The following is a 143,531-nucleotide window of genomic DNA, read 5'->3' as shown; positions in this document are numbered from 1 at the left end:
TACGCAGTGGGACTGAACCTGCAACCGTGTGGTTGGTTAGCAAGCTACTTACCACACAGCCACTCCTGGTTTCATATGGTTTCAATTTCAATTACTTTCACTATGTACATATATATATATATATATATATATAATACAATTGTTTGTATTCCACCTGCCTTCGTCTTTTGTCTATTTTCATAAAGCTTCCCGTTATATATATATATATATATATTAGTTTCATTTCTAGCAGTTTCACTATGTATTTATATACATGTTTGAATATGTGTGTGAGTGTATATCCATACATATTCAAACATGTATATAAATACATAGTGAAACTGCTAGAAATGAAACTAATATATATATATATATATATATATATATATATATATTATATATATATATGTGTGTGTGTACATAGTGAAAGTAATTGAAATTGAAACCATATAATAGTGAAAGTATTATATCTTACCACACAACCAAACCTGTCTACAATTTGGAATTGAAACGAAATTAAGCGTAAACACTAATTGTACAAATCTCAGCCTTAAGTACAGTGTTGTTGCTTCATGTAGAAATCTAGGTGAGCAGGGTCACAATCACCATTGTAATAACAAAGATGAACAATGGTTTAAATTTTTGGAGCCGTTTATTTTCTATTTGTATGTTACGTTGTGCAGGTGTACAGTGTGTATATACAAATGTATATTTACTTACTAGTGACAGCGTTCACCCAGTGTGGGTTGAACCGGCTTCTTCTCTGGCCCTGACGGCATCACGAACCATGGCGGCCCACACTCGATGGTCCCGTACGAGGTCACTGGAGATAGCGAGCCATTCGTGGTTCCATCTGCGCAGACCAACCACCTGTGGGCCTGAGAGTTCAGAGAGGTCCTCCTTTATCGTCATTCCCCAGGTCATCAGCTGCCCGCCCGTGCGTTTGCGCCAGTTGGGAAGTGGAGGTGAGAGGAAGACATCACGAATCAGCTCACCCTCTGGAAGCACCGAAGGGAGGGGCCGGAGATTCAGGCGATGACGAAGACCGACTGTAGGAAACCAATCAATGTGTCAGCAGTGGAGACAATCATTGTCGAACAACCCCAGCCTTCGCTGATCGACTACCCTCATAGGCCATGTTTCACAACCATAGAGGAGGATAGTACGAATGACGGCCTGGTAGATTCGCCCTTTGGTCACCTAGGAGATCTCTCTTCTGTCCCACAGGCACCGCTGGAGGCGCACGAATGCAGATCTGTATGGCAAGTGTTAGGTAGACTACAAAATAAGGAAAATACAAAAGTAAGACAAACCTAAATACAAAAATTATTTGAACAGGGTTTTACTAATATTTGACTTCTTGATGTACATCTTTCTTCTAACAAAGTTTGATTACAAAATATATTCAACATGTTTATTATGACTGACACACATGGGCGAAAAGTACCAAATGAGGAAAAGATGCTGGATATACTGAAACACTTTCACCCATGGATATACAATTATCTACACATCATTATATGTCTCAGGTTAATGTAATGGAAACAACTAGATATATTTAAATTATCTTACATGTTAGTTTGAAATCATTATCTGTACAAATCTTATATCTGATAGTTCCTCTGCTGTTGACATCTAATTTATTTCTTTTTCTACTTAAAATATCTACAACACCTGAAAATGCAGATTCTACTATCCATGTGGTAGGGAAAGAAATGATGCTTGTTTCTACATGTCAAAAAATATTTGGGTGTGATTCCTTTATCGATATGTAGGCAAAAACACCTTTTTCAACTCTTCTTCTCAGTTTCATATTCTCTTTCAAATTCAACAACATTTCAGCCAACTAAAAATTTTCATCTCTTGGCTCATAATTTTGTAGGTCTACAAACCAGAGTGGATAATCCATCTTTTATAAATCATTGTATCTTCTCTCAAAGTCTACATGAAGACCTTCAAGATGGGCAATGCATTCTTATGTAGGAACAGTGGTGTTAAAATTTTGAAACGATGCCTATTTTTTTATTTTTTTCAAACTGTTTTTTCCAAAATTTTAATTTCCCCATATACCCTTTAATCTTCTGAGAACAGGTGACCAAATCTGATTTTCTACCTTGCAGCTCCTGAGTTAAGCAGATTCACTGTTTTAAAAATATCACTCAAGTAGAATATTTTTGATTTAAACTCAGAAAGTCTTTCCAAAATTTTCTTAGTTGTATCAGCTTGCTTCTTGGATTTGTAATGAGTCATCTGACTCTTGAACATGAGAAAGCTGATTAATGGTTCCCACAAATTCACTAGTCTTTCAAGGCTTCAGGCCTTTTGGCAGCCATCTTACTTCTGTTAGAAGCAATAGAGTTTTAAAATCTTCATCTTCACAGAATTGCATAAAAAGTCTATTATTCACTGAGTTTGATTTGACAAAGTTAATTGCATGTATGACAGTGTTGAATGCTTGTTCCATGTCTCCTCCAATATTCTTAGCAACTAAATGCTGTCTGTGGATAATGCAATGTATATAAAAAATGTGAGGAGCAACCGATTTCATTCTAGAAACAAAGTCTTTCACTTTTCCAGTCATGGCTGCAGCTCCATCTGATGTAATGTTTTTCAAATTAGTCAATGGAATATTTTTATCATTAAAATACTGCATTACTTCATTGAATATATCTTCTCCATTAGTAGTTTCAGACAAACTTTTAATGAATAACATTTCTTCCCCTGTCTCATCTTCATAGATGAATCTGACATACACCAGAAGGATAGCTTGGTTATGGATTGTGCTATCATCAACCTGGATAGAAAAATTTGTCTCTTGGAGAATTTCCACAATCTTCTCCTCAACAAAATTAGACATTTCATCCTGTCTTCATGTAATTGTGTTATTTGAAAGTGAAATTGTACTCAGAGTAGATGCAGCATCTTTTTCCAGAACCTCATTTACACAAGCTATCATAGCAGGCTTGACAAGTTTCTCACCATAAATCTGAGGTACTGTAACCCTGGCAATAATTTCAGAGACCAAATAACTTGAGTGTCTTTGCCTTTTCAGTATTTATCTTCTTTACAAAGTCGGGTAGTTTGATTGGCTGTATTTTCTTTTTATTCTCAAAATATTCCCTACCTTTATCAACAGATGATGGATGCCTTAATTTCTGGTGCTGTTCCAGCTTAACTTTCTTCATGGAATGATTTGTCATGATTGCATCACATTCAAGACATAGGTTTTGAGTCTACAGATAGAAAACCAAACATGATAAAATCTTCTTTGTAGTTCCTCAGTTTTGCCGTTTTAGCAGATGGTTCAGACATTATTACAACTGATCTTTAAAAAAATAAAAATAATAAATACTTTATTTCTATAAATTAAAAGTATCAAATTTATTATTAAACAATATTGTGTAGTGATCTATTAAAAATATCAAATTTATTATGAAACTGTTGTGATTGTAAAATTTAAATTATGTAATTCTTGATTGTAATATATCATTGATTATATATTATACATTACTGATTCTTATGGAATAATTATTGAATTTTGTTTTCTTATTATTATTCTGTCTTCAAATAAATTATTATTAACTAACAGTGTCTTTATTATCGAACAATATTGTGTAGATCTGAAATGGCTTCAATTTTTTTATGGCTATGAATTCTCTGGGGACCACTGGTGGGCTCCAGGGACCACATTGGGAATCACTGCAGTAGACTACAAAATAAGAAAAATACAAAAATAAGGCAAACCTAAATATAAAAATTACTTGAACAAGGCTTTACTGATATTTGACATCCTAATATATAACTTTCTTGTAACAAAGCTTGATTACAAAAATTCAACATGTTTATTATGACTGTCACACACGGGCAAAAAGTACCGAATGAGGAAAAAATGTTGGATATACTGAAACTCTTTCACCCATGGATATACAATTATCTATTTATCATTATATGTCTCAGGTTAATGTAAGGAAAACAACTAGATACTGGGTTGTCCAGAAAGTTTGGGCCAATTTTTAAAGGAAAGAAAAAGGTCAATAAATACTTGCCATTACATTTTTAATCAACTAAATATGAACCATTTTGTTGCACAATTCATCTCCATCTTTCCTTTAACTAGAAAATACCCTCTTCCCAGAACTGAGGAGCTTTCATGGCAAAGAATTTATCAAGGTATCTTTTTATGTCATCTAAGGAATTAAAATTTTTACCATTAAGACTATTCTGCAGAGACCTGAATAAGTGGAAATCCAGTGGAGCAATATCTGGTGAATATGGAGGGTGGGGTAACACATCCCAGTCGAGCTGCAGCAATTTTTGTCTGGTTCCCAAAGCATCAAGTGCCGAACATGAACTTTCTTATTTTCCATTTTAAAGAGTTACAGAATTAACACAGGTTATAGGAACATAAATCTTCTTCCAAAAAAAGATAGCTTAAACTGTGTTCTAAATGGAGGTGTAATCAAATCCTATTTTATGGACTCAACCATGTTCTAAAATAAGTCGAAAGGTAAGCTACTATAAAATGGCACGAACTTTCCGGACAACCCAATATATTTAAATTACCTTACAAAAATTTTGTCATTCTAGAAGCAACAGAAAATTAGTCACACTGGTAAAGTCATGTTCACAATAACATGAAATGACCAAAGAAGGAAAACATTCAGGGATGACAGCAGGTTTTCTGAGAAATAGATAGACACAAAAGACCCCACCCATTTTTCTGAAAACAAAACAACCCCAATCCCAGACACAAACCGGAAGTGGCCCACTTTCAACAAGTTGTGAAAACTAATACTAAATAGTAATACAATAAGACTTATTGTTGGAAATAACATACAGGATGTTGAGGATAATGCAAAGCCGGATTTAGACTTTAGAGGTTCGGGGAGGACTTGACCGGATCGCCAGACTTCTCCATGCAGAAATTAAGATACTCTAAAAATCACCAAATTTGCATATCAAAGTCCGTTTATTATTGTATGTAACTGGTTTGTGATGGGTTATACATATAAAAATTGGTTTCAAATCTTGGAACAAGTTTAGAAAGTTCAGTGGGAGAGAGTAAGTTGATTACGTTAACCCCCAGTTCTCAACTGGTACTTATGTTTTATCAACCCCAAATGATGAAAGGCAAAGTTGACCTCAACGGAATTTGAACTCAGAATGTAAAGTTAGTAGGATGAGATACTGCTAAGCATTTTGCTCAGCATGCTAACGATTCTGCCAACTCGCCACCTTTATACATACAATGCTTTCAAGTTTTGATACAAGGCCAGCATTTTTGGTGGGGGAGGGATAGGTTGATTAGATCGATCCCAGAGCTTGATTGGTATTTATTTCAGCGATCCTGAAAAGATGAAAGGCAAAGTTGGCCTCGGCGGAATTCGAAGACAGAACGTAAAGAAGGACGTAATGCCACTAAGCATTTTGTCCGGCATGCCGATAATTCTGCCAGCTCATCATCTTTACATATACAAATATTAAATGTAAAAAACTGACTGGTTCTGCATAAACTCAAATATATAAATGTTAAAAATATTAATGTTAAATGTTATACATACACATTAAATACCAAAAAAAAAAACAGTTATACACACAAAGGTTAAATGCACCGATAAATTCAAACAAAAGTTTATCCAAATCCTGTGAGTTTTACCTGCTTGTAACTAGATGTATCACACAATATCTTTAGTTTTTGATGGCGGGGAGAGGGGTTTCTTTCTGCTTTTAGCATTGGAAAAAAACTGTAGTGGCTTCATGCAGGTATGGTGTGGATTTGATCCTCAATCAGCAAATTTCACTTAACAGTTCACCAGCACTTTTCTCAATGTAAAACAATAGTTTTTCTGTGAGTGACAGTAGTTACATTTACCAGATGCCTTTGCTAAGCAGAATAATGTCTTTGCCACTTGACCCTTCTAACCTCTTCTAGGCCATGAGAAGTTAGAATAGAGATAACAGGTACCACCAACGAAATCTATTATTCTCAACAATATGTCTCTCTTTCTGACTAGTTTTGCATGGTTATAAAAACTAGTATTTAGGAAGGTAAAATCAGTTAGTGAAAGCAACAGTTAGTGAACCAAGACGACTAGAGTCATGGCCACAAGCAGGTGGCTACTAAAGACAAACTGCCAGAGGGAGTAAGAAGGTTACAATCAGCAAACTATGAGACATAACGTTGTCTCTCGACTATAACTTTCACTAGCTCAATTTCTTTTCTCTTATGACATCTTGCTATCACTATCTATGGTTTACAACTACAATAAGAACGTGTACATACATACAGGCCAAAATTAACTTTTCAGTTATATCATACCTGCCTGTTGAGGCATGACATTATACAAATATTTCTTTACAACTTCGATCACTGTTCTTCTTTCATCTTGCAAATCTGCAACAACAACACTCATTACAATTGGTAACTGCCAACACCAACATATATAATAATACAAACCATTACACTGGCAACCAACACCTTAATGATAACCAGTACAATTGATGACCCTCGACTACAACGAATACCATTGCTGTTACAAATTTTTATTCACTTCCTCAAACCATTTCATATTTAGAACATGGCTTCCTCCCACTCTCTCTCTCTCTCTCTCTCTCTCCCTCTCTCCTTTCTCTATCCAGTAGGTTCAGAGCACTTAGTCTTTCATGGGTCACCGTGTTCTCAGATAACTTTTTATTGGTGCCAAATATGTAGTCCGATCAATTGGTAACGAAACTAAAGCACACAGAGTGAAGCCTCATGGCACAGATTAACCTTGAACTCTGCTGTGCATGCCCAATAAGTCTTAACGTTCCAGCTCCCTTCCGCTGTTTATAGCAGTGCTTGGAAGGAAGGTGTGCAGCGTGTGGTCATTGCATTGAGGCCTACACAAAGTTTTAATCATTTTCGACACAATCAAGGACATCTTGTGCAACTGAAACCAGTGTGCTGTTTTGGTCAGCTGAAAGCAGTTTAGGCACAAACTTGGCAAACACGTCCCACATCCAAATCTTCTATGATAATGGATTGAACCAATCTGCATATCCTCTGATAACTAACGGATGGTGATTTGACGATGCTTTTCTCAGTTCTGCTGGTTGTAGGTCTCCCAGGACGTTCGTCAATATCTACATTTTTTCGGCCATTTTGGAAACATCTGAACCACTTGTACACTTGTGTGCAGCTCATACACTCATCTCCATACACTTTCTGCAACTTTGCGTCGGCCTCTGAGCATGTATCGCCATGACAGCTTTCTTTGTCATGGTCAATGCGACGATCACACACTACACACCTTCCTTCCAAGCACTGCTGTAAACAGCATAAGTGAGTTAGTACGTTAAAACTAAGTGCACATACACAGCAGAGTTCAAGGTCGACCTTTGCCAAGCGGCCTCTCTCTGCATGCTTTAGCTTCGTTACTATGGCCACAGTCCGGATACTTATTGATCAGACCTAGTATATTCCATAACGAAGTATTTCTAGATATATTTGGAAGAGTTAATGTAGGTCTTAGTACAGGGTGTTCAGAAAGTCTGTCCGCAGGAAATTTTTTTCATCCTGCGCATGCGCAACTTGGCTATCACTGCGTGGACGGTCGGGTATCAGCCATTGTCCCTCAGTCATTGTGTACCTTCAGCGTGTCGACATGCTAACCATTGAAGAACGTATGTTTTTAGTTGAATGGGTGTTTCGAGCTGGAAACAAATACACAGATACTGCGAAACAAGTTCAGTGAAACTTTTCCAAATACCGTTGTTCCACATCGTTACACTGTGCGGGATTTGAAGAGAAAATTTAGAAAGTACAGGCTCAGTGGAAGACGCAGCAAGAAGCGGTAAACCTACTGTTCTTTCAGACGAAACACTCTCCAATATTTCTGATAAACTGTTGGCAAGCCTACCAAAGTCCTTACGCAAATTGTCACAGGAAACGGAAATCCGTCTAGGAAGTGCTCACACGATAATAAAAAAGAAATTAAATTTTATGCATTGAAAATGAAGTATGATACTTTCAACACCTCTTATAATATTTTTTTAAGTCTTGTAAAGTCTAATATATTCTTTTGTAGTCATATAGCATCTTATAAATATTTACTTTGCAATAGAATACTTACTGCGGAGAGACTTATTGAACACCTTGTAGCTTAAAAACTGCACTCGGTGCCGACTTTTCATCTAGCTCCTGCGGAAGGCTAATTTGGCCTGCGACCCAAAACTAAAAGAGACTAAATAGCATGATTATAATACGTCTATAATGACTATATGCCCCGGTGGTATTTGATCAGAGGTTAAGGATGACGAAAATTAATTCTTTAATGCAATCATTCTATTGTTCCATTCTCAAGTTGAATTCCAACTGTTGGCCAATTTGTTCCAAAGTTCTTATCTCGACGTAAAATTAACGAAGCGAATTTCATTTATCTCCCCCTTGATCTCTGACATCATCTGACAAACGCCAACCAATATAGCGTGAATCAGCCAAGCTTTACCTGTTAGAAATAGCAACCAGATGCTTTTAAATCAGATCGCAATGTTGTATGTTCAAGAACTAAATGAAGGTCAGATTTTCGACCCCAGGATCATCCTGATTCCAAAACGTTATAATATGTCTATGTAGAGCAAATGTAGACTGAGATTCTAGGGTCCCGGACGGACAGACAGAATTTCGCGTTTATTAATATAGATGCTGAATTTTTCCAAGCTCAAGTCATGTCTTTACAAAATAAATACTTACCTTTATGAATATCTTACAGAAACCGTGGGTGACGAGTGGTGAACTAGCGATACTTTCTCAGCTTCGCTTTTGATCTCAAGTTGACTCCATAAATTGACTCTGCCATTCTCTGATTACTGCACTACCTTGTTCTTCTTGTAAGGCACAAACATCGGATGTAAAAATTTACTAACTACATTGGAATTTCTCTCCTGAAGAAAGAACAACTTCCAATGAGACTCAGTTGAGATTCGCACTCTAGCGTTCGTTTTTGTTTCTTGGTCTGCCTCTTGTCGTTTGCCAGTCTATTTTGTCACAGATGTTTCGGGCACCAGAATTCTTGTCCGTTTCCAGATCGATCCCAAATATAATGAGACCGTGCCAGTCACAAAACCAAACATCCCTGAAACTTTCATCCGAATCCATCCAGCGGTTCTTGAGATATCTTGTTCGCGGACAAACAAACAAACACGACTGAAGAAGACTACCACCGCCTTCACGTAGGCGGAGATATTGTTTTTCAGTCGTGGTTGTTTGTTTGTTTGTCTGTCCGTTAACAAGATATCTCAAGAACCGCTGGGTGGATCCGGATGAAACTTTCAAGGACATTTGACCTCTTGACTGGCACGAACTACTTAAATTTTGGAATCAATCCGGTACCGAACTAGGATTCTGGATTATTTTTCCGACTTTTTTTTACTTTACATGTATATGTAAAGTTGCACATAGTTCTCTTGTACGCACACACACATACACACATATACTCACACATTTTCAGCGTTGAACATTACCATCCCATTTCCATTGTACGCACACGCGTGCGCCGACGCAAACATACCTCTCGTTTATGCACACATATATTCACACTTCAAACGCCGTTTATCGGCTTTTTCTCATCTTCCTTCGTTATTCATATATCAACTCTGCCCTTCTCATTCATACGATGCTCCCTTTGCCATTTATCTCCTCTACCTTCACCTCTCACTCTGGCTCTATTATATACTAGCAGTATCGCCCGGCGTTGCTCGGGTTTGTAAGGGAAATAACTATATAAGCATTTTTAGAGAGTTACTTCCTTTATAGATGCCAATTCGGGCTTTCTTAGCCATTTCTGTTTTGGTGTCTTCAAGCCATGAAGTCGTTGTTCTAAAAGAACGCTGGTCTCCTTGACAACGCATTACGACGTTGATTTCCTTAAACTCCCTTCCCCACAGCTTCACCAGGGAGAGAAGAAGGGGGAGAAGCAAACACAGGTGCAGGTGTTTGAGCGTGGACACCAACTCCGCCGCCATCGACACACGAAAAATTATGCATTAAAATGGAATAAAAAATGATGTTAAATTATTTTTAAAATCGTAGACTCATCGTAGACGCGCACTAATACTCAGACGGGCTCGATATGAATCACGACTATAAGATACCCGAATTTGGTTAAACTGCACCGCAAAATGTGGGAGGAGTTAGGAATCTAAATCGTAGGAGACAGACACTCACACAACTACAGTTTTATATATATAGATATATATATGTTAGTTAATTTTTTGGCTCAAAAAGCAAAAAGCAAAAAGCCATGTAGGGGGACATGGAGTTATGTACAGGGAGGGTGTTCATGCAAAGAGTTCAGGCCATTTGTGGTCAAGGGAGACTTTGAACCGAGCGGTCGTCGGCATCTTCACTATCTCGTCCGGCAGCTTATTCCACGGATCTGCAACCCGGACGGAGAAAGCCCCTCTCCTTCGATTGAGATGAAATCGTCGCAGATAGAGCTTTTCGGAGTGACCCCGCAGCCGACGCTCTGGAGCAGGAGTGAAGAACAGTTCTTTCGAGAGGTTACACTTTCCGCTTATGATGTTGTGAGCAAGAATGAGATCACCACGGCGTCGTCGTTTTTCTAGAGAATAAACATAAAATGGAACAAGAACGTAACAGGAGACAACAAAACATCCGGACAGTTAGACGATACAAAAAAGGACAGGAAAAAAAACAAGGACGGGTCATTCGGAGTTTTCTATCTTCGGTCGAGTTCCAGATTTTCTCAGCAGTTTCGACCGGTTACACTCGAGACTGCTCCAGTCTAGCAGGCCCCAAAAAAATCTAAGCTAAGAGCACCAGATTCATTGGGAGAAAGCAAGCGAATGTATACGAAAACAAGGACGAAAAAAATAGGAATAAATATTGCACGGATGACAGTTGAACCAAGAAAGAAAGGTCAGGCTTGGCGGAACACCGGTCACGTGGAAAGAGAGGAGAGAGGTAGGGGCAGATGGATAGAAGAATTAGGGAGGGACGAGAAAGAAAGAAAGAAAAGAAAAGGGACAGAGTGAGGTAAAAGATGAGGGAAGGTAAGAATGAAGGGAAGGCCAAGAAATGTGAGAGTGGGGGAAAAGAAAAGTGGAAAGAACGAAGTAAGTGTGAAGGGGCTGAAAGAAAGAAAAAGAGAGTTGTACAGAATTTATATACATACATGTGTGTGGGGGGCGTGTGTGAGTGGGGGTGTGAGTGTGTGTACTTACATATAAGAGACCAAAAGTGTACATACGCCGCTATATGTATATATAAAAAAGAAAACAAAAAATGGAAGAAGTCCGTAACAGGGGTGGACGATGATAGAGATGTGGCCCTCCTGATACAGGAACTCCTCTAGGAATTATCGAGGAACCTCACTGTCCAAGATTTCCCTGAAACCCCTGGAGCAAGTGCCCTCTCCAATTCCTTTTCTCTAACTCACAGGTCTAAACTTAGAAAGGTACCATACACTCTTGCCATTTTCGCAACTTTCACCCACCTTTCAGTAAACTCACTCGAGGACAGCACTTCCCTCTCCACTCTCAATTTCCTTTTCAAGTGAAACTTGTAAAAGTCAATGAGAGCTCTACAAAGAGGAATGTATCTGTACTCGTACCTTTCAGCTTTGTCCACCAAATAACCTCTTTCGCTACAGCCACCAGGCAAACGAAAACTGCCTTGTCTGCCCGATTGAAGGAGGGCGGCGGTGCAATCATCACTACAGAATTGACCGACAGACAGATCGGTCCCACACGTAACAGCAGCTGTTCGACATAAACCCACAAGTCAGCAATGCCCGGACACTGACTGAATGCATGTAGTACGATTTCGTCACTCTGTGAGCACCTCGGACAAGTCCGTGTGACAGCACATCCGTGCCAGTAGAATTTATCTCGAACCGGTAGCACCCCACCTCCGGTGACACTGCTAGGCCAAGGACATCTGGAAATTACCCACGATAGTTCCCGACCGGAAAGTCCTCCTGAACAGGGTCTCCCTGAGAACGTCGTTGCACTTCCCCGCCACTAATCCTCCATAAATTTCTAAAGCGGAACATCCGCCAATCCCATTGCCCGACTGGTAGGGGGTTGTGAGCACCTGACAACATTCTAGGTACCAGATACCCAGTCTCGGTTTTTTTTTCACCCAGGACTGTAGCTCCATCAGGGAGACGTGCTGCGGAAATACGAGCCTCACAAATGGAGCTCACCGTCCAGAAATCGTTGCATGTGGCGTAACCTAAGCGCGTGTCTGCTCATACCTAATCCGCCACTCAGAGGATGCTGGCAACAGACTGACCGCCTGACCATTGGAACACGTCCCTTCCACAAGAACTTAAATAAGAGAGGCTCCAACCTGGTCAAACAATAACCGGGACAAGGCACGACGGTCAGGCGGTAAATTGTGAGCCGCCTCTGCCCGATCTTTCAGAGACAGCTTTCTTTCAGCCCATTTCTGAGTGAGACTAGTCACCCTGTTCGCCACCTCATCCCAGTTCTTATCAACCTGGAGGTCGGGACCAAACCAGATCCCGAGCACTTTAACTGGTCTGTCGGTCCAGCGTCCGACGACGCCATCCGATGGCATCGTCCTGCCTCTCCAGGAGCCCAACCGCAAATCAACTGATTTGTCGGCGTTGATTTTAGTCCCTGCAACTGACTCATATTTCTTTAGGATGATGCTGACCGTCTCCACTTCGGAGGAGTCCGACACCATAACGGTGACATCGTTCTCGTGTGTTGACACTGCCCTTCCTTGTCCCAGTTTGAAAGGTATGCCTCTTAGCTGTTCCAACTTCCGCAACAGTGGTTCGAGTGTCAATACGTATAGAAGAGATGACAGCGGGCTGCCCTGACAGACCGAGCGTGCGATACCGAACGGCTCCGATTGGTAGCCGTTTACTTTGACCACTGAACAGGTGCCGCTGTACATTGCATTGATCCAGCCTCTGAAAACGGGTCCGAAACCGCCTGCTCTCAGGCGACCCTACCGAATGCTTTTGATTGGTCCAAATTGATCAGAGCATCCCGAAGCCAGCTGTGATCCCAGCCCTCTCTATAATGTATCGTATAAAGTGAAGGTTGTCGTGGATAGACCTGCTCGGGACTGCTCACGGTTGCGCTTCTCCGACCAGGCTACCGACGACAAGCACCAACCTTTTCGCTGACACCTTGGCCAAGATCTTAAACTCTTTGTTTAGCAGAGTTATGAGGCGAAAATTCTCCAGTACGTCCCTATTGTCGGCATCCATCCTCAGCAGTATCCCCACAACTCTGCTAACAACACTAGGAATTCTCCCGTTATGTTGCTAGTTGCAGTAGACGCCTGTCAAAAGGTCGCGAAACAAATCTGGCATGAATACATAGAATTCGCGGGGCAGGCCATCCAAAACTTGTGCAATCGCTCATCGTCTCCCAAATTTCAGTGGCTGTTATCGGCCTTTCACATAACCACGCGTCAGCTGCCGAGAGCTGCGGCAAGCCGTCCAGGTACGAACTAAAGTCCAGTACCGTCGTCGACACATCGCCCTTTCCAAATAGCCGCGCGAAGTGCTGCTGAAAAGCCGCACACATCTGCTCGGAGTCGCGCAGTACGCGCCCATCCCGTTCCGCCAAAGACCTGATCGTGGTTTTGCTTCCACGTCGCGTCTCCACCGTTCGAGCCCATCGGATAGCTTTAGTTCCTTCCTGTTTGAACGCTTTGAAGAAATGATCAAGGGTGATTCTCGCCAATAACACATCGGTCGCAATGCTCTTTTTAATCGCACTCGGGTTCTTGTGATAGTTGTTTCTTTTCGTGTACTTGTTTCTGTTTTGGTGCTTTTTGTAGTTGTGGTGGTGGTTGAATGAGTGTTCATTGCTTTTGTCCTTGGGATTTGGGTGGGTGTGTCGATGTTGTTAGTGTAGCTAATGGATTAGATGAATTTTCCTCATCATGTCTTTTCACTTTCAGCCTAGGACGACCTTTTTTGGAACTATTCTTTCGCTTTTCCCTAATACAAGTTCTTGGGGTAAGTTCCTTCCTCGTCGCATGATAAGACTTCTGAATTGCTCGTGTCGGGAGTATATGGTGTATCTATGTTGCCCGCCTGTAGGGATGGTCAGGCGTTGTAAGGGATGTTGCAGTTCCTACGGTTGTTGGTACCATTGACTTATTATATTGAATGTTATCGATAATACCAAGTGGAAATAAGGGATGCTGCTGTTCCTATACACGAGTCGTCACTGGCGAGGAACCTCACTTCCACAGAACCATATTGTCTCCCTCGTGTGAGGAAATAAATGGATCTTTACTTTTTGACCTACAGATTTAAAAAATAATTTTTTGTGACTAAACACTTTGTAACTCCGTATACTGGTAGAATGTGTCATATAAAACACTTTTTACTCTTAGCGTTTTTGAGAAAAGTTTATGTTTACAAAGTTAATTTGTGTTAAAGTTCTCGTATTTCTGTAATTTCAACCAATCAATGACGTGTATTCAGCTGAATATAATTACTGCTGTTGTTTGTCAACAAGAACTTCCGGCGATGTATATTTCGTTTGTCACTGTTATTTATTACAACCCTGACTCTAAAACCCTAACCCTAACCCTAAAACCTTAACCCTAACCTTATGCCCTTCAAGCATTTTTCTACTTGGAAGTGTGACGTATTGATGATTTTCCTCGTCTTTAGCGACACACATATATATATGATGGTCCTTCTGACCGTCCATCAAATTTGAAGGGATAGCAAGCTTGGTTTTCCTATCCCCTTTACTGAGGAGATTTTCTGCTTCAGCTTCACTCATACGCATGTTTTCCTTTCGGGGAGATTTTGCTCCTGCAAAGGAGTTGTTTTTATCGTTACTGTTAATTATATCGTTTCTGCTGCTGGTATTGTTCCTGTCGTTATTGGTGTTGGTCGCAGTCAAAGCGACGCTGTTGTCTGTGGTGATGTTCATATTGTTGACCTCAGTAGCCAAGCTATTTGCTAACGAGGGGAAATCATTTATATCGTAGCTCTCCCGTCAAAGTTGTTATTGTTGTTGTTGTTCGCAGTGGTAGTGGCAGAGGTGATGATGGCGGCGATGTCGGAGCTGTTGTTGTTGTTGCTTGTGATTGGGATGGTCATCCTGTTTTGCCTGCTTGCTTGTCTAGTAGTCACGCCAACAGGCGAAGAACTGTCATCCCTCTCTCATTTTTGTAGCATGACATTCCTCTGTCTCTCCCCCTCTCTCATCGACCACTGAAATTCCCGCGAAACTATTTGTTGCTGCCACTAAGCAAAATCTACAAAACTATCACAATTGGACTGGCAAAATATCTTGAAACATCTAACGATTGGATGCTAAAGTTCGTTGAAAACTATGATTGACGTAAGAAGCTTCATTCTGTTATGAAGGAGAGCAAAACATTTTCAAGCGAGTTAATGCATAATACTCAGGTCGAAAAGCATGAGGGAAGTGTGGTAACTGTAGTTGCAAAGAAGGTGAAACTAATAGCAAAGCAAAACGCGCTTAAACGATTGGCTGATAGGTGGGAACAAAAACCTCTACTTGGTAAATATGTGACCCGTAGCAAACAAGCTGATGTAGACCAGAAGCACATCCATCAGTGGCTACGGAGCTCAAGGCTAAAGGCAGAGAGTGAAGGCTTTAACATGGCTGCCCAAGATCAGAGCTTATTGACCCGGATCTATCAAGCCAATGTGATGAAAAACTCTGTAGACCCAAAGTGCCGATATTACAACGATGGGTTAGAAACAGTCGACCACCTAATCTCTGGATGTAAAGTTTTAGCACCTGTAGAGTACAAATCAAGACATGACAGAGTTGGCCAATATTTACGTTGGATAATGAGTTAGCATTATAAAATCAAAACTGCTGACAAATGGTACGAGCACCAGCCTGAAGCTGTAACAGAGAGAAAATGTAACTATTCTTTGGGACTTCCCAGTATGTACAGATCGGACCATCAAGGCAAATAAACCAGATATTGGTGTGAAAGACCAAAACAATAAAGTGTTTATTGATTGACATGAGCATACTCTGTGACCATAATATCTAGGCAAAATAATTTGATAACATCAGAAAATATAAAGATCTGCTAATCGAAATCGAAAAGATGTGGCGTCTCTAGTCGGTTACAATACCAGGAACTGAAAATTATGTAAGACTGATCCCTGGCTTACCATCCATGCAGGAAGTGCAAAGGATTGTCTTAACTAGTGCGTCGCACTTATTGAGAATAGCATTGTCGTTGTAAATTTTCTCCCCCCCCTCTTATTTTATTTGTTTACTTTTCTATATTTAAAATTTTTTTCCTCTTTTTCTCTGTCTTCCCCTCTTTCTCTATCACATGACTCTGTAAATGAACAATCTGGTCTGCTTGTTTTAATAGCCTACCAATGTATACAGTACGTTTCTCTGCCCTAGGTGCCAGGAAGACACTCGGGAAGAAATGGAAACAGAATTGAAAGAAGATGCTAATGAAAATAATGATGATGATGATGTTGATAATAATAATAATAATAATAATCCTTTCTACTATAAGCACGAGGCCTGAAATTTTCAGGGGAAGGGACTAGTCGATTACATTGACCCTGGTGCTCGACTGTTACTTATTTAATCGACCCCCGTGGAATTTGAACTCAAAATGTAAAGACAGACGAAATACCTATTTCTTTACTACCCATAAGGGGCTTAACACAGGGAGGACAAACAAGGACAGACAAACGGATTAAGTCGATTATATCGGCCCCAGTGCGTAACTGGTACTTAATTTATCGACCCCCGAACGTAGCGGCAGACGAAATACCGATTAGAATTTTGCCTGGCGTGCTAACGAATCTGCCGGCTCATTGCTTTTAATAAAAACTTCAGTTGCGCTATTAAATCATGTGTTTCAGGTCTTTTGGGATCTTTTCGGTTTGACCGGCAGTTTTTTAAAAATAATTTCCACGTAACTAAATCTTTTAAACTTCGTATACTGGTAGAATGTGTTTATTAAATATCTTTTTTCTCTTGGCTTTATTGAGAAAATTCTATAGTTTGTAAGATATTTGTTGTTTTTTTCTTCAATTTCTGCAATTTCAACCAATCAATGACGTCTATTGAGGTGAAAACATTCTGTGCCGTATGAATGTCCCTCGTTTAAGAAACATATTGGGTTTATTTACATTTGTGAAGAAAAAAAGATACCCTTCCCCCACCCCTAACTTTAACCCTAACCCTAAAACAGATTGAAATACAATAGATCGATACTAGTGTCATAATTATGGGTGACAATTTTATATGACACCGCTAGAAAAACTGCCGTTCAAACCGAAAGATCCGTCTTTTGTAAGTCACCGAATGCAGTTGTATTCATCTACGAGGATTTCAAAAGCATCAGCTTCTGCTAAACATCGAAACATTCAACATTTATTTCTAAGTTCGTACTGTTGTATTACTTGCCAAAGAGTCCATCAAATTTGCCCGTCTGTGTGGTGACACAGAAAAAAAAAAAGGTGTACAAACTTTGTATGAACTCCAGATATTTAACAGCTCCAACACAGCTTAAAGTCACTGAGTGAGCAATACAGGAAAAGAAGTCTACTGCTGGGTTTTTATTCTAATATATTTCAAGCTTTCATACCGGTGTATATTCCTTCAGTCTTTAAAATGAATACCTTTTTCCTAATAGATATACTAGATATAACCAGCACTTAAGCCTTAAGAAATGAGCCAATCACTAGGAAGTTAAAAGACTTTCTAGCGGTTTCTCAAAAACATTTCGCACAAAGATTGTTATCTGGCCAGCATGACTCAGTGTTGCAACTACACAAATTGATATGTACTTGGCAGTTTAAAGTTCTGTCGCAGTATAATTCTTAACATATTTTACCATCATCAGAATAAAATCCTTCGTAGATGGTTGATAACTTTTTTATTTCGGCTAAATTTTTTAAGGGGAACCACAAAAAATTAATAGAATTGTAGAACAAGTAATTCCTAAATAAATTCCATTATGCCTCGATCCTAATCTTAATGATATAAACTTGCATTATTATTTTTTTTTTTTTTCTTGAAGATGGAAATTTCATTTTTCTTTTTGTCAGGAAGATTTGGTTGCTCTTTCTAGCAACTCGAGCGACCAGGTACTAATCTTAAATTCCAGGCCGTTCTCAGTTAGAAACACTGCTACGACTATAGCAATATTTCAGTCAAAATACTTGTTTTCTTGTATTTATTTTTCCGAATTCTTGTCACAAGATTCCTTCAATGGAAGATTGAATTTCAGTACAAAATTTTGTCGATTTGGCTTTGTTCACGAGTTGTCGTTTTTCCCCCACCGCACCCTCCATCATTAAGTGAAAATACTTGTCACGTCGGCTGGACATCAAAGTACAAAGTGAGCAATAAACAGCACCCTTCGACGAGCTGGACTGAAAACACATTCTTAAATACTGCTCATCTGCTACTTCTTATATGTATGAATATATTGTATTGATTGATTATAGAGTTGTGTGCATGTGTATCTGAAAGAGAGAAAGTGCGAGGGAGACAGGCAGAGAAAGAGAGGGAGACGTTTAAACAACACTAGCTACTGTTTTGTCAGAGGTTTGAACAGGTCGAATTATGATCAAAGGGCAATAACCAATTGGTCTTTTCAGCTCACATAGTTCAACGTTATATTTCTTTTAAAGGACAGTGGAGTATGGGATCTTTTCACTCTGATCGACAGATTTTTTAATTAGTTTTTTTTTTAACTAAACACTTTGAAACTTCGGATACTGGTAGAACGTGTCACATAGAACAGGGTTTACTCTTAACGTTTTTAACAAAATTTTGTATTTTAGAAGTTATTTCGTGTTAAAGTTGTCGTAATTGGGTAATTTTAACCAATCAATGACGTGTATTCAGCTGAAGAAAATTACTGTTGCTATTTGCAAGCAACTTCCTAATCCACTCCCCTAACAAAACCCTTCTATAATAACCAGAGATGTTTTTATAGCAACATAGGTTTGAAACTAAATAACAACAAAATTATTACTGAGACAGACCAATGACGGAGCCTGTATGTGGTTGCATGACCTGCTAGAAAAAGTAGCCAAAATTTTTTAATATACAGAATAGAAAAACCTCTATCCTGTGATATACACGTAGAGTCCATTATGTCTGGGTAGAAAGACGGAATGGTCACGGTTAGGACGTCTTTGATCATATCTGTTCAATCAGATCCAACTCGGGACTAAACAACAAGTGATGAAGGGAACGAGGCGAGACGAAAGAGCCTTTACCTGGTCGCTCAAGTTGCTAGAAAGAGCAACCAAATCTTCCTGACAAAAATAAAAATAAAATTTCCGTCTTCAAGAAAATTTTTAAAAAATAATGCAAGTTCATATCATTTTATAAGGGAATCCCAATATCTGGAATATGGATAATTCCTATCTTTTATTCTTTCAACTTTTCTTTAACTTTAGCTGCTTCATCATTCAGTGAAGAATATTGTTTTAACCACAGGATAGCTCTGATTGTAATGGATCTGTGAGAAAAGGCGTTCCAGCCATGACCATTTTGTCTTATTCTTTTCTAGAAGTAATGAATTCCTAAGCGAACATTATAAAATAATATAAACTTGCATTATTGTCAAAAACGTTAAGAGTAAACACTGTTCTGTGTGACACATTCTACCAGTATCCGAAGTTTTAAAGTGTTTCGCTAAAAAAAATAATTAATTAAAAAAATTTGTCGGTCAGATTGAAAAGATCCGGAGTATGAGAAAGGAACTACTTCTGACAAGTTGAACCGATTCTAACTATTACATCCTGGTGGTGGTAGTGGTAGTAGTAGTGGTGACGGTGGTGGTAGTGGTGGTGGTTGTATTTAGTAGATCCTAAGTATAATTTGTATAAAAGAGAATAGCAGGATTAAGGCTGTAATTGATCACTAACTAGTTTGGTAGTATTTAAAAAATCAATTAGTTTATCGATGTTAATAGTACTGTAGAGAGAAATGACTATTAATATCTCTATTTTTTCCTAACGATATGTTTTAATATTTGAAATAATTCAGAAGTAATTATTCATGTTCTATTGTCAATATTAAATCACTTGTGCAGCTTCCTCTATTTACGTAATTGTTTAGGAATAGAAAAGAAACATATTTCCTGCTCATTTTTATTATCGCCATTTAATGACATGTAAGCCGCTCTTAATTTAAACCCTCCCAAGCATTTACAGACCAATCAGTCAGCCATGGTTGTTTATTTAATAACCACTAGGGCTGTGGGATTAAAGTATTTTCTTCTTTATAAATAGGAGCAACAGAAAACAAATTCAGCCTTATATGAAATCATAACGTGATTCAAACCTGAACAAACGAATGAGGATTACGCAGCTATTTTGAATCCTCTTCAAATCAGAGCATTACGAGTGTTAATGGCTGTCAGATATGACGCATCAGACATTTACAACCATTTTGTGATCTTGTACAGATGGGCATAGTTTCATTAGCTGTTATTTTCTCTTTACTAGACAAATATTTTTATAAAGACTATATAAACCTAAGAAAAAGGACGCGGGAACAATTTTAGGAAATAAGTTTCAAACTCTACAAAATCTGTTTCTAATATTTAAACATCCTAAGGCGACGAGCTGGCATAAACGTTAGCACGCCTGGCGAAAGGCTTAGCGTATTTCGTCTGTCTTTACGTTCTGAGTTCAAATTCCGCCAAGGTCAACATTGCCTTTCATCCTTTCGGGGTCGATAAATTTAGTACTCGTTGCGTACTGGTGTCGATCTAATCGACTGACCCCTCCCCCAAAATTTCGAGCCTTGTGCCTAGAGTAGAAAAGAATATTTAAAGGCGGCGAGCTGGCAGAATCATTAGCACACCGAGCTTAGCGGCATTTCGTCCTCCTTCATGTTCTAAGTTCAAATGCCAGTAAGGTCAACTTTACCTTTCATCCCTTTTGGGATCGATAAAATAATTACCAGTTGAACACTGGGATCAATGTATCCCTTATGCCATCCCCCGAAATTACTGGTCTTGTGCCAAAATGTGAAACTAATATTTAAACATCTTTAAAATAAGTACTGGAGTCACTGTAATTAATTCATCCCTTCCCCGAAATTGCTGGCTTTGTGCCAAAATTTGAAACTAATATTAAAAAATTCAGTATAATACTTATTATGGACCTCATTCTTCTTGGTTTCAACTCTAGGGATGTCTAGGGACGAAGAAGACTTATTTTGTTTGGAGTTTTTGTTGTATTAAACTTTTTATCAAGAAACCAAAAGAGAAAAATGTATTTTACCTTTTAAACAAGTTTAGAAGAAAGTAGATAGTAAGTTTGTGTTTTTTTTTTTTTTATTACAATTCCATTCACATCAAGTTAGTGAAGATTGACTTTAATAAAATAAGTGTTATGGTGAGAAACAATTGCCAAAACGATGCCCTGTAATCGTTGAAACACAAGTACAAGCATGTCTGCGTTTATTGCAAATTGCCGGCTGTCAGTTTTTAATCAAAGTATATCATAATGCATATGTACTGGAAGTAAAGGGTAAAGACCCCCTTCGGTCATGAATGACCATGGGATTGCACCTAGAAAGTTACCTTCCTAGATACAAGTCCGGGCAAGGTTGTTTATGGAAGACCAGCAGTCGCCCATGCATACCAGCCTCCCCTCTCCACGCCACCAGTGTTATCCAAGGGAAAGACAAAGGTCGATACAGCTTGGCACCAGTGACGTCGCAACTCATTTCTACAGCTGAGTGAACTGGAGCAACGTGAAATAAAGTGCCTTGCTCGAGAACACAACACGCAGCCCGGTCCGGGATTCGAGCTCACAACCTCACGATCGTAAGCTCGACGCTCTAACCACTGAGCCATGCGCCTTCACTGGAAGTAACCGTAAGAATTTCATAACAGTCTTCAGTGCTTTACTGGGTGTATTTTTCTGATACTTTCCAGTTCTGCAAATATCCAATCTATGCTGTACAGCTATCTTTCACATGTTTGTTGAACCAAACTTTTCAGTGTCAATGTGGTAATTATCGACGAGCGACGTTGGAAATCTTTACTGAGACTGCTAATCCCCTGCATTTCTTTGAGAAGCTTTCAGAGAATGAGTTTGGACAACTATTTCAAATTCAGTTAATTTCCAAGGAGGAGGAGGAGTTGTATATATAGTCAGAGAAGATCCCAAGAATAAATGAATCTCTAAAGTTCTCGTCTCAATATATACCTATTTCTTTACTACCCACAAGGGGCTACACACAGAGGGGACAAATAAGGACAGACAAACGAATTAAGTCGATTATATCGACCCCACTGCGTAACTGGTACTTATTTAATCGACCCCGAAAGGATGAAAGGCAAAGTTGACCTCGGCGGAATTTGAACTCAGAACGTAACTGCTAAGCATTTCGCTCGGCGTGCTAACGTTGCTGCCAGCTCGCCACCCTTCATCTCAATATATATTTCTTTACTACCCACAAGGGGCTAAACACAGAGGGGACAAACAAGGACAGACAAAGCGATTAAGTCGATTCCATCGACTCCAGTGCGTAACTGGTACTTAATTTATCGACCCCGAAAGGATGAAAGGTAAAGTCAACCTCGGCGGAATTTGAACTCAGAACGTAGCGGCAGACGAAATACGGCTACGCATTTCGCCCGGCGTGCTACCGTTTCTGGCAGCTCGCCGCCTTCATCTCAATATATACTAACAGCTACACAGAATTGTGACATAAATTCGATGTCTTCATTTGGTTATAGTTTTTGTGATTGCAACTGGAATATACAAAAGGTTGTATTTTTCTGTTTAACAAAGATTCGACCGAGGGTAACTATTGCTTTATCATAATCACAGTGATCTGACAAAGATAGAAGGGGGAATGAAGTTATTAAAGTTTTGTTGTTTCAGTAGAATTAAGGAATTCAGTGAAAATTTAAGAATGTAATTTTCCTGTGTGACTACTTTTTGCAGATATCTGATGAAAATGTTTTCCCATTATGATTGTATTTCACTGGGGAATTCTGAATTACTTTCTGGTTAAACTTAATAACTTTCAATGTGGTGCTCCAGCATGACCACAGTTCAATGACTGAAACTAGTAAAAGAGTAAAAAGATAGTTGTTAAACTTAATTAGTTTTTATATTTCCATGTTAAATCCAATTTTGTTATTTATCTGTTCTGGAAAAGTTGCAGAAAAATATTCTCGGGTTTAAAGTTTAATAATCGATTTTACCTAATCAGAAGACAAAATTTGGAAGCTGGCATTTTCTACATGATAGCTGTCTTTCATAAAATTAAAGCAAAATCATTATTGAGGAGGAATTTTTATTAAACAACTGAAAGTAGAGCATTACAATGGCTAAAGTTGTAAGAACTTCTGAAGTTTAATTAATAAGGTCGTGTGAAACAGTCAAACAGACATGTAAATAATTTTTTAAAAATTCTCAATGAAGTTTTTTGGTGAAAAATTGCACAAATCTCTCCTGATTAAGAGGTTTATCTGTCGAGGAAGGCATTATATAAATTTTTGTTTATTCCATGTCAGACCATGCCTTCCCCGACAGATAAGCCTGTCGTTGCCAGGCTATTCAGCTAGTATATATATATATATATATATATATATATATAGTTAATCCAAACAAGAAAACACAGAAAAAAACACAGCAACACGAGGACGTGGAACAATTAAAGTATTATTTATATATATATATATATATATAACTCCAAGAAAGTTAGAGGTTGTGAATCCAACCCACTAAGGGATAATATCTATCCAATATACTGCTGGTAGAATACCCAATTATTAATACACAAGTGTTTTTTATTGCATTGCAATTACATTACCTAGTGTACTAAATGGGTGAAGGTAAAGAGATATTTTACCTTTAACATATATAGCTATAAGAAAATGGAGAGGATCAATAGGTGGTTCATCAACTTTTAGACATTATATTATGTTAACTTATTTATTTATTTACTAAACTGATAATTACAATAATATACATACATATAAGATATAAAATATAGTAATATATAAGGATACCAGTAATTATTATAAGATAACAATAGGCGCAGGAGTGGCTGTGTGGTAAGTAGCTTGCTAACCAACCACATGGTTCCGGGTTCAGTCCCACTGCGTGGCATCTTGGGCAAGTGTCTTCTGCTATAGCCCCGGGCCGACCAATGCCTTGTGAGTGGATTTTGTAGATGGAAACTGAAAGAAGCCTGTCGTATATATGTATATATATATGTGTGTGTGTTTGTGTTTGTTCCCCTAGCATTGCTTGACAACCGATGCTGGTGTGTTTACGTCCCCGTCACTTAGCAGTTCGGCAAAAGGGACAGATAGAATAAGTACTGGGCTTACAAAGAATAAGTCCTGGGGTCGATTTGCTCGACTAAAGGCGGTGCTCCAGCATGGCCGCAGTCAAATCACAAGTAAAAGAGTAAAGAGTATGAATATAAATTGGGAAAATAACTTACAGCTATTTCAGCCAATAGATAAAAATTACTCAAGTGGAATGAAGTAATAGGTAGATGATAGATAATGAGGTACTTGGGTATATCTCTAGGCTTCGTCAGAGATTATAAAGTACATAATGTTAAGTTATAAATAAATATAAATATATAATATATAAAATACACACACATTTGAATACTTATATATATAGATATACATATATATATAGATATACATAAATACCTATATATATATACTGAAATATACATACATATTTTACATATATATTTACATCTATAAACATATACAATAATCAATTATTACTAATATTATTAATATTAGATGCATTCTGTTATTCACAATAGATGCAATATAGTATATAGACTATAGAATATAATATATAAACAGATATTTTTGCAAGTTATAAGGATAGTAATTTTACAATCAAAGTTTAGTAAATAAATAAATAAGTTAACATAATATAATGTCTAAAAGTTGATGAACCACCTATTGATCCCCTTCATTTTCTTATTGCTATATATGTATGTGTATATATATATATATATATATGTAAGTATGTTTGTATATATATATATATATATATGTATGTATGTATGTTGTATATATATATATATACATACCTATAGCATATGTACCTATAGAATAAGTACCAGGCTTAAGAAATAAGTCCTGGGGTCGATTTGTTTGACTAAAACCATTTAAGGCTGTGCTCCAGCATGGCTGCAATCAAATGACTGAAATAAGTAAAAGAATGGAATAAAAGAATATCTACATTTTTTAGTCTCTCTTTTATTGGTTTCAGTCAGAGTCAGAGGCTGTAGCCATGTTAGGGCACCTCCATTAACGTTAATGCTTATTTATTTTACACTCAGCTTCCTGCCCTTTCTCCAGAGTCAGTCTTGGTGAGGGAGCGAGTTGGACAGCTCTGCACCTTATTTGTGTTTCTCGCGGCGATGTTGGTTTATCTAATATCTTGTAAAAAAATTTGTCTAAATGTTCCTTGGACATACCCACAATCTACCTGTAGATTTCCGAGGCCTTTTGGTTCAGCATTGAAAAAGTGTGGGCCTTTGTCCCTAATCTGTTACAGTATTGGGTCCGTACTCTGGACAGAGATTGCAGGATCTTTGGTACAATGCAAAGGTATCCAGTCCAGTGACTGGTGCAGCTTTCAATCTACAAAGTTGGCTGCTAGAACTTTCAGAAAGCATATCTTTCACATCTTGTCTCTAGAGACTGAGACAATCCTGGTAAAGTGGCACTGGATTGCCTTGAGTTCTGTCGTTAATTTGATGCTTCATGGCAACCATGACTGGGAACAGTTATCCAGGTGACTGAGCATGAATGCTCTCCATAGGAACAACATGGTTTCCTTTTCCCCCATGTTCTTAATGATCCCAGAATCCAATCAGTCAATCACCTGTCCATTGTTGCCATCTTAGTAACATGTACAGAGAATGACCCAGCCAGCAAAACCATATTGGACCAATTTCAGTCCAATCTCATTTTGCAACACAGTGCAACATCGGGCTGACATACTCCCTGATGTTGGGCCGATGTGAGATTTTGGTCTCTTACATCAGGTTGACATCGGCCCAATGTCATATTCACGTCAAGGTGACATTGGTCTGATATGAAAATGAGGTTGGGCTGATGTATAGTTGTTCAACTTGAGAAGTTTCAATATTGGCCTGAACCGATTTTGCTAAATGCCTGATCTGGCTCTGAAATACATTCAAGGATGGGCTAATTGTTGTATGGTTAAACATTTATACCAGTTCAACATCGGCCACACTTTATGTTCTCCATTATGCCAGATCTCTGGTATGAATTGCTCTGATTCCAACCTCACCCACCCAGCATTTGAAAATAATAATGTAATACTGTTTCAGTTTATAGCCAATGAGGACCACCCACAGCTGAACAGAAACAATATTAAATTTATTTTGAAGATGTAAGTTTATGAGCATCAGTTTACATGGCATGTAGAAACCTACATAAAAAAATTAAAAACTCATCTTTCTTTGCAGGCATCATTTATTTTATAAACTATAACTGTGAAAAATGGCTATTTACAACACAACAAAAGTAAATCATAATATATAAAAGTTAATAAAAATGAAGACAAAATATACTGACCTATATACACTGTGAAACTAAGATATTTATTTAATTGGTGTTAAGGTCACTTATACACAGCTGTGGCTATTTGTGACAAAGTTCAATAATCATTCATATTTGCACATAAAGACCGGTAAATAAGGAGTAACGGTATTCATTTTAGGGTTCAATTTTATGACTTGAAATTTGGGAGATTTGTTAAAAATGAATATATCTAGAATGTGCAGAAATAAGAAAAACACATTAAATGCGAGGGATATCATCAATAAAATTGTATTTGAAACCATAGACAGGAGTATTACTTACTAACCTGGTGAATGAGTAATTTGAGTGGAGAACAAAACCATGTATGCAAAGCTAATCAGTCTATTGTTACCAGTGCTTCGCTAAAATGGGTTACCTTAAAAAACTGAGGTAACTCATAAATGGGTTATCTTAATTTTCGATTTGTGCAGACCCGAGATCTGTGGTAGATTCATTGTCAAGAGCAGACTTGTCCCAATTTTTTTTTCTCTCCTCTTTCGGCCACCATTTTTGTCACTGGCAGTCTGAAACCATTCTCAAGTTACCAACTCAACCTCTAGTTCTGTTGCATTTTGCATAATCTTGCGAACAGCTCCTGAAATTAATTAATCATGTTACTTAAAAGTAGTTCTTAATGTGAGAATAACAAATGCAATCACATCCATTTACTCATGTATTATTCACAAAGGCAAAAATCTACTAGCATAAATTACATAGATTTGACTAATTCTACAGTTGAAAACAGATACAAACTGAAAGCTTCACATTCATAAATGTTCACTACTGTTTTATGTCAGAACCTACCAAAGCTAGTACAACCACTCCACCCACCCACAGTCTGAATAAAAGAGTACCCAAAGTGGATATTAATATCATCATATGCCCAGCGCAGGGCCATTTTCAGTCCAATGACTGCAAATCAAAATTTAAAAATTCAGTCATTTTCAATACACTATGAGCAAAGAATATATGCTCAAATGTAAAGCAAAATCTAGAATAATAGCTTTTTTGTCAAACATCAAAAACAATTAACTGGGTTCCTGTAGGTTTTTAAAAAGAAAATTCAAGGTTTTTTAAGGGTATTTTCAAGCTAGAGTCAAGGACCATCACGACCACTCCACAAAAAATTCAAGGGTTTCCAAGCACATCCTTCTGATAAAACAAAACTATTTACACTACTTAGGTTCTCAAATGATACTGTTTAAATATCGCTTAATCTATTTCCTCAAGTTGTTGATTAATGTGTAGCAATGTTTCCACGCCAGTGTTGGCTGCATGTACAGGTAGCCAACACTAATGTGGAAACATTGCAAATATGAATTCAGACCACAAACATTTTTCTTCAGTAGTATGGGGAGTGGACTGAATACAAAACTTTAAGATAAAAATCCAGGGTTTTTGAGGATTTCTGTGAGTCTGGATAATTTTCAAGTGTTTTCCAGGCCTGGAATATTAGTTTTGAAATTCAAGGGTATTCAAGGAATTCAAGGATCTGTGGGAACCCTGATGAAGAAATTGGTAAGGCCTGCAGCACGATTTTCATTTTTAGGGTTATATGTGGACACAGGCCTATCTGCATGAGGATCTGCCAGCAGTTATTCTCACAGATATGACATTCAGTGCCTCAACATACTGGTTAATAACAACACTCTGAAAGCCAAACTAGCATATGTCCATTTTTCAAAGATAATTCTTACATTTTTTTCAACAAAACCATACAGACATGGATATTGAGAGAAGTGGCTTGGTGAGCTGGTTCTAAAGATATCCATATCTGTGTGGCTTTGCTGAGAGAGTCTCAAGAAATTTCAAGCTGTGGTAGTCTTATACTATTTTTTCTTTTTCCTTGGCTGTTTTGATTAATGATTTGGGTAAATCGTTAACAAAGATCTGAGCTCTTTCAAAAAGATATAATTAAAAAATTGCACATTTCACCTCCAGAATGCATAAACCCCATAACATTAATGTCAATACAACTGCTTTGTTAACTGGTTGAGTGCTGGAAGCAACGGTTGTGGTTTTAAAGAAAAGTGGATTATCAGCATGGAATCAGTATTGGCAAAAGGTCACAATTCTGCCGATATATGATTGGCTGTTGGCTGCACAACATATGTAATGGTAATAGCTCATACAGATCCACCAGGGATGATTCATTAAGTCACGCTAACTGTTGGACAACCTCACCTCTTATCTGTGATATCTAATAGTTCAGCTTAGAAAATGTAGTGATGCCAATGACTATATCAGCAGCACTTCATCCAGTAAGATGAACTTCCTTATCTGAGTGGTGTTATCACATCTGTGTAATCAGAGCACAGACATCGATTTTGGTATTGGTTCTGGTCAATATTGAATTGAGTTATTGGATATTGGCAAATACTGATAATACACACATCAGCTCATCCCTAAGAGATAGCTATTCAATTTTGGGAATTGGATATACAAAGGTTGATATTGTTGATACTTACTGTAAATCACTGATGAAAGTTTACCTTTTTTGCCATACCAGTTATATAGCTCACCTAATTTGCTGGTCAGGACGTGGTGTAGTGTCCTTGCTCTGTGTCACTAGTATTTTTACCCCTAAGCATAGCAAGGTAATTAACCTGAAAATGGATGGATTCTGTTATAAAGCTTTACACTCTACAGGTTAAATGACCAATAATACATTAACTATTTTATGAGAACAGCTACCTTTGACAGTATAGAAAATTTGTCAATCATTCCAAATATATTTAAATTATAAATTAGATGTAAGGGCTTTAACAATTTTGTTTTAATGACAGAGTGATAAATCTGCGTTGGCAAATTATAAGAACCCAGAAAGATATTCCATCATTAAATTACATTTGGTGCATTAAATTACACTTTCAGTACTATTTTGTGACAAACAGTGACAACATACAAATAGGATCAAGTTTTGCAAATTGTTTATGCACATGATGTCCGGTTGCCAGAGGATTTAAACCCATTGCCATTGGTTGACTTATCTTATTTTACCAGTAAAACAGAATTTGTAAACCACAGTATACAAGCACCATGTTACTTTCTGAGGTTCCTGCTGGGACCTTAATCAAATAATCTTTTCAACTAAATATCAGGTCGATGCTCTTAAATATTTTTAATTACTATACCTTCAAAACAAACTGAATCTGAGGTTATGAGTACCGAGATGAGCATACAATGATGGGTGTGAGTTTCTTTGGTGTGTGTGGAAACACATGTATGTGAAGAATGAAAGAAACAATTGTCACATGTTAGTAAACAGAATCAGTTAGAGAGGGACAGAGAGGTTATTAATGAGCCAGCAGGTAAAACCAGGAAAATGTAAAATGTGCAACTTACCATGTTGTTTTGAACCACACCATCACTTAACTCAGCTTCCAAAGTCTCAACATCTTGGCTCTCACAAGGGATATGAATTATGTTGGGGAGATTTCTTGTCTCCGAAATGGAGGATGAAGATGGGATATTTTGAATTAGCTGCAGTATAGATTGCAACATTTCCCCCTGCTGGGACTGTTCCTCTTGAATTTTCTCAATTGCGGTGAATAGCTGCTGATCCCGAACTGAAATAGAAAATAAAAGGTAGAGTAGGTGTTGGATCAAATCTGTCAGGGCATCCAACACCCAACACCAATACATGATTCGATCTTCAATGCAAAACGACCAACAAAAATCGGGACTTGGAATGTGAGCCTTTACCGTGAGTCTAGGTGCTGCGTTCAAACAGAGATGGGCTACACTAACCACTTTGCCATTGAGACCAGTGTACTGCAAGGGTGTATTCTATTCCCTCTCCTATTTCTTATGGCAATTGACTTCATCATGCGTGGGGTGATGTACCAACATGGATTTGGGGTTCTGTGGTGTGGGTCAGGGTGCCTGACTGACCCCGACTTCGCTGATGACATCGTGCTCCTTGGAATGACAAAGAATGTCATTCACACAATGACAGAGAGATTGGAATGGGAGGTGGCCAAGATTGGATTCCGCATAAGTGCAAACAAGATGAAGATCATGAGGATTGGATATGTTGATGGGAACAACAATGGTGTCCCAGGAAGTTCACCTATTTGGGCAACATCATGGCAAATGATAGAGATGCCGAATGCAATGTTGCCTGCTGGATTGAGAAGGCCTTAGCTGTTTACCTGGGCAGGTAGGGCGATCTCTATCAAGACTAAAGTGCACCTCATTGAGAGCATCGTCATACCATCAGCAATATACATAGTGGAAACATGGGAGACATTGGCAAAGATCATGCGAAAGCTCAATGTATTTCAGCTACAATGCCTCTGGTGGATACTGCAAATATCATACCACGACCACATCACCAACGACGAGATACATCACCAAACTGATACCTGTCCACTCCATGAAGTCACTGAGCACTGCTTGTGATTTGCAGGCCATGTCTTCCAATTACCATCATCACAGCATGCAAAAACTACCATTCTGTGGAAGCTATCACATGGCAAGAGAAAACAAGGGTGAGCAAAAGCAACTTGGTGCCGTACCTTCATTAATGATCTCAAAGCCATTGATATCTCATGGGATGGAGCTGAAATCGCCACAGCTGACTGACCATGTTGGAGAAGCTTTGCCATCCAAATGCATCGCACAGCACAGGAGGACCTAAGACTAAGACTAAGAAGAGTAGAGTTACGAAATACTTGCTGAGTATACCTCATGACATTTGTAGTTTACAGATATACTGAAAATAGTACACAATCAATAATAATCTCATTTCACGTTTGCTTTCTGGAATTGGAGAGATCACTAAACCAACAATCAATTATCTGTAGCCTTATATAAGGTCTAGTATAGCACTAATGTTTAATTGCTTTTCTAGTTTGCCGTAATTAGGGGTAAGGGTTTCATATTCCAGAAATAGGAATTATGATACCTATTTAACAGGGAAGTGGAACCTTGTTTCAGTGCCCCAAGGGCCTCTAGAATAGTAAAAAACACCAAAGTTAATATTACAGTATCATATTCCTCATGCTAATACAAGCAAAGTTTTTGTACCACTTCACCCAAAAGAGAAAACATTCAACATGGGGACACTGTGGCTATCTGAAGCTAAAACTTATGATATCCTCACACAAATATCAACAAACCATTTAGGATGAGTTATACAATTTATTGTTTTTAAGTAATCCTTTTGAAACAAGATGGGTTAAATTGATAAAATTCTTGAAAATGTGTTTTGTCTTTTGACTCTAGCCTCATTTACCTGCCAATTATTTCTTAAGCACTGTAATTATGTATCAGGGTGAAAGCATACATTTCAAACATAGCTCTCCATGGAATGCTTTCAAACACAGAATGTTTTTTTTTTCTGTTTATAAATAAATTTGAAACCACTTTCCGCATACCCTAAAATATACCAATGTTATAATATTGTCTTATCATGCAAAAACTGTTAAGATTTTCACGACAAGTTGGGAGGAGCTACACTTGCACTTCTTTCTTTCGGCGTATTGTGAATGTCAGTTGGTCTGTGGATATCTACTTGGCTCTGGAGAAGACAAATGGGACTGAGATGCTCTCCTTTTTGGAAATTGAATAATAGGAGGTGGCTTTAGAAGCGTCCGTTTTTGATACTCAGAATCATCATCCTCATCATCTGAGAAAACTGGTGGCCTGTACAAAATAAAATGAAAAATAAACAAGGAATTACATGTATTTCCCTTCACACAGTGAATAACATGGGTATATGTTTGTCAATACATAGTCATAGAACACATTGGAACTCATACTAATGTTTATAACTTTTCATACTTGTAGTGCTATCTATGGACATGTCTGACAGCCTACCTGCACTTTCATGTAAAATTAAAGGTGGGTGGTGAGTGGGGACTCAGAGTTTTACATGGGTGTCCTCAGGAACTGATATTCAGCCCCATTTTCAGTGCAAACATGGGGTGCTCCTAGCTGTCAGATATGTTGATAAACCCCAAGACATAAAAAAATAAACGGACATCTAAAAGGGATTCACTAGTTATACTAATTATTAAAGAACTGTCTGTTTGAAATCTGTAGACAGGCCATCTGTAGCTCTCCTAATTATATCCATTTCTGTAGGGTTTCATTGGGAAATCTGAAATATACTTTGAGCTGTGGTAGGTTTATATTGGTTTATTTTCTGTTTGTTTTTGGCTGCTGTGTTAGGTAAATGGATAAAAAAATGAACTCTGTGTCAATCTTCCTTTCAGAATCCAGGTTCAAACAATCACACTGCATAAAGCAATTAAAGGCTCACCTCAGAGAAAATTTAGGCGAGCAATAGGGATCAGATGCTATAACTCTCCTCAAAATTATCTATTTATTTTTCGTTGTTTTACAACACTTTCAACAGCCAGGGTTATATCGTGTCAGTGGTGGGTTTACAGATGGAGGAGAGTTCAGACAATCCAGCAAGAACCACTGAGTAGCGATGGGCATCCACCAGCCCTCCAAATGTCAACCAAGTTACTGCTGTGGTAACACAGCAGTCACTGGGTTAACATCTCTCCTCAGAAAGACAGCCCTGTTAAGAATTTTATTTACCTTCTCTTTTTCTTAGATCTGGAATTTGCTCCTTCATTTGAATCACTGGAAGCAGGTGTCTGCAACTCTGATTCTACTTTGGCCACTTTAAGCTTTCTTCTTACTTTATCATGTTTCTGAATATATAAAAAAAGAAAAGGGTTTTGAGAAAACAGAACAGAAAGTTATAAAATTCAAAATAAAGTGGTTTACAGAAATTAGGAGTGATTGTTGCAATAAAAAAAAAATCTGGAAATCAGGGCTTACAAAAAAAAATTTTAAGACTGAGGCCTTTCTGGAATTGGGTCTGGGATCTACATTTGTTTTGCCAGTATAAGGAAAAATCTGTCCTGATGCAAATGGGCATGGGTCAATGCACGTTCATTCCCAAGCATGTGAAAGAGGCACAGATGCAGGGACCAGGCGACCAGGATAAAAAATAGTTGCCCTGTACTGTTCATGATGAATCTACCTTGAAATAGGTGAAATTTCATGGAATTTACAAACAATTCCCATATTAAAGAAATTGGATGGGAAGTATTGACTATTATTGTAACTATTTTCACACAAACTAAAATGGAAATTCACTTCAAAACAGCAAACACAGTAAATAAACAAAGTTGAAATTGTCTCTGGTGCAGTGAAATTAGGTGACTTAGATGAATTACAGCATTAAAAAAATGATTTTCCATCTGAGTAATTATCAAAATAATAATTTTTTATCTTTAGTATTTTATCTGAAGTTATATTTGAGATGAGCTTTCATGGAAACAACACTTCGGCTCAAATATGAAGTTTTAATTCTCACCTTCTCTTGAAAAACAAATAAGAAAAACCGGCTGATTGATCATCCCCTGATTTCTGGGACAATAACTGAACATATTTGAACTTTCAAATTAAAGGAGGATCTGCCTCTTCCAAAACATGGCATGTCTGCCTGATTTTATGGGGTCTTATTTTTGAATTTACTTCATTTCATTTTTTATCTAATTATTTATCTATTTTTACTTATTAATTAATTCATTATTATTATTATTTATTATTTATTTTTTTGATAAAAATGAATTAATCATGGGAGAAAGATCTCCACACTTACTTATTGTTTGATTTGAATGGGAAAAAAACATGAATTAGAGCATCATAAAGTCTTTAGTCTAGCCCTTTACCCAATACAGAATTTTTGATACATAAAATAAATACAACTACAAAATCCTTGCAGTTTTGAAATATAACCACTCAAGTGTGGGTATGAATAGAAATAACTCTCTTTTAATGATGCTATTTATGTTTTCTGAGAATATTGATGGTACCAACGATATATTGTGGTAAGTTATTGATAATTCTTGGGCATCTTTGGCCAATTCATTAGGTGAAAGCTAGGTTTGGTTTTTCCAATAACTTGTCACTTCTCCCTCTTCTCACCTGACATCTCCCTAAAATCTCTGGAGGGAGGAGTGACTTCTCCCCCAATTTTCTCTGTCAAATGATCTTTGCACTGATGCATTATGATAACTGGAAGCAACTTTCCAATTAGCTAATATGTTAAAATTGCAAAAAAAAAAAAAAAAAAGCAACAAATAGGTGACACACCTTTTTCAACCAGATCTAAACCTGAAACTTCCTATAACATGATTGTTAGAAAATATTTTTGTACTTTCAGAATAGAATTTTTAATGTCAATTATGCATGGTATTATTACGTGTATAAACTGATTTGCACTGGTATTAAAACGGTTGCCTTGACATGCAATGCACTTCAACACACAATGCCCCCAGGCATGAGTAAGTGGGGTGTAGTGTCTTCTCCAAGGAAACAATTTGGTTGTTGCAGGTGGGATTCAAACCAACTCTACCAACTAGCCAGTGAGCTCCTAATAAACCTGTATAATCACAATGAGACATGCAGAAAAATGAGCTGGACAGGCAATATATTCCAACAAATAAAAGCATAAAATGATGATATCTTGAACTGGGAAGACAAGTTCAAAGAACAACCAGAAAAGTGTAAAGCAAAAATTGTCTCAATTCAGTTACCTTCCACTTGTCTATTTCATTCGAAAACCTCTTTTTCCTCAAGAACTCACATAGAATATATTTTCTTAAGTAATCCCTCAGTTACTTGCTTTACTGAATTAGCACCTATTCTGCAAGAATTTTTGACTGGACCTTGCAACCAAAGCAAAATAAGGCGTCTGATAACACCTGAACACATCAAATGAATATAATCAAGAGGGAATTGAGTAACCAAACCTAATGATGTTTTTTCTGAGAGGAGGGAGGCCTAAATGATGATTTCTATCTGACATCTAAGCAAACTGAACATCAAAGGATTTTTCATCTCTGGAATTTGACATTCTGCTGTTATATACACCTCTTTGAGTACACTTTTCACAACCATGATAGCCACTATGAACTATGACCTTTGAACTGTTTAACAAATGCCTGGGCTGGAGTATCATAAATAACACAAGATACCGAAAACTGGAAATGTTTGTCAGCCTCAGGAACATGCAAATAAATTCTCTTCAACCTCTCTTAATTCCAACACTAAATGATGTAAAAGAAACTGGCATCACCTGGCTTTTGATTTCCTAAATAAAAACCAATTATGAAAGATTCCCCCCACCCCAAAAGGGTTCCACAAGTCTTCCTAAAATAGGCCAAAATTGAGTATTTGAACTTTTAAACAGGGGTAGTCCATCAATATTAATTTGTATCATTAGCATGTTTATATCATCTACATGAGTTTGGTACAACTCCAAAAGAATTTGAGTGATGCTGCTAAACCAAAATGGTGGTATGACCATCCATTTATTTCAGGAATTTTATACTTCTTTTGTGTGCCAAGTAATGTTCTGGGGTCTTTAGGAATGAATGAATGGGTGGTATTTTCTTAAAATTAGTAACAGATCATGTTCAGCAGAATGTGAAACATTAAACTTTGTCACCCAGCTGGCTAGCTGACTACAGAGGTCTTAGCTGTACTTGTGGTTAACTCCTATAGATAGACTTACACGTAATATACAGTGACAGAAGGCATTGAGACTCTATGTTCAAACACTAATACATCTGCTATTTTCATCATCATCATCATTCTAATATCCATTTGCATGGGTCATATAGAATGTGTTGAAGCAGATGTTCTATGGCTAGATACCCTCTCTGTCCCCAACTCTCATGTTTCCAAAGTGTATGTGTGCATGTTTTTCTCTCTCTCTTCCATCTATTTTCTTTTCAAGAAAAAAAAAAACGTTTCTCCCAGCATTTACTATTTTCCTCTCATTCTGGTCCAACGACCCTCCATGTTTGTTTTCATTTGGTTTCCTTGTATGTCTCCACTGTCATTTTTTAATTCTCATCTTTGTCCCTCCATAAATCCTAAATTTTATTTTAGAATTTATGGGAGCAACCGTCTTTGAAGACTCATATTGTCGAATGCTCGAAATGAGGAGTAGATAGACAGCCGACAACTGATGACGGGTCCTTTCTCAGTGTTAACTTGCCCGGTTTTCCTTTTTTTTCCTTGTTGTTTACGTATTCCACTCGTTTTTCCCTCATTTGTTTATGCATTTCATGTTATTTGTACTGTTGGTGACGTCCTGTAGCTATATATGCATGTATATATATATATAGATATATATTATATTATATGAATGTGGCGCATTCATTTCCAAGTATATATATATATATCACCGTGACTGACCAGGCTATCAGATGTTGCTACACATCGCTGGTCACAATGCAAATCGCATTGTTTTAGCCTTCAAATGATGTCACCCCACTGGCGTTAGGAAGGGCATCCAGCCGTAGAAACACTGCCAGATCTGACTGGGCCTGATGAAGTCTTCCAGCTTCACAGACCCCAGTTGAACCGTCCAACCCATGCTAGCATGGAGAACGGACGCTAAATGATGATGATGATGATATATAGATGGATGGATAGATAGATACATAGATGGATAGATAGATAGATAGATAGATAGATATAGATAGATAGATAGATAGATTAAAGTACAAGTGAGGATGTATAAACCTAAGAGGGATAAAAATACCTTATAATATAGGCACACACGCATATTATTATTATAAAAAACAGTTTTAATGGTAACACTGTATTTTTCCTGTTTGATTATTTAATGTCATCGTTATGTTTTCAATATGATTTATATAAATTTCTTTGTACGTTCTTCTCTGATGCTATTCTGGCTTATGATAATTATCCAAATTATTTAATTAAATTAAATTTGATTAATTTTACTCTATAAAGCGATGAAGTGAAGCAATTGTAGGTCTTATCAATGTATTAATAAATTTTTATCAATCGTATATATATATATATATTATCTGATGGGATAATATATATATATATATATTATCTGATGGGATAATATATGTCCACCATATTCCCTTCCATATTGGCTACCTCTGATGAGCGCAGAGTTATAGAATTGGATTGTTACCTAACACTCCATTGTATTCTTTACGCAAAACCGATTGGCAAGACAATCCGTGATGGATACTTAATAAAATTCGGATAATATACTCATTCTACTGACAGTTAGTTATATGAGTGCATCTTCTCAGGGAGAAGGCTGACGTATGGTCAGGGAGACGGCTCACGCTTGTCAAACTATTTTTCCCAACCAGTCGCCATGACTGATCGCTAAATCCCAAAGTTTTTCTTTCTCTCTCTCTGTTTATTTCCTCACATTCCTTTCTGTTGCAGAGCGTAGGCTCGAAACGTAAAACTTTCTCGAACATCAAACTACACACACACACACATATACATATTGTGTACATGCCTTCATACATACATGTATACACCACACACGCACGCACTCACACCAGGTGTATTTCGCAGTCTCATACACCTAGGAATCGATTGTTTTGTCGTTCTTAGTAGTGACATCACATATTTTGTTAAAAATAAACATTGACCAAATCGCTACCCTGTTCACGCGTCCAGAGAAGTACTTTATCGTAACATATATTTTGTTATAATGCACCATAGTTGTGAATAGAATTACAGTTGATTTCTTAATGGGAAAGATCAATTAAAAAAAGTCAGAGGTTCAATAGCGAAAAAGGTTCTGTAGTAAAAAGTAGCGAACTAATTGAAGACAATAAATACAGTGGCGTTTACACATTCCACTTTATACATCTAAGACCCCATTTTTTAAGTCGGGAAGTCTGAAGATTATCAGGGAAAAGACCCTTAAACAGCCTTGGTATGTGACCCAGCTACCCTGAAGATAGGCGTTCTTTCTTTATTCAACTAAATAACGAGGAATAAGCCTTTCTCACTACATGTTGACGAAAATTCACCAAATTTGGTAAGGCTGCGTCTGAGTCATTCCAACGCTACTGTGTAATGGTGAGAATATACTGAAGAGAAGAGAAGAACGCATTGCCAAAATGATGACTGACATCTCCTCCTCCATCTACTCACACATACAGCTTCGTACAGAAACACACACATACGCGCACGCTAGCACATTCGCATACGCAGACACACGCATACATACATCAGCACACGCACACACATACACTCACATCTACATTCGTATAATACGTTTATATACACACACACACACACACACACACACACATATATATATATATATATATATATATATATATACACACACACTTGTATATTATATGCATCAATTATGTGCACTCCGTATTCAAAGTAACAGACATGGACGGATATACAAATAAAATATGACAATTAAATATTGATATAATGACATTTGAGTGCATATAAGAATCTGAAGAGACTATAGGCATACGCGCCATTCGCGCGTCGTCATGTACACACGTAGAATACACATAAAATATTCTCCGAAACTGAGTTTGATTTCTAACGTGTTAAATGATGTTCTTAGATCGATATTATACAAATATACGAGAGAGAAAATAGTGATTTCAGTGGAGAATTATTTTCTTGTTGCGGAAGAATAACTTCTTCTATGAGCATCATCTGATTTTACTTTCTCTCTCTCTCGCTCTCTCTATCCCTCCTTCATTTTCGAATTTTTTTTCTCTCTCTATCCCCCTCCCCATTTTCGAATTTTTTTTCTCTCTCTATCCCCCTCCCCATTTTCGAATTTTTTTTCTCATTTTCTCACTCTATCTCTATCATCCTCTTTTTACTCTCGCTTTCTATTCTTCTTTCTTTCTTTCTTAATCTCTCTGACCTCTACTCACACTTCCTTCTAGTCATATTCCTTCTTTCTCATTGTCTCTTCCTTTCTTGCGTTTCTCCCCTTCATTAACTTCCTCTAGCTCTTTCCCTTTCTTCCTCTATCGTTTTCATACTTTTATTTATCCTTACACCTTCCTTTCTTATTTTTTTTCTTCTCTCACTCTCCTCTTGACCTATCGCACTTTCTGTATTATTTTCTATTTTATTCTCTCTCTCACTCCCTCTCAGTTATCTTTGCTCTATCGTTTTCTATATTCCCCCTTTTTCTATCATTCTCTAGCTTTCTCTCCCTCTTTTCCTCTTTCAATAAATTTTACTAGATCATTTTCCTCCTCACCCTCTGTCTGTCTCCCTCACTACTTTTACTGCATCATTTTCCTCCTCTGTCTCACTCACTACTTTTACTGCATCGTTTTTTTCCTTCCCCCTTTTCTGTCTATTCTTTTCTAGCTTTCTCTTCGTCTCTTTCTCTCTCTATTGTTCTTTATCTCTTTTCCCTCCCTCATTACTCTAACTATCGTTCTTTTTCTTCGCATCTTTCTATTATTCTTTATCTCTCTTTCCCTTCCTCATTACTCTTACTGTATCGTTCTTTTCCTCCCCATCTTTCTATTATTTTTTATCTCTCTTTCCCTCTCTCATTACTCTTACTGTATCGTTCTTTTCCTCCCCATCTTTCTATTATTTTTTATCTCTCTTTCCCTCTCTCATTACTCTTACTGTATCGTTCTTTTCCTCCCCATCTTTCTATTATTTTTTATCTCTCTTTCCCTCTCTCATTACTCTTACTGTATCGTTCTTTTCCTCTGCATCTTTCTATTATTCTTTATCCTCTCCCTCTCTTTCACTTCCACTTGCGGTATCGTTCACCTCCTCCTCCCTCGTTTTCTCTCTCTCTATCCATCTTTACTTCTTACATTCTCTTTTTCTCTCTCCCCTTCACCCTCTGTCTATCTCTCACCTCCCCCGTCTCTTCACTCGTGTGTCGTCGTTGCTGGTGGTGTTATTGTAAAGCGGTGCCGGTTGTTGTTGTTAATTTAGCTCTCGGCCTCCGTCTCTTCCCCAGCTGTTAAACAACCAGACTTGCAGAGAAGCTTCAAACTCTTCAACGCTATCAAAATGGTAAAGAAAACCATATTTTTTTTTTCATCGTTTTATTTCTCCTCTCTTTCATTTCCTTTCAATCCACTAAAAAAATGTTAAAATATTTCAATTTCTGTTTTATTTAAAACTAATTAATGACATTCCATTATTTAATGGTTGGTTCTTTTCTCATCACACACAACCAGAGATATATAACATACTTACATATTTAGTCCTCCTTCCTGCTTGATTTCTTTATTTGGACAACTCTTTTATCTTCCACACAATTATTATTATTACTATTATTATTTATTACTGATGATGCCCACCACTAAAGACAGACTTGCAAACTGAAAGTGACGCATTTGATTTTAGATCCATTGACTAAAATATTGTCTTATCTTAAACCTTTAATTCATTCGTTCTGGATAAATTTCTGTCTCTGATATATTTCACTTGACCGTTTTTTTTTTACTTCTCTAAGTGTTGCGCGCGCACACACAAAACACTTACCCTCACATACACACACGTCTATGTGTGCAGCTTTTAAAACTGAATATATCTGGATGCATTAAGCGTTTGTATAAATGTGTATATATATATATATATATACGCATGTGTATGTTTGAGTATATAATATATATACGCATATATATGTTTGAGTTTATAATATATATATATATACATATGTGCGTGTGTGTGTTAGACCATTTGAAACCGGATTTTATTTTCAATTCAAGTTGAACAACTTTTTTAAAGACAGTGTATGTACCATTAAAATTGACCAAGACGAAGAAGAAAACAGTTGAATATCTCTTTCGTATCAAAACATTGTGTTTGCTGTCAATAATTTTAATTTAAAAGTAGTTTACGTTCAACAACAAAAGGAAAAAAAATTACAAAATGACACAAAAGAAGCCAGAACAACAGATTTAATGATAATATAGTCGAGGTCAGTGGAGATTTTAGAGCAGCGGGGGATATTAATCGATTTAGTTTATAATCTCTTTAGCCTCAACACTCATTATTATTATTATTATTATTATTATTATTATTAAAAAATAGAAAGGATTATTATTATTATCTTGCCATGAATCCAACTAATAAATAAATAAATTACTTAAAATATATTTATGTCTGTCTGTGACTGTATAAAGGAGTGCACATTTCTGGCAATGATCATCATATCCTAACTATTTCATGCCTCACCTTGATTCTTCTCCCAAGGGCGTTGAGATCTTCATTTTATTACTTCACTTTACTGAAGAATTTGTATTGACGAATCCAAATCAATTTCTTAAAAAAAAAACCCCAAAAAAGACCCCCCCCATCTTTATCAATCTCTATTCCACTTCGTTCACATTTACACGTTAGCACACAGACACACATACACGCGTGTCTGTGCGTGTAATTTTATAAGCTTTCTTCTGATTCTGGTTGTTTAAACATCTAAAAACACTCAAAGAATTTATATTCTGTCGTTTTTTTAATAATAAATACTGTTTGGGTCTTTTGAACGTATTCTAATGATTTAGTTTTAATTTCATACGCAGTTGAAATCCAGTCATTATTGTTATTTGTGAATTAGTCACATTCTACTGTTGCTACGTTACTATATATATGTGCATACATACATACATACATACATACATACATACATATATAGATACTGTTATCAGTTTGTCGATAAAGATAAAATACAAAAGCTTGTTTCATGTTTAAGACAACCAACTCCCTTCTTTCCCACCACCTGGCCCTACTCAATTACATGTCTCTCTCTCTCTCTCACACATTTAGACATTGACATACTTGCACACGTGCTTGGTTCTTCACACTTCTATCACTGCATATCTCAAGACTTGATGAGTTCCTCGCAACAACTATTACTAATACATATTGGCGAGATTAGAGGTTAGAGACGTGTGGAATGGTTGCTGGAATATATCTTAAGAATATGTTAATATTTACTCGTTTAATTCGTTTACTGTGTATACAATAATATAAATAAATAAATATATATCATGAGAGTCAGGACAAAGAAATGACTATCCTTCTCTCATTTATGTAATAAAGGAGTGCTGTACCTCCTCCTGCTTAACATGCTGTTCAGGTTACTTCTAAAATAGATACAGCAGGGTTACCAGTCGTTAGAAGCATCAGAGTAACATAATTTAGTTTCGGCCAAACTATGTAGGGATGAATCGTTTTCCTCTCCATCTTTCTGCCATCACTGTAATGCATTTTAGCTACACAAGCAGATTGAATAAGCTTGTTCAAAAAATGGGATTTATATTCCGTCAAAATAAAAACCATTTGAGTAATTTAAATATTTAGAAAATGTGTTTCCGTCAGTCCCGATGCTGTACCTCTTTTGCAGTTTGTTTTCTGGCGCCATGCAAATAAATATTATTTATTTTTTTTTAATGTAAGATATCATTTAGATAATGTGGTGAATATTTTCTGCAGTCGTTTTTTGGTGTCAGGTTTAATAGGGTTTTATAAATCAGCCATACAATTGAAAGACTGGAATGTAAATTTAGTGAAGACTAAGGTTTCAGTAAATAGGAAAGAAGACAGGACTTTGGTGTAATCAGGAAAATGGCCATGTGCAATCTGCAGAAAAGGTGTAGGCATAAACTCTATATGTTGTACTCAGTGTAAGTTTGGACACGAGGGATGTAGTGGAATCATAGGCAGAGTTAGAATATAAGCTTCATGTGTGATAGGTGCACTGGAGGAGGTTCCTTTAAATGCTTGGAATGGCTCACTAGAAGTAGCCAAAAACTTCTATCTTGGAGACATAATTTGCAGGGGGAGGTGGTTACTCAGAAAGTATAGTCACCAAAGGTCTTCTTCCTCAGATTGTATGACACTTGTGTTAGGACTGCGATTCTGCATGGCAGTGAAATATGAGTCAAAGACCAGAAATGAATGAAGCCAGCATGTTCCAATGGCAGAGTATTAGCATGCATGAACACCTAAGTACAAATGAGGGCCTACGAGAAATCAGGTGTAGTGTACTAGATAGAAGACTATACTAATACAGGTATGTGATGTTTATGGAGGATGATTGCTATGTAAGGAGGTGGGTTTTTCCATGTTAGTGGAACCTTTGGAAGAGGGAAACCAAGAAGGCTTGGTATAAGTTGTGAAGGCTGATCTGAACATGCAGTATCTCAAGGAGATGAAACATGAGTGTACTGTCTGTTGACGTGGTGTTACAGAAGACCTGTCCATTCCTGGTTAAATGCTCATTAACACAAGTTATGATTAAGAGGCTGTAAAATATATTCACACACTGCTTTTCACCAAACCTTGCCACCCCATCAATTGACATTTCTCTCTACCTCTGTGACTCCCATCTCTTCATTACTCACAGCACATTCTCTCTTGGGTTACCTCTTACTTTTAATCTACTAAGCTGCCCTTATACCTCTGGGATGCCCTCTAACCTTTCTTTCTCTTGCTTCACCCAACCACTATTTCTCCATAACCCTCTCTTAACTCCTCATCATCTGCTCTTCCTTTCACTCACCTCCTTTTCTTTCATTGCTTCTCTGCCTCCTCAAAATCCCTTCTTACCTTCCCCCTCCCTCTGACCTACCCCTCATACCCATCTTTCTTTGAATGATTCTGTCTGGATCCCTCTCCACCCTAGTTTATTGCTCTCTTCCTGTACTCTTTCCATTACACCTTTCCGTATTCACCCCATTTAGTAGTGGACAGCTCTAGACACACCTCTTTACACTATCCACTCTATCACCCTTTTTTTTTTTCAATAATCCCTGTCACTAATCCCCTTCCCTTCAGCTCTGATCCCTACTATAGTCACTCCCCTCCATCTCTTTCTCTCATTCTTCTGCCTAGAGTCATCACTCGCTTCCTTTTCTGTTCTACCTCAGTTATAGGGGTCACTAGCCTTGTAAGTTTCAAGGCTGTCCTAACTCGTGCTGGTGCCATGCACAAAGTACCCAGTAAACTTTGGTTGGCATTAAGAAGGGCATCCAAGCTGTAGAAACCATACCAAAGCAGGACATTGGAGCCTAGTGCAGTTCTATGACCATCGAATCATACAAGAAACAGTTGATTTTAAACCTGTTATAATTACAATTTACAAATCTTATTTTCTTTTGGATTATCAAAATTTACTTCAATTTGTAATTAAAATAACTACTTCTCTTAAATATCTGTGGGCCTGTGTGTGTAATGAATATCTGTATATATATATATATATATATATATATATATATAAATCATCATCATCGTTTAATGTCCGTTTTCCATGCTAGCATGGGTATATATATATATATATATATATATATATATAATATGCATGTGTGAAGGCGTGTAGCTCAGTGGTTAGAGCGTTGAACTTATGACCGTGAGGTTATGAGTTCAAATCCCGGACTGGGCTGCATATTGTGTTCTTGAGCAAGATACTTTATTTCATGTTGCTCCAATTTACTCAGCTGTAGAAATGAGTTGCGACGTCACTGGTGCCAAGCTGTATTGGCATTTGCCTTTCTCTTGGATAACATTGGTGGTGTGGAGAAGCGAGGCTGGTATGCATGGGCAACTGCTGGTCTTCCATAAACGACCTTGCCCAGACTTGTGCCTTCGAGTGTAACTTTCTAGGTGCAATCCCATGGTCATTCGTGACCAAAGATGGCCTCTGATATGCATGTGGGGTCTGTGTAGGCAAAGCAGACATTACCGAGCCAGACTAACTATATTGGTGTGTATGTATGTGTATATGTGTGAACATGTGTATGTATATGTGATTGTATAAATACAAATGTATAAAAACTAAATGTGAAATCTATCTTGTATATCTAAGTTTATGAAACACAGGTTTAGCGAATAACCCATCCAACTCCTGTCTATAGAACTGTATATGTGTGTGTGTTTGTAAGTAAATATTTTCTGTTGAAATATTTTTACATTATTGTATCATAAAAATAAGGCCTGTTGACAATTTACACAATGTATAAATCCTGCTTAACCTAAGTGTATACCACCAGAACCTGTTTGGTATGTATTGAAAGCCTTTGTCAGTCAGAATCAACTGCGTATCTCAAAGTGGAAAGTTCTTGTGCAGGGCATGCGTCCCTAGAAGAACAAATAATATCCGTCTAGGGACCTATTCTATGTCACTGATGTTGTCCAAGAGAATGGTAATGAGCAATACACTTTGGCATCAGTGTTGTTGTTGAACTCAGAACAGAAGGGACAGAAAGAGATATTTTGAGGTATTTTCTTCAATTCTGTTATGATTCTGCCAAATCCACTGCTCTTGACTAGTATTTTATTCTCTTGACCCTGGGTTGATGAGAGGCGAAGTTGACCACGGCACAATTTGAACTCAGAATACTACAAGGCTGTAATGATTCTGTGAAACTATAGAAATAATATTTCGTTTTGGGATTTGGTTTGCAAGATTCTTTATACGAGTTCGTGTGTTGAAGCATATTCTGTTGTCTGGAGAGAGTCAATCTCTTTTAGTGCCTTGCAACCTTTTCAATAGTCTTGAGAGTCAAAACTATTGAAAAGGTTGCAAGACGCAAAAAAACGAAAATTTTAGAAAATAAAAATAAGAAATAAGTGGAAATTTTACCGGTGAGTGTGTTACATTATAGTGCACTAAAAGAGAATGACTCTCCCCAGACACAACAAAATATAGAAATAATACATTTCTAAATCTCTGAGAGATTTATGCAGTAGCAGCATGATAAAGTGGTAGTATGTTGTCAACTTAATGTGACAACCCATGAAAGGGAAGAATGCTACTGCTATTTAACCCTAGGAAACGCTGTTTCCTGGAGGGCTTGACACATTTCTTGTGTCCTTTTGTTTTCAAAGTGGAGACAAGCACCTCCATCCAGCAAAGCCAGCACCCAGAGACTAGTTTCAGAGTCATTGCTCATCATCAGTCTGGAGTAGTATATATATGTGCATATATGATTACAGAACCATATATGGTCACAAAACGTAAACAACATGAAATCCCAATTACAAAAAAAAATATGAAATACAAAGACAAACTTTTGTTTTGCAAACGAGAGAAACAAATGGAAAACAAGACAAATAACATAAAGAACGACCATTCATCAGTTGTTGGCTGTTTATTTACTTCACATTTTGAGCAATTCACGACAATATGTGCCTTCGAGAAAACAGTTGCTCCTGCAAACCAAAATAAAAGTTTTGCAGAGGGTCAAAGTTGGTAACAAAAACAGGTCAGTGAAACAAACAATGAGGGCTGCTAAGCCAGACAGGGTAAGGTGGTGAATGCTGAGGAACATTCTTTGACCAGAGAAAAGATAGGAGAGGAGACAGACAAGGATATGTCTGGTCTATGCAATGGACTGAAAGAAAAGAAAAGAAAAATGAACATGAATGATGGTCACGTGTGAGCAACAAGAGAGTAAAGGAGGAAGAGGGAGAGAGGGGGACAGATAGAAAAGGGTGAAGGGGAGAAAAAAAGAATTAGAGAAAGGAAGAGATAGAAAAACAAAAGCGGGGAGAGAGAGAGAACAGTACAGAAGAGTTGCATCAAAATTAAGATAAACTTACTTGGAAATGGATGCGTGGCATTCAGTCATAATAATCATCATCATCATCGTTTAACGTCCATTTTCCATGCTAGCATGGGTCGGACGCTTTTGACTGAGGGCTGGCAACCAGATGGCTGCTCCAGTCTTGATCTGGCAGAATTTCTACAGCTGGATGCCCTTCCTAACGCCAACCACTCCGAGAGTGTAGTGGGTGCTTTTTACGTGCCACCTGCACAGGGGCCAGTCAGGCGGTACTGGCAATGACCTCACTCGAATCTTTTTACACATTCCACCGACACAGGTGCCAATGAAGTGACGTTGGTAACGATCACGCTCGAATGGTGCCCTTTTATGTGTCACGGGTACGGAAGCCAGCTGGCTGCTCTGGCAACGATCACAAGGATAAAATATATGTATAGGCATACATACATACATATATGTACATACTGTATTTCAAAGAGCCGGCCTTGTCACACATTGTGTCACGCTGAATCTCCCTGAGAATTACGTTAGGGGTACACGTGTCTGTGGATTGCTCAGTCACTTACGCATTAATTTCACAAGCAAGCTGTTCCATTGATCGTATCAGCTGGGACCCTCGTCGTTGTAACCGATGGAGTGCTCCTATATATATGCATATATAGGTACAGGACGTCACAATGAAATAAGAAGACATACTTTTTTTGTGAACAAAGAGAGAAACAAATGGAAAACAATACAAGTAATATAAAGAACGACCCTTCATCAGTTGTCAGCTGTTTATCTACTGCACATTTCAAGCCATTCCCAACAATATGTACCTTCGAGAAAACAGTTGCTCCCGCAAATCATATATATGTCTATTTTCTGATTAGGTAGAGGAAATTTGGTTCTTGTTTTTTATTTACTTCTATTTTCTTTTGCTCTGATAGAAGACCTTTTTTATCTATCTGTTTGGGCATCTCGTGCAGAGCAAATATGAAATAATTGTTTGATTCTATATCGTACTTTTTCAAAATTAGGGCCAGAGTGAAAACCCCGGTGAGTTCTTCTTTAACTGTGTGATAAGCAGCATGGTTTCAGTTTTCGTCTTAAGAACTGTTGATGAAAATATGAACTAAAAGGATATTTTTCAAGTCTTTTAAGTTTTGAGGACATCAGTTGTACAATGTGGTGTTAGTTGCAAGATTTGAACTAAAAATGTAGATTGAAGTAAATCCGAAATGCTATTAGTAATAATATATATTGGGTTGTCCAGAAAGTTCATGCCGATTTATAGTAGCTTACCTTTCAACTTATTTTAGAACGTAGTTGAGCCCATAAAATAGGATTTGACTGCACCCCCATTTAGAGCACAGTTTAAGCTATGTTTTTGTGGTATAACCTGTGTTAATTCTGTAACCCTTTAAAATGGAAGATAAGAAAGTTAATTTTCGGCACTTGATGCTTTGGGAACCAGATAAAAATTGCTGCAGCTCGGCTGGGATGTGTTACCCCACCCTCCATATTCACCAGATATTGCTCCTCTGGATTTCCACTCATTCAGGTCTCTGCAGAATAGTCTTAATATTGAAAATTTCAATTCCTTGGATGATGTAAAAAGATACCTTGATGAATTCTTTGCCATGAAACCACCTCAATTCTGGGAAGAGGGTATTTTCAAGTTAAAGGAAAGATGGAGACGCATTGTGCAACAAAATGGTTCATATTTGGTTGATTAAAAATATAATGGCAAGTATTTATTGACCTTTTTCTTTCCTTTAAAAATCGGCACAAACTTTCCGGACAACCCAATATCACCATTGTCATCATCATCATCATATGTCTATTTTCTATACTGGCATGGGTTGGACAGTTTGACAGGAGCTGGTATGCCGGAAAGCTATGCCAAGCTCCATTGTCTGTTCTGGCATGAATTCTACAGTTGGATGCCAACCACTTTACAGCGTGTACTGGGTGCTTTTTATGTGGCACCTGCATGAACATGCACCCACACACACATATTCACCATGTATTTTTCCATGCTAGCATGGGTAAATATATTATTCAAACACTGTTTTACATCTGGATGCCTTTCCTATGATTAACCTTTGCCTGCTTTTGTAAGTAGAAATCCCATATTTTACATGCATTTTGAATGTACAACACAAGTGTATGGTTTGTTGACAGTGCAGGTTTTTGTCAATTCAGATATCAAACTAGCACTATGACCCGGCAACGCCGGGTCATAGTGCTAGTGCATGCATATACAGCTGCGTGCACACATACACGCGAGTACTGTCCAATCACATACAGCTAGCAAGCTTTCAATTGGCATATCAAGTTTCGGGCATTTTGATTGGGTTTTGGATAGAAAATTCACAAAAAAGTCACTTCTATTGATTTTTTAATGGCTTTGCAGGGTCACTGGGGAAATGTAAAGATGTGCACGACCATCCTTGGACGGTTTTGAATGACCATAGAAAGTGCGAGCCCTCTAACTGAAAAATTGTGGATTTGTATAAAGGACACACACACAGACATTTTGCCATTTATATATATACTAGCAGTATCGCCTGGCGTTGCTCGGGTTTGTAAGGGAAATAACTATATAAGCATTTTTAGAGAGTTATAGCCAAAAAATAGCAAAAAATGCATTAAAAATGGAAAAAATATGATGGTAAATTTTTTTTTAAATCGTTGACTCATCGTAGACATTTTTAGAGAGTTACTTCCCTTATATAATAGCGAAAAAATGCATTAAAATGGAAAAAAAACGATGGTAAATTTTTTTTTAAATCGTAGACTCATGTAGACGCTTTCTTAGCCATTTCTGTTTTGGTGTCTTCAAGCCATGAAGTCGTTCTAAAAGAACGCTGGTCTCCTTGACAACGCATTACGACGTTGATTTCCTTACACTCCCTTCCCCACAGGTGCAGGTGTGAGCGTGGACGCCAACTCCGCCGCCATCGACACACGAAAAATTATGCATTAAAATGGAATAAAAAATGATGTTAAATTATTTTTAAAATCGTAGACTCATCGTTGACGCGCGCTAATAGTCAGACGGGCTCGATATGAATCACGACTATAAGCTACCCGAATTTGGTTAAACTGCACCGCAAAATGTGGGAGTAGTTAGGAATCTAAATCGAAGTGGACAGACACTCACACAACTACAGTTTTATATATATAGATATACATAGCGCAGTAGTGGTGAGATGTGACAGCAAAGAAAAGCATACATTCACTCTCTGCATGCAATTAGACTCGGAAAGTTCGTGAGGAACCCATTGACCCAATTTGCTGACTTTTCCGATAGCACACAGGTCTCAATGAATGGTTGAATGACCTAATCCAAGCTTCTCTGCTAGTTCCTCAACAGTTACGATGAGATTTTGTTCCACCAGGGTTTTCAGGATGTCCTTGTCGAGTTCTACAGATCTTTCAGGATGAGGCTCGTCTTCTAGGCTGTAGTTTATGGCTCGGAATTTCTGGAACCACCATTGACACTGCCTTACGCTTATTGTCCAATCCCCATATACTGCATTAATATTTCTTGTACTTTCCGTTGCATTGTTGTCTTTATTGAACTCATAAAGCAAAATATGCCAAATATGCTCCTTGTTACTTCCAATATAGCTTTGAAAAAAATAGCTGTTAAAATCGAAATGCACTCTTCAAAACTTGCACTATGAATAAGGACAAGATAAAATTACTACCTGCTTTTATAGCAAGTTAATATAAGTAGTTTATCCCATTCCCCTCTGACATTTAGTTCAAGCTGTTGAAAAAACCCCCGCATTATTATATATATATACATACATACATACATATACACACACACACTCTCTCTCTCACACACATGCACACATTTATATTCTGTTATTGTTTTATACGTTTCAGCCTTGAGGTTGTGGCCATGCTGGATCATGTGTGTGTGTGTGTGTGTGTGTGTGTGTCTATCTGTCTGTCTCTCTGTATGTATATATGTATATGTATGTGTGTGAACAATAATATTTTCAACAGATGTGTTGCAGATGTATCTGATTGTTCTCAAGCTTCAATACTGTGTGTGTGTGTATGTATGTATGTATATATATATATGTATGTATGTATGTATATGTATGTATATGTAAGTATGTATGTATGTATGTGTGTATGTATGTGTGTGTGTGTATGTATGTGTGTGTGTATGTATGTATGTATGTATGAGTGTATGTTTACTTTATTACTCTCTGGCTATTTACTCTCTTCCAAGAACATTTTCACTCACTCTTATGTGTTAGCTTCCCATACATTTTACTCATGTATCTATCAGCGTCATAGTCGTCATCGCATTCTATTGTCTACCTGTCAACACACTGAATTAGTTTCACTTTATTCGTAGCACACTGTGTGTGTGCGTTTGCGTGTGGTGTAAACCAGACTAAGAAAAGCATTTGACACACACACCAGAATGTGAGTTTTCTGTAAATTTTGCTTAATTGGAGTTTAAATTTTAAAAACTGGACCTGGCATGACGCGATGCATTGTACTCTCAAAAATGCTAGGTAAATTGTAATTGAAGAAATCCTATATTGTAGATTTGTATAACTCCCAAAGGGAGGCAGATAAAATCTGCCTTTTATAATAAGAGATAGAGATACTTGTGTGCATCTGCACTCAAACACACACACACATGATGGGCTTCTTTCAGTTTCTATCTGCCAAATTCATCTTCAAGGTTTTGGTCGAAGGCAGAATGTTACCTGCAGTAGTTAGAAATACGGAGCAGTATAATGGCTTCTAGTTGTGTCCATTACTTTCATGAACACACACACACATCTGTTTATCATTTGAAAATGTAATGAAATATATATTATATATATATATCCATCCTGGTGTCCTCTTAGAGTTATATCTGTTGAGCTTATTCACAACTAGAGTATTGAGGATATGCTATTTGTTATTACCAGAACTTGGCATTGTTTCTGTATTAAGACATTCTTGTGTTCTAACTTGTCTATTTTTATAACCAAGAAGTCTTGATAGCACAAATGTGTTCTCATGAATATTATATTTCCAATTTGTCAGTTAATCTTACACATTGATTTTGAATTTTATTTGAATGGAATTGTATGTTGGATTCTGATAAAAATAGCTCTCCTAAATTACTCTCATTTATACTGTCTGTCCCCATCTCCCCCTATTCCCTCACCCTTACCCCATTAAAAATGTGTAATTTTAAGTTAGAACTAGTTTATTTTTATTTTATGGCTGATTTGGATTGCTCTCTTTGGCAATTCTCTTTTTCCTTCTATCTTTACTTCTTCAGATATATGCCCTTCACTAAGGTGGAGTGCTGGTAGAACTGTTAGCACGCCGGGTAAAAGGCTTAGCAGCATTTTGTGTGTCTTTATGTGCTGGGTTCAAATGCTGCCAATGTTAGCTTTGCCTCTTGTTCTTTCAAGCTCAATAAAATAAGTACCAGTTGTGCGCTGGGGTTGATGTAATCAATTTAGTGTCTCACCCAACATTGTTGGCCATGTGCCAAAACTTGAAACCAGCATACACATTTCTGCCTCCATTTATTTAAGAATTTCTCTCTATTTATAAAGTGGAAGTTGATGGAAACAATCTTTATGTAATTGGAAGAAATTTGGAAAATGTCTATTTCTTGCCTGAATTATGAATGAAACTTTTTTTTTTTGTATTGAAATTTCATGATTGGGATCTCTAGTTTGATGTATGGTACTACATACCTTGATACTGGAATGTGAAAGATGGGTGGCTACTGAGTGTGATACACTGAATTTGAATTTAGAATCTAATTGTTTTATAGCAAACTAGCAGTATTGCCTGGCATTGCTTGGGTTTGTTTCAGCCCTTTAGAATGGGAATTTTTGAAAAGTAAAAATTTTGCATTATATAGCTTGTTATTCTCTTTAAGTGAACATTTTTCTGGTTGAAATACACCGAAAAATGGCGACACAGCAGTCAAAAAATAGTAAAAAAAAAATAGGGATTTTCATAGAAAAAAAGCACCATTTTGATGTAAATAATTTTTGGTGTTAACATGGTCCAATTTGAATATTTTCTTCTATGGAAGGAGGAGCAAGCCTTCTTCTATAATACTCTCAATTTTGGTCAACTTGTGCCGCAGGGTCTCGGAGGAGATAGTGTTAGTTGAAGGCTGCCAAACCTGCCATACAGACAACTTCAGCTTTATATATAGAGAGATTAGGAAAGCTTCCAAATTTAGAAGCATAAAGGAAGCAGTTGTATAATAAGCCATACAGTACTATCATCTGATTGTAGACAATAGTAACCATGGACAATGGAGTTGTTGACATTTTGACATTTGAATTGTTGATACATTTGAGACCTTGAAACATTTTGGAATTATGGAATTTAAATGGATTGTCATTCTCTGTTGAAGGATCCAATGGATTAGTTGAGAGGGAATTGGTGCTGATAGGTAACCAGGACCGAACATAAGGCTTGGGTGATGGAAAGTTGCTAATCAGTGTAAAAACTACTCAGTGCCAGTGGTTTGGGGGAGAGAGAGAGAGAGAGAGCCATTGGTAGAAAGAAGGAAATATTAGGATAAAATAAATAGTCAATACAAATATCTGTCCAGAAATGAAAGTTTAACTTTAAATGAAATAAGTTGCAAGTAAAACTGTTAAAAAGCAAGTTTGATGCAGGCAGTTTGTAAGCCCAAACTTTTCTTTTGTTTAGGGGTGGGGTTTCATTGGTGTGTTGATGTTGATGTTTTATTTGACCCTTTCTTTACTGTATTTATTTTGAGACACTCTGTTTCTTCCAATCATTTTAAAATATAACAAAGAATTTAGTAAAATAACTAAGTTATCATTAAGCTAGTGTTAGGAACATAAATTGTGATTAAGGTTTGATGAAAGATTTTAATTAAAAACTTATGAAAACAAGACATTTGTACTACTGAGCCAGAGCCGGTTTTGGCCGGGTTGGTAATGAACGGGTTAAACAACCCTTCAGTTATTATGTTGGCATTCTTGTAAAATTAATTGTTTTTTTTTTTGTATTTTTTTCTTATTAATCTTAACTGCAGACAGTTTAATCTTTTTGTTTCATATTACTATTCAGCTTCTCTCTGTATACCTAGATATTTTTGTGAAGATTGCTTGAATTCTCTGAGAATTTTTAGACACCCACATAGTGCAAAATTTCATGTTTGTAAATGTTTGGTGGACAGTTTATCTGAAGTCAAGGAATTAAGTAGTAAAAATAGTAATTGATTTTTAAATTTTATTTATTAGTGTTCTTGTGTGGCTAGTTGTCAGTGAAATAATGCCTGAAGTTAAGAGGTTAAAACTATATTTGTATCCCTTAATTGTCTGTGCTTAATTTTGTGACTGATGTGATATTAAAAGTATTATTCAGAATATATGTTATGCTTGAAGGCCAATGTTTATGTGTGCAGTCAGTATGGTTATAGTTGTAAGTACACCGTCTGTATTGTTTATAAATCAACAGCTTTAAATACTATTATTTTGTTATAACATTGTTGTTGTTGCCAAGAGATTTATATGTTCACGAAATATTGCTCACAAGGGAGTTGGTGAATTTTGGTTAATTGCTATTGTTTTCACTGTTCCTATTCAAGTGAGTGCTTGTGCATGTCCCCATGTGCATGCACTCCTCCCTCTCTATTTGATGTAGGCGCTTACTGTTAAATACTTAATTTAGGAAAGGAATTTTGACAATTTAAGTCCAAGAGTATAGATTTAAAGAGAGAGGAAATAGCTTTACAGTGCAGTTTACTGAAATTTGAGAAAGCATGCTGAGCAGGAATACAGGTCTCTTGTACAAAGAAGTAAAAGGCAAGAAAGAATGTAATGGAATTAGAAATGAATTTTCAGTTCAACTTGTGGAAACCTTTACATGACAGACATTGAATATGGGACATGAGGTGTAAATAGCAAACTTTACCTATTTTAGTTTGTCTGAAGAAAATAATTTTGATTAACTTTTTCATTACCATATTTCTCTTGAAATGTACAGCCTTTGTTTCTGTTAATTTTGAAAATAATTAAGGATTTAATAAAGTACCTGTCATTAATAAGCAGGTGTTTGGCACATAAATTAACATGAAATTCTGATTGAATTTTTAGTTTAGATCTCTTTAAAACTGGGAATTTGTATCATAGGACCAGTAGCAGTTTCAGGTGAGCTGGTACCAAAAGGGTTAAACAAGAATTCCTCATTAAACTTTTTCCAATTAACTGTAAAATTCGTAATTAAAAAGTATGTTTTGTTCTGAAATAACTGTGGTGTTAGATTTTGGTTTATATACAAGATCTTATTTAAAGTTTATTAAAAGGTTTAATCAGTGGGAAATTGATAAAAATGAAAATTAACAGGTTTCTTTATCCATGTCACATTCCGGAATGAACTTCAAAATCTACACGAGTTTCCAATTTTTATCTTTGGTTTGATTTTGGCTTAACTCTTTAGTGTTCAAATTACTCAGTTAAATGTAAATATTTTTTTACTCAAATTGTTTTTAATTAATCCTGCATTATCTTATAGCTTTTAAGGTTTCAGTGATGCGATTGTTTATTTTTAGAATGTCAATGTAGGTTAGGTGTGGGAGGCTAGATATCACCAGTTTGAATATAAAACATAGAATATTTGGGCCGGATATGGCCGGTTTAAACACTAAAGGGTTAAAGTTACATCGTCTTCATCATTTAGCATTAGTTTTTCATGGTAGCATGGGTAAGCCCAAGAATTACACCAGGCTCCAGTTTGTTTTGGATTGGTTTCTATGGCTGGATGCCCTTCCTTATACCAACTGCTCCATAGAGTGTAATGGATACCTTTTACTAGTCACCGACACTGGCAGGACTATGATCTCACTTAGCTTGATGTGTCTTCACAAACAGCAAATCATCAATGGTCTTGGTCACTTGTCATCACTTCTGTGAGACTAAATATCTGAAGATCATACTTAACTATGTTCCATGCCCTCCTGGGTCTACTTCTTCCACAAGTCCCCTCTGCAATTAGAGATAGGCACTTTATGCAGCTGTCCTCATCCATGCACACATGTACAAATATAATTAGATGTGCAACTATAAATAAACCAACCTTGTCTTCATGAACCTACAATTTAACAACACAGGAATAAAATATAATGTTTAAATAAATCTTTAATCTCACTTGTTTCAGTCATTAGACTGTGGTCAAGATGGGGCACTGCTTTGAAGTATTTTTAGTCAACTGAATCAACCTCAGTACTCTTTTTTTTCAAGCCTGGTACTTATTCTTTCATTCTCTTACTGAACTGCTAAGTTATGAGGATATAAACAAACCAACACTGGTTATGAAGCAGTGGTGCAGGGGACAAACAAAAACACAAAAAGCAATATACCTAGATATATGACCAGCTTCTTTCAGTTTCTATCTACAAAATCTACTCTGAAGGCTTGGTTTGGCTCAAGGCTCTAGTAGAAGACACTTGCCCAAGGTGCTATGCAGTGGGATTGAATCCAGAGCCATGCGGTTGGGAAGCAAACTTCTTACTGCACACCCATGCCTGCACCTGATTTAATTAACATTTGGCCTCCCAATGAATATTAGCTGCAGTTATCTTGATCAGAATATTGATCTGGTATTGTAGACTCAGTCATGTTTGAATAAATGTAATTTAACTTTCTAATTAAAAAAATTTCAAACTTGATTGCAGTTTAGCTGTCCACTTGCAAAAATTTATTATATTATTATGTGACATGAACATAGAAGCACTTCACCACTGCACTTGTTGATTTATTGGGTCATCCTAAATATAATGTGGTTTTTTTATACTTTTATTTTTCAAAATTAAGATAAACAGTTCTTTTATCTAAAATATGCTCTGTCTTTACATTCTGAGTTCAAATTTCACGAAGGTTGACTTTGTCTTTCACCCTTTTGGAGTTGGTAAATTAAGTTCCAGTTGCATACTGGTATTGATCTAATCGACTGAACTCCCCTGTCCCCAAAAAACATTTTGGGTCTTGTGCCTAGAGTACAAAAGAATATATTCTACAATGCTCTTCCATCTATCTGGTAGACTTGCAAGGCCCCCCTTCCAAAATTCACTTGTCCGTGATGAAAAATACTCCTCCAGTACCAGTACTGTTCTGACCTCATCTACAGAATTCATATTTTTTCCATCTAAAGATGCGGAGCAAATGATAATCAGATGGGACAATGTCCAGTAAATATTTATAATAATTGCAATAATTATTTCATTAGCTATTGTTATATTTCGGGATGGTAATTTTTTTCTTCTTGCCAAATAAAGACATGCATCATATATTCACGCTCATTTATTATTGTTCTTACTTTATCTTATGTCCATTGTCTGGAAATTTTTTGTCATATTTGTGACCTCTTCATCGACTCTACCATCCCACATCTCCTCTTGTTTTGTTTAGTTCATTCTGGACGCTTTAATTTAGTCCAGAAAAACAGTCCCAATTTTAAAGGCTGTGTTTAATTTTTAGTGAGTGATGCTGAAATCTATCAAATCTTTCTAGATAGAAAGACAGAATGGACTAACCAGAACAGGGGGAGACACTTGGAAAGGAAGAGTCATTGAAGTGGTCACAGATGTGTGCCAAAAAGCTTTCAGACATTGGACATAGATAAAATAAGAGCAATGATAAACTAGTGAAGAAATAATATATAGTGCATGTGTTTATTTTGGCAAGGAAAAAAAATGACCGTCCTGAAATACAATGTTTCATTACACATCAGGAATCTTGCAAAACAAATTCATAAACATAATTTCATTAATCTTTTTCTCAAAATGAATTTTTGTAAAATTTCACTTGTCAGAGTTTAGTCTTGACACATTACCCAAGAAATGGTGAACATTGAACATTTGCAAAATATTTTTAGCACATTTGACGGGTTTTGGTATCACTCGCTAAAATTTAAACCTAGCCTTCAAAATAGGGACTGTTTTTCTGGACTAAGTTAACTGATCAAATGTAACATCTTAAAGAGATGGATTTATATGAAGTCAGTTTACAGTTTTCCCTTAAACACTAATTATAAAAAGTTTCCCTTTCTCATCACACATGAATCTGTTTAGAACTTGTAAGGGGGATTGTAAATGATTAATTTGATATGCTTTTCAATAACTCTCTCTTTAGACTTTCTGGAAGGATTTCAAAAGAGACTTCTTGGGTAATAATACAATCATCACCTAAATAAAAGTAACAGTTGTGTATTTGATTAACATCTTTGTTTCAATGTTGGATATTAGTTTAGCTGAGCCACAACAACAGACTGGCTCTCAACCATTGTCCTGATGGTCATTCAAGCTGTCATTTACTTTTACTGTTCAAATAATACATGTTCATTGAAATAAATTGCTTCTGATAAATAGCAAACTAATTCTAGGTCATATAATGTTTAGAGTGGTGTGTGTGTGTGTGTGGGGGGCTTTTCTTTTTGCATTTAGAGTTATCTAAAAACACTCTAACTCTTGACTTGGTGCTAAAAATAATATGAAGATGTTAGAAATGGCAACATTTTTAGTCGAGAATTAAAAGATCAACGTTATGTTGTCAGAGTTGTCTTTGTTCTTGATTCAGAATGAAATATAGAACCTGAAATGTGAAAATTAGAATAGTCTGGGGTTGAGCAAAACTAAAACCAGCTCTTGTTTAATGTCTTCAGATTTTAGCTGCTTTAGTTTATTTCTGTTCCCACTCCACTCTTTGAGTAGTTTTTGTTTTCACAACTTTATTTGGTCTCTTAAAGATCAGAAATTCCTTTGTACTTCAAGTTGGACATATTTTAGTTGAATGCCGTTGCCAGTACCACCTAACTGGCCCTCATGCCGGTGGCACGTAAAAGCACCCACTACACTCTCGGAGTGGTTGGCATTAGGAAGGGCATCCAGCTGTAGAAACTCTGCCAGATCAGATTGGAGTCTAGTTCACCAGACCTCAGTCAAATCGTCCAACCCATGCAAGCATGGAAAGCGGACGTTAAATGATGATGATGTGCACAGTTTTCAAACTAAAGAATTCTTTATTATCTCAAAGAACTTCAAACATTAGATGTTTTGTCACATAACTAATGCTCTGACTGCTTGTGCTTGCCCTCTGCTATTGTTTTCCTCTCTATACTTTTCCTGAACAGTCAGCAACAGCACCAGCCTTAAAATTATGTGTTGATGTATCTTGTGCACTGTTGTCGGGATTACTGTAGAGATATTATTTTTTACTTGTTTCAGTCATTAGACTGCAACCATGCTGGGACACTGATTTGTCATGGAGAAAATTTCTCGCTGTAGGCAAATAGGTGTAAAATACACTGTCAGCTCACAGTATCACCTAACGAAACTTTGGGATGCATGCATTTCAGAGTGATTGTCTCCTTTTTAGCCACAGAGACCGGAAAGTGATGATAACAATGATTAGCTATTTTGTCTTGGAACATGCTTCCTAGGTTTTTATAATTGTCACTGTCTCTGTGTGCTGTATAATTTGAAATATGAGTGTGGTAATACAGAGTTAATGAGGGTGACTAGAAAATTAACAGTAATGTGAGTCCATCATTTACTTTTATCTTTGATAGTGAAAAAGGCAAGTTTTGTCAATATACTTTAAACATGCAAGCTGGCAGAAACGTTAGCACACCGGGCAAAATGCTTAGCAGTTTTTTGTCTCTCTTTACATTCTGAGTTCAAATTTCGCCAAGGTTGACTTTGTCTTTCACCGTTTTGGAGTCAATAAATTAGGTACCAGTTGCATACTGGGATCGATCTAATCAACTGAACTCCCCCACCCCTCAGAAAACATTTTGGGTCTTGTGCCTAGAGTACAAGAGAATATATTTTAACATGGTATATCTTAGAAGAGCAGAGGTGTCCATAATGCGAAAGCTGACACCCAACTTAAGTATAGGACAAAGTTGGAATCATTGAGATTGTATATTTGATCTTAAAGAAGGAACCACAAAATAGATAGGTGTGTTCTTTTTATTGTTTTCAGAATCTTCAACTGATGAGGAAATATTAATTTCAAAAACATTCAGAAACTAATATATCAATTACATCTGTAACATAGTTAGAATAGTTGTCTGTGAATTTTTATCACACCTATTAATTGCAGCTATTCATTCTCCAACAGTTATTATTAAGGTGGCAAGCTGGCAGAATCATTATTGCGCTGGACGAAGTGCTTAGTAGTATTTCGTCTCACTAAGTTCTGAGTTCAAATTGTGCTGAGGTTGCCTTTGCCTTTCATCCTTTTGGAGTCAATACATTATCAGTGAAACACTTGAGGGTGGGTGGGATGTAATTGGCTAGTCCCCTCCCCACAAATTTCAGTCCTTGTGCCTTTAGTAGAAAGGATCATTATTATTACTATGGCAAACTGCAGAATTGTTACCAATCATCATCATCATTGTTTAATGTCCGTTTTCCATGCTGGCATGAGTTGGACGGTTTGACAGGTCTGGAGAGCCAGCAGCTGCACCAGGCTCCAATCTGATCTGGCAATGTTTCTACAGCTGGATGCCCTTCCTAACACCAACTACTCTGAGAATGTAGTGGGTGCTTTTTTATGTGCCACCGGCTCGGGAGCCAGTCAGGTGGGCTTGGCATCGATCATGTTTGGATAGTGTTTTTTATGTGCCATTGGCACAGGGTGTGGGGTCAGTCAGTGGGTACTGGCATTGGCCATGTTCAGATATTGCTTTTTATGTGCCATCAGCACAGGAGCCAGTCATGGGGCGCTAGCCACAGCTACGACATTGGTTTTACTTCACTCAAGAGGTCCTCTCAAGCTTATCATTGCCCAATGCATCAGGAGTGCTCTTAACTGGGCTGGACATGCATGGCTGCAATCTCACTTAGCAGCATTTTTCCTGGCTCTTTATGTTCTAACCAAGGTCAATTTTGATTTTTATCCTTTCAGGCTCAATAAGATAAAACACCAGTTGGACTCTGAGGTTAATGTAATCGACTTTGTCCCCCCCCCTCACCCCCCCACCTAATATTGCTGGTCTTATACCAAAATTAGAAGTCCATGTTGCTTTTAACAATGGTGTATGCTGGTAAGCTGCAGTGATAAAACAAAGGATTAAATAATGCTTTACAAGTATTTATGTTCTTATCTGTTTAAATTCAAATCCAGGCAAATAAATTAAGTCCTCATCAAGTACTGTTTTCAGTATGTATATATATATATATATATATATATATATATATGTGTATAAATAAATATGTGTATAAGAACACTAATGGGGTTTTGAAACTTACAACAGCTAACAAAGATATCTTCTTGGTTATAAAGACTGTAATGACGTATCTTGGTTACAGCTTGTTTGTGATTCTTGCACGTCCTCACAGGTAGTTTTGGCTATAGACTAATTAAGATAACTGTTACGAAACAACAGTTTGATCGCTTTACTTCTCACATGCCTGTTATAACAACTCCTAATTTTTCTGTAAATTTGTTATTTTTTAAACTACCACTTATTCAATATTTGTTGGATTCATCATCAAGCTTTTATCACATCTGTTTATACCCATTTAAAATTTTACCTGAATACGGTGGATTACATGCTGCAATGTAATCTATGAATACCTCAAATTCTACCAAAACAGCCAGCATGAATTTAAAACCCCACATGTGTCCTTTTTTATACCTATTATTGCCCCTAGATCCAACCCTGAGTCTGATCTACAGTTTAAATTGGATTTGGTACTTTTACATATCTACAATATCCTAAGCAACACAAGACACCTTCTTGATTGCTTTACCTCACTATGAACCCTGTTATTGCACCTAGCCATTTTTGGTATCCTATGTGTTGATGTGCATTGAATCTAATAAATCTTATAACTACCCCCCCCTCTCTCTCTCTCTCTATATATATATATATATATATACACACACACTCTTAAAGGTAAATGAAATCCTATATATTGATAGTGAAATAGCAGCATTAAAGAACCACAAAAGCTAGATACCATCTGCTTTTTAAGTAAGGTTGAGAATGGTTAATGTTCTTTTTTGAAAAACAATGTTTAAAGAAATTTTATTGGATTTATTAAACACTTTGCTCTAATTTGATTTAGAACATAAAACAGAAGCATTAAAGAAATGCATGTAAATCTTCAAAAAGAAAACTAAAAGAGATCACTTTTTAATCCTTTGGTTGGAAAAGCAAATCTAACACATCCTTGTCTGTTACTTTTTTTTTTTTTTTGGCTGAGAAATAACTGAAGGCTGCTTGCTTGCTATTTGTTCTATTTATATATCAGTACACCCCACCTTCTCACCTCATTTCTGAACATGCCTTTTTACAAAACTTAAGTGGCTGTTATCATTCTGCTATATAATCCATCAGCTACTAATTCTCAGAGGCCAAACACCTATGTTGTTCCAGCCACTAGATTTTTCTTAGTATCCTGCTCCTTCACAAAATTCTCAGCTATTTTACTCTGCATATTTTCAATTTACTCCAAACTTTCTGTTGAAATTTTACATTTCCATTTTTGTACTAAAGAAAAGAGAATGAATCTAGGTTTTTTTTTTTATTCAAGATAGCGACACTGAAATTGTTTTGTGTGTGTAGATCTGGTAACTTCTTTTGGAGGCCTGCAAAACTTTTAGCCACTTCAAGATGGATGAAACTATTTAAAATAATCTCTCTCTCTCTCTCTCTCTCTCTATATATATATATAATATATATATTATATATATATATATATAAAAAGAACCAACTTACTTAGAAATGGATGTGTGCGTTCCGTCATATAATAACAAATTAATAAATAAAACATATGCATATATACATACATATATGTATGTACCTACATCTACATGTATATATACATGCATGTATGGGTACAGGACACCAAAAAAACATTTCTCGTTGTGTTCAATATTTTTTTTGTGTCCTGTACCCATATATGCATGTATATATACATGTAGATGTAGGTACGTACATATATGTATGTATATATGCAGGTATGGATGTGTCACTTTTCAACCACATGGCTCCATGTCTTGTTTCACTGCATGGCATCTTAGATAAGTGTCTACTCTTGTAGCCTTTGGCCGACTAATATTTTGTGTGAAAATTTGGTAGTCATATGCTGATAGAAGTCTGGTGTGCATGTGTCTGTTGCACAAGGAAGACAAAATACTACAGCTTTGTACCATTTACTAACACACATAAAGTTGTGATCTTGGTAATATTTACATTCTTAAGCTGCTTCAAACACAAAATTTGAAAATATAAATATGCATGTATAATATATTCATAAGAAAATGCCAAGACATAAATGCTCAAATCAGACCAAGTGCCTAAAATCTGATTATGAGTGAAGGGATACAGGACCGGTGTAAATGTGACTTGGTTCTAGGCAATGTAAGCATAAATATATTTTATGATCTCACTACTTGAATTTGTCTTCTGATGATGAGCAAGATTGTTTGCATAACTTACATCTCTGCTGATTTATCTAACTCGCACCAAAATATCTTGTGTGTGTGTGTGTATATATATATATGTATATGCGTATATATATATGTGTGTATGTATATATATATATATATATATATATATATATATATATATATATATATAATGTATATATTATTATAATAAATGCCAAAACGAATTTGTGTTTCAGTGTGTCACACTTTGAAACCCTCTCTCACTGTTCAATGACACTTCTACTATTCCTCCTGCTGGGGTCAGAGTAATAGTAAGCATAGAGATGATTGGGGCAATAGTAGATTGACGGTTGTGATGGTAATGGGGTGATAGTAATAGTATGAGCTGTAGTTGCAATGGTGGTGTTGGTAGCCAAGGCGGTCAGGGATGATGGTGATAGTAAACAATGTGAAAGACAGTGGTGATGATGGTGGAGGGGTAGGCGGTGAAATCAAAGGTATTGATGGTGGTGGCATCAGAAGTCTGAATGGTGTGTGTATGGCAGTTGTGGTGGTGGTTAAAAACAATCAGCAGAGAGAGAGAAAGGTTAGACAGAAGAACATTGTATTGACCCCTGAATAGGAAGACAAAAATGTTGTTTATCATGCAGCTTTGCAATAAGTTCCAAGTCTACAAAATATATCATTGTTTTGATGAAAATTGTTCATTGCTTGAAAAATATTGGTCAAGTTGAATAAAATTTAATATGTATTCAATGCTTGAAGTATCATTGTTGGACCTAAGGTCCAATGAAGAACCCTCCATAGGAGTCACCTTAAAAGCTGCTTGATAGAGTGGGTTTTAAGCTAGTATGTATATATATATATAATGATGTACATAACTGCTTTTAATGAACACCTTACCCCCAGAAACAGCTGTAAAGAATTACCTACATTTTTCCTTCATTTGCAAGGTTTCTGACTATTGATTCCCTGGATTTTACTTGCTTATCTTGATTGAACCAACTCAGAAATCTTCTGAATTTCACTTCTATCTCATCAACAACAATACTGTTTGAACTTCCTCGATTAGTGTCTATCTTTGAGGGATTACTATGAACTTTTAATCTCTGGATTCTTTTGGTTTTTAATTCCTCTTTTTTTTTTTTTTTGAATTTTTTTATAATTCTCTTCTATAATTTTCTCATTTTCTTTTTATAATGTCTATATCTTAATGTTTTTGTAACCATTTCTATATTTTCATTCATGCTGATGGTTGAATAATAATGATTTATTTTCAACTATTCTTTGTTTTGAAAGTCTCAAATTTTTTTTTTATATATTATCAGAAATTAGTCTCTATAGATTTAGGGAGTTCTTGGGGACTGTCTTATATACTGGAAAATGTCTTAGTAATGAATGAGTTTCAGGTGGAATTGTCTGTTTATGCAGCAGCTTTCACAGAACCTTTAAACAGAATCAGTCTGGCGTAAATGTCAAGATGAATTGAGATCATTTGTAGACTCTGGTCTTTAAAGCTTAACGTTAGAAAGGCTTCTTTTGTGCAAAATTTAACTCCATATTATCATCATCATTTAATGCCCTCTCTTCAAATGTTTGCATGGGTCAAACTGTTTATTTGTTGCAGATTTTCTATGACTGGATGCCCTTCCTGTCACTAATCCTCACCTTGTTTCCAAGCAAGGCAATATTTCTCCATGGGCACATGTATCAGCATCAGCATCATCGTTTAATATCTGCTTTCCATGCTAGCATGGGTTGAACGATTTGACTGAGGACTGGCGAACCAGATGGCTGTGCCAGGCTCCAATCTGATCTGGCAGAGTTTCTACAGTTGGATGCCCTTCCTAACACCAACCACTCCAAGAGTGTAGTGGATGCTTTTATGTGCCGCCGTCACGAGGGCTAGTCCAGCGGTACTGGCAACGGCCACGCTCGAAATGGTGTTTTTTATGTGCCAGTAAGGTGACACTGGTACCGATCACGCTCAAACGGTGCTTTTTACGTGCCACTGGCACGGAAGCCAGACAGCTGCTCTGGCAGTGATCCCGCTTGGATGGAGCTGTTAGCGCTTTTATAAATAAGCCAAACTTAAACTGACCACCTCATCGGTACAATACAGATATATTGAGCTCGAGTAAGAACATTTAAGCCATCTGGATTCAAGTTCTTTTTTTTTTTATTTTGAACTGAATATATTGTTGATAAAATCAATTTGATATTGTGATGCTGTGTTGACACCAGTAATTTTAGCTGAGTCAAACCTTGAATATAATGAGTGCTTTTCCAGCTAGATTAATGAAAATATATTTGTAGCAACCTTCAAAGTAATGTGATGTCTTTAAATAGCAACACTAACCTTTTTATCAGTTAATATGAATTAGACATTAGATTGTTTGATATAAATAGTCTGGTGAGAACAGCTGAGAAAATGCTGTGTATTTCTTTGTATTCCAACCTGCTCAAATGTTAGTCTAACTAATGAAATATTTCCCAGTCATCTACTGGAAAATATTAAATCAGTTACTCATCCTACCCACTCGTTTACAATAGTCCTTGTACCAATGTTAGAAATCAATTTATTACTTGGTAACCATTGTGTTGTGAGTGTTCAGCTTCTGCTTGCTGCTGTCAGTTGATAATTTCTACATTTATTTTTTTTATGAGAAAGCAAAGGCTTCCTGTCATTTCATAGTTGTATCACTTGGTTACCATTACAGATGAGAGCATAAAATGCTTGAAATACTATGATATATTAGTTGATAAAGGGCACTGAGAGATGATTTTTGCCTTAAGCGAAAACTTTTCTCTGTGGCAGACTGCAATGAAAGTGGCCTTTTTACAAGTCAAATATGTCCCAAACATACTTGAACTGATGGAAATGTTGTTTACTTCACAACACTGCACCATGTATCAATCATGTATGTGTGTGTACGTATATATATATATATATATATATATATATTTGTGTATGTATGTATATGTATGTATGTGTGTATGTATATGTATGTATGTATGTGTATATGTATGTGTGTATATGTATGTATGTGTGTGTGTGTATGTATGTATGTGTATATATGTATGTGTATATATGTGTATGTGTGCACATATATATGTATGTGTGCATATATATATGTATGTATATATATATGTATAAAAAAATACAAACTGGGACAAGAACGCAAAACATTTAGAAGACGATACAAAAAACATGGACGGAACATTCGAAGCCTTCAATCTTCAGTCAAGAACTGGATCATCCTCGCAGTTTTGGCTGATTAATCTTGATATCCCCCCCCCTCTCAATCCTTTCTGTTGAAAAGCATATGCTTGAAACCTCAAAGCCTTTTCCATTCTTCCTGAATGTCAAACTAATACACCTGCTTGTTGTTCCCTCACCTGTCTTCGTCTTTTGTTTTCTGTAAATTTAAACACACACACACACACACACATATATATATATACATATATATATACATATATATATAGTCTAAATCTATATATATATATATAGTCTAAATCTATCTATACATATATAGTCTGAATCTATATATACATATATAGTCTGAATCAGACAGGCATTTGTATATTTGTCTATAGAGTGAGTATATTAATCTTTCTACTGTATTTTAGTATTTATAGATTCATTTTACCAATAGGTTTCACACATGAGGTAGGAGAGAGGACATTGACACTACTCATCAGAAGAGCCACTTTGAGAAGAATGACCATACCATACTTTATTATTATTATTATTATTATTAAGGCAGTGAGCTGGCAGAATCATTAGTGCTGGACTAAATGCTGAGCGGTATTTCACTCATTGCTATGTTCTGAGTTCAAATTCCTTTGGGGTTGATAAAATAAGTACCACTTGAACACTGATGTCGATGTAACTGACTTATTTCCTCCTTCGAAATTGCTGCCCTTGTGGCAAAATTTGAAACCATTATTATTATTGTCAAGTTGGCGAGCTGGCAGAATCATTAGCACACCAGGCAAAATGCTTAGTAGCGTTTCATCTGTCTTCATGTTCTGAGTTCAAATTATGACAAGGTTGACTTTGCCTGTCATCTTTTTGGAGTCAATAAATTAAGTACCAGTGAAACACTAGGGTTGATGTAATCAACTAGTTCACAGGTCTTGTGTCTTTAGTAGAAAGGATTATTATTATTATTACTGTCAAGGTGGCAAGCTGGTAGAATCGTTAGCATGCCAGACAAAATGCTTAGTGGCATCTCACCAGTCTTTATGTTCTGAGTTCAAATTTCACCGAGGTTGATTTTGCCTTTCATCCTTTAGGGGTCAATGATATAAATACCAGATGAACACTGGAGTCAATGTAATTAACTCACCCACAGAAGTTCAGGCCTTGTGCCTCTAGTTCGACCCATGCCGGCATGGAAAACAGACATTAAATAGTGATGATGTTTATTATTGTTGTTGTTACTAGTTTTGTTGATGTTTCCCTCATCATGGAGTCTAAACAACTATGTGGTTATCTCTTTCCCTTCTCTCTTCTCTGTTGTCTATGTACAGGAATGGTTGTGTACAAGCATGTCTCTGTGTGTGTGTGTGTGTGTATATATATATATATATATATATAAAACCATATGAATACAAAAGGGTGTGGCCTTGGCCTTTCTATCTTCTGTTTGTTACAACCTACTACTGTTGCCCTCTCTTCTGCCTCTCCACTGATGTTGATAATTTGTATAGTAATAAATTAGTGTTTTGCCAAAAAACTGATTCTGTGAATTAATAAGCTTATGTAATATTCAACTAACAGTTGTGTAAGCTTATCAGTTGAATTGGAGAAATGTGTGTATATTTATAAAGCCTTTGATAACAGATATGTTTTCTGTATTTTATTTGTGCTGTATATATGTAAATATGTAACTTATATTTAGACATGCACATGTGTGGTGGTGGTGGTGGTGGGGTCCATGGAAATAAAAAGATTCTACAATTGGGAAGAGATTTAGATTTCTGTAATATAGCTGGAAACTTGAAATTTGTATGAAATAATTTGCTTTGGGTACTGAGCAGACATGTGGCTGGATCAAATCGCAACCAAGCCAAAAGTTACATGCTGGTGGAACAATGCTCTTGATAGGGCTACAAAGGCTAAGAAACTGGCATGGAAAAGCTGGAGGAAAGAGGATCGGGAGCATTACCAAGTGGCTAAAAGAACAGCTTGACAACAGGTGTATTTGGCCAAGGGTGAAAGAGAGAGGAGATTTGTACATGTCTTGCAACATGGGGATGAGACATGTGAAGTGTTTAGGAGTGTGAAACCGTGTGGAAGAGAAGTGAGATATCATTGGTGAGAAATATATTCAGAATGATGAAGTTATACTTGCCACTGATATATGGGCGATAAGAGAGTGACATGGAAATGTTATGAGGGGCTGTAGAATGTAGGGAACGCATGGTATGAAGTAGATCTACTTTGTGCTGTACTTTGTACAGAGGGACCAGCAATTCAATTTGACAGCAACATAGTTAAGATGATCAAGGAGATGAAGATTGGGAAAACTGCAGGTCCTTCTAGTTGCAGAGAAGCTGAAAATATTTGTTGAGGTAGGGTACGGGTTTACCACCCAGATAGTAAATCAAATCTTACAAGAGGGTGTCATACCTAAAGACTGGCATAGCACAATCGTTATAAACTGTTTCAGAGGCAAAGGAGATGTCTTAGAGAGAAGCAGTTACAGAGGAATTAAATTACTGTATCATGTTCATAGAGAGAGAGAGTCATGGTACAACTGATTCGTGACAGGATTGATCTAGATGAGATGCTGTTTGGTTTTGTGTCTGGAAGAGGTACCATGGATACAGTATTCATAGATGTACAACTACAAGCCATCAGAGGTGTTTGTGAGTGGCTGTTTATGAGAACTCTTACATGCTGATGATCTAATTTTTGTAGCTGAATCCATAGTGGAATCGGAAGAAATTCCAGACATGGAAGCTAAACCTGGATTTGAGAGGTCTTAAGGTAAACCTAGCAAACACAAAATTTTTAGCAAGTAGGAAAGAAGACAGGACCTTGGTACCTTCAGAGCAATGGCCCTGCTTGATGTGCAGAAAAGGAATAGATATAAACTCCATTTGCTGTATTTGATGTAAGCCTCATATACAGTAGATGCACTTGTGCAGTTCATACAAGCACGCCAGAAACTGAGTCTCTTAAGTGCCCAGACAGCTCACTAGAGTACAGCACAAAGACCTACTTCATACCATGCGTTCCCTACATTCTACAGCCCCTCATAACATTTCCATGTCACTTTCTTATCACTTTCTTGTTTCCTGGATTAGCTAGGGAGGCAGTCACTCTGAAAGTATAGTAGACTAAGAAGAGACTGGAGAAGGTTCAGGGACCTATACCACTGCTGACAACTAAGGTCTTTTCTCACAGTAAAAGGCAGATTGTATGATGCTTGCGTTAGAACTGCAATGCTGCATGGTAGTGAAACATGGGCCTCGAACATAAAGGATATGAGAAGACTGGAAAGAAATGAAACAAGCATGCTCTTTGGATGTGCAATGTAAGTGGGCATAAATGACATGCTACAAATGTGCTGAGAGAAAAACTGGGCATAGGGAGTCAGATGTAGTTTGCAAGAAAGAAAACCCCACTAGTATAGACATGTGATGCATGTGGATGAGGACAGCTGTATATAAATGTGCCAATCGCTAAATATGAATGGAGCTTGTGGATGAGGAAGACATGGGATGAAGTGGTTAAGGTTGACCTCAAAACCCTGAGTTCACAGAGAAAATGACAAAGGGCTGGGATATCTGGCAATACAAGGTTCTCATGAAAACCTGCCCATTGTAGTGAAGCTGACGTATGCATATGTGTGTGTATACACATATATATGCATTATATACACACTTTTGTGTATGTATGTGTGTATATATAATCACTTGTAAACAAAAGTAATAACTGTTCCATTAAATAAGTTAAACACATATAATAAATGCACAAACGGGAAATAGACACAGGTCACCAAATCCTCATCAGTTATTGGCCAAAGGGCACGAAATTACGTTTGACCCTCTGGACGATAACTAGTGATTTGGTGACCTTTTGTGTCTGTTTCCCGTTGATGCATTTATTATATGTTTTTAACTTTTATATCATCCTCTTCATCATCATCATTTAGCGTCCGCTTTCCATGCTAGCATGGGTTGGACGGTTCAACTGGGGTCTGGGAAGCCAGAAGGCTGCACCAGGCCCAGTCTGATCTGGCAATGTTTCTACGGCTGGATGCCCTTCTTAATGCCAACCACTCCATCAGTGTAGCGGGTGCTTTTTACGTGCCAGACGAGGCTGGCAAATGGCCACGATCGGATGGTGCTTTTTGGGTGCCACTGGCACAGGGGCCAGGCGAGGCTGGCAACAGCCACGATTGGATGGTGCTTTTTACATGCCATATATATATATATACGAGGGGGTACCTAAAAGAAACTAGAATTTTGCAATATTATTTTATTCTCTTAGTTTTGCATGTTTACACTTTTAACGTCTTCAAAGTATTCTCCATTTGAAGCATTGCATCAGTCCAGACTAATTTTCCACTTTTCAAAGCAGTCTTGGGACTCTTGCAAAGTGATGCCTTTTAACTCCTCCACATCTGCAAATTCTGTAGCACATGCTTTCATCACCAGTGATGACCATTGAAAAAGGTTTGGATCAACTTCCAACTGTTCTTTCCATTCATGACAAACATTTAGTCGTGACTGCTTTTGATCTTCCATGAGCAAGTGAGGCATAAATTTTGCAACTCTTTTCATTCGAGATTCCTCACTCAAAATTCATTGGCACCGGCTCCTGGACACACCAGTCATATTAAATAAGTTTGTCAATTGTTTGGTGATGGTCCTCTCAGATCAGTTCATGAATTTTCATGAGGTTTTCAACTGTTTTGCAGGTCAGCAATTGCCCTGAATGAGGTTGGTCCTCAAGTCACAAGTGACCATCCCTAAAGCATGGAAACCACTCGTAAACTTGTGTTTTGCTCATGACAGTGGCCTTGTAATGTTGGTTGAAGCATGAAAACTGTTTTGGTCGCCATTTTCCTCAGCAGAAAACAGAATTTCATGGAAGCATGCAGTTCCTTCATTTCAGCCACTGTAAAGATTGACAAATGGGAGAAGCACTGCAAAACAAAGATGCACCATGTAGCAGTATAACCTCAGTGGACAATGCTGGTCAGTAGACTGATGTCTGAGGGTCGCATCAGATGGCATCTAGCAGTGGAAGCCTGAACTACAACAGGCTTGTCCCACAGAGAATATTTCCAGTTACTTTTGAGTACCCCCTCATATATATATATATATATATAAATATACACACACACCATATATCCACTGCAGCTCTCCTCCTCTCTCATTTCGATACTGTTTCTCTCTTGCTACCCACAACCATCTCACTCATTAACCATTTCACCATCCATATAATATTGTTCTTCACACCCTCGTTACTGTGGTCATCCCTACTCCCCAGACCACCAAATTGTCTCGCCTCGAGTACTACTACATCTATCTATATCTCTGCACTCTGCTCCTACATCCTACCCAAGCACATCGTCTCTCTTCTTTCCTCTTGTCTATAGTCCCAACAGACCACCAGTGCCCAAACTACAACAGAGCCTTCTTAGCATGTATCGGCCATAGCTGGACACTTATACCCCATCTTCTAGGTAATGTCTTTGGTCATCATCAACAATGACGGATGAAGATAAGATATATGATATACGTACATTGATATATATATATATTAATATTTTGCTTAGGCATAGTGAAACAAATAACTTGGTGTGGAGATCAATATATGTATGGTCCAGAACACAATGTTATATGAGTATAGAGTGGTAATAGAAAGCAAAGAGATGACACCAGAAAAACCACAAGTTATGTTTCTGCTATAAGATGTGGTGGACTTCCAGGATAACATCCTGTAGCTTCTACCTTGGGATAGAACTTTCCATAGCCTTCAACATAAACTTTCTCATTTTATAATACCTGTATGTTTGAAAAATGTAACTTTCCCAAATAAAGTGCACTTCATGTTCAAGGCTCTGATGAAGCTACAGGATGTTATTCTGGTATTAAACCAAAGAGTCCACCACACATGGCTGAAACAGCTGTAAGCTAATGAAGTTCATTGCATACCATTTGTTTTTTTTTTATGTCATCTCTTTGTTATATATATATATATATACTTTTTTACTTGTTTCAGTCATTTGACTGTGGCTATGCTGGAGCACCGCCTTTAGTTGAGCAAATCGACCTCAGGACTTATTCTTTGTAAGTCTAGTAATATTCTATCGGTTCTCTTTTGCCGAACTACTAAGTTATGGGGACATAAACACACCAGCATCGGTTGTCAAGTGATGTTGGGGGGACAAACACAGACACACACATATATATTATATATATATATATATTTATATATATATTTATATATATATATTTATATATATATATATATATTATATATATATATATATATATATATATATACGACGGGCTTCTTTTAGTTTCCGTCTACCAAATCCACTCACAAGGCTTTGGTCGGCTCGTACCAATTTCACCTGATATTCTATCACCTGCGTATTCTGTTGATACTTGATGACCTTATTTACTTTATATTGCCATTCATTCCTAAACAAACTGTTTCTACTCTTTACAACCTAAAAGTCCTTCAAGTGGTAAACAGTTATTTTCTAAATTTCTGTTGAAGTGAGAAAATATAATGGTTCAAATATAGAAATAATTAGGAATATAATATTTCATTGGTTTTAATGTGAATGTAACGGAACAGATTAAATAGAAATAATATTAGCAATATAAGAGGCAATATGCTGAATAGAAAACAAAGCTGTAAAGAAGATATTTATATTGTAAGAGAATTAAGAGTTTAAACAATAAAATGTGTTATTTGAAAATCCAAACAAATGACAGTAGGGTAATATCTGTTATGTAAGTATTCAAAAACAATATTGATTTCTTCCATTAGCTCAAAGTTCTTGATTTATTGGGGAAAGGAAATGACAAACTTACTGCCATCTCTCTGATGTAAGGAAGTAGTTAATGGCTCTGCAATGAAGCCTTCCCCATTTTATACATTTGATTAAAACATATTTTCCACAAGAATATTACTGATTTAACTGAGTGAAATGACTACAGCAGTAATATAAACTTCTTTTTTTTCCCTTCAGAATAAGGGCAGTCACATGATAGGCAAAAATATTAATCATTGGTTAATGTTTATCTTTTACTTGTTTCAATCATTAGGCTGTGGCACCATCTTTCAGAATTCTTTAGTCAAACAAATTGACCCCAGTACCTATTCTGTTGGTCTCTTGTTGAACCGCTAAATTACAGGGATGTAAAGATGCCAACAGTAGTTGGGGGCTGACACAAACAACCACACATATAGATAGATTAGACAGACATAGATATATACAACTGGCTCCTCTCGGTCTACCAAGCCCACTCACAAGGTTGTGGTTAGCCCAAAGCCATTTGTCCAAACTGAACCTAGAACCATGTGGTTGGGAAGCAAACTTATTCCTGTGCCTTGTTTATGAAAATCCTGGAGAAAATATTTTCTATAAACTATATGTTTGTGATGAGGTTGATTCTCTGAGAATCTTTAGGATTAATAAAATATATGATAATTATATTTTAGTGTTTATTTATTCTGAATTTATGAAGACAATGATTTGAACTGAGGCGGTTCCAAGGTTTCAAAAATGATGCTCCTAAGTCATCTGCCTCTATTATGAGTTATAAAACTAGTCAGTACCAAATGCATTCTCCTTCTGTCAGTTACTAATCCTTCTGTTACTATATTTCCGTTGATACACATCACTTTCATTTCAATTAATTTTTAAAATGATGTAGGATTTAGTAACATAACTTTGTGATTATATTATCTGGTGTTTGGAATAAAACATTAACATGAAATTTTGATGGAGGATTTCCATTTAGATAACTTTAAACATGAAGTTTGTATCCTAGGGGTAGTGTCAGGCAGTTTGGAATGAAAATAGTTAAAAGTTACTTTGTTCTTTTCTCTTTTAATCTACTTTGCTAAGAATAGTTATCAGAAATATGAAGTAGAACTCGTGGAAAAGTTGCCAGTAATGGACTAATGTCATATTCAGGGAAGATTTGTTTAACATTATAGAAGCTAAAAATGAACTATTTTTGAAAGACTGCAAGTCTGAAGTACTTAGTTATGTGTTGTTATATACAAAAAGTACTATGTAGATTGTTGGAATGACCCTCTAAACAGGTATTAATACTAAAAATTGTTTAGTATCATGTCAATCCTGGCGAAGCAGACCTTATAATCAATGGTATTTCCATTTGTGATCATCCTGTCTTTTTATTCTCTTTCAGGCCTAGTATATCTGAGACGTTGCTTTACAATGTTTTTTTTTTTTGTTTTTTTCTTCCCAAAATGAAAGGTATGATTCATGAGAGATTTGTGTCATTTATTTGCAATAGTAGCTCAAGCAACGGTTTTAAAAACTGGAAATACTACTTCCTGGCAGGAAAAACCCACACCATTTCCATCTGATTGTTTTAGACATATTTAGAATTATTAAATGGACAATGAGAGCTTGTCAAAAGACATGGTTGATTTTTTTTTTTTTCCTTTTTATTGATCATAATCAGTCATCAATTAGAAGTCTCTGATAGAATCTTCAAGCATGACTCACCACCAGGCTGACCACCTACTACAGAAATAAAATGTATCTTTTATATTTTAGCTGTGTCATTGAGAAAGTTTTGTAGACCACAGGTTGTGATTGACCAGCATATAGTTGATATGTCATTCTGCTTTGAGTACTGCATATGGGACAGCAACACATTATGACAAAACTGTTGTAGTCACGTGAACGTAATTTAGAAATTCAGTCTCCTAGACAAATCTAAATTAAATTTTTGTTTTGTTTCAAAAGAAACAGAAAATGGCAACACACCGAATCAGAGAAAGGTTAACGAATGAGATAAAAATAGATTTTAGCTGGTGTCATATTTAGACTGGGAATTATTCATATCAAATAGTATTCAGAAGAGCTAAAAAATTTCATGAGATAACTTATTGTAGTTTATGGCCTAGATCTGTGTTGGAACTCCAGTTTAACTTTGTAACAGCCAAATATACTGGTGAACTCTTGTTGATTATAATTTTGAGTAGAGACTGAAAACTTGATGAAGAAGGAGCATGAAATGCTGATGATTACACGGCAATATATCAATGAATTGAGGGCATGAAATTTAAAGACGTGTCTATATTATTTATATAAACATAGAGGGATAATGAAAGGGATAAGCAGTTGATGGAAATAAAACTCTTGTCTTCTTAACTGTTCAGAATGCAGATATAAAGATGTACATTATCATCATCATCATTTAACGTCCGTTGTCCATGCTGGCATGGATTGGACAGTTTGACCAGGGCTAGTTAGCTGGAAGGCTGCACCAGACTCCAGTCTGATTTAGCATGGTTTTCTACAACTGGGTGCCCCTCCTAACACCGACCACTCTGAGAGTGTAATGGATGCTTTTACAGGCTACTGGCACAGATGCCATTTGCATGACACCAGTATCTGCCACGACTGATTTTGCTCAGCTTGATGGATTTTCTTCTCAAGCACAACATAATTCCAATGGTCTCAGTCATTATATCTGTGGGACTCAATGCTCAAAAGGAACTCAGCCACTTTGCTTCTGTGAGGTGCAACACTCGAAAGGAACTCGACGACTTTGCCTCCGTGAGGCCCAATGCTCAAAAGAAACTTGACCACTTTGCCTCCATGAGGCCCTCGCTCAAAAGGAACTCAGCCACTTTGCCTCCATGAGGCCCAATGCTCAAAGGGAACTTGACCACTTTGCCTCCATGAGGCCCAATGCTCAAAAGGAATTCGATCACTTTGCCTCCATGAGGCCCAACGCTCAAAAGGAACTTGGCCACTTTGCTTCCGTGAGGCCCAATGCTTGAACAGTGCTCTTTATGTGACACCAACATTAACCATAACTATGAGTTCACTTGGCTTGATGGGTCTTCTCAAGCACAGCGTATTACCAAAGGTCTCGGTCACTAGTCATTACCTCTGTGAGGTTCAAAGTTCGAAGATCATGCTTCACTGCCTCATCGAATGTCTTCCTGAGTCTACCTCTACCACAAGTTCCCTCCACAATTAGAGATTGGCACTTTACACAACTGTCCTCATTCATACACATCACATGACCATACCAGCAAAGTCGCCTCTCTTGCACACCACATCTGATGCCTCATATGCCTAGCTTACACTCTGCCAAACATGCACATTGGCATTGCACATCCAACGAAGCATACTGATTTCATTTCTTTCAAGCCTACGCATGTCCTCGGTTGTCACAGCCCGTATTTCACTGCCATGTAGCATTATCACAGCTACACTCTTGGAGCATCCACCCCCACTACTAACTTGGTCACCTAGATAATGGAAGCTATCTACTACCTCCAGCTTGATCCCCCGCTGGCAGGTGTCCAAAGCTTATACTGGGTGCATCTTATGGCATTACTACCTACTCCTTTTCTACAGATCGTGCAGGGCTATCTACCTGCAGGAATTTGTGATTTGCCTGCCTTCCTACTTCCTAAGACTTTGGTTTTTGCTAGGTTAACTCCAAGGCCTTTCGATTCTAGACCTTGCTTCTAGTTCTGGTAGTGATTCCACTACAAGAGCAAGGTCATCAACATGGAGGAGCTCCCAGGGACAGCCTGTCTTAAATTCCTCTGTTATTGCATGGAGGACTATAATGAACAAAAGGGGGCTGAGCACCAATCCTTGGTGAACCCCTACTTGTACCTTGAATTCTTTGCTGTACTCATTGCCAACCCTCACCTTACTGACAGCATCTCTGTACATAACTTGTACAGCTCTCACCAACCACTCGTCTATCCCTAGTTTCCGCATTGACCACCAGATTATGGATCAGGGGACCCTGTCAAAGGCCAAGTACAGAGGCTTATCTTTGGCTATTTATTTTTCCTGCAGCTGTCCTACCAGAAATATATCATCAATGGTGCTTCTCTGACATATTTTACCATATACTCTATCTTTCTGTAATATATATATATTATCATCATCATTAAGCATCCACTTTTCATGCTGGTATGGGTTAAATGGTTTTACTGAAACTGGTAAGCTGGAGGGATGCACCAGATTCCAGTCTGATTTGGCATGGTTTCTACAGCTGGATGCACTTCCTAACGCCAACCACTCCAAGAGTGTAATGGGTGCTGGTTACATGACACTGGCCATGACCACCCTTTCACTTGGCTTGATGAGTTTTCTCAAGCACAGCATATTGCCAAAGGTCTTGGTCATTTATCATCACCTCCTCCCATGTCTTCCTGGGTCTGCTTCTTCCACAGGCTCCCTCCACAGTTAGAGACCAGCATTTCTTTACACAATTGTTCTCATCCATGGGCATCACATGTCCATACCAGTGCAGTTGTCTCTCTTGCATACCACATATGATTCCTCTTAGCCCCAATTTTTCTCTCAAGATGCTTACACTGTCTTGTACATGCACACTGACATTGCACATCCTGTGAAGCATACCATCTTAATTTTTTTCAAGCCTTTGCATATTTTCTGTGGTCACAGCTCACGTTTCACTGCCATGTAGCATGGCTGTTTGCACATCGATAGATAGATAGATTGCATCTTTTGTTTTATAACTGACATTCCTTCCTGATTTCAAAGACCTTGATTCACTTTTCTTCTCATTACATATGCTGTCTCATCTTCCAGCTTCCATACTTTGTATTCAGTCAAGTTCTATACTCTACAACTCGATTTTTTTTATTTATTTTAACCAGCATTTTCTTTCCTCTAACAATCTGCAATAATTCACATGAAGTACTAACACCCCAACGCTCCCACCCTCTCTCAATTATCCTATGATTCAGTAATGTTGATGAAAGAGTTGTGACAAAGCTGGTGGTTGGCTTTTATGAGTCAACCTTGGATAAGTTGAAGAGGAAACTGTCTTGTTTAGTATTTGTGCAGAGAGAAAAATTGAACTGATGTTAGTTAAAAGTTAAAATGTGGATATCCTAAATGAAGAGGTTAAAACAAGCACAAATGAACCCATTTGTTTGATGCGGTGTATTTAAGGTTTCGTTAGGCATCTGCTAAGGCTTGTCTCTTTTACGCTCTCAAAGATTTTAGCATGAAATTCAACATTTGTGATTTGTTACTCATGGCAATTTAGAATCAATTTTAAAAATTCCTTACTTTAAAAATGTAAGATATTTGTTGAATGTTTTAACTAGCTTGTTGCAGTACAGGAACATTGCTTTCAAATTTTGGCACAAGGCCAGCAAGTTCAGGGTTGGGTTAAATCAATTGCATTGATCCCAGTGCTCAAGTAGTATCTATTTTATTGACCCCGAAAGGATGAAAGCAAAGTCATCCTCAGTGGAATTTGAATTCAGAACATAAAGATGGACGAAATACTGCTAAGCATTTTGCCTACTGTGCTAACAATTCTGTCAGCTCTCTGTCTTGCAGTACATGAATATTGCCAATGGGTTTTTTAAAGGGAGTCAGCAACAATACTATCATTGTTTTAAGAGTTTAGACATTTTTTAAGCATGATTCTGGCGGGGTATACAGAAAAGATAATTGACTACATTTAGGTAGTTTAACCTTTTAGGGTTCACCTTATCCTGTCAAAATTGTTGCTTATTTATTCACATGCTTTGAATTAATCTTACATTTTATCTTGTAGCTTTGATGAGGTAACTTTTAAGTTTTAGAATGATATTGTATGGTTGGTGTGAGGGGCCAGATTTGTCCAGTTTGAATATAAAGCAGGTAGAATATTTGGGCCTGATATGGCCTGTTTAAATACTAAAGGGCAAAATAATTATTTTATAATGATTTGGGGCTTAGTGTTGTCATTAAAATGGTCTTGTTGAAGGGTTAAACTTGTTTGGTTTTGCAGACCAGATTGAAGTTCAAACTACATCTCACACACCAGTTAGGGACAATTATTCTTTTAACAAAAAAAAAACCTATTCATAATGCAGATGAAACTAAATGGAGAGAGGGATGGATCAGTATAAATCATATCTTAATGATATTAAAGAAGGGAAAGAATATGATGGATTAGCAAGATTTACATGCAGGGTTGTATGGGGAAAACTAATCCTTACTCGGAATTTTAGTTGCCCCAGTATTTATTTTATTTTAAAGTCTGGTATTTATTCTAGCAGTCTCTTTTGTCAAACTTAAGTTACTGGGATGTAAATACACCAACATTGGTTGTCAAGCAGTGGTGGAGGACATACACACACACATGACAGGTTTCTTTCAGTTTCCATCTTCCATATCCACTTACAAGGCTGTAATAGAAGACACTTGCCCAAGGTACCAATGCAGTGGTATTGAATTTGGAACCATGTGATTGCATAGTAGACTTCTTACTACACAGTCACAACTCATATTTTGTAATCGTATTTTACCTTTTGATTCTGTTTATCAGCAAACAACAGCATGGAGCTTCTCCTTTTGTTCCAGAATAAATAAATATCCAGATAGTGCAACAGTTTCCTTTAAAAGTTTGTGTTATTGGTTTCTACTTAAATAAACTAAATAATTGATAAACGTACACCCGAAGAACTAATATTGGTTTGAAATTTTGGTACAAGGCCACCAGTTGTCGTATAGGGTGGAAGTTGATTACATTGACCTAATATTCAATTGATATTCATTTTATCAACCCCGTAATGATGAAAAGTAAAGTCGACCCCCAACGGTATTTGAACCTAGGACATGAACTTAGAAGAAATGCCGTTCAATGTGCAAACGATTCTGCCAGCTCACCACCCTAATTAAAAAAAACATTTTTAACCATTGATTGTTCATTCAGTTTAGGGATAAGCTTTAATACTTTGAGGAATTAAAGATGCCTTAATCTGTTCACTGTTGTAAGAGAATTTGTTAAAGACTGGTCAAGTTTCCTTTTTCAGTAATCTTATTAATCTACAATTTATTACAAACTAGCAGTATCGCCCGGCGTTGCTCGGGTTTGTTTCGACCCTTTAGAATTGGAACTTTTGAAAAGTAAAAGTTTTGCATTATGTAGCTTGTTATTCTCTTTAAGAGAACATTTTTCTGGTTGAAATATACCGAAAAATGGCGACACGGCAGTAAAAAAATCTTTAAAAAATAGGGATTTTCATAGAAAAAAAAAGCACCTTTTTTATGTAAATAATTTTTGGTGTTACCATGGTCCGATTTGAATTTTTTCTTCTACGGAAGGAAGAGCAAACATTCTTCTATCATACTCTCAATTTTGGTCAACTTGTGCCGCAGGGTCTCGGAGGAAATAGTGTTAGTTAAAGGCTACCAAACCTGCCATACACAGACAACTTCAGCTTTATATAGAGAGAGATATAGTTGAATTTTCAAAATCCATTTTCCTGGATTTCATGACAACAAATTAACAAGACTAATTATCAAGATCGAGCATTATTTAACCCTGGTGATATTAATTTACTCCAGTGGTTCCCAAACTTTTTCAGGCTCTTGCCCCCTTGACACCACAAGCATTTACTACTTTCTGCTGTAAATTCAAAACAACTGTATTTCACAAATAAAACTTAAGCCATTGTTTGGGGGGTTGGGGCGGGGTTACATCCATTGTCACCCTTTTGGCTACCCCATTATCACTCCACTTTCCTTCAACACCCCCACCCTTCTACCAGCCCTAGGTTGAGGGCAGTACCACCCACCTTGGGAACCACTGATCTAGTCATCGAAACTTATTTTTCTTTTCTGTATATTTATACTGACCAAACTACTAACCCATAAGCTTCTTTATATAGCAACCAATCAACATGACCAGTTTTTGTTATTCACCAGTGACTTATGTATCATGGATAATGTTTATCATCATTATACTAATTATTAACAGTCACTGGCAGCTGTAGTTGTTGATGTTGGGACATCATTGGTCAGCTCTGACTGCAGTTGTCTGGGAAAAAATACGTTAGGTTTTTATCGTGTGTGTGTGCATGTGTGTACTGTATTTACTCACGTTTAAGTTGCCCTAGTTTATTCTTGATTTTTAACTGGGAGGGAAAAAAAAACTGCCTTGTGACTTATAAACTGCATATTTGTATACACACACACACTTTTTTAGAAGAGATAATATCATTAATTATGTAATGTGTGTGTGTATATTAAATATATATATATATATATATGTAATGTGTGTGTGTATATTAAATATATATATATATGAGAGGGAGAGAGGGTTAAGTGTATTGATTGAATCTTGTCTCATTTGTATTTACATTATTGATATAGAAATATCAAAGCTGAACTGAATTTTTCAGATGATAGCCCTTTGTGTTGTACTACCTTAGTTTCGACTACGGTGAACATAGATTTATTTATTTCTATAAATAGTAAATATGTGTTAGTAATTCAATGTATTTATTGTGCATTATCTTTGTAAGATTTTTGTTTTCTCCTTCCTTTACAAGCCAACATTGTAGTATATGCACTGATGTGGGCATTTAATGTAGTCCTAACAAGTTAAGCTTATAATTGGGTTTTAGTTCCTCATAGGAGCCATTCACTTCAGTTATATACTTGTGAATATCTTTCAAAAAGCATGAATATCATAGCTGCTTGTTTTCTTCCCTAACTGTAGGGAATTGTGCCTATTCAAAGCAGTTAATGTTTCCATATGTGTGCATGTTGCTTTTTTTTTTCTTTTAAACTGTTAGTAAGTTTATGCAGCTTCTTCAGTTGTGTGGTGCAATAAAATAACAGTAAGGCTGTTCATCCTCAATGCCTCTTCATAGTTGGCTGCTCCTAACAACACTTACTCATTCAATGTTCTCTTTCTAGTTGCTTACTGAAGTTTGTGTGTGTGTGTGCAAGCAACAACAACCACAACAACGGTAGTTCTGAATGCTGCTCATCTTCCTCCCAATTTACCATTCCTTCCTTCCACCAGCTTCCTCCCCTACACCACCACCACCAAACTGATGCTGTTTTACTTCTCCTTTAAAGGCCAACAGATTCTTTCACATTTTTCTATTTTAGATCATGGCTTTCCTCAGTTTTTTTTTGCGCATTTTTTTTTATGGCATTTATTTCCTTTCCTTGTCATTTTTAAAAGACTTATATGTCTCAAAATTTTGCTTTCTTTTAGCATAAATTCTAGTATGTACAGGTGGAGGAGGAGGTGTAATGGGATGTTATGACACTGATGCCTTTCTAGAAGAGATAATATCATTAATTATGGACTTACTGAAAGTGTTACTTTTTCTTAAAACTACATTGACTCAATAAATTCTAAGTAAAATAATTAATTATATACAATACATTTATAATTTTCTCCTGCTGGTGGGGAAATCTATAATTTTTTTTTATGGCATTTATTTCCTTTCCTTGTCATTTTTAAAAAACTTATGTCTCAAAATTTCCTTTCCTTGTCATTTAAAAAAACTTATATGTCTCAAAATTTTGCTTTCTTTTAGCATAAATTCTAGTATGTACAGGTAGAAGAGGAGGTGTAATGGGCTGTTATGGCACTGATGCCTTTCTAGAAGAGATAATACCATTAATTATGGACTTACTGAAAGTGTTACTTTTTCTTAAAACTACATTGACTCAATAAATTCTAAGTAAAATAATTAATTATATACAATACATTTATAATTTTCTCCTGCTGGTGGGGAAATCTATTTGTATGTGTTTCACTAGAAGTGGTTGTCACCCGTTCATCACTACTGGGCAGGTTTAAACTTGAAACATCAAGTAATTTGATCGTATGCATAGGCATTCCACTTTCTGTCTACACTGAAGAAAAAACAATGGTCTATAGTGTATTTTCTGTAGGATAAAGGTATATCAGGAACTAAAATACATTGAAGACTTTCAGTGTAATAGAAAATAAAATGTTGCTAACAGATTGCTTGTGGAAACTGGTTGCACCTGTTCCATTGTAAGAAAGTGCTGAATGCTTGATCATGTCCTGTAATAAAAGCAATAATAAATATGCCTGTAACATAGTCTCTGCAGTTATTATTCTTTATGGCTTTTTATAGACTTTCTAACAATCTCAATAATGAGGGAGTCTTTATCTGATTACATGATCTGCTAGATATAGCAGTCTTGAAATAGTATGCATTAACTGTAGTGTTGTGGTTGCTGCATATTGGAAAAGACAGGATTGTCATGGCTGGATTGCTTTTAATCGTAGATTTGCTCATTCAGTGTTGGTCCAGTCAGTGTTAAGCAACCATGATTGAATGCAAAAATACATCTGAGTTTTTCTACCCTTATTTCATTCAACTTTTGAGCAGACTACTCTGTTGAGTGTAATGCTTCTTTGTTCGCATTGTTTTGAATTCATCATGCATCATCTCGTAGCTTCAAGATTTCGATGGTGTGATTGTTATTCTTAAATTGTCATTGTAACATACAGAAAGTGTGAGAAGTGAGATCTGGCCGAAATATTCTGCCTCTTTTATGTTCAGATTGGTCACATTCAATATCTCACACTTCTATAATACCATTGTAAAAAAATAAACATTCACGTTATCAAAATCTTGAAGCCACAAGACAATGCATGATAAATTCAAAACATTGTGAATAAAGAAGCAATACATTTGACAGAATAATCTGAATGCTAAAGGATTAAATATAAAGAAGAGTATTTGAGCTAGATATGTCCGGTTGAATGCTAAAGGGTTAATGTAAATTTTAAAAACTTGGTTTTCCTAATAAATATTGACTCCTCTTTATTACTTAACTCTTGTTAGAAAGGTTTTTTTTTCTTCTTTTTAATGAGTAATTCTAATTGATATCATCCTAGTTCATATTAGTTTGTATAAATCGTCAGTGTTAATTTTCATGGAATCAAACTTTTCTAATGTCTCCTGTGCCAGAACCAGTTCCAGTAAAGTTATTTTATAATCTCCAAGTCTTGCAACCAGATTACCAAACTCAGTGATGTAAACTTACTGTTTGTTCTTCTGTTTGGTATTGCTTAAATCCTCCACAAAGGATGGATCTAATTTTTGGTAGAAATGTGTCGTTCCTTTTATTATTGTTGTGGCCAGGCTGCAGCAACAAAGTCTCCCTACCACACTTCCCAGTCCATCATCACTGCCTTGAGGTCCAATTCCAATACAGTCTCCTTGGCATTTCCTTACTAGCATTAAGGAGACAATTGGAGCTCATCTTTTCAGTTCTCGGCTGGTTGCTAATTCCCAGATGTGCATTTCTTTCCTTTTTAGTGGAGGTGGTGCAAGTAATTTTTTTTCTCTTTGTTTTAAGTAAGATTAATGTTTCTTTCATAAAATGTTATGATTTTTGAAAATTATTTGCCTTTCTTTTTAAATTTCAGTCCTCCGGAGTTACTGTTGCAGATGAAGTTTTAGACGCTTTTCAAGAAATCAAATTGAAGCATAAACATAGATATGTCATATTCAGACTATCCGAAGATTTAAAAAGTATTGTTGTGGAGGAGCGAGCTGAAAAGGGTAAGTATAGGTTAGGGTGAAAGAAAAGAGATTGAAAACAAAGGATAATATATTATTTATATTTGGGAATGAGGAACAAACAAGACTTAGTGTTAAGAATATATAGAAAACAATTACTTTTCTGATTGAACATACATACACACTTTTGTTGGCACGTAAAACTACCATCCGTTCGTGTCCATTGCCAGCCTTGCCTGGCCCCCGTGCCGTTGCACGTAAAAGCACCATCCGCTCGTGTCCGTTGCCAGCCTCGCCTGGCCCCGTGCCAGTAGCACGTAAAAGCACCATCCGTTCGTGTCCGTTGCCAGCCTCGCCTGGCCCCCGTGCCGGTGGCACGTAAAACACCATCCGTTCGTGGCCGTTTGCCAGCTCTGTCTGGCACCTGTGCAGGTGGCACGTAAAAAGCACCCACTACACTCACGGAGTGGTTGGCATTAGGAAGGGCATCCAGCCGTAGAAACACTGCCAAATCTGACTGCCAAATCACAGACCCCAGTTAAACCATCCAACCCATGCTAGCATGGAAAACGGAAGCTAAATGATGATGATGATCCCTTTGAGGTTGACAAAAGTCCCTGTCTAAAGTGTGTATTGACAGAATTGTTGGAGCATTCAATGATGAACAACCTTTTATCAATTTTTGAACCTTATTGGGATCTCATCAGAAGCGTCTACATCATTCTGACAATCTCCAGGGAAACAAGCAGCCAAATAGTTTATATACATACATATGTATATGTATATACAGGAGTGGCTGTGTGGTAAGTAGCTTACTTACCAACCACATAGTTCGAGGTTCAGTCCCACTGCGTGGCACCTTGGGCAACTGTCTTCTAGTATAGCCTCGGGCCGACCAAAGCCTTGTGGGTGGATTTGGTAGATGGAAACCGAAAGAAGCCCATCATGTGTGTGTATGTATGTATGTATATATATATGTGTGTGTGTCGACTGGCACCCATGCCAGTGGAGCACTAACTGCTCCATCCAAGCAGGATTACTGCCAGAGCAGCTGTCTGGCACATAAAGCACACCATTTGAGCGTGATTGTTGTCAGTGTCGCCTCACTGGCGCTTGTGTCTGTGGCACCTGAACAAAACATTCGAGCGAGGTTGTTGCCAGTGCTACTGGACTGACTCCTGTGCAGGTGGCACGTAAAAAACACCATTTTCGAGCGTGGCCATTGCCAGGCTGGCCCTCGTGCCAGTGGCACTTTAATAGCACCCACTACACTCTCGGAGTGGTTGGCGTTAGGAAGGGCATCCAGCTATAGAAACTCTGCCAGATCAGATTGGAACCTGTGCAGCCATCTGGTTCACCAGTCCTCAGTCAAATCGTCCAACCCATGCTAGCATGCAAAGCGGACGTTAAACGATGATGATGTGTGTGTGTTTGTCCCCCCAACATCGCTTGACAACCGATGTTGATGTATTTACGTCCCTGTAACTTAGCAGTTCGGCAAAAGAGACCGATAGAATAAGTACTAGGCTTACAAAGAATAATGGGGTCGATTTGCTTGACTAAAGGCGGTGCTCCAGCATGGCCGCAGTCAAATGTGTATATATATGTATGTGTGTGTGTGTGTATATATATATATATGTATACGTGTATATATATATATATATATAAATGTGTATATGTGGGTGTGTGATAAGTAGCTTGCTTCCCAACCACATGGTTCCGGGTTCAGTCTCACTGCGGGGCACCTTGGGCAAGTGTCTTCTACTATAGCCTATGTGTATATGAATATATGTGTGTGCATGTATATATATGTGTATGTTTATATATGTGTATGTATATGTTTGTGTGTGTATATATATATATATATATATATATATACGAGCCCCCCCCTCCAGTGGACGGTGCTGAGTTGTCAAACATTTAAACCAAGTTTTCTCAAAACAACTTGTCTGACCGTCCCATGGGCATCCCCTTTGAGAAACACTGATTTAACCTAAATTTGAGACACCAGCGAAAGAAGAAATAAAGATAGACTTTTTTTCTATTCCAAAGAAAAACGATTTTATTCACACAAATATGCAACTGAAGAGTTTAAGGTACCAGTAATGATAAGGCTGTTGACTGGGAGAACACAAACACGGTTTAAACAGAAAGCTTGGCAGGAAAGAAACGTGCTTTTAAGCAGTACAAAAACAACAAAAAATGGAAGGTGCAGTTATGTACAGGTTGACAGAAGAAAAGCAGGACAAAAACGATGCATGCAAATGGGTTAGTTGGAGGTAAATCTAGATAGAAAAGCATGATGAATTTATGAAAACGTACCGGGGACAAAAATAAGTTTATCTGATAAAACATGTAGGAAATCAACTTGGGATGATTTTTGATGAAAAACAACAACCTAGGGGACTAAGTGACTAATTTTGAGCTAGCTAACTTTATGGGATGTTCATGGGCATGGAAAAGCTAGTGGAGCGCAGCCTTGTAAACCACATTCATTGTTACTGCGTCTGGAGCGTAGTAGAAAAGGTTTGTTGAACAGCCCACATACAGTTGTCCATGCAAAAAGCAGGGAGTGCTGACTTCCAACCCCACGACTTTCAACAACTGCCTCTGTGCTTTGTTGATGGTCATCGCAAAGCTCAGGCGAATAGGGGATTGAACACGTTTCATCGGGTAAACACAGTCCGACAGAATTAATGGCATGCGGGAAATAAAAACAACATCCCCTGCTCCTTGACCCATGATAACTTTTGCCTTGAGAATGCCTGCGCAAACTGCACGTGCATTTTTTCGCTTACGCGTAGTATCGATCACAACAGCTGATGTACTTGCACTTTCCCACGGCTTTATTGATCGCATTCTCACCTGGAATTGATTTTTCTAATTTTTTAAAGACTTATACACACCCTGGTCGACTTTGCCTTTCATCCTTTCGGGGTCGATAAATTAAGTACCAGTTACGCACTGGGGTCGATGTGATCAACATAATACCTATGTCTGTCCTTGTTTGTTCCCTCTATGTTTAGCCTTTTGTGGGTAATAAAGAAATAAGTATCTACATATCAAATTTGAGCGCAATTGGATGGAGGATGGCTGAGATCCTAGAAGACACACACACACACAGACAGACAACAGATTTTATATAATAGATGTATTATATATCTGCTTGTCCTTCTTCATCATTTAATGTCCTTTTTCCATACTGGCATGGGTTGGAAGGTTTAACAGGAACCAATAAGCCAGAAGATTATATAGAACACCAGTGTCAGCTTTGCCGTGGTTTCTACACCCTGGATGCCTTTCTAGTGCACTTTACAGACTGTAATTGGTGGGTTTTTTTTTTTCACAGCACCACCTAGTGAGTAACTTATCAAGTAACTTGCAACACAAGACCCTTCATCTATGTAAGGGGATTCCATTGAGAGAGGTAGCTTTGTGCTAATTGAATTGTACATGCATACATGTATGTGAATGTGTCATGAATGTTGAGTAATGACCGAAAGTGTACAATTGTGAATACAAGCAGTTGAAATAGGGCTCCTCTGAAGGATCTCTGGAGTAACATTGCTCAACAGGGTGTCTGCTTGAAGACGAAGTGGTCTCTCCACGTGAATTTTCCTTGACATCACAATTGAATATGTTGAGGGGTTTAATAAGTGTCATAAGTGCCACCCTGGCCATTTTTGAGGTTGGTATATTATTTTCTTTATCTCGATATCTAGAATCCCAAAAAGTTGGAAGAACCAGTGTGGCTTGGACCAGAGAGTTTAGTAATACACCATCGTAAGCACACACACTCAATAAGTTTTTCTGCGGTCCCTGTATCATTTTTGAAGTGTTATGGCTCATTTTCTAATATTTCTTGTTACCTTCATAACGATAATGGGTTATTATTTTACTATCTTGTCTTACTTCTTAAAGATACTTACCTTGGTATATAGAAACACAAACTATACCTTTGGTGGGGGTCTCTGTATGTTTTTTTTTTGTAGGTATTATGGCTAAAATATGCAATGCGATACACCGTTTCATAGCACCAGTATATTCTACAAAATAAGAAAGGCGCAGTCATTGTTTCATCCTTCTGATGCATACATAAAATAAATAATTTTATGGCGGTGGGATGATTAGAGGAGGTCTTCATGGTCATTTTATGACCAAAATCAGCTTTCTAACTTCATTCCTTGCCAAGATATCGCATTCTGAAAGTCGCACAACTTTGTGTTTTTCTCGGTTTTATGTTGTGAAGCTTATGACAATCTGTTACTAAACACCTCAATTTTAAAATATTAATGTAAAATGTTAAGATAACAGTCTTGTATTTGCTGATACTGTTTTTTTTTTTTTTGTTTTCTTTTGACAAAATTTACTATTTTAGAAAGTACCCCCATCGATATTTTCTTGTGGTCTTGATTATGTTGATTTGGTAGAATGGTGTGTTTTATTATTTTCACAGATGTTTATTGAAAAAAAAAAAAATGTTTTATGACGTTAGGGTAAATTTAATGAACAAACATTGCTACCATGTTGATGATTAGATCTTCCGAATCAGATGTTTTCTGATGTAAACTTTAATATGAAACATTGTAGCATTGATGAATAAATTTCATTAATTCTAAGTTTTAAGATTTTAAATAGGAATAAAATATATTTTATAAAAGATGATGCTTTCATAACTGGTATATGTATTTCATTAGAATTATTATTATCTTCATCATTGTCGTTGACTATGTGCTACGTATGTCAGTTGATACCATTTCTGGCAAGAGCTTTGAAATAAAACCTAGAAGTTCCAGACACCCAGCTGAATACTTAACAGACGCTGACGACATCGCTCTTATCAGTGATTCTCTCTCTAATGCCCAGTCTCTTTTACAATCTCTCGAACAAGCCTCAAATTGTGTAGGTCTTTACCTCAATGAGGGCAAGACTGAATATGTAAACAAGTGCCTCTCCAACAGTGATTGCATCATCCATACTCTCAACAATACGCCCTTAAATATGGTTTCTGATTACAAATATCTTGGGTCATACATATCATCATCTGGAAAAGATTTTCTAACTATAAAGGGTATGGCCTGGTCAGCCTGTAATGATATGCTTAAGATCTGGTCATCAAATCTAAGTAGAGACTTAAGCTTAAAATCTTTAAAGCCACAGTCGAACTAATTCTACTATATGGCTCAGAAACCTGGACGTTATCAAAGAAGCTTGAGAGGCGGTTGGATGGAACCTACACTCGTCTCCTTATGAGAGCTCAAAATCTCTCGTGGAAGCACCATCCAACCAAAATGCAAATATATGGGAAACTACCACCTGTGTCATCTTTTGTGAAAGGTAGGAGAGTCCAGTTAGCTGGACATTGTTGTAGAGCTGAAAACGAGGCAATTTCTACTCTCCTCCTCTGGAAGCCATCTACTCACGATACCAGAGGGCACACACTCTCCTACCCTGATGTAATCTCCAGGGATACCGGCATCCAGCAACAGGACCTCCGTAATGCTATGATGGACCGTGCAAGTCTGGCGTAGCATGGTAAATTCCATTGTCTCGACCACGGTCGATCAGTAATGATGATGATGATGATTATTATTATCAGAATATAATTTTGTGCATTAACACAGTGTATTATATAAACCGTATTGTGAAGTAAATATGTATATATCTATATATATATATATATATATAATGTATATACACACACACACACGGTGTATATAGTAATATCTGCAAAAAATTATTGACATCGGGATAAAATTCTTAATAGAACTGTGCTTGAGAGAGCTATTATGCTAAGCATGTATGCTTTCCTGAGCAAATTCCTACTATGGTGAAGGGAGCATGTAGTACATATGCCCAGCTCCAGGCTCACTAAACAGATCTCCTGTGGTCGTCTAGCAATTGTCTCGTGGTCAAGTGGTGGACCAAACAGGAAATGTAAAGACCCTCTCAAGACCACCTTGAAAAAGTGTAACATAGAGCTGCCTACTTGGGAGCATCTTGTTTGGGATTGCTCCCTGTGGTGTAGTGCTGTGTACTCTGGTGTACAGCACTTTAAATCTGATGCGACCAGAGAAACTAAAGAGAGGAGGGCGGCAGGGAAAGCAAATCTCACTGGGTCCTGTCTCTGCTATTATGTGTTCCTATTGTAATTGCAGATTCCATGCCTAAATTTGCCTAATAAGCTACCACAAGACTAACACAGTGTAAAGCTGATAATCTGGTCATCTTCAGAGACATGAAGGACAAAGCTAATGATCTGTGTGTATATTATATATGTGTTTGTGTGGTGTGTGTGTATGTATATGATATATATTTATGTATATAGGTGCAGCAGTGGCTGTGTGGTAAGTAGCTTGCTTACCAACCACATGGTTCCGGGTTTAGTCCTACTGTGTGGCACCTTGGGCAAGTGTCTTCTACTGTACCCTCGGGCCGACCAAAGCCTTGTGAGTGGATTTGGTCGGTGGAAACTGAAAGAAGCCCTTCGTATATACATATATATATGAGTGTGTTTGTGTGTCTGTATTTGCCCCACCCCCACATTGCTTGATTCCCAGTGCTGGTGTGTTTACATCCCCATAACTTAGTGCTTTGGCAAAAGAGACCAATAGAATAAGTACTAGGCTTACAAAGAATAAGTCCTGGGGTTGCTTTGCTCAACTAAAAGGCAGTTCTCCAGCATGGCCGCAGTCAAATGACTGAAACAAGTAAAAGAATAAATATCTATATAAAACAACGGATGTCTGTGTACGTTATATGTATACATTTCCAGAGTTTTCAACCAATTTTCTCCAAACTTTACACACACACACACACACACACACATTACTTATGTGCTAAGAATAATCACGCACTATAACTTTTTTGCCCAGAGCTCCCGGATAAAGTGAGAAATGAGGAAAAAAAGGTGTTTTACACAGGTTTTTCTCTAACAACTGCAGTTTTCAACTGAATCTCTCCCACTTCTCGTTCTCTGTTTCTCTTGCTTACATATATTCTCTCTCGCCCTCTGCAATAGTTCCTCTCCTTCCTTCCTTTCTCCCTCCCTCCCTCCCTCCTCTCCTTCTGAGTTGAAACAATTCAGCAATAGCATTACGGGAAGAACAAACAGTAGGAAGGAACTAGACAAGTTTTAAGTGGGTATAGAATGATGAGAAGCAGGATGAATTTCAACATTTCCTTTATTGCTCTTGTAGAATTAACCTCCCCCTCCGTCTCCTCCACATCACCTGTTTCCTGCAAAACCTCCATGTGCTGCTGCATCTGTAACTCCTTTAGCTCTTCTGTTGTCAGTTCCTTGGAGTGGTCCTCGATGAGCTTATTGATGTCACCTTCATCCACATCCAGGCCCATGGACTTGCCAAGAGATACAATCTCCTCCACCACTGCCGCTTCAGGTTCGAGTCTTTCAAACTCTGTTTCAGACTCAACTTCAGTCCACAGCTTCTTCCACGCAGAGGTGAAGGTCGTCTTTGTAACACCCTGTCAGGCCATGTCAATAATTCTGAGACATATCTTGATGTCATAGTGGTTCTTCCAGAACTTTCGAAGGGTGAGGTCTTTGCTCTCTGTCACCTCAAAGTGGCAACAGAAGAGGTGCTTAGTGAAGAGCTTCTTGAAATTTGAAATCTCCTGCTGATCCATGGACTGCAATAGGGGTGGTGTTGGGTGGAAGGTAGAGAACCTTTATAAACTCGAACTCTTTGAGGCTAGATGGGTGAGTAGGTCCATTGTCCAGGATGAGAAGGCTTGCATTGATAGGTTATTTTCCTGGAGATATTTCCTAAAGTCAGGACCAAAGACCAAATTCACCCACTCCACACCCTTGGTCTTGCCTTCCACATAACCGGCAGTTTTCCTTTGAGAATCTTCTGTGACTTAAAGGCTCTGGTGTTTTCCAAATGCTAAACTAGCAGCAGCTTAATATTGCATTGGTGCACAGTGGGAGTGTTTGCCTATCTTTCATGGGTTTGTGGTCTGGCATTCTCTTCTCCTCTGCTGTTGTATATGTCCTCTTTGACATCTTCTTCCAAAAAAGACCTGTCTCATCACATTTGAAGATTTGCTGGGGGATGTATCCTTCGGCTGCTATAATTCTGGCAAAGGTTTAGAGGTAATCTTCAGCTGCCTTCATATCTACCCTCACTACCTCACCATGGCTGACAATGGGGTGAATGCCGGTCCTGTTTTTAAAATTCTCGAACCAGCACCAACTGGCTTTTAAACAGCTTGCCTGATGCCTCGTCCAGACAAGTGTCTGGAGTCTGCTGCAGCAAATCAGCATAAATAGCTTGTGCATTCTCACAGATTATAGCCTCTGTCATGGTATCCCCTGCAAGCTGCTTCTCGCAGCTTCTCCATATTTTCATGGATAGATGTTTGCTCTTTAGAAATTGTTTTAACACCCTTGGCTGACATTATAGCCTTTATTGACTACTTCTGCTTTAGTATGGTGCAGATCGAAGTGCTACGCTTGTACTGCTTTGCCATGTTGACTACCCGCACTCATTGGTCATGCTTTTTGATAATTCCATTCAATGCACATCATCCACTTCTTCTTCTCACCACTGTCTTTTGCACTCACTTTCTTTGGACCCATGGTTGGAAAAACAAAGTTTTGTAAAATAAACTGCAAGCACAACACTGATGCTTCTGTAGCCTACAACGACCAAGTAAGCATTTTACCACCTGTCTAACTAGTGTGCATGTCTGTCTAGCTATCATCTACTAATGATCTTGGCACTTGCTAACATGCATGTCTGTCTAGCTATCAACTGAGACGCGAGATGCTGGACAGATATTACAGCATTCACTGTGGCGTTTGCTATGCCAACTAGTGGTGGAGTATCTGAAGCTGACTCGTAACCTGAATTTTAGCTTGCAACTCGAAGCAAAAAATCAGCCAAGAGTCGGCTGTTATCTTGGAAAACTCGTTGGTTGGGACTCTCGTAAGTCAAGTTACCACTGTATGTATGTGTATATACTCTTTACTCTCTTTTACTTGTTTCAGTCATTTGACTGTGACCATGCTGAAGCACCACATTTATTCGAGCAAATCGACCCCAGGACTTATTCTTTGCAAGCCTAGTGCTTATTCTATCAGTCTCTTTTGCCAAACCGCTAGTAAACACACCAGCATCGGTTGTCAAGCGATGTTGGGAGGACAAACACAGACACACACACACACACACACACCACACACACACACACACACACATATATATATATATGACGGGCTTCTTTCAGTTTCCATCTACCAAATCCCTTCACAAGGCTTTGGTTGGCCTGAGGCTATAGTAGAAGACACTTGCCCAAGGTGCCATGCAGTGGGACTGAACCCGGGACCATGTGGCTCGTAAGCAAGCTACTTACCACACAGCCACTCCTACGTCTATATATATGGCTCTACCTACTACCAGGTTCAGTCTTGGGGAATGTAGAACCATCTGTTATTCATTATTGTTCCTGGGTCTACTGTGACTTGGAGTAGTAGCACCTGTCAGGGTCCTAACTTGGGTTAATTAGTATGACATGGAAGAAAGTCCAAGCACAAATCCTCACTATCTCACGAGTACTGTAGGAAAGGAAAAAGTTAAGGGTGACAATCTTTACATAAAACAAAGGATTGGAGTCCCTCAGGCAGTCCATTGCCCACTTTTGCACCCTTCCAACAACTTCAGTGTTGGTAGATCCCTCCCACCATGTAAGTTTTCTGTAGGAGAAGGCCACTCCAGTGTAAAACCTACAGCATGCTGGTCACTATCTTGGCCTGCTGAACCACTGTGGTCAGACGTCGAAGTCTGAAGAGTGGGATTGGATTACTTGGACTAACTTTCATTTTGAAACTACTAAGCACAGGCAGGATGAAAAGCCCAGGAGCAAATGCAAGGGGCTGAAACGGGGCTCCTTCAAAGGATCATTTGAGTAATACTACTTGACAGGGTGTGTAGCGCAGAGGTCATGGGTTCTCTCTAGGTCAGTTGGTTACTTCTCTGCATTGAGAGGTCCCAGCTTTGGTATTATGGACACGTGATTAAGATGTATGAAAGAATCACCAGACAAATTTCTTCAAGCAAAGCCAGCTGAGACCAAGAATGAGACGATTGGATAATATTCATTGTCTCAGATGATCATGTTCAGGAATTCAGCTGGAAAGTAATCACGGTTGCTTCTGATAGGACACTATGGCAGGGGTGCCTGAGGCTTCTAGTCCCATGATACTCCTATGAATAGTAGATGGATGGACTTGTGTGTGTGTGTGTGTGTTCAGGTAAACCTTAATTTGTGTTGTTGTGAATGCATTAATTTAAGCAATCTATGCAATATATGAAAGATTAACAGCTGTTTTTAAGAACCTCCTGTATCTTTTAACTAATGTACCTTTCATTTCTTTCTTTCTCTGTCTTCAATGAGGAAAATTTACTTTAAATAAAAAGTAGCTATTTTATTCTGTTATGGTAAATTTAACGAACAAATGTTGCTACGATGTTGATGATTAAATCTTCCGAATCAGATGTTTTCTGATGTAAACTTTAATATGAAACATTGTTGCATTGATGAAGAAATCTCATTGATTCTAGAATTTAGGATTTTAATTAGAAATAAAATACCTTTTCTTATCTGGTAAGTGTATTTTGTTAGTATTATTATTAGAGCATAATAATTTTATACATTGACATAAATTGACTTACATAGTAGTTAGTGCACTATATAACATACAGATTGTACTACATGTGTGCGTGTCTGTACATATATATTTGTGAGTTCATCATCATCATCTTGTTCCATTTAATGTTTATCTTCCGACAGAATATCTGCTTTGGCATGGTTTCTGCAACTGGTTAACATTCTTAATGTCAACCTCTTTTACAGGGTATACTGGGTGCTTTTTTTCATGGCATCAGCATCAGGGAGCTTACCAAGTAACTTGCAGGGCAAGATCCCTAACCTAAGGTGAATGATAGTATTGAGTGAGGTGGCTTTGTGCTACTTGTGCGTGTGTGCACACGCACACAATGTCCTGGGTATGACATTAACTCAAGCATTCTGATTCTGTCAAATGTAATGCTTATATATTCACATTATTTTGAATTATTCATGCATTATCTTGCAGCTTTGAAACTTCAGCGATGTGATTGGCACTATAATGCCATTATAGTGTAGGTATAAAAGGCCAGACCTGGCCAATTTGGACATAAAACCAAAAGAATATTTGGGCTGGATATGGCCGGTTTAAATGCTAAATGGTTGAACTACATCCAGTGGTGAGGCTCCAGTTCTGGAGTTGAGCGGGGTGTGGAGTCACATCTTGATTAACTGTTATTCCCAAGTCCATTCTGAACAAGAATAGTAGTGCTTGCCACGGTCTCATTTATAGGTTAACCCGTTAGCATTTAATCCAGCCATTTCTGGCCCAAATATTCTATGTTTTATGTTAAGACTGACCAGATCCAACCCCTCACACCTACCCTACAATGTCAATCTAAAAATATACAAACACACCATTGAAATTTCAAACTGATGAGATAATGCTTGATGATTCCAAAACATTGTGGATAAATAAATATTACATTTCACAAAGAAATCTGAATTCTAAAGGGTTAACTGGCCATATCCGGCCAAAATAGCTAATCTGTTTTATGTTCAAGCTGACTAGATCCAGGCTCTCACACCTACCCTACAATGTTATTCTACATTAAGTAATTACACCATCAAGATCTTGAAGATATGAGATAATGCATGATTAATTCAAATCAATGGGAATCAATAAGCATTATGTTTGATAGAATAATCTGAACACTAAAGGGTTAAATATAATCCCCAGAAGTAGTAGAGGTTTTGACTTTTTTTTTTTTTTGGTAAAGCCCTGGGGAAACACCTCTCTTAGGGGACAGATTATCTAACATAAAGCTTGCAGACAAAATAACAGCAGTCATCTTGCAATGCTTGTCACTGCCAGCAAGAGAATGGCAAAAGTGTTGTGCAAGCTGTTGTCACTTAAATCCAATGACGTACAGATGTCTCTCTTGATTTGGCTATCTGACAAGATGTGGCAACCATTATAGATATATATGTCTGTATGTTTATATATATATATATATACTAGCAGTATCGCCCGGCGTTGCTCAGGTTTGTAAGGGAAATAACTATAAAGCATTTTTAGAGAGTTATAGCCAAAAAATAGCAAAAAGATGGGAAAAAATGATGGTAAATTTTTTTTTTAGTTAAAAATGGTGGAGTTGCGTCCCCTAGACAGTTTGCGGTTTGTGTTTCTGATTCTCGACCCCATGTCGAATTTATCGATTTTTTTCAGAACTGGGGGAACTTTTCAAAATTGTCGCTGCGTTAGTTTTGAATTATGACATTGGGGTATGTGTGTGTCAAGTTTCATCAGAATCGGTTGAAAGCCGTGGTCAGGGTGAGGGTACAAGAAAACAGACACACAGAAACACGCACAGACAAACTGCCGTTTATATAGAGAGATATATATATATATGTGTGTGTGTATGTAGACATGTCTTCTGATATGTATACATGTGTCTGTGTACATATATATATGTACATCTTGGGAAGGTTATATAAAATGCGTCATGATGTATTCAAACAATTTGAGTTGAAGGAAAAGAACAGTAAATAGAACTACATCCCACTACAAAGACACACTTTGCCTGATCCCAGGCAAATTCAAAATCATCAATGCCTCCACTGTAACTTCATAACAAAATCCATACGCGGGCTGAAATTACATTCATGCATCCATTGCAAATAGAAGTAGTGTTTTTGTTTTTCTTTCTCTTTAAGTCCTCTCCTTCACCAACGGGAATAACCATATCTGACATTTGACATGGTTTTTATGGCTGGATGCTTTTGGTAACACCAACCATTCTACTGAGTGTACTGGGTGCTTTTTACATGGCTCCGGCAACAGTAAGGTCACCAAGTAACTTGCAAGACAAGACCCCCTCAGCTGAGTGGAGAGTAGTTTTATAGGGAGTTTTGTGCCAGGTGATGAAAAGATAACGTAACAGGAGGACAGAAACAGGCATCTTGCAGTAGAAACAATACGTGGCTACCCAGGTGGAAAAGGAGAGAAAGTGATAAAAATGTTAGGATATACTTTGGAATTAAATGAAGGGTATATATGTGGTACAGACGGGATTGAGTGGGCAGGTAAGTTCACAAGAGTGCAAAAGGAGAGAAGACAGAGGGGAGGGGAATGCAGTCTGTGGTGAATATGAGTGGATGGGAGGGGTGTTAGGAAGATAGGTAGTGCCAGGGAGAGATTTGTCATGGACAAATTGTTTTCAAGACATAGGTATGAACGACATGCCTTTTAGGCTTCAATTTTACTTAGAAGGAAAGTGTCTTCTCAAGCAGAGCAAATCGTTAATCATCTTTGTTCTTTGTTATCACCTCTGTGGGGCTCAACATCTGAAGCTTATTTTTCAATACTTCTTTCGATGTTTTCCTGAGTCTTTATCTTATATACTCAGGTAAATTTTTGGGGGGTGTGCAGTATAATATGGATGTGTGGTATTTTCTAAACAGAATGTGTGCAGAAAGTTTGTGTGTGTTGTTGTTGTGAATGCATTAATTTAGGCAATATATGCAACAACATATGTAAGATTAACAACTGTTTTTAAGAACCTGCTGTGTCTTTAACTAATGTAGTTTTTACTTCTCTCTTTGTTCATTGAGAAAAGTTACTACTTTACAATTAAGTGTAAATGATTTCTGATAATGTAGGTTCCTGAAGATTGCTCTTAAGATCCAGAAAACAGCCCAGGTTTTTCGTGGCTGGTACCCTCACATCCTTAATCAAGAAAGCCCTACAATCTGGTCAAACCATGCAATTGGGATCAAGTATTTTATTTTGCTCTGCTGACTCTTTATCTCCCCAAAACTGCTACTGATCAAGGTGGCCTGTCAACAACAACCCTAGTCAGGACTAACATCTTGTCCTTCGGGCTGATGCCTATATCTAGCATCTGAACATGTTGTACTCAGCCCATTCTCGATCCTGCAGACCTCCAACCCTGACACCAGCTCAAAGTATCTATGTGACTGTTTATGCCAAACTCATCGAGGGCCATGTCTTAGTAAGTGTCAGAGTAGTTGCCTTTGACAGCGCTGTCCTCCATCTTACCAAAGAGGTCCTGACTGCCCACTGACTCAAACATCTTGAGCTACCTGCAGATCTGAAACTCATACCATCACCTGACCTTCAGTTGCTGTGTATGGCCTTGAGAAAGACATTCTTTCTGCTCTGAGGTCTTTAACTGCCAGTAGCGACAGAGATGTTGGCAGTTTCTGATCCAGTCACCTTAAAGTCTTGCTGTCACCACTCACTGCTGAAGCTGAGTGCATTTACAGGACCCTGGACCCTAATCCCCGAGGCCTCTTCTTTTCAGTTCACTAATTGCTCTCGAGAAGGGCAAGGGCATACTCCCCATTGCTGTGGGCAATGTCTTTCGGAGACTCACAGCCAAAGTCATCTGCAGCTGTGTTGCATTCAAACCAGGTGAGAAACTCAGCCCAGTACAGCTGGATGCTGGCATAGACAGTAGGTGTGAGGGAGCTGCTCATGCCACTAGACTCCGCTCTTAACAAGAGCTCTGGCTGCCTTTAACAAGATTATAAAGCATGGCCTAGATGCCACAGGCTTCCCTTTCCATCTCAAGCTAGTGGGACTAGACCAGCAGGACAATAAAAGGCCAGATGGTATGACATTTTTCCATTCCCTGGCAGTAGGCCCCTTATCGAGGATGTCGAAACTACTGCCAGTGGCAACTTGGTGTTGTCAGCTACTATTGCAGGTGCCACTGTTCATTTGGCTGAGAAAAGCAAACTGTCAAGGTATCAGTCACTCTTCCACAGGTTTATGGCCATGCCTGTGGCAGTTGAGACCTCCGGCATTCTTGGCTTCTGGACCGCTATTGGGCTCGAAATTGCTACCTGCAAATGAGCCCCACAAGTCAGAGTGGCTGTTCCAGCCCATCTTCCTCACTTTCCTCTAGGGCATTTTGTCTGCTGATGCCGTGAGAAATGTTTTTATATTGTCAGCGGCTTACTTACCTGATGGAAATAGCGGGCAAATCTCCCTCCCTCAAGTTGTAACAGCTACTTTGGGAGAGGAATGCCACATTTAAGAAATAACCAAACAAATAAGCATAGTAATATTTCTACACACTAATAAGTACCCCTTAGTTATTGTAACTATTTTATGCTGTTATGGTTTAATGAACAAATGTTTCTACAATGTTGATGATTAAATCTTCCGAATCAGATGTTTTCTGATGTAAACTTTAATATGAAACATTGTAGCATTGATGAATAAATTTCATTAATTCTTGGATTTAAGATATTAAAAATAAAATAAATTTTATAGAAGGTGATGCTTTCATAACTGGTAAATGTATTTTATTAGTATTTTTGTTTATTAGAGTATAATAATTCCATATATTGGTGCAAAATGTTCTTCACAATTGCTGGTGGAACAGATCCAACTTTTGTTCTCATAGAAATATTATTTATCAAATAAACATTAAATTATTTATTTGATGCCATTGCTGTCTGACTGGCTCCTGTACCAGTGGCATGTGAAAAGCACCATTTGAGTGTGGTCATTTCCAATGCCACCTGACTGGACCCCGTCCTGGTAGCACATAAAAAGCACCCACTACATTCTCTGAGTGTTTGGTGTTAAGAAAGGCATCCAGCTGTAGAAACCTTGTCTGATTAGATTGGAGCCTGGTGTAGCTGCCTGGCTTGCCAGTCCTGGGACAAACCATCCAACCCATGCCAGCATGGAAAGCAGATGTTAAACAATGATGACGATGTCTTTGCTGATTCCACTTCACCCTTCCTTCTATGGATTTCTCAATGTGATCAGTTTTTGTAATTTGATTATCTTGTTTTATTGATCTTTAAATGGTCTCCCCATCAACAATGGAACTGGAATTCTTAAATACTAAGTCTTAATTTTCATTTTAATGGAATTATATCCTAAGAATGAGATTTCTAAAAATTTCTCTAAAATACATCAGTGAGTAATTGTTCATGTTGGTATGTTGGTATCAAACTTGGAACTTGTTGATTATTCCATAATATTAAGATTACCTTTTTTTCTTTTTTTTCTCGATGATCTATTAACGATAGTGTGTCGTTATAACTTTTAGGAAACTCAGAGTTTAGATATAGTAGAATGTTCAGCTTTTATATTTCTTCTGTCCAGATTATCTGAAATGTCTTTTCACCAGTTGTTTTCCATTTTATTTTATTTTCTGAAGATAAAACGTACCAAGATTTTGTCGAGAAACTTCAATGTGCTGCTGGAAACCATCAGTGTCGTTATGGAGTTTTTGATATGGAATACAAACATAATGATATGTGTAGACAAAAGTTGGCCTTCTTTTTATGGTAAGTTAAAATTTTTTTTGTCTACAGTTATATATCTGGGATTTATCAAAATGTTTTCCCATAAGTGCTAATCCCTTATTGTAATTCACCAGGACAATCTAGACACAAGCATGACTGTGTGGGTAGGCAGTTTGCTTCTCAACCACATGGTTTTGGGTTCAGTCCCACTGCGTAACACCTTGGACAAGTGTCTTCTGCTACAGTCTTGAGCCAACAGAAGCCCCATAATTGAATTTGGTTGGCAGAAGTTCCCATCATGTGTGTGGAAATGCTTGTGCCTCCTAACAGGTAGGAGGGAATCTATACTTTCTGTAAAAGAAAGGTAAAGGGTAAAGACCCCCTTTGATCATGAATTACCATGGAATTGCACCTAGAAAGTTACCCTCCCAGGCACAAGTTCAGGCGAGGTTGTTTATGGAAGACCAACAGATGCCCATGCATACCAGCCTCCTTTCTCCATACCACCGATGTTATCCAAGGGAAAGGCAAATGCCGATCAAGCTTGGCACTAGTGACGTTGCAACTAATTTCTACAGCTGAGTGAACTGGAGCAACGTGAAATAAAGTGTCTTGCTCAAGAACACAACAAATCCCAGTCCGGGAATTGAAATCAATACCTCATAATTGTGAGCCAACGCTCTAACCACAGAGTTATGTGCTTTATGTTCAATGAATTATCATCATATTATTGCTATCTGAACTTCATACTCTTTACACGTTTAACAGCTATATAACACTCCACACAGGTAACAACAACAAACATTTCTTTAACTTCTGCATACATCATCATACACTCTATACTAATGTTAAACACCTTCCCAACTCAAATTAGTATTCCTTAAAGAATAAACTGTATTTTGATTGACTTGTGTCTGTTTGTGATTTGGAGGAGAATGTTAAAAATATCTGTTAATCATTTAGTACATTACTGCAGGAATGGTTTCGAAGTTTTAAATTCTGTTCCACTCTTTGAAGATGTTTTTTATTGCATCTACCTTTAAATTCACCAAGATGCAGGTTTTTATTATTATTGCTAGTAAGGTGAGGGTTGGCAACGAGTACAGTGAAGAATTCCAGGTAGAGGTTGGGGTCCACCAAGGTTCAGTCCTCAGTCCCCTCCTATTTATCATAGTCCTCCAGGCAATAACAGAGGAATTCAAGACAGGATGCCCAGGGAGCTCTTCTATGCTGATGACCTTGCTCTAATTGCTGAGTCACTATCAGAACTGGAGAAGTTTCAGATGTAGAAACAAGGATTAGAATCGAAGGGCCTTAGAGTCAACCTAGCTAAAACCAAAGTCCTAATAAGTAGGAAGGCAGGCAAATCACAAATCCCTTCAGGTAGATGGCCCTGCTCGATCTGTAGAAAAGGCGCAAGTAGAAACTCTATAAGATGTACCCAGTGTAAACTATGGACACATAAGAGGTGTAGCAATGTCAAAGGAAGGCTAACTAGGAAAATAGTTTTTGTCTGTGGCAGATGCTCAGGAGCAATAAACACTGAAAATGTGCAGAGACCAACTTCTGTCACTTTCCAGGGAGAAAAACTAGAAGTAGTTGATAGCTTCCATTACCTAGGTGACCAAGTCAGTAGCGGGGGAAGGTGCGCTGAAAGTGTAGCTGCTAGAAAAAGAATAGCCTGGACAAAGTTCAGAGAGATCTTACCTCTGCTGGTGACAAAGGGCCTCTCACTCAGAGTAAAAGGTAGACTGTATGATGCATGTGTGCGAACAGCCATGCTACATGGCAGTGAAACATAGGCCATGACTGCTGAGGTCATGCATAAGCTCGCAAGGAGGATCAGGATAGCTGTGTGAAAAAGTGTCACACCTTAGCAGTTGAGGGAACCTGTGGAAGAGATAGACCCGGGAAGACCTGGGATGAAGTTGTGAAGCACGACCTTTGAACATTAGGCCTCACCGAGGCAATGACTAGTGACCGAGACTTTTGGAAATATGCTGTGCTTGAGAAGACCCAGCAAGCCAAATGATACCATAATCTTGTGGCCTATGCCAAGGGTGTAACCAGCCCACTTTTACCTGACAGCGTCCCTGTACATGACCTGCACAGCTCTCACTAGCCATTCATCTATCCCTAGTTTCCTTATTGACCACCAGATAAGGCTTTCTCCATGTCAAGAAAAGCCAGGTACAGAGGTTTATCTTTGACCAGGTATTTCACCTGCAGCTGTCTTACCAGTAATATAGCATCAGTGGTGCTTTTCCCTGGCATGAACCCAAACTGTATCTCATCTAAACTGACTCTCTCCCTAATTAGTTGGGCTCATGCTAGCATGGAAAACGGACGCTAAATGATGATGATGACCCTCTCCGTGACCTTCATTACCTGATCTAACAACTTGATACCTCTGTAATTATTTGTGTCTAAAGCGTCACCTTTTTTCCTATGTAGCAGTTGACTATACTGCTGCTTACACCAGTCATTGGGTATGACTCCTTCGTGTATCACCTGGTTAACTATACGGGTGACTAGGCTATAGCCGACACTGTCAGATATTTTGAGCATCTCTGCAGTGATTCCTGATGGGCCAGGGGCTTTCCCTGTCTTCATACTCTTAATTGCTTTATCTACCAAGGTACTCTCAACTCAGATAGCAGGTCCCTCTGTTGGGTCGAAATTCGGCAGACTCTCTTTCTCCCATTCATTTTCTTTATTCAGCAACCTCTCATAGTGGCATCTCCAAACTTCTCTCTTTGCAGCCTCATCTAGTGCAAGTGAACCATCATCCATCTGTATGTTTAATAATGAGAATTTTCTTTTGGGTGTTTGGACTCTTCTTGGAAAGGACTGTGACCTAATGTCTCTTCAATGGAATTTGAAATGTTTTGAGATGGAACTTATGGGGTTCTAAGTTGCATGACAGAGGATGTAAATTATTTAGTTGCGAAAGAGAGAAAACTTGAGTGACAACCTGAAGGAGGAGATGCTATCCTAGGAGGGAATAATACGAATCCTCACAATAAAGACTGAAGTGTGGGGAAGGAGATCCAAAAAAAAGTTGGGGGAACCATATCAGGAGAAAAGCCGTAAAAGGTATTTTATCTGTTGCGCTCATAGACACTGTGAGGACATATCATTGTTTCTGAGAAATGTGTTAACGATTCTTCTGAAAGTGTTGCAGTATATTTAGTCTGTCAAGAATATACTATGGCAAGCTAGTTGGATACTTTCTTGTTAAAAATTACCCAAGAACCTTCTGCTTTTGCTGTTTTTTTTTTTCGATAAGAGATTTTAAAATGACCCATTTTTCTTTGTTAGTTCTAAAGTAGTTTGTTCTAAAACATTTCCAAGAAAACACTATTCTTATTTCTTTACAAATACATTACTGTCTTTCACTTTGGAATAACAATCTGCCAAATGCAGCCAAAATATTGTGATTTTTCTTTCAATAAATTTAGGATAGTTGTATGGGTTGTGTGAAAGTCAGGTTGAATTACTTCCCTTCGTTCACAAATCTCAGATCAAAACTGAAGGCAGTTTAATTTCAATGGTTGGTGAAATTGTAATTTTGTTTTTTCTTATTTTACAGATTTATTTGTTTTATAAAATGGTTATCATAACATCTGTTAGCTTTTCTAACTCCATAACAGATTTTAAAAATAATCTGGAATTTTATATTTATTCAATTTTTTAACTTTGAAAACTTATTCTTGTAGTTTATCATTACTCGATTGTATATTACAGATTTTTATTTATAATTTCTGTTTTCATTATCATCATCATTGAACATCCATTAAATGGGTTGGCTGGTTTGACAGGAATTGGCAAGCTGGATACCATTCCTAATGCCAACAACTTTAAAGAGTATTCTGGCTACTGACCCTAAATATATTTTATTTGACAGGGTAACGAACAAGGTTATGGAACGAATCAAATTCATTATCAAAGAGTTCATCATCATTGATGATATATATATATTTACATGAACACACACATACATGTGCATGCACCAAGTTTCATCATTTCTGAGCTTCAGTCTATCTTAGATACTAGGACCAAAGCAGAAACCATGTGGTTGGGAAGCAAACTTCTTAACTATGTAACCATGCCAGTGTGCTTATAGATAGATAAGCAGGCAGGTAGCTAGGTAGGTACGTAGGTGATGAGAAAGATTGAGTAGTAAGGGTGCAGAAGTGAGTTGCTTAGGGGATGTGTATGTGTGAAGTAATTTTCTGTATTCGTACCCATTATCATCACCATCATCATCGTTTAACGTCCGTTCTCCATGCTAGCATGGGTTGGACGGTTCAACCGGGGATCTGGGAAGCCAGAAGGCTGCACCAGGCTCCAGTCTTATCTGGCAATGTTTCTACAGCTGGATGCCCTTCCTAACGCCAACCACTCCGTGAGTGTAGTGGGTGCTTTTTACGTGCCACCTGCACAGGTGCCAGGCGAGGCTGGCAACGGCCACGGTCGGATTGGTGTATTTTACGTGCCACCGGCACGGAAGCCAGGCGAGGCGGCGCTGGCATTGGATTTACATTGTCATTTATGTGTAGCTGATATAAAGACAGTATTTCCTATCTGATGTAAAATATAGACTAATTACACTGCTTTTTGTTCTTTAGTCTTTATTGAATTTTAACCATGTATGGAAAATCTTCCTGATAAAATCTCTAAAGTAACAATGTGTATATGTCAAGGAAAACTGCAGTGACATAAACACACAAAGTTACCATTATCAAAAGTTTTTCAAATTTGTTTTCCCATTCTATAAAATGTCAAAAGTGTAAAGTATTTCATTTTTTTTTCAACTGGAGTTGCTGCTCTACTATTTACACCCTGACATAAATAGCATTTTACTATTGAATTCACATTGATTGCAGTGCTGGAGGCGATAACATCAAGTAAACTGTCTTTAGATCTTAACAATATTAAATTAATAGTTCTAATAGAAATATGCAGCACACTAGGAAGTTTAAATTTTTAAAGAGAAAACTTAATATAGTTTACACTCTCGGAGTGGTTGGCGTTAGGAAGGGCATCCAGCTGTAGAAACACTGCCAGATCTGACTGGCCTGGTGCAGCCTTCGGGCTCCCCAGACCCCAGTTGAACCGTCCAACCCATGCTAGCATGGAATGATGATGATGATGAAAACTTAATATAGTTGGTGTTTGGGACTTGTAGTTGCTGGAATAAAGTTTAGCCCCTTATTTCCGCGTTGAAAGCACATTTAAGTCCAAATCTTAAAGTAACAGGAACATTTTTTTTTTTCTTTTAACCTGTGTCAGCAAAGAAAAAAGTATTATTGATCTCTTGAGACTAAAGTATTTCTTGTAAATCTATTTGGTAAAGTAGGAAAGACAGAAATTCAGAATGGATATTAGTTGTAAGCACTGGTCTTATAAGCTCCTGAACATTTCACACTCTTTATACTGAATTCCTGGGCCAAATTTCCCTCCCTAAACTCCAGCATTCCCCACCTCCCACCTAAGTAGAACTGGGCATTTATTGAGTTTTACTAAACGTCACCCAATTTCATGATTCTGTCTGCACTATTATACATGTTCTTATCATTATCTCTCACTTCACAATCATTTTCACATAGAGAATCACTGATTTCCACTATAGTTATCACCTGTTTGTTCTCCTCTCCAGAACTTAATATTTCAGCTGTTTGCTGATCAGTTAATAGCTTTCTCTAGGCCATTCCTGGTGATTTAGATTCACAAAAATCTGTCTATTCATGCAAATACACAGAAATATTTCTCATGTTACATGTAGCCTGTGATTGGCCAGAAGGTCGCTGAGTAATTTATGTATAAATTCGGCTACTTAGAGCAACAATCAATAGTTCAGCCTTTATTATTCAAAAGGTTAATCACAGTTCTATGTTGTGCTACAAACTACTAATGGTACATTTTTTTCCAAATTTTAATAAAGACCCTAGCGGTTAATCTTTTGTGCTATTTGGCTTCTTTTAAACGTAAACTTTTGTTTTTCTTTTTTTTTTTTTTTTCCTTTTTTTTTTAGGAGTCCAGAGTGTGCTACAATAAAACAGAAAATGATATATACAAGCAGTAAGGCTTGTCTCAAGTCAAAACTTCAGGGAGTTGGTGTTGAAATTCAAGCAACAGATGATTCTGAATTGGAACAGACAGTTGTTTTAGAGAAGTGTCGTGACAAATCACAATGATATTCATGGCCTGAACTCTTCCAACCACCTTCAGCACAAATTGTCTTCTACTTATTATTTTTTTTATATTTTCTTTGATCTAAATTTTAATGTAAACTTGCTGCCATAACTGCAAAATACCAAAACTATTTAGACTCCTACTACAAGAATTTTAACTTTCTATTTCAACAATTCATTGATTCATTTGAAAAAATGTTACTGGTGCCTTTGAACTACTGGCAATGTCGACACAATGAGTTACCAATACCAAAAAACCTCCTGGTGGAAAACTCATTGCAATTATTTCAGGATAATAACAGCAACCACAATGATAGCAATACTGGCACAGATATACGAATTTGTAGATTAGTTAAACAATTAATTGTATTTGGTAAATTGTTTGAAAGCAAATCAACATGTTTCTTGATTAAGAGATACAATGCTGAAAAAAATAAAAAAAATTCACTTATTTAAAAGTCTTCTTGATATTTTCTCAATAAATTTGAAATTTTTCTTTAGACTTAAGAGAATATATTAACTTTGTGAAAGAGGTTAAAATTACAGATTTAATAAATAATAAATATTTGTTTGGGTTTAATGACAAACTACGCAATAAGTCTATCTTTTATAAGGAATAATATTTAAATTAATTACAATTTTAACGATGAAGATATGTACATATTTGGAATAATTATCTTGACTTATCTAAATTAATATTTTATTGTTGTAACAGAACAAAACAAAAAAAAGACAAACACTGAATTTCTGCTTAAGCCAAGAATGTTGACTTCTGTGTTTGTGTAGAGAATGAAGCAAAATGTTGCTTGTTATTCTGTTAGATCTACTGTTAGATGTTAATTTCAGGGACTTGTTTATTTACATAAAATGTTTAAATGTTATACATATATTTGACACATTGAAATAACAGTTGAATATCTCTCTTGTTAAATTTCCTTGTTGAAAGTTTGTTGGTGGTGAAGGTATTAATGATACTATATACCTATGGCTGTTATTACATCTTACTAGCTTGTCAACAGCAATACCATACTCTTCACGGCCCACCGGCCTGGTATTGTTGTATGTCAAATCAATTCCTTATTTAATTCGTTCGCCATATGAAATATGATAAACTTATTCAAGACTTATTGTAGGTAAAACAATCCAACTCATTTTCTAAATATGTGCCTTCCTCACTTAAAATCTTTATAATTATTTCAATATAAATCATGTGAAGACAAGACTGGTGTTGTTACTTTGTACTATAAAATTGCTTGCATAAAACTCCAAAATAAAATCTGCAACAATCCACAAGTATGTTTAGTTTAATGGAACTTTTCAGACTTTTTATAGTTGATGTTGTCTATTGTTTGCGTTAACCACAATTATTACAACTTGTTCTGCATTAATACTTTTGTGTTAAGAATTTTGTGTAATATTTAAAAACAGAAGACATACTGTTTGTTTTGTTTTGTTTTAACTAAACTATTTGCCTCTCAATCAGTAGAATTATGTAAATCATCTGCCCCTTTCCCACTTCCTTCATAGAATGGTTTGTTTGGAAATACAGGCTTGAGATCTTCTAAAGTAGAATTTATTTCCTTTTAGGAATCTTGTAATTTTGAAGTGAGATTTGAAGTAAAGGAGAAATTCTCTCTTACAGTTTAGATGTACTCTCATCTGGAATGGTGTCCACCGGACTAATTCTTTGCCATATTTAGTGTTAGCCCAATATAGTTTAAATTCCACTCGGGTTGACTTTGCTTGTCATCACTTTGAGTCGAAGGCATGGGGCAATAAAACAGGTACCTGTTATATACTGGGGTTTATTGAGTTGCATTAATTCCTCATTGACAAGAAATCAATATGTCATATCTTTGAATTAGTTTTATTTCATTTTTACTCCAAATTATTGTTTAGGAATTCAAACTGTTGTGAAAACTTTCTGGAAACAACAATTTCTTAAAAACTCTGGGGCTTCAAATTGAGTTTGATTTTTTTTTTTTTTTTTTTTTTTTAACCAAATTTTGAAGGCTATAAACAATAGGTGCATTTTAAGAGAAGAAAATAAAAACTAGTTGTGCAGTTCTGCCTTTGTTGTTGGTAACTCAAATTATTTCTGTTTCTCTTGAGATAAACTTGAATGGAGTTGGAAGAATAATTTACTGCATTCATTTTTGTCTGTTAGGCCAAAGATTTTCAAATTTTAATCCGAAATTTCATTGCTTTCCTCATGGATCACCAGTAATATCTAAGAGGAACTATTTCATTGCATTGCTTCTGAATTCAGTGCAAAAAATATTTGAATAAATAAAATAAACTGAATATGAATAAAATATTTTAACTTCTTTGTTTAAATAAAGTTTTTTTTATTTGCTTGTTTATTTTTATGTTACTTTTGTATTTTCTGTTTCTATATTGGAACAGACACCTCTATATTATAATAGGATGGACTCCTATATATACTTTGCCTTCTGACAAAATTTGTATTGTGCTAAATCAAAGAAAGAATTATTTTGTAATACCATTTAAAATATTTTGTCATTTAAATGCTTAATATTAAGCTAATTCATAATATTGCTTTTAGCATTGAGGAATATCACTTTTACAGCTGACTTAGGCCTGGTTTAAATTTATCCTTTCAGGGTCGATTACATAAGTACCAGTTATGCACTGGGGTCGATATAATCGACTTAATCTCTGTGTCTATCCTTGTTTGTCCCCACTGTGGGTAGTGAAGAAATAGGTAATCTTATGGGTTATTTCTGAAAACTATCCAAAAAGCCTGAAAGCGCAGCCTCTGTTTTGACTGTATTGGAAGATAGTTGCTCATTTCTATTCATTGAAAAGTGAAGTAAGTTGGAACACAATGACTACTTAATGCACTTCATATATACACTTATATATACTTTATGCACAAATTTATAGACTCTCCCTTTTTACCTTACTCTCTTTTTCTCTCCTTTTTCTTTTGCTCTTCACTTTTCCCATCAACTAATCATGTGAAAGCATTACAGATGGGCAAAAGCTCTGCATTTCACTCACCACCACCTCCCCTATTTACTATGACGTTACTACCATTGAACCCCCATAAAACATCTCCAGCTGGTTTATTCAGTGTATTTCTCGCACCCAATATTTATTGCAAACAGGGGATAACTCCTGCTGCCCTGGCTTCAAGACCACCAGACCACATGGTTTCAATCTATTGGATCTCCTCAGTGGTAGGTACTCCACCACCTCCCCTATTTACTATGGCGGTACTACCATTTAACTCCCATAAAACATCTCCAGCTGGTTTATTCAGTGTACTTCTCCCACCCGATATTTGTTGCTAACGGGAGATAACTCCTGCCGACCTTGCTTCAAGACCACCAGACCACATGGTGGTTTCAATCGATTGGCTCTCTTCAGTGGTAGGTACTCAATGTCAAGCATAGCAGTTTACATCGCAATATATAGAAAATACAGTGTTATACAATCATTGATTTTGTAACTAGGAAACTAGTCTATTTGAAAACCTCTGTTCAAGATAGAAGCAATATACAAACCAAAAAGTATTGCTTATAAATCCTTAAAAATGTTTTAGCCTGAAGGCCGCGGTCACTTTAATGTGGCTGTCCTCTAAGAGATGGTGATACTACCATTTAACCCCAGGAAGATATCTCCTCCAGCTAGTTTTTTTTTTAAGGTGCTTTTTGCACCCAATATTTAATGCAACTGGGAGATAACTCCTGCTACATATACACACATATATATATATATATTTACACACACACACACACGATATATATATATATAAAAATTAGAAAAAAAACACCTTTTATCAATTCAAAATGCACAATTAAATTACACCATCTAGAAAATTACATATAATAGAAATATTAAAAATAATATACCGATGATTACGTAAATTGCAAAATAATAATAATAACGTATATATATATACATACATAACATCCATTTTTCCATGCTAGCCAGGCTTGGACAGGAATTCATTTTGGGGCAGAATTTTATGGCTAGATGATCTTCCTGGTGCCAATGCTCACCTGTTTTTCAAGTAAGGGATATATTTTTATTCCTCAGGTCTTCACAAACCGAGAAGAGACTGATTCTAATGTCAACAATGAATATAGACATTGAGTATTTCATTCCTATGGTGACCAGAGAGTATCATTTACATGTGCACTCACACACATATACTATAATGGGCTTTCTACAGTTTCCATCAGCCAAATTCACTGTCAAGGGATTGATCAGCCCAGAGCCATAATAGAGAAACTTGCCCAAGATTTGGCTCAAAATTCAACCCCAAATCATATGGCTGGAAAGCTAACTTTTTTACCATACCCATTCCTATAGATATATAAATATATATTCATCATTTCTGGCATGGGTTGGACAGTGTGACCAGAGCTGTGTGTGGTGGGGGGGGGGGGGGGCTGCACCAGTCACCAGTCTGATTTGGCATAGTTTTTATGGCTGGATGCCCTTCCTAATGCCAACCACTTTACAGAGTGTGCTGGGTGCATTTATGTAGCAACGCACAAGTGCTTTATACCACCAGAAGGATCGGTCTTATCACTTCTGCTGCAGAGTACAGTCAGGTGCCATATCCATACTTATATATATGTGTGTGCGTATATATATGTGTGTGTGTATTTAGATATATATATATATAGTGGTTAGGGTAGCGGACTTCCAGTCGTAGGATCATGGTTTCGATTTTCAGGCTGGGCGTTGTGTTTATTGAGCGAAAACATCTAAAGCTCCCTGGCAGGGATGGTGGTGATCCCTGCTGTACTCTTTCACCACAACTTTCTCTCACTCTTCTGTTGGCCGGCTCGTTTAGCCAGAGGGGTGGCGTCATTTGAAGGCTAAAACAATGCGAAGTGCATTGTTACCAGCGATGTGTAGCAACATCTGATAGCCTGGTCGGTCACAGTGATATATACAGATGTATATATATATATATATATATATATACACATATATATATATACACACACACACATATATATATATATACACACATACATATATATATATATACACACATATATATATATATATATACACATATATATATATACACACACACATATATATATATATATATATTTACATATATATATATTATATTATATATATATATAATTATCTGTCTCCTATCTTTTCTATTGTCAAACAATATTACTCCTGCGTTCGCTACCTTACCTTGTCTGGCCTAACAGCCCTCCATGGTTGTTTCCGTTTGGTTTGTTATATCTCCACTGTCCTGTTTTTGTTACCAACTTTGACCCTCTGCAAATCCCAAGTTTTATTTTGGTTCATGGAGTCTTGCTTTGTGTTTGGTGGGATTGGAAAGGAATTCTGTATTATGAGCTTCTCCCAAGTAACCAGACAATTAATTGTGAGAAATACTGCACACAACTGGACGAGTTAAAAGCAGCAATTCAAGAGAGACGCCCAGAATTGGCCAACAGGAAGGGTGTTGTTTTCCAACATGATAATGCAAGACCGCACGTTTCTTTGGGAACTAGAGGAAAATTGCTGTAGCTTGGCTGGGATGTGTTACCCCACCCTCCATATTCACCGGATATTGCTCCATCGGATTTCCACTTATTCAGGTCTCTGCAGAATAGTCTTAATAGTAAAAATTTCAATTACTTGGATGACATAAAAAGATACCTTGATGAATTCTTTACCATGAAACCACCTCAATTCTGGGAAAAGGGTATTTTCAAGTTAAAGGAAAGACGGAGACGCATTGTGCAACAAAATGGTTCATATTTGGTTAATTTAAAATGTAATGGCAAGTATTTATTGACCTTTTTCTTTCTTTTAAAAATCGGTACAAACTTTCCAGACAACCCAATATTATTTATATTATTATATGATTGAATGCAACACATCCATTTCCAAGTAAATTTATCTTAATAATTTTGATGCAACTCTACCTTGTACTGTTCTCTCTCTCTTCTCTAATTCTTTTTTTCTCCCCTTCACCATTTTCTGTCTGTCTGTCTGCCTCTCCCTCTTCTTTACTCTCTTGTTGTTCCCACATGACCATCATTCATCTTTCTTTTCCTCACGTGATCATCTTTCTTTTCCTTCAGTCTGTTGCACAGACCAGATGCATTCTTATCTGTCTCCTATCTTTTCTCTTGTTAAAGAACATTCCTCTAGCATTCGCTACCTTACCTCATCTGTTTTTGTTCTTTGTTTTCGTTCGGTTTCCTTGTATGTCTCCACTGTCCTGTTTTTGTTACCAACTTTGACCCTCTGCAAATCCCAAATTTTATTTTGGTTCGCGGGAGCAACTGCTTTTCAAAGCCTCATATTGTTGTTAATTGCTCAAAATGTGGAGTAGATGAACAGCCGACAACAGATGAGGGGTCGTTCTTTATGTTACTTGTCTTGTTTTCCATTTGCTTCTCTCGTTGTTTGTCTTCGTATTTCATGTTTACATTTTGTGATGCCCTGTACCCATATATGCATATATATATATATTCACAGATATGTAAGTATGTATGTATTGATTGATTCTAGTTTCAGCTCATGAGCTGTGGCCATGCTGGGGCACCGCCATTATATATGCATATATATATATATTATTTATATTGTTATGTGATTGAACGCCATGCATTCATTTCCAAGTAGGTTTATCTATCTCTATATATATATAAGTATATGTATGAGAAATTATGACAAACACAAGTTCATATCATTTGTTCCAACATACATTTCACTATTGTGGTTGCTTACAAAGTCAATACAACATGCTTAGCCATAAAAGATCAGCATTCTGTCCTAATAATGCTACAAAGTATTGTATTATTTATATTGTTATTTTAATTCTGTTTAATTGACAACAATTTCAATGATACAGAAGTTGTTGACAACAACAATTACCACATAGATAAAAACTGATATGCTTTTGCCCTAGATAAACAAATTCTACTACTTGTATTACAGGTTTTAATTGCTGTGCCTTAGTCTGTCTCTAGTTACTAAATCATGCCAAGATCTTCTTTTTGCATTTGATATCTAAAGGCTGGCAATATCATCTGCATGATTCAAGTAAAAGACCCTTATAAAAAACCCAGTATTATTTCGTTCAGTTTTTAAAATAATTTTAGCCACAACAATAAAGAAATGAATAAGCAACATAATGTCTCTTTGTTTAAGCCCATTATGTCCACAGACATACATGTAATATATATTTAGTTTCAAAGAAACTGATCCTCCTTTTCGACCAACAAAGGTGACTAAGGCAAAACTTCGAGGTCACTGTCAACCTTTACACTGTAAGCACAAATGTTGCTCCACTGAAAGATATTAACATTTGACTTCTTTTATACATATAACTGTATACATACCTGTATATGCATATGTGTATATATATATGTGTGTGTGTGTATATATATATATATATGTATATATACATATTCTTTTTACTTATTTCTGTCATTTGAGTGGCCATGCTGGAGCACCACCTTGAAGGGTTTATTAGTTGAACAAACTGACCCAGGACTTATTTCTTAAGCCTAGTACTTATTCTATCAGTCTCTTTTGCCGAACTGCTAGGTTACAGAGACATAAACACACCAACATCAAATGTCAAGCAGTGATGGGGGACAAACACACACACACACACACAATGGGCTTCTTACAGTTTGTCTACCAAATCCACTCACCAAACTTTGGTTGGCCCAAGGCTACAGTAGAAGTCATTTGCCAAGGTGCCACACAGTGGAACTGAATCTGAAACCATGTAGTTAGGAAGCAAACTTTTTGCCACACAGCAAGACCTGTGCCTATAAACTAATATACTGTCTTTTGGCAATTTATTTAATGTTTTTATGAGGGACTCATCATAAATAATTTTTTTATAGAAAATTCATACCTTTTATATATATATATGTGAGATTCCTTCTTTATCACTTTACTCTCACCAAACAAGCCTCCAAAAATTAACCACACACACAAGCTTACCTGCACATACATATACACACATATATATAGATTCTTGTACTACATATATACATATTTTGTCAGAAAACAACACAGCTCCCATGACTTTTGGAAACATTTTTTCACGCTCAGAGTTGCTGAAGCATGGAATAAACTGCCTGCGTCAGTTGTTGACTGCCATGACACTGCATCCTTTAAGGCCCACATGCTTTCCGAAATCCGCCAAAACTACACCTGATTATATATACACTTTAGATGAGTTGTAGTGCACCTGAGCACTGTACACAATTATTATTATTATTATTATTTAATATCTGAATCTTATCTGTTGACTATATGTATACGTGTGTGTGTGTGTATATACATACATATATATATACATACATATATATATATATATATATATATACATATATATATATATATACATATATATATATGTATATATATATATATATATATATATCAAAACAAATCAAAATAGATGAACATCAATGGAATTTGTATCTTTGTGGTACCAGTGCCGGTGGCACGTGGCACACGGCACACAAGAAAACCATCCGAACGTGGCCGTAGCCAGTACCGCATCGACTGGCCTCCGTGCTGTGGGCACGTAACAAGCACCATCCGATCGTGGCCGTTTGCCAGCCTCATCTGGCACCTGTGTCGGTGGCACATAAAAACACCATCCGAGCGTGGCCGTCTGCCAGCCTCGTCTGGCACCTGTGTCGGTGGCACATAAAAAACACCATCCGAGCGTGGCCGTTTGCCAGCCTCGTCTGGCACCTGTGTCGGTGGCACATAAAATCACCCACTACACTCTCGGAGTGGTTGGCGTTAGGAAGGGCATCCAGCTGTAGAAACACTGCCAGATCTGACTGGACTGGTGCAGCTTTCGGGCTCCCCAGACCCCAGTTGAACCGTCCAACCCATGCTAGCATGGAAAGCGGACGTTAAATCATGATGATGATGATGATGATGATATATATATATACATATATGTATATACATATATATATACGTATATATACATATATATATACATATACACACACACATGTATATATACATACACACACACACACATATATATATATACATACACACACACACACACAATATATATATATATCTATATATATATCATATTATATCGTATTATGTTATATTATATTAATCAAAAGGTACAGTATTATATAGTTATTAAACCCAATCTTATCAATCAGTTTCATGCTAGGGGTCCAACGGCATTTTAGGGTAACAGCCTGATTATGTAATCCTGTGCTCTTCAGGCGGTTATAGAATGGCCTATGGCACAGTGTTATATAAGCAGGTTGTTACCTAACACTGTTGAACCCCTAACACCAAACTGATTTGTAAGATCAGCTGTAATAGATATGTAATATTGTTCACTTTATTTAATATACCTGCTCTACTGACAAATATATGAGTGTATATTTTTGGGGGACTTATGGGATTCTTAGATGACTCTATGTGCATACTCTTTTACTTGTTTCAGTCATTTGACTGTGGCCATGCTGGAGCACCGCCTTTAGTCAAGCAAATCGACCTCGGCACTTATTCTTTGTAAGCCCAGTACTTATTCTATCGGTCTCTTTTGCAGAACCGCTAAGTGACGGGGACGTAAACACACCAGCATCGGTTGTCAAGCAATGCTAGGGGGACAAACACACACACATATATATATATATACATATATACGACAGGCTTCTTTCAGTTTCCGTCTACCAAATCCACTCACAAGGCATTGGTCGGCCCGGGGCTATAGCAGAAGACACTTGCCCAAGATGCCACGCAGTGGGACTGAACCCGGGACCATGTGGTTGGTAAACAAGCTACTTACCACACAGCCACTCCTGCGCCTATATATATATTGTTAATATTTTTTTTTATGTTGAATTATAATATAAACAATTTTACATTAATTAGATGGATTACTCAATACATTTATAGAGTACAAATTTATTATTTTTAAACAAGAATATGGTTTGACAGTGACTTCAAAATTCAGTTGAATCATCATTGGACTGCGACGCATTGAAGTTTATCTTGGCTGTATATGGTCTCTGTCTTGTTAAAATCTTTCTCGGCTGTGTGGGTTTGAGTGGTGTTGTAATTTGGGTTTTTTAGTGTGGATTGTTATGGGGAAATTTTTTTGGAGAAATTATTATTGACTAAATTTGGGATTATATTATTGTTTATAACTTATTCATGTATGTAGAACTTTGTAGTCAAGTGTGTAGGCATGTCCTTTTTGTTAGATAAGCTCAGGATGTGTCAGTAGTTTTTGTTGATTTTGTTTTATTGAATTTAATCCTTTGCTTTGACAATGTAAAGACCATATGTTCAAAGTCCAGTATTTAAGCTCTTAGTAAATGGGTATGTGAACTTTTTTGTGTGTGTGGGTTTGAGTGGAGTGGTAATTAGGGATTTTTAGGGTGGATTGTTATGGAGAGGTATTGTGTAGAAACTTGCACACTAAATGTGTCAATAACCTTGTTTAAGAATAATCTTTATACTTTGTTTCTGTTGTGAGATTCTGGCCATGCTGGGGCATCACCTTGAAGAATATTTAGTAAGACAAATTAACATGTGTGTGTGTGTGTGTAAACAACCAATATTAGGTTGATGAGATCATAAACAGAAAGCTGTGGCACTGAGGGAACTGAAAGTGACCCTGAACAACAGCCACAGGGGGTTGATGACAACATCTCTCTTCATGAAGTCTCCTGAATTCAGTTTGAAAGTGCTCTACTTTGTCATCATATACAATCTTCCATGTAACATTGATAAGAAAATTATAGACACCTTCATATCCAACATAAAAACACATTCTGCATTACCTATCAGGAATAACACGTATCTTTTTTTTTTTTTTTTTTCTTTTACTTGTTTCAGTCATCTGACTGCGGCCATGCTGGAGCACCGCCTTTAGAAGAGCAAATCGACCCTGGGACTTATTCTTTGTAAGACCAGTACTTATTCTATCGGTCTCTTTTTGCCGAACCGCTAAGTGACGGGGGACGTAATCACACCAGCATTGGTTGTCAAGCAATGCTACGGGGACAAACACACACACACACACATACATATATATATATATATATATACATATATACGACAGGCTTCTTTCAGTTTCCATCTACTAAATCCACTCACAAGGCATTGGTCGGCCCGGGGCTATAGCAGAAGACACTTGCCCAAGATGCCACGCAGTGGGACTGAACCCGGAACCATGTGGTTGGTTAGCAAGCTACTTACCACACAGCCACTCAATAAGAAAAAGAAAAAAATTTTCTGCTTCAGTTCATCCATCAACCTACAAATCTCAAAACTAGTAACCAACCTATTTTAACTCCTTTAAAAGCACTTCCACCCTAATGATAAGTACCACATGTTGATAAACACAATGTTAAAAAATCTTCTACAGCTAACAACTTTGAAAAACTATCTACCATTGTCTAAATAGGAAATCCAAACATCCATATTCCAATCTGCTGCAACTGTAACAATCCCTCACCTTGTCTTCTAAACAGAAACTGCCTTATTAGTAACATAATATATAGTGCATTGGTAACCACCAGTATCACAACATTAAATTTAATCTCATATATATATGTATATTTAACTCCTCAAAATTTCAAAACAAGATGCCGCATGCTTACATTTTGTAACCTAACAGAAAGAGAAATGAGACCTCACTCTAAAAGATATATGCTCATTAAAATCCAAAACACCCCTTGTAGCATGAATTGGAAACTACTGACTTCCACACAACTATACCTATTTCTTTACTACCCACAAGGAGTCAAACACAGAGAGAACAAACAAGGACAGACAAACGGATTAAGTTGATTATATCGACCCCAGTGTGTAACTGGTACTTATTTAATTGACCCCGAAAGAATGAAAGGCAAAATCGATCTCGGCAGAATTTGAACTCAGAATGTAGCGGCAGACGAAATACTGCTAAGCATTTCACCCGGCGTGCTAATGTTTCAGCCAGCTCACCGCCTTCCACACAACCATACCAAGCAGTCAGTAAACTTAACCTGCTTTTTACTGCTAAACCTTTCAAATTTTATTCTCTAAAATTAAACTTCTGAACTAATTACTGATCACTTCCTGTAAATATGAAATCATTAAATGTAAGACATAATAAACCTGTAAATTTCTCATATTACTAATTGTGATAACCACCTTCTTCCTCCTAAAAATACACTTAGTCACTATAAAAAAACCTATCCTAACACCTAATGCATATGTATTTATATGTATCTATGTGTCTGAGCAATTCACACTCATAGATGCATGTACGTCTGAGTGCATATATGTTCGTGTATGTATGTATGTATGAATGCATATATACATACATACATATATATATATATATATATATATGATAATATAAATAATATATAAATATATACATACATATATGTACATACCTACATATATATGTATATATACATGTATATATAGGTACAGCACATCAAAAAAAAAACCTTGAACACAATGAGAAACGGAAACATAAAAACAACATTATTTAAAGTCTTCCTGTAAGGAAAGAGTGGATCTCTAACAAAGTATCGAGTTCCATCATTGGAATGTAGATAACAAAAACAATGTCACATTTTAAACATATTTTTACTGTTCCCATCACAGAGTGTATTTGCAATGTGTGTGTTAGCTGGTTGATTTCATTTTCTGAAAACCCTAGCTTATCCACATTGTCACTTAGGCATTTACTCACTAAAGCAAGTCTACCGACTATTATGGGTATAAAAATGAATTTATAACTTGTGTGTCGAAGCTGAAGGTTTCAAATCACCTGTCCATAGTTGTCCTATTTCTCTTTAATTTTTGAAAAGTTATTCACATCAGTAGGACAACTGACCTTTATGATATTATATACTTTTTTCTCGTTTGTTCAAATAACAATATCCAGCCTGTTATATTTGCATTTTGTAGAAGTTTTGATGGGAATGTTTGACCAGTATTACTTGTTGATGCTTATGTATGTATTCGATAACGGGGATGAATGTCTCTATATTTATACCAGGGCAATCTTTTTTTGATTGGCTTTGGATATTGTTTTGGTAACAATGTCATGTCAGATAGAGATGTAATACTTTGATGACACTTTTGGGCTGCTGCTAATCACATGCGTGATGTTTTGCACAAAAATGCTACATATAGGTGCAGGAGTGGCTGTGTGGTAAGTAGCTTGCTTACCAACCACATGGTTCCGGGTTCAGTCCCACTGCGTGACATCTTGGGCAAGTGTCTTCTGCTATAGCCTCGGGCCGACCAATGCCTTGTGAGTGGATTTGGTAGACAGAAACTGAAAGAAGCCTGTCGTATATATGTATATATATATATATATATATATATATATATATATATATATATATATGTATGTGTGTGTATGTTTGTATGTCTGTGTTTGTCCCCGTAGCATTGCTTGACAACCGATGCTGGTGTGTTTACGTCCCCGTCACTTAGCAGTTCTGCAAAAGAGACCGATAGAATAAGTACTGGGCTTACAAAGAATAAGTCCCGGGGTCGATTTGCTCTACTAAAGGCGGTGCTCCAGCATGGCCGCAGTCAAATAACTGAAACCAGTAAAAGAGGAAGAGAGAGAGGGAATATATAGTTGCATCTTGAATGCAACATTTATAATTGCATCTTGGATGCTCCAATGCTTTCACTGTCTCTTTTGTTCACGGCTCACAATTGTAAGGTTGTGAGTTCAACACCAGGTGGCACATTGTCCTTCAGCAAGATGCTTTATATCACACATTGCTCCAATCCACTCAGCTTACAAAAATGAGATGTCACATTCTGTGTCCCTCTGAATATCTCTGAGAACTATGTTTAGGGTATGTGTGTCTGTGGAGTGCTCAACCACTTGCAAGTTAATTTCATGAGCAGGCTGTTCCATTGATCAGATCAATTGGAACTCTTGTCATTGCAACCAACAGAGTGCCAGTTTTAGGGGCTTTGTTTTTTTTATAAGGTATTTTGTAGCAATTTCCTGTCCTTAGATAGCCTGTGAAGTGTGATATATTGTTTTGGTCCTAAGTCCATGAGAGGCTGAATGTATATATACATGTATGTAAGTATGTACATATGTATATGCATGCATGTCTGTATAAACATATAGATATAGATACGTACGCACACACATACATGCATACACACACATGCATACATATACATATATAGATACATTCATACTTACAACATATATCAGACGAAGTTTAAGGTGTGGAAGCAAGGTCTAGAATCAAAGGGCCTTTGGGTTAACCTAGCAAAAACCAAAGTCTTAGTAAGTAGGAAGGCTGACAATTCACAAATGCCTTCACGTAGATAGCCCTGCTCGATCTGTAGAAAAGGTGTAGGTAGAAACTCCATACAATGTATCCAGTGAAAGCTATGGACAGATAAAAGGTGCAGCAATATCAAAAGGAGGTTAACTGGAAAGATAGTTTTTGTGTGTGGCAGATGCACAGGGTCAATAAACACTGAAGATGTACAGAAAACAGATTCCATCACATGCCAGGGGGAAAAACTAGAAGTAGTTAATAGTTTCCGCTATGTAGGCGACCAAGTCTGTAGTTGGGGTGATTGCTCTGATAGTGTAGTGGCTAGAATAAGAATACCCTGGGCAAAGTTCAGGGAGCTCCTACCTCTGCTGGCAACTAAGGTCCTCTCGCTCAGGATGAAAGATAGATTGTATGATGCATGTGTGCGAACTGCCATGCTATACAGCAGTGAAACATGGACCATGACTGCTGAGGACATGCGTAGGCTTGAAAGAAACGAAGCTAGTAGAATGAGTGTAAACGCCTTGAGAGAAAAGTTGGACATAAGAATCATCAAATGTGGTGTGCAAGAGAGACGACTGCGCTGGTATGGTCATGTGCTATGTATGGATGAAGACAGCTGTGCGAGGAAGTGCCACTCCCTAACTGTGGAAGGAACATGTAGAAGAGGTAGACCCAAGAAGACATGGGATGAGGTGGTGAAGAATGACCTTGGAACATTGGGCCTCACAGAGGCAATGACAGGAGACCAAGACCTTTGGAGATATGCTATGATTGAGAAGACCCAGCAACTAAAGTGAGATCACAGCCGTAGCTGAAGCCAGTGTCCAACCCATTTAAGAGTACTCTTGATGCGTCAGGCGATATAATATGCTTGAGAAGACCTGATGAGTCAAGTAAAACAAAAATTGTAGCTGTGGCTAGTGTCCCTTGACTGGCTCCCATTCTAGTGGCATGTAAAATGCATCATCCAAACATGGTCGATGCCAGTGTTCCCTGACTGGCTCCCGTGCTGGTGGTATGTAAAAAGCACTATCCGAACGTGGTCGATGCCAGGTCCGCCTGACTGGCTCCCATACTGGTGGCATGTAAAAAGCACAATCTGAACGTGATTGATGCCAGGTCTGCCTGACTGACTCCTGTGCTGGTGGCATATAAAGCACCCTCTACACTCTCGGAGTGATTGGCGTTAGGAAGAGCATCCAGCTATAGAAACATCACCAGATCAGATTGGAGCCTCGTGCAGCCACTGGCTCTCCAGACCTCAGTCAAACTGTCCAACCCATGCCAGCATGAAAAACGGACATTAAACAATGATAATGATGGTGATGATGATATACATATATATATATATATATATATATATATATATATATCTTATTTCTTTATTGCCCACAAGGGGCTAAACACAGAGGAGACAAACAAAGGGATTAAGTCGATTACATCGACCCCAGTGCGTAACTGGTACTTAATTTCTCGATCCCGAAAGGATGAAAGGCAAAGTGGACCATGGCAGAATTTGAACTCAGAACGTAGCGGCAGACGAAATACAGCTAAGCGTTTCACCCGGCGTGCTAACGTTTCTGCCAGCTCGCTGCCATATATATATCTTGATGTATAAAATCCGTTCCATCTGTCTGTCTGTTTGTCATGGATACATGAAGAGAGAAGCTAGATGAGATTTTCTCAACATCAGCAAATGTATGTTGCAGCACTTAATGCTGGATCATTAAATCAATGTTTTAATGATTAGACAGAGGTCCAATAGAATAGCTCTCACAAACAGACTACGTACAAATTTGTTCTTCACAACTCCTGAAGCTGTTTTCAGATATGATCCATCCCATTCTTATAAAAATAATAATTCTGTCCAAATTGGCACCATAATCGTTTGTGCATTTCTACTGCTTTTAGTTTTTTTTTTCCTGTTTTTCAGCTACTATTTTCGGAAAGACTTCCCCCCTACCCCTCCAATTTCTTCCCTAAAACCTTGACCTTAATCCTAAAACCCTAACCCTTAAAGCTAAAACCAGTACAAACGCACGAACGATGTCATAAATAACAGTGATAAACGAAATATACACCGCCGATAGTTGTTGTTGACAAACAACAGCAGTAATTTTATCCAACTGAATACACGTCATTGATTGGTTGGAATTACCAAAATACGACAACTTTAACACGAAATAACTGCGTAAATACAAACTTTTCTCAAAAACGCTAAGAGTAAAAGATGTTTTATATGACACATTCTACCAGTGTCCGAAGTTTGAAAGTGTTTAGTTACAAAAATTTATTTTCTAAATCTGCTGGTCAAAACGTAAAGATCCGAAGAATTTTTAGTCGAATATATCGATGCCAGAATTTTTTATTTCCTTTTTACTTGTTGCAGTTATTAGACCACGGCCATACTGGGGTACCACTTTGAAGAATTTTTAGATAACTGTATGGAACCCAGATTTTTTTTTAAGCCAGGTCAAACCCACCTCTGTGATACATTTCGCATTTTTTTTTTCCTTTGTACTTGTTGAATCATTAGTCTGCGGCCATGCTAGGGTGCCGCATTGAAAGATTTTTAGTCGACTGTATCAACCCACCAATTTTTTTTTAGCTGATTTTCAACCAGCACATGAAGTTAAGCCTAGATGGTCTCTCCACATGCTAGAAATAACAGCCAAATCTCTTGAATTTTTTTCTATGATTTCACGTAAACGAAAACGGAAATCGTGATTGTAAAAAACTTTCATTTTCCAAAATTTTAATTTTTAAGTAAACAAAAATATATTCAACCGAAAATAAATAAATAGAACTGAATAACAGAACACAAGACTCTTTTACTACTCATCTGAATTCTAACAAAAGGAAAGCGATAAGAAGTACATCTGAACGACTAACCTTCGGTGCTATAATTCTGTTAGACCTTCAACGACTGGAGAAAGTTCAAAAAGTCAGCTTATTCTCATTAATCTCTAAGTGCAGAGAGAAGAAAATAAAAGACTTTAAATTTAAATTTTAAAGTGCTGATTTTTCTGCGACTAAAAATTTTTCTATGTGGTGCCCCAGCATCGCCGTAAGTCAAATGACTGAGACAAGTAAAAAAAATTCGACTAAAAATTCCCCAATGCGATGCCCCAGCATGGCCTTAGTCCAATGACTGAAACAACTAAAAGATTTTTAGAGAATAAAAAAAAAACGAAAAATAACCAAAAAATATAACCGAGAAGTGAGCTTTGTCCGCTTTCGCACTTTAACTAAGGGGGTTCTGTCCGGGGAAGAAGCGCTGAGGAGGTTTTGTCTTAGTGGGCTTTTCTCCAGGTCCCACCTATACTAGTATTAAGCCTGTTTTTATATTTCTTTTGAAAATAAACTTTGTAATAAAATTCGAATATAACCCAACCCAAGCAAACATTGTGGCGAAAATAAACTTTGTTTTTACCCTGAGAGAAACATTCCCATGAACAGAAAAATAAATTCAGGTTTTACGACGTAACTTCACTAAAGACATTTCATTAAACTTTTGTTGCTCACCAAATTATTTATGCCAGCACCTGGTAATATAAAATGACTATGATTAAATATAATCGACGGTTACAAATGTAATTAAAGTCTCGTTGCTTAAATAGTTATGCCAGATATTGTACCGTTTCTATTTATGGCAGAATCCTCTGGTTGTTTTTTCTGCTCTTTTTATTTTGTTTTATTTCCAGACGTTAAAAGTTTCATTTTTCTATTTTCATCGTCATTGAATTTTATGACGTGCATATCTGAATGCGTGTTGCAAAATATTGATGTCATAGTAGTACAAAGAGGCCTACCCGTCTATATACACAACACTCAGCTAGCTGGGTTTTTTACAAAGCTTCTATAGGTTGCTATAGAAAGAGGTCACCAAGGCGGCGAGCTGGCAGAAAAGTTAGCACGACGGGCGAAATGCGCAGCCGTATTACGTCTGCCGTTACGTTCTGTGTTCAAATTCCTCCGACGTCGACCTTGCCTTTCATCTTTTCGGGGTCGATAAATTAAGTACCAGTTACGCACTGAGGTCGATATAATCGACTTAATCCGTTTGTTTGTCCCCTCTGTGTTTAGCCCCTTGGGTGTAGTAAAGAAATATATAGAAAGAGGTCATTCAGAGGGAAAGCTTTGATTGCTTGTGTCCTCTCCCATACCTTGTGCCCTATGCAAGATATTAAATGCCTGTAATAGAGCAAAATATCAATATTTTCTTTTGGAGAATAAATTATTAAACTCTTGTTACATTAATGTTTATTTACACTATAATGAAAGGAAGTAACGACACTGCAGGCTGTAGTCAATATTAAAGCTACGAGATATGACTAAATAAAACTTGTCATGTTTCTATGCTTAGATCAAAATTTTCTCTTCGGAACTTTAACAATAGAAATGCATTGAAACAAGGCTAGAAGTTTTAAGTGAAATTAATTCATATGAGATTTGGTACACCATGTAATTATTATCGAATATTTATTTCAATATTTCCACCAGCATACGATTACTTCAGGATAATGATAAACACATCGAGCTATACAGATATAAGATTACTCAATTTAACAGGAAATATATATTCACTAGTATATCCGTGTCATCAAAAATGCAGACATTTATATTAATGATACAAAATGGCGCATCAGTACAACGCGAGAAGCTATTGATAAATGTCAGCTATATAGTAAACATCCGTACATACACAGAATTGATGCACTTGATGAACCAAATACGCTTGTAACGTCTCGGGTGAAAATATCGCCCACATGATACATGTATGTGCGTGTGTGCATATTGCTTTCTTTTACTTTCTTTTACTTGTTTCAGTCATTTGACTGCGGCCATGCTGGAGCACCGCATTTAGTCGAGCAAATCGACCCCAGGACTTATTCTTTGTAAGCCTAGTACTTATTCTATCAGTTTCTTTTGCCGAACCGCTAAGTTACGGGGACATAAACACACCAGCATCGGTTGTCAAGCGATGTTGGAGGGACAAACACACACACACACATACACATATATACATACATATATACGACGGGCTTCCTTCAGTTTCTGTCTACCAGATCCACTCACAAGGCTTTGGTCGGCGTGAGGCTATAGTAGAAGACACTTGTCCAAGGTGCCATGCAGTGGGAATGAACCCGGAACCATGTGGTTGGTAAGCACATGGTTTATTTGTTTCAGTCATGACTGCAGCGATGCTGGAACTCCGCCTTTAGTCAAACAAATCGACCCCAGGATTTATCCTTTGTAAGTCTAGTGCTGATTCTATGGGTCTCTTTTGCCAAACTACTAAGTTATGGGGACATAAATAGGTCATGAACTCAAGTTGCTAGAAATAGCAGCCAAATCTTCCTGACATAAAGAAAAATGAAATTTCCGTCTTCAAAAAAAAGAAAAAAACAATAATGCAAGTTTATATTATTTTATAATGTTTGCTCAGGAATTCATTACTTCTAGAAAAGAATAAAACAAAAAATGGTCATGGCTGGAACGCTTTTATTCACATCCATTACCATCAGAGCTATCCTGTTGTTAAAACAATATTCGGATCTTTTCAATTTCATGGCCAGATTGGATCTTTACGTTTTGACCGAGAGATTTAAAAAATAATTTTTTGTAACTAAACACTTTCAATCTTCGGACACTGGTAGAATATGTCATGTAAAACATCTTTTAATCTTAGCGTTTTTGAGAAAAGTTTATATTTACGCAGTTATTTTGTGTTAAAGTTGTCGTATTTTGGTAATTTCAACCAATCAATAACGTGTATTTAGCTTAATAAAATTACTGCCGTTGTTTGTCAACAACAACTATCCGCAGTCTATATTTCGTTTGTCACTGTTATTTATGACATCGTTCGTGCGTTTGTACTGGTTTTAGCTTTAAGGTTTTAGGGTTAGGGTTGGGGTTTTGGGGTTAGGGTGTTAGGGTTGAGGTTTTAGGGTTAGGGTTGTCATAAATAACAGTGACAAACGAAATATACACTGCCAGAAGTTGTTGTTGACAAACAACAGCAGTAATTTTATTCAGCTGAATACTCGTCAGTGATTGGTTGAAATTACTGAAATACTACAACTTTAACATGAAATAACTTCCTCAATATAAGCTTTTTTCCAAAACGCTAAGAGTAAAAGATGTTTTATATGACACATTCTACCAGTGTCCAAAGTTTGAAAGTGTTTAGTTACAAAAAATTATTTTTGAAATCTGTTGGTCAAAAAAAGGTAAAGATCCGCCAGATTATTTAATTAGATTTTTTTAACTAAACACTTTGAAACTTCAGATACTATTTCATTTTTCTTTTTGTCTGGAAGATTTGGTTGCTCTTTCTAGCAACTCGAGCGACCAGGTAAAGGCTCTGTCATGGCCTCATCTCATTCCCTTTGTCACATGTTGTTTAGTCCCAAGTTGGATCTAATTGAACAGTAGTGATCAAAGATGTCTCAACTGTGTCCATTCCATCTTTCTTCCCACACATAATGGACTCTACGTGTATATCACAGGTTAGAGGTTTTTCTATTCTGTATATAAAAAAGTTTGGCTACTTTTTCTAGCAGGTTATGCAACCACATACAGGCTCTGTTGTTGGTCTGTCTCAATAATAGTTTTGTTGTTATTTAGCCTCAAATCAACCCTGATACAGCAAACCTAAGTTGCCATAAAAGCATCTCTGGTTATTAAAGAAGGGTTTTGTTAGGGGAGTGGACCTGGAAGTTATTATTCGCAAACAGCAGTTGTAATTTTCTTCAGCTGAATAGACGTCATTGATTAGTTAAAATTACCCAAATATGAAAACTTTAACATGGAATAATTTCTAAAATACAAGACTTTGTCAAAAACGTTAAGAGTAAACCCTGTTCTATGTGACACATTCTATCAGTATCCGAAGTTTCAAAGTGTTTAGTTTTAAAAACTTAATTTAAAAATCTGGCCATCAAATTGAAAAGATCCCTGTGATTGGTAAGCAAGCTACTTATCACACACACACACACACACACACACACACAAACATAAAACTTACTTGGAAGAGGATGCATGGTGTTCAATCGGAAGAGGCAGACCCAGAAAACCTGGGACGAGGTGGTGAAGCACGACCTTCGAAATTTAGGTCTCACCGAGGAAATGACTAGAGACCGAGACCTTTGGAAGTATGCTGTACATGAGAAGACCCGGCAAGACAAGTGAGACCATAACCCGTGGCCTCTACATGGGATGTAGCCAGTCCACTTATGCATACCTTTCCTTCTTGGGACACAAAACTCCACTTGTGAAGACCTGTTGAGGCAAGTGAAAATCGAAATCGAAATCGATCAACATCAATGGAAATTGCTGCTGTGATACCAGTGCTGGTGGCATGTAAGAGAACCATCCAAACGTGGCCGTTGCCAGTGCCGCCCCGACTGGCCTTGTGCCGGTGGCACGTAAAAAGCACCATCCGATTGTGGCTGTTTCCAGCCTCGCCTGGACCCCGTGCCGGTGGCACGTAAAATGCAACATTCGATCGTGGCCGTTTGCCAGCCTCCTCTGGCACCTGTGCCGGTAGCATGTAAAAAGCACCCACTCGGAGTGGTTGGCGTTAGGAAGGGCATCCAGCCATAGAAACATTGCCAGATCAGACTGGGCCTGGTGCAGCCTTCTGGCTTCCCAGACCCCAGTTGAACCGTCCAACCAAAGTATGATTACATGGAAAGCGGATGCTAAACGATGATGATGATGATATATATATATATTTCGCTTTTGGATTTAGTTTGCAAGATTCTTTATATGAGTTCGTGTGTTGAAGCATATTCTGTTGTGTCTGGGGAGAGTCATTTTCTTTTTGTGCCTTATAATGTGACACACTCACCAGTAAAATTTCCACTTTTTTTCTTATTTTTATTTTTCTCAAATTTTTGTTGCATCTTGCAATCTTTGCAATAGCTTTGACTCAAAGCTATTGAAAAGGTTGTAAGACGCAACGAAAATTTTAGGAAAATTAAATTAAGAAATAAGTGGAAATTTTACTGGTGAGTGTGTCACATTATAAGGCACAAAAAGAAAATGACTCTCCCCAGACACAACAGTATATATATATATATATATAGAGAGAGAGAGAGAGTAAGAATAGCCTGGGCAAAGTTTAGGGAGCTCTTACCTCTGCTGGTGACTAAAGGCCTCTTGCTCAGAGTAAAAGGCAGACTGTATGATGCATGTGTACGAACAGCCATGCTACATGGCAGTGAAACATGGGCCGTGACTGCTGAGGACATGCGTAAGCTCGCGAGGAATGAAGCCAGTATGCTCCGATGGATGTGTAATGTCAGTGTGCATACTCGACAGAGCGTTAGTACCTTGAGAGAAATGTTGGACCTAAGAAGCATCAGTTGTGTGCAAGAGAGACGATTGCACTGGTATGGTCATGTGGCGAGAATGGATGAAGATAGGTGTGTGAAAAAGTGCCAATCCCTAGCAGTTGAGGGAACCCGTGGAAGATGTAGACCCAGGAAAACCTGGGATGAGGTGGTGAAGCACGACTTTCGGCCTCACTGAGGAAATGACCAGCGACCAAGAACTTTGGAAATATGCTGTACGTGAGAAGACCAGGCAGGACAAGTGAGTCCAGCCCACTTATGCATGCCTTTCCTCCCTTGGACACACAAAGACCTGTTGAGGCAAGCGAAGTCGATATCGAACCTTATCCGACGACAGGCACCCATGCCAACCCCCCTTTGCTTGCGAAGACCTTTTGGGGCAAGTGAAATCAAAATCGGAATCGAAATTGAACCAATCCTATGACTGGCACCCGGCAGATGCCAGGACCCCTGGACTGGTGGTACGTAAAAAGCACTATCCGAATCGTGGCTGATGCCAGCTCCGCCTCGACTGGCCTCCATGCCGGTGGCACGTAAAAAGCACCATCCGAATCGTGGCCGAAGCCAGTGCCGCCTCGACTGGCTTCCGTGCCGGTGGCACGTAAAATGCACCAATCCAACCGTGGCCGTTGCCAGCCTCACGTGGGACCTGTGCAGGTGGCACGTAAAAAGCACCCACTACACTCACGGAGTGGTTGGCGTTAGGAAGGGCATCCAGCTGTAGAAACATTGCCAGATAAGACTGGAGCCTGGTGCAGCCTTCTGGCTTCCCAGATCCCCGGTCGAACCGTCCAACCCATGCTAGCATGGAGAACGGACGTTAAATGATGATGATGATGATGATGATATATGTGCATATGAGGTCACCGGATGTCACGAAATATGTACAACACAAAATATACAAAGTATGATTACATGGAACATGAACTATTTTTTTGAACAATGAAAGACTCAAATGGAAAACAAAACAAACACAAGAAATGATCCTTCATCAGTTGTTGGCTATTTTCCTACTCTCGTATTTCAAGTACTATATACATATATATATATATAATTAATCAATATAGGGTGCCAAAAAAATTTTGTAGAATTTTTTTGCCACCAGCGGCCTAGTGGGAAAAAATTAAATAGTCATATACCATTTTTAAGTTCAACATCAACAATCAAGGAACGGCCATAATAGGCCATTCACCCACTAGAAATAACAGCCAAAGCTTCAACCGCAAATAAAAGTCAATTCCGTAAACAGGAGAAAATTTAAAAAACATTTACCCTGTAATTTCTTATACGATGCACCGTTTCGTCTGCTGTTTAATGGTAAACTAACCTGATTAAATTAAATCAAGCCAATCTTCCATAGGCCCTCAGATTCTTCAGTAAGAAATAGCCACAAGTCGGAACAGATATTTTCACGAGGCATTTCCGACCCTGCCAAGTTAATATCTGACCTAAAATTTTCAAATCATCGCACTCGCGCCAAATTTATCGGCAGCAAATAAATATAAGCCGTCGATTCCATTACGGAATTAACCAGAAAATTCATAATTAATCAAAATAGGGTGCCAAAATTTAATTTAATTTAATCAGGTTAGTTTACCATTAAACAGCAGACGAAACGGTGCATCGTATAAGAAATTACAGGGTAAATGTTTTTTAAATTTTCTCCTGTTTACGGAATTGACTTTTATTTGCGGTTGAAGCTTTGGCTGTTATTTCTAGTGGGTGAATGGCCTATTATGGCCGTTCCTTGATTGTTGATGTTGAACTTAAAAATGGTATATGACTATTTAATTTTTTCCCACTAGGCCGCTGGTGGCAAAAAAATTCTACAAAATTTTTTTGGCACCCTATATTGATTAATTATGAATTTTCTGGTTAATTCCGTAATGGAATCGACGGCTTATATTTATTTGCTGCCGATAATTTGGCGCGAGTGCGATGATTTGAAAATTTTAGGTCAGATATTAACTTGGCAGGGTCGGAAATGCCTCGTGAAAATATCTGTTCCGACTTGTGGCTATTTCTTACTGAAGAATCTGAGGGCCTATGGAAGATTGGCTTGATTTAATTTAATCAGGTTAGTTTACCATTAAACAGCAGACGAAACGGTGCATCGTATAAGAAATTACAGGGTAAATGTTTTTTAAATTTTCTCCTGTTTACGGAATTGACTTTTATTTGCAGTTGAAGCTTTGGCTGTTATTTCTAGTGGGTGAATGGCCTATTATGGCCGTTCCTTGATTGTTGATATATATATATATATATATAAAAGAAAAATAAGAAAAAGAAAATGGAGATTGGGAAGTTAATAATTGTTTATTATTATCAGCAGATTAACCATCTTCACTTACAGCTGTTTCAGTTAATACTCATTTCATTAAACTTCAGTTTGCACCCCAAATTATTTATGCCAGCACCTGGTAATATAAAAAGACAATGTTTAAACGTAATCGATGATCACAAATGTAATTAAAGTCTCGTTACTTAAATAGTTATTACTTATATTTTACTTTTTCTATTTATGGTAGAATCATCTGGTTGTTTTTCTGCTCTTTTTATTTTGTTTTATTTTCAGACATTAAAAGTTTCATTTTCCTATGTTCATCGTCATTGAATTTTATAACGTGCATAGTACAAAGAGGCCTACACACCTATACACATGCCTACTCTCAGCTAGCTGGGTTTTACCAAGCTTCTATAGGTTTCTATAGAAAGAGGTCATTGAGAGGGAAAGCTTTGATTGCTGGTGTTCTCTGCCGTACCTTGTGCTCTATGCAAGATATTAAATGACTATAATGCAGAACAACACCAGTGGCATTTCCAAAGTTGTTTTAGAGCAAAGCTAACAATATTTTCTTTTGGAGAATAAATTATTAAACTCTTGTTACAAAAATGTTTATTTACACTATAATGAAAGGAAGTAACGACACTGCAGACTGATTATCTTACAATGAGAATGTAGTCAACATTAAAGCTACGAGATATGACTAAATAAAACTTGTGCACACACACACACATACATATATAATATATATATATATATATATATATATATATATATATATATATATATAATATATATATTATATATATAATATATATATGTATATACATACATATACATATATTAAATTTATATTTATATAAATTAATATATTCGTTTTTTTTAGCAGTAATTCTAAGACTAGAAACTCTATTTATCAATGTAAAATTACTTCTGGTTCTGACATCTTTTTTTATATAGGTAGTTCTTCATTTCACTTGTTCTAAAGAATATCTAATCATTACTCTACATTTAGGCATATCAATAAATGTAATAATACTGGGCTTAGTAAATTAATCTGGTATCTAAAAGATCATAATAAACAATTTAATTTGGAATGGAATATTCTCTCCATTTCTTTTCCTTATGATAAAGGTAAATTGTTGTGCTTGCTTTGTAAAAGTGAAATGTTTTTTATCCTATTCTCAAAGAATCCTCTTGTAAACATGTTTATAAAATGCATTTATCATTTCAAACATTGCCAGGAACATACCTTTAGTTCCTATAAGTGATTTCTACCATTCTATAACATTCAACCTTTGACTGTCTTCTTACATTGCACTTCCACTAAATATATCTACTTTCACACTTTTAAGCTCCCCACTATTAGTTTTCTGCTAATTTCTTTCTCTCTCTTTCTATAAATTATCTTTGATTTTATATCTACTAATAGTTTAAAAAAAAAAACTTGATATCATTTCCTTCATCATATACACAGTCACCACATTCTGTTAAAATGTTTTATTGATGTGTTTGGTTTCTTTCTTTCTCTGATGAGAAGATTGCATTGTTTTACACCATTTTATTCCTTCTGGAATAATACCAATGTTGTCTTCAAAACATATTTCAGCAGTAAAAGAATTTGAATAACACCTGTGTTTAACTCCATTTATACATATATATTTGGATATAGGCATATATCTCCTCACCTCTCTCTCTATATATATATTTGGATATAGGCACGTATCCCCCCCCACCTTGTGTGTGTGTATGTGAGACTGATAAATTATGTACAGTTTGTGATAAAAATTTGCAGTTCTATTTTGATTAAACTACCAGTGTCTTTAAAACAAAACTTTTGCTCCAGTTCACTCAGCTGTAGAAAGGAGTTGAAGCGAAACGTTAGCACGCCGGGTGAAATGCGTAGCCGTATTTTGTCTGTCGTTACGTTCTGAGTTCAAATTCCGCCGAGGTCGACTTTGCCTTTCATCCTTTCGGGGTCGATAAATTAAGTACCAGTTACGCACTGGAGTTGATGCAATGGACTTAATCCGTGTGTCTGTCCTTGTTTGTTCCCTTTGTGTTTAGCCCCTTGTGGGTAGTAAAGAAATAGGTATCACTGGTGCCAAGCTGCATTGTCCTTTGACCATGGGACTGCACCGAGAAAGTTACCCTTCAAGACACTAGTCCAGGCAAGGTTGTTTATGGAAGACCAGCAGTCACCTATGCATACCAGTCTCCCCTCTCCACACCACTGATGTTATCCAAGGGAAAGGCAAAGGCCAATACAGCTTGGCACCAGTGATGCCGCAACTCCTTTCTACAGCTGAGTGAACTGGAGCAATATTAAATAAAGTGTCTTGCTCAAGAACACAATATTCAGCCCGGTCTGGGAATACATATATATATTCTATCTTATTTATTTATTTTACTTTATTTAAAAAAATTATTATATTCAAATTAATCCATTAACATTCACGCACACACAAAAATAAAAATAAAATAACTCCATTTATTTAGTTAACTGGTATGAACTAAGAGGTCAACATGTAATCTTTTAATGTATATCTTTTTTCCCTGATGATATTTTACTCATATCTTATAAATGCAAATTTAAAGCATAAATTTATAATTTATTTAATGAGCACAAATGGAAACAGCTGTAGGGAGCAAGAATGATCAATTTATTAATAATTGGAAGGCAGCGAGCAGCAGAATCGTTGGCACTCTGGACAACATGCTAAGAAGCATTTCGTCTGTCTTTACGTTCTGAGTTAAAATTCCGGCTAAGTCGACTTTGTCTTGAGGAAATAAGTACTTGTCGATCACTGGGGTGAATTCAATCGACTAGTCCCTCCATTAAAATTTCAGGCCTTGTGCCTGTAGTAGAGAGGCACGAAACTCTCGGCCCTTGAGTCACTGTGTTGCTTCTACTAGATGCTGGTTTCAAATTTTGGCACAAGCAATTTCGGGAGAGGGTGTAAGTCGATTACATCGACCCCAATATTTTATCAATCTCGAAAAGAAGAAATGCAAAGTCGACCCCGATGGAATTTGAACTCAGAACGTAAAAATGGACATGCACACACACACGCACACGCAGTCATAGGCTAATCACATCTACGAATGAACCTCTACGTGATTTCTCGACTCGCTGGAAATAGCAATATTCCCTTGAATCACACTTCTACAACCTAAAAAGAAAAAAAAGAAAGAAAATGGGTAAAATTTACAAGTTCAATGAATAAAATGAAATCTTGGGTAATCACGAACTAAGGAAAATGAATGACAGAATTGATTTCGTTTCTCTTTTAAGAATATTTCCAGTGATTCAGGTCGGTATTCACTTAAAAGGGGAAACTATAGGTAAAATTATTATTGTCGATAAGGAAATCCTAAAAAAAAATTCATAAATTACCCCAGCACGGGAAATAACATTTTTATGAAGAATTGGAAATAACAGAAAGTGGGAGGAAAAAGATAAAGCATTGAGAGAGAGGAGTGGTATTAGTTATAATGGGAGTAAGAGGTGAAGCCGTCATCCAATCATATTGCTTGTTTTATTTTGGTTTTTCCCTACATACATTATCTTCGGATGTATATAAAAGTAACTCAGTCATTCTCATAGTCATTGCTGCACAAGAAAGAAACAAGACGGACTGTAACATACATACGCCTTGTAGCAATTAATTAGGAACTGGTTAATTAACCCAGTGGTTTACTGCACTTTTTGTTTTGCAGTCTGTGTGTTTTATATCATACACAGGTTTGCTGCAGATTTCTATCTTTTCATAATTGGTTTTTTCGTGGTTTGCCCTAATTTCTGTTAAACCATGGAACTACGAGACGACATTCTTCGTCTTGAGAGAAACTTCAAGAAAATAAACGTCGACTCTCAGTCATTTGATTCTGCTTACTATAGCAATTATTCCGCATCTTCAAGCGGTTCGGTGGACATAGAAGAAAAACCGTCATCGGGGAGTTCATGTAACGAAATCCTCAGATCTGACTTGGCTGCTATTCCTGAGACTGGCGACTGTAAAGACCTTATCCAGCCCTCAGTTTGTAAACCAACATCTGAAGCCAAACCACCTTCGTCAATATCATCATCATCTACTATCATCTCTCATGATGAGCAGGACGATGGATTTTTTACTCAGTCCAACGTTGATGACTTATATAATCAAGACGAAGACGGAGATTCGTAAGTTTAATTTATTGATATTTATTTCAAAAATATTATGTTGATATATTTCGTAAATTGTTAAAGGTACACGCATACATAAATATGTACATCTATATAACATATATACTTATTGTATACGTGTTAATTGTTTATAATTACTCACAATGTCGATATACACAGACAGCCACACATATGCAACACATAAACACACACACATAATCAGCATAACACACACACACATACACCTCATACATAAACACACACATAATCAGCATAACACGCGCGCACACATACACCTCATACATAATCATACATAAACACACACATACACACCTCATACATAAACACATACATAATCAGCATAACGCACACACACACACCTACACAACATTTATGGGTTTTTTTACTTCATAAAAATATCGCTGGGAAATTCCGTTTGTTCTGATTGGTCAATCCACGTCACATGACTAACATATCTGTGACCTTTAACCAGTTTTTTTTTTGGTTTTTCCTTTTCAATCCGGATTTTATTTATTTTTACATTTTCCTATTTTAACAAATTATGTTAAATGGTTTTACTAATTTATGTCACTTCATCCTTGTATCAGATAATGTCTCTTGTTCCTTGTTTTACTGTTAATGCCTCCATATTTCGAGTGACGTTATGACTTCACTCGTACCCAAATTAACAAGAAGACAATTATTACTACATTTTTTTTTAATGAATAAATTAGTAAAATAATTGAAGATTGAAATAAAGGTTAAATTATCTATCGTCATTTAAACCTCTCTTTACTACTACGTTAGTCAAGAATAAACCCCCACATAGTGTCGTCCTAGTTCTTAACTCTTATTAATATCCTTCCATCAACCCTGGCTCAGTTCACTGACCTCTATTTCATTATTTATTAAATATTTGTAGTTTTCAGGGGTCCGTATGGCTTTTGTCCATCCGTTCCATTTCTCCCTAGGTGTCTTTTTGGCCATTGATGTTACAGTAGGTGGCCTCCTTACTGATCTACTTGGGCTGAAACAACTAGGGTTGTGTATGCCTGGGTACGCTTTGTCATATACATGCAGACACGTAAGTCTGAAGAGGAAGGCTCAGTTTCTTTGTCAATACCACGAAACTCTACGTCGCTATTGTTGATCATCACCCCAGCAAAATCAACGTCAATGTATGGGTATAGGGAAGAGATAGAATGGATTGGATATTTATTATTCTTGATATAAAATCTTAGATATTAATAAAACAATGGGTTCAACAGATCTGACAAAATTAAAAACGCTGTTTTTTTTTTTTTTTTTTCCCGAAAATTTTCAACTAATATATTTACAAGAATTAAATTTCCCTGGTCATGTGGGTGGATGTAGTTATTAATTTTCGAAATTAAAATGCAAGGTACGTAGGATTTAGTCCTTGAGTGTGTAGGAATATTGATGCAGAAAAATGTTTGCATACATGAGCCATTGCTTTACAGAATCTATGCTAGAAACATGGAGAATTGAAGTGAAAAGAAAAAAAAATTTAAGCCCTTTCCCTGTTTTTTTTTTTTTTTTTTTTTTTAGCGGGATTAGATAATTCACGCTGTTGTTTGAGGGAGGTTTAGCTGTTTTGAACAGGTTCAGCAACTGCAGAGGTGTGTGATTAAAGCAAAAAAAAAAAAAAAAAAACTAAGAGGCGGAAATGTATAAAAGTGAAATTGACTTTTGAAACCAAGGAAAAAAAATTGTTCTAACATAGTAGTTTATAAAAGTGACCGTTGTTAGTAAATTTATTTTTAATCAATGTGTTTGTGTTAAAATAATCTTAAATTGCATTTTTTAAATTTTATATTTTCAGAGTTCTGCACATGGCTATTATTGAATGCGACGCCAATCTCGCCGAATATTACATAATAAATGTCAGAATGTTGTCGTGCAATCATTTACTTGACTTGCAGAACAACCTTTTCCAGACACCCCTCCACTTGGCTGTTGTTACTAAACAGTATGGTATTGTTGAGCTATTGGTCAGAAATGGAGCGTCAGTCGATATCAGAGACAATAATGGCAATACTCCCTTACATGTAGCTTGTCGGGATGGAGACTTTGAATGTGTGAAAATGTTGCTTGGTGCCAAGAATATTAAAAAGTCACTGAATATGCTTAATTATGACGGTGAGTTATAAAAACTCTTAATATGGTTCATGTATCTAATAAGTTCAAGCCAGTATTTATATCCTGTTGATTCTATAAGTTTTATTAATTTTTAAAAATGTTTAGCTTTTAATTTCAAATTGAAACACAAAATAGATTAAACTGATTTAAACATTAAACCAATTCAAGCATTAAACTTGACCCAAATAAAATGAAAGTAGTAAGAGTTTTATTGCATGCAATAAAATGATATTTGTTTGTAACTACGTAGAAAGGACTAAAACGATTTTAGTACATTGTATAGCAAGAATGTAAACGAAATTATTAACATATTTGTTTTATTGATTTAGTATTAATGATTATGTTTTCAGGTTTGACAAGTATTCATCTTGCTGCTCTCCGTAAACCATATCCTACAGTCAGTATTTTGCTTTATGCTGGTGCCAATATCAATGTACAGGTAAATATCTTAACCATTTTCATGTAGCTTCTTATTACTGACCTATTTTGATAGCTCCTCACATGACATGTATGTGTAATTTACTCATTCCGGACGTGTCACATTGCTTTACTCATATTTGCAATACACATTGAGTATTTTAGTGTACACGCGTACAGTTGCTGGTACTGGAATATTTTTATGCTTTAAAATTGAGTTATAAAAATGATTAATTCGTTAGTTACTAGCTCTGTTTTCATTTGAAGGGATTAGAAACCTGTTGAATTATTATAATTACATAAAAGGATGGTAATTATCGTCAGTCACATATTACTTTCCAAGTTAGTTTAGGGTCAAATATTTTATTTTACTGCTATCAAATGACAGTATATTTGACACACAATTTACAAGATGAAAAATATAATATTATATCCAAACTATTAAATTCATTGAATCCTGTTTTCAGATGTTTTGCAAACACCTGATTTGACCTTTGCCATTGAAATAAAAAATATTTTAGGTAGAACATTTAAATTTATATAATTTTTTATGTTTTACAAATAACGATAAAAATATCACAAATAATTTGTAGTTAGTGATTTAAAATCTTTTATGTTAATAAGATATTGTTTTACTTTGTTTTGTACAATGGAACTCTCTTGGTTTTGTTGCAGGATGGAAAAAGTGGTCGAACTATTCTTCATTATGCTGTTGAATCAAATGATAAAATTTTAGTTTATCAACTCTTCAAGTACCCAGAACTAAATATTAATGCTGTAACATTTGGTGGTGTGACAGCATATTGTCTTGCTGATGATCAGAACAATGAATTGATGAAGAACATATTGAGAACAAACGGTGCTTCTTTATTTTATAGAGACAGCAGTTCAGAGGACTCGGATGATGATATGGTTAGTATATTATTTAATGGTTCTGCTGATTTTCAAATTTCTCTTTGAGGATCTTATAAAATGTTTTAAAATATTTTGAGTCTTGAGTCAACTTAAGAAAACAGGTTACAAATAATGGTTTAGTATTCACTCATGCAATGGGCTTTAAAATTTGGTTGTTAAAGCTTGTACCTTATTTTATGATGTTGGTTTTTAGAGACATGTTGACTGATCATAGGTAAACCAATATCATTCCAGAAATAGTTGATAAATAGCTATCAATTCTATGTACGTGTGTGTGTGTGTGGATGTGCACATGTGTGCATAATGTGTATATATATATGTGTGTGTGTGTGTGTGTGTATATGTATAAAATGATATATCAAAACTTATTGGAAATTCATTAGGTTGTATGTTAACATTTTATCAACATGTAACATTCTGTAAACTGTATTTTGTTACACTAGCAAAATTCTACATTTATATATTTTTTTATATTTTCAGTTCTTATCTGGTGATGTACATATGGACTATCAACCTTCATAGTGGATACCATCTTTTGTGTGCTAAGAATAAACTATTCCATTCTACGATGCTGCCGCCACAAGAAGCTGTTGGAGACTTTTAGGCATCAAAGGGTTACTTCCATGAAGTCTGCCACCTTAGATGAACATAAATCATAAATGATGCTGAAGCAAAGGATGAAAAGCCCTGCTGAAGGATGCGCAGAACTAGTAAACCTCATGGAGACAAACTTACACACTATCCCATTTATTCAGACTTGTGTACAATACTATATTATGGAACTTGTATGAATCATTGTTTGTGGTTGTGTGTGTGTGTTACACCAAAAGTACTGCTGAGTGGTAACTTTGGACCAATTTTTCACTCAGCTTCTGTTGAAGCTGAATAAAAGGATTGAGGTACAGAAAAATGAAAGTTTTTCTTTCCTTGTAAGAAGAACATTTTGGCAAATATGTTTCGATTCCACCAAATTTTGGACAATTTAATATTTGCCATGAACTCCCCCGTTTCTTTGGAGCTTCTAAACTTACCAAAGAAACGTTCTTTCGAGAATGTTATTTATTTATTTATTTGTATAGTAAAATTATTTTTATAATGAATTTCTTGTTTTGTGTTTGTATTTAAATTTGACTTTATATCGTCTGGAGACTGATTAAGGATATACCAGATCAACAAGTATGTCTGGTAATGTTATGGTTGAATTAAACAGTTAAAAATTACAACTGGCTAATCAGCAGGCACAAAGCCCTCCCCCCCCCCCGGAATAATTCTCTCCACTCCCTCCCAGTTGAGGGGTTTATTGTTTTGTAAAGTGCTTGGTGATCGTGCTGGTGCCACATGAAAAATATCCAGTACACTTTATAGTTGGCATTAGGGCATCCGGCTGGAGAAACCATACCAAAAACAGACAATGGAACCTAGTGCAGCTCATCAAACTGTCCAATCCATGCCAGCATGGAAAACAGATATTAAATGATGATGATAAAAGGTTCATAACTTGTCAGCAGCGTTGCAGTGGAATCCTGCCTAATTAAATATTTACCAGGCAAAGTACAATTTGTTGTTATAAACACTAATACCATTGATTAATGTGTTTTTAGTTTGGTGATGGGTCCGTGTTCAGCGAACCAGATTTTTATGTCACCATTTAAATATCCACTTTTCCATTCTTATATATATATATATATATATATATATATATATAATATATATAAATAATACAAAATGGGACAAGAATGCAAAACATCTGGACAACTAGGTAATAGAAAAAGGGGATAACAAAACATCCAGATAGATGATACAAAAAGACAAGGATGGGTCATTCGAAGCCTTTTATCCTCAATCAAGAACTGGATCATCCTTGCATTTTCGGCTGATTAATTTTGAGATTGCTCCAATCTGGCCAGCCCCAAGGAAAAACTAAGCTAAGAGCATTAGATTCCTTGGAAAAAAGCATCAAATGTATACGAAAACAAGGAAGGAAAAACAGACGATGTTACACGAATATAAAAATGATAACAGGACATAACAACAGACATCTTTCGACTGGGGACGAATTGAATTCAGCAGGCGTGTGGAAAGGAAGCCTTACGGCAGAGATACAAACCTTTCACGAACACTGGGAAGAATACTGATGTGTCTGACCATGGTCAGACGCAAAAGGGCTAGCAGTCTGGCCTATCGGTCACGTGAGAAGAGAGAAAAAGACGAACAAATGAATTAAGGAGGGGTAGGAGAAGAGAGAGTTGTAGAAGCAGATAGACAGAAGAATCAAGGAGTGGCGAGACAGACATAGTGAAGAGAAAAGTGAGTAAGAAAGGCAAAGAAATGTGAGAAGGGGGCGGGGGGAAGAAAGAACGAAACGGGAAAAGGTTGAAAAAGTACAAAATTTAGTGAAATGTGTACTTACATATAAGAGAACAAAGTGTATGTACGCCGCTATATATAATATATATATATATATATATATATATATATAATATATATAAATAATACAAAATGGGACAAGAATGCAAAAATCTGGACAACTAGGTAATAGAAAAAGGGGATAACAAAACATCCAGATAGATGATACAAAAAGACAAGGATGGGTCATTCGAAGCCTTTATCCTCAATCAAGAACTGGATCATCCTTGCATTTTCGGCTGATTAATTTTGAGATTGCTCCAATCTGGCCAGCCCCAAGGAAAAACTAAGCTAAGAGCATTAGATTCCTTGGAAAAAAGCATCAAATGTATACGAAAACAAGGAAGGAAAAACAGACGATGTTACACGAATATAAAAATGATAACAGGACATAACAACAGACATCTTTCGACTGGGGACGAATTGAATTCAGCAGGCGTGTGGAAAGGAAGCCTTACGGCAGAGATACAAACCTTTCACGAACACTGGGAAGAATACTGATGTGTCTGACCATGGTCAGACGCAAAAGGGCTAGCAGTCTGGCCTATCGGTCACGTGAGAAGAGAGAAAAAGACGAACAAATGAATTAAGGAGGGGTAGGAGAAGAGAGAGTTGTAGAAGCAGATAGACAGAAGAATCAAGGAGTGGCGAGACAGACATAGTGAAGAGAAAAGTGAGTAAGAAAGGCAAAGAAATGTGAGAAGGGGGCGGGGGGAAGAAAGAACGAAACGGGAAAAGGTTGAAAAAGTACAAAATTTAGTGAAATGTGTACTTACATATAAGAGAACAAAGTGTATGTACGCCGCTATATATATATATATATATATATATAATGCAAAATGGAACAAGAACACAAAACATCTGGACAACTAGGTGATACAAAAAGGGACAACAAAACATCCAGATAGACGATATAAAAAAACAAGGACGGGTCAAGAACCGGATCATCCTCGCAATTTCGGCTGATTAATCTTGAGATTGCTCCAATCTGGCCAGCCCCAAGTAAAAAATAAG

The 143,531-nt window shown here is 37.1% G+C and overlaps 3 protein-coding genes across 3 annotated transcripts; 2 read left to right on the top strand and 1 right to left on the bottom strand.

The window, feature by feature from the left end:
- Window positions 1-27,168: 27,168 nt before the first annotated feature.
- Window positions 27,169-40,877, bottom strand: LOC115217580. Its single transcript, XM_036507672.1, has 5 exons — window positions 40,643-40,877; window positions 33,149-33,264; window positions 29,939-30,162; window positions 29,062-29,199; window positions 27,169-27,505 (listed from the first exon to the last, which is right to left on the bottom strand). The coding sequence occupies exons 2-4, from the start codon at window positions 33,183-33,185 to the stop codon at window positions 29,128-29,130; spliced, it is 333 nt and encodes a 110-aa protein (XP_036363565.1). The 5' UTR covers window positions 33,186-33,264; window positions 40,643-40,877; the 3' UTR covers window positions 27,169-27,505; window positions 29,062-29,127.
- Window positions 40,309-109,856, top strand: LOC115217487 (actophorin). Its single transcript, XM_029787197.2, has 4 exons — window positions 40,309-40,456; window positions 84,831-84,966; window positions 101,217-101,346; window positions 107,342-109,856. The coding sequence occupies exons 1-4, from the start codon at window positions 40,454-40,456 to the stop codon at window positions 107,502-107,504; spliced, it is 432 nt and encodes a 143-aa protein (XP_029643057.1). The 5' UTR covers window positions 40,309-40,453; the 3' UTR covers window positions 107,505-109,856.
- A 26,201-nt stretch (window positions 109,857-136,057) lies between these two features.
- Window positions 136,058-140,867, top strand: LOC115217174 (NF-kappa-B inhibitor cactus). Its single transcript, XM_029786800.2, has 5 exons — window positions 136,058-136,637; window positions 138,463-138,779; window positions 139,130-139,218; window positions 139,872-140,108; window positions 140,592-140,867. Exons 1-5 carry the CDS (start codon window positions 136,267-136,269, stop codon window positions 140,631-140,633), a joined length of 1,056 nt encoding a protein of 351 aa, XP_029642660.1. The 5' UTR covers window positions 136,058-136,266; the 3' UTR covers window positions 140,634-140,867.
- The last annotated feature ends 2,664 nt before the right edge of the window (window positions 140,868-143,531 follow it).

Source organism: Octopus sinensis, linkage group LG11, assembly GCF_006345805.1.
Source record: "Octopus sinensis linkage group LG11, ASM634580v1, whole genome shotgun sequence".
Taxonomy (NCBI): domain Eukaryota; kingdom Metazoa; phylum Mollusca; class Cephalopoda; order Octopoda; family Octopodidae; genus Octopus; species Octopus sinensis.
The sequence above is the reverse complement of the archived record's forward strand: the minus strand, read 5'-3'. Positions and strand labels throughout refer to the sequence as shown.

Bases quoted from the DNA above. Each gene is read 5' to 3' on its own strand.
- LOC115217487 (XM_029787197.2), top strand. The intron at 84,967-101,216 runs GTAAGTATAGGT...TATTTTCTGAAG, and splicing joins GGAGGAGCGAGCTGAAAAGG to ATAAAACGTACCAAGATTTT. The intron at 101,347-107,341 runs GTAAGTTAAAAT...TTTTTTTTTTAG, and splicing joins AAGTTGGCCTTCTTTTTATG to GAGTCCAGAGTGTGCTACAA.
- LOC115217580 (XM_036507672.1), bottom strand. From the start codon at position 33,185: ATGAAGGAGCAAATTCCAGATCTAAGAAAAAGAGAAG. The intron at 30,163-33,148 runs GTAAATAAAATT...TTTCTATTTCAG, and splicing joins AGATCTAAGAAAAAGAGAAG to TTCGGGATCAGCAGCTATTC. The intron at 29,200-29,938 runs GTAAGTTGCACA...ATCCATTTTCAG, and splicing joins GTGTGGTTCAAAACAACATG to GTTAATTACCTTGCTATGCT.
- LOC115217174 (XM_029786800.2), top strand. From the start codon at position 136,267: ATGGAACTACGAGACGACATTCTTCGTCTTGAGAGAAACTTCAAGAAA. The intron at 136,638-138,462 runs GTAAGTTTAATT...TTATATTTTCAG, and splicing joins CAAGACGAAGACGGAGATTC to AGTTCTGCACATGGCTATTA. The intron at 138,780-139,129 runs GTGAGTTATAAA...TTATGTTTTCAG, and splicing joins GAATATGCTTAATTATGACG to GTTTGACAAGTATTCATCTT.